The sequence below is a fragment of the Camellia sinensis genome, chromosome 13 (genome assembly GCF_055761805.1).
Source record: "Camellia sinensis isolate YWXY chromosome 13, ASM5576180v1, whole genome shotgun sequence".
Classification (NCBI taxonomy): Eukaryota; Viridiplantae; Streptophyta; class Magnoliopsida; order Ericales; family Theaceae; genus Camellia; species Camellia sinensis.
The window spans coordinates 150,435,152-150,572,247 of record NC_138973.1 but is presented as its reverse complement, the minus strand read 5'-3'; the positions used below and the strand labels follow the sequence as shown (position 1 = coordinate 150,572,247).

General features: G+C 37.7%; 1 protein-coding gene and 1 long non-coding RNA gene across 4 annotated transcripts; one reads left to right on the top strand and one right to left on the bottom strand.

The window, feature by feature from the left end:
- The first annotated feature begins 3,392 nt into the window (after positions 1-3,392).
- On the top strand, positions 3,393-4,214 carry LOC114266163 (uncharacterized). Its single transcript, XR_014348518.1, has 3 exons — positions 3,393-3,526; positions 3,680-3,763; positions 4,099-4,214. It is a non-coding gene; the product is annotated as an uncharacterized LOC114266163 (long non-coding RNA).
- A 12,279-nt stretch (positions 4,215-16,493) lies between these two features.
- Positions 16,494-76,751, bottom strand: LOC114274766 (Pseudouridine synthase family protein). Of its 3 annotated transcripts, none has more exons than XM_082903734.1 (11): positions 76,602-76,751; positions 67,017-67,114; positions 66,101-66,206; positions 65,068-65,270; positions 51,805-51,950; positions 50,748-50,839; positions 50,228-50,547; positions 49,736-49,805; positions 18,907-18,966; positions 17,006-17,192; positions 16,494-16,932 (listed from the first exon to the last, which is right to left on the bottom strand). In XM_082903734.1, exons 2-10 carry the CDS (start codon positions 67,097-67,099, stop codon positions 17,007-17,009), a joined length of 1,266 nt encoding a protein of 421 aa, XP_082759860.1. In that variant the 5' UTR covers positions 67,100-67,114; positions 76,602-76,751; the 3' UTR covers positions 16,494-16,932; position 17,006. The 3 variants fall into 3 exon arrangements, with proteins under 3 accessions (XP_082759860.1, XP_028072538.2, XP_028072539.2); XM_028216737.2 differs by having other exon boundaries at positions 67,017-67,218; positions 76,602-76,739; XM_028216738.2 differs by lacking the exon at positions 67,017-67,114 and having other exon boundaries at positions 76,602-76,739.
- Positions 76,752-137,096: the final 60,345 nt, after the last annotated feature.

Sequence of the window (137,096 nt, the reverse complement as noted above, 5' to 3'; positions counted from 1 at the left end):
AAATATTTTTCATTGACCACAAAAAATTAACTTTATTTTAATGGAAAATATTATCCCTACTTCTACCAAATAAAAAAATAATAATAATTTTTTATTCATTAAAATAAATATGAAACAAATAAATTTTTAACCTTACTAAATGAAAAAAAAAATTCATTAACTATAAAAAAAAATTCATTAACTATAAAAATTATTTTAATAAAAAATTCATTAACTATAACATTTGTGGGTGTGTGTAGGGTTTTGTTTGAGAACACACACACAACACAAACACAACAGAGCCATCTCCTCTCCTCCTGCTCTCTCCATCTAGGGTTTCGCCTTCCTCTCTCTCTCTTTCACACAACGACGGCGCCGATCATCCGTCACCGCCGATCCTCCCTCATCGTCGCTCGTACCTCACTGTCAATCCTCCTCCCTTACCGCCGCTGCTGCCTCCCTCTCTCTCTCTCTCTCTCTCACAAACGATATTGACGGTTGCTCGCCCCTCACCGCCACTCCTCCCTCGCCGGCTATCTTCCCTCACCGCCAATTTCAAAGGGTATCTCTGTGTGTGTGTGTGTGTGTGTGTGTGTGTGTGTGTGTGTGTGTCGAGATTTCGGATATAGGGGGGTTTTCATACACACACACACACACATATATATATATATATATATATCTGTGAGTGTATATAGGGGGTTTTTTGATCTGTTACATATATATATATGATCTGGTTTTTTTCTTGATCTGTTTTTCCCATGCAGATCTGCCTAGTACTACTACTCATAACAGCCTCTCTGCTGTGGACGAACACGACAGCCTTCTTTTAGAAGCAATTGGAGAGTAATTCAATTTCTATCCTTTAAACTTTACATTATACATTAGCTTAGCATACATATCCTTTCTATTTATTTATTTTAAATATATACATATATATATATATATATGATCTAGTTTTTTTCTTGATCTGTTATATAAATATATATATATATGTAACAGATCAAAAACTCAATAAAAGATCAACTCATATATATATATATATATATATTTATTTATTTAACAAATCAAGAAAAAAACTAGATCATATATATATATATATATATATATATATATATCTGTTAAATATATCATTCCCTTTTGATTTATGGGGATGCAATGTCATCTTGGTTAAGCTATCTTGGGAAATAAATTGCAGCGGAGAATATGATTTGTTTTCAAGTATCTTTAAACTAGGAAGTGTTGTTTCTCAGCACTAAACATGTCTCCATTTTGCCAATGGGAGTTTGTTTTTGGTATCTAATTGATCTCCATGTATTTAGACATTTTGCCATTTTGATCTCCATTTTGCCGTTTTGATCTCCATTATGCCATTTTGATCTCCATGTAATTGATCTCCATTTTGCCATTTTGGGAGTTTGTTTTTGGTATCTAAACATGTCTCCAACTTGTCTAGCATTTATATACGCCTCCTTTTGTTTTAGTAGTTTTCCTCAGTTATGGGAATTTTTATGCTTTTAGTCAACTTTTTATCTTGATCTGTGAATCATTAATTCAAGGCATGTACTAATTCATTTATGCTATTTTGCTGGGTTCCCATTTGTACTTAACTGGGATTGGAATACAATGGATTTGATTTTTTATCTTGTAATGGATATTTTTTTTTAAGTTTTAATTTCAATTTTTGGGTAACCTATCCCTTGTGCTTGGGATTAATTATTTTCTTTGCTACTTGTTGAATTTTCTTGTGTGTGGGTTGTGTATGGGCTGCTGAATTTTCTTGGAGAAACAGGATGCTATTTTATGAGTTTTGTATGGCACTATCTCAATGATGACAGTCTCAATGTTTTGTATGCTACATGATGTTTTGTGTATGGGTTTTGTATAGCAGTCTCAATGTTACAGGATGTATGGCACTGTGTGGGTTTTGTGTATGGCACTGTGTGGATTTTGTGTGCAGGATGTAATGTGTGTGGCAGTGTCTCAATTCTCAATGTTTTGTATAGCACTGTGTGGGTTTTGTATGCTACAGGATGTAATATGCAGGATGTAATATGCAATTTCACATGCTACAGGTTGTGTATTGCAGCATGTAATATGCATTTTTTTTTTTTAATTGGCAAATATGTTGGCAAATATTTTTGGTTGGTTAACTTGATGACCAACCACTGCCCCAGCTAAGTCCATCCTATGAGACCAAGAGTGGGGGGGGGGCATTGGGGTTTGTTACTTGGTAGCTGGTGCAGGAATTTGCCCTTTTGCTATCTCTAGTGGGTACGTGTTTTGCACCCTTTTTCAGCACATCAACTATTTTTTATTTTTATTTCTATTTCTATTTTGTTTTTTATTTTTAGTTTTTGAGAATTTCCACTGAAGTTTTATAAATAGAGAGGTTCCAAGTATTATTAGTAACTTATATAAAAAAATAAAAAAGTTTCATGTTTTCCTGCTGAATACTTTAGCAGTTGTACATATATCATTTGACCTTTTCTCATTGGTGTCTTCATTTTCTAGTTTCTAAGACATTAAAACCATATGTTTGACATAGGTGATTCTTTTTCTTGTTAAAATTGTTTTTGCATTTTGTTAATTTATTAAGAAAGTTACTTTAATCAGCTACCAGATGGAAGGGTCATCAAAGTTGGCACAGAACGGTTCCAAGCTCCAGAGGCTCTTTTTACTCCTGTAAGTCTGTTTTTCTTGTTAGTTACTTATCTTCAAGAAAATGGGAATTGATCTCTTCTACTATTTGGTACATATACACAGCTATGAGGGCTGGTTGATGGATCTTTGTGCCTTAATTAAAATATGGGCACACTTCATCTGCATATGTACTTTAACAAGATGATTGTGAATAGGTTAAAATTGTTGGTTTGTACAACTTTCTAAGACACTTTGTAAATTGATGGGTATATTTGATCAAATGAAGAATCCAAATTGATGGGTATATGCACTACAGCTATAGAGGCAGGTCCTTTTGCCATGGACCACTCCCTACCTCGTGCCATATACACTTTGTAATGCATTTGGGTTTATTTCATTTATTTTGTTTTATTTAACTTTTAATTTGTTTTATTTTTCACAGCTCTACCAACACATAGTTTTAAGTGGGGGGGAGTACTATGTATCCTGGATTGCCTAGTCAGTAAGAAATTTAAATCCCCTTTTGCATTATATAAAATCATTGCACTGCTTTCTTCTTGGTGATTAATTTGTCTCTCCCAAGTTATATTTGCTGTGATTTTTCACATTATTGGACTTTTTGAAAACTTGGTCTTAATTGCTCTATGTTCTTCTCTTGGAAAACATTTGTCCGCATGTTTTACAGTCTTGCAACTAAAGTAGTCATCTGCCTTTGTGATTTTAATAGTGAATCGCTAATCTAGTTTTGTAAGAACCCAAGGAGATGCCCTCTTTAGTTCTGATACTTCGATATAGCTTTAAATTTAGCTTTTGAAGTTTTTCATTTTTATTTTCCTACAGCCTGGAGAAAGAAATTTTAGACCGTTATCTTGAAGCTGTTTTGAAGGGAAACAAGGATGGGTTGAAGGTAAGACCCAAGTTACATGTGTTATGGTATGGAAGGAGAAGAAAAAAGGAAAAAATATCATGTTTTTTTTTTAGTTTGTTCATCCAATTTAACAATGAGGCTCTCACTTCATGTTAGCTAACAATTCTTCTGATCTTCCTCTACTTCTAACAGAAACTACGGTTGCGGATAGAGGATCCACCGCGAAGAAAGCATATGGTATACCTTGGAGGAGCAGTCCTTGCAGGAATTATGAAGGTACAGTGTTGCCTCTCTCTCTCTCTCTCTCTCTCTCTCATACAAACCAGGACACAGTGGTTTCAATGATGTGTTTTGTCAACTTGCATTTTTCACCCCCATGTTAAGTATGTCTTGTGCTTCTAAAAGTAGACCACAATATTTGGACAGTGCATTTGTTGCTTTCAGATTTGTGAAAAGCAAACTGAAATGAAGAGCAAAAAAGGAAAGCAAGAAAAGAAAAAATAAATAAAGGGAAAATAATTTTCTTAACAAAAAGCAATTTTTTAGATACAGGGAACAAAAACATGAATTGATATGAAGTTGGACATTGAGAAATTTGATTACTCGTGCAGGATGCACCGGAGTTTTGGATTAGCAGAGAAGATTACCTGAAAGAGGGAATTGCATGTCTAAGCAAGTGTGGCCAAGCATGAATTTTTGGCTAGGAGAGTGTTAGCATTTAAGTCTTCCAAGAGTTGGGTGGCTAATGCAGTGATCTATTTTTGTGATAATTCTAGCAAAAGTTTCGTTATGCCATACGTATCGCCCAAAAAAAAAATCTCACCATGCCATACCCCTATTGCTAGGTATAGGGAAAAAATTATGTGTTTTAATGCTTCCTGCATATCTTTATATTGGTGGAGCAGATGTCTATCATGTATATCAGTGTAACAATTTTTGTACTTGAATTTTCCCTTTTATCGTAGGATTTTTTTTCTTTTTTGCGACGGCATTACACCGTCGCAAAAAATAGAAAATTTTAATATTTTTATTAATTTTGTTATAGGTTTTATTTTTTGCGACGGTATTATACTGTCGCAAAAAATATAAATTTTATTATTTAAAATAGTAATTTTATTATTTTTTAATACTTTTTGCGACGGCATTACACTGTCGCAAAAAATAGAAATTTTCATATTTTTAATACTTTTTGCGATGGCACCACACCGTTGCAAAACAGTGTTTTTGCCGTTGCAAAAAAAGACTACTAGCGACGGTATTTTTTGCCGTCTCAAATAACATTTTTAGCGACGGTAAAATAGTTCCGTCGCAAAAAAGTCAAGAAATTTCAAACGTTATTAGCGACTGCACAGTGCCATCGCAAAAAGGCGAAAATGTTGTCGCAAAACATTAGCGACGGCATTGTGCCTTCCAAAAACTCTTTTGCAACCCCTGCAGTTGCGACCCCTCTTGCCGTCGCAAAAAGTATTAGCGATGGCAATAGGAGTATTAGCGACGGTATTTTACCGTCGCAAAAAGTCAATTTTTTTGTAGTGTATAAAACAATAAAATAATACAAATATTTTGTTCATGTCATTTTAAGAGATATAACAATCATCTTCTTTGGTTTAACTCACACAAAAAATTAAGTTTTTATTTTAATTTTGTGTGTTTTATTTTTATTGATTTTTTTTTAATATTTTAAGTAATTTTTTATTTTTTAGATACACCTAATCTAGATATACTTAAGAAGTATAACATTTTGTGATTTTTTTTTTTAAATTCATCAAATACAAAAAAAAATATAAAAACATAAAAATTCAATACATTATCTTATTTTGCTGTATTCAATGGTTTTTTTTAAAAAAAAATTATACAAATTTCATACTTTTTAAATATAGCTAGATTAAATTGATCTAATCTAGATATGACGGTGGAAATAAAAATAAAAAATTATATTCATATATAAAAATTTATACAAAAAATATCATAAAAATTTTGTGATAGAAATATTATTGTAAATATATATATAATTACTCCATAAGAATATGTTCAGGTACAATTTAATGATGAAAAATTATAGAATTTAATCATGATGATAAGAAGAAGAAATGGTAGAAAAAAGGACGAGATGGTCGTTTAAAAAATTTTAGGGTATAATATCAACAATCCATGTGGCAATTTATAATGAGATTACAAACCTAAGGGAGAAAAATATAATTTTTTAAATGTGAGAAGAGATTTATATTAAAGAGAAATATCAAGAGATGTCAGTGTAATTTACCTATTAATTTTTTATCAAGAAAAAAGGACTTAATTCATAAATAAAGAAATAGAGACCACCAATCAGAAGCTTTAGTTAAAATATCAAAAGTAACCCCTTTTACAAAGAAAACCCGACATAAAAATCTTTTTAACGAACACCTTGCCTATATCATTTTATCTAACCACATCCTATGTCCACAGCCATCTAAATTTCATAACACAAACAACAACCACCAAAAAGAAGATAGAAACATCATAAAGCATTAAAAATGTGGGTGTTGATTTTCGACCTCATAACTAAACAGGAAATTCAGCTAGAGAGCAGGTGGCATAATAGATTAAACCAAGCACCTGCTAACAAAAAGATAAGAAAACCACGGTGGCTCGTCCACCCGAAGGCACTCCGACGATCAAGTCAGTCAACAATCTCATGAGATCTCAACTCAATAAATCAATGCACAAGTAAAACATATCTTAGACCTACGAGGGTGCCTTACTTTTATAGCTAGCAGTGCCCTCATCCACTAAAAGTCTCACTTCACAGTACTCAAACACAATGCTTCCCTCGGACTTTCAGTTAGATATGAATGAACTCCTCAAAAGTCTCATCCTTATCCGAACTAAACACATCACTTATCTAGAACTCTTGTCCTTTATCCAAATATCACGGGATTCCGATATTATATTACTGCACCATATCTCAGCAATACTGTAATCTCCTCGACAATTTGGCTCGCCCACGTGGCATCTCAACCACATCCCGGCCACATGGCATGACCCTAAAAATACATCCCCACAGTTGTCCCGTAGGTTCTATTACCTCGGCAACCTATAGTGATAGAACCTATATCGTTTGAACTTCCAATATGTCGACGAAGCAATATGCTAGAGATGCTCCTCCATCCGAGATCATGACTCATCGGCGTCAAGAAACAAGGACTCAAATATCCACTAATGAAGAATCAAGAACCAACATGTTCTTTTATCCAAGATCAATATCTTAACCGAGATCATAATACTAGCCGAGGTCATCACCTGCTAGTTCAAGAATATCAAGAACCCCAATTGCTCATGAGCTTTCATGTCATAATTACCCCAACTATTTCATCCATGCGTCATCACCGACTAGTTCGTACCGGTCATGTGTCTGGCGTGTTGCATCAATTCTGCCCCACGCCACCTAACGTCAGCACTGGCACGTCTCCCTAGGCAATTAAATCAGTGCTTTTGCCGCCCTTTTGAATTTATTCAAAACTGTTACCCCTCTCTTTGTCTCTTCACTTTTGCATCCACCATTCTCTCTCTCTTCTCAGACTTTCTCTAGACCTTCGTTACCAAGATTTGAAGCTCTCTACAACCGATCTGCTCCACCGTCTCTGGTGCCTGTTCAACCATTCTGTTCCGATCAAACGCACCATCTGACTCCGGCGAGCACGGTTTCGATGTCTGTTTCTCCAATTTCACTCTATAAGTCTTCCATTCTTCTCCATGTTAGTTCCATTACATTTTTGAATTTCTTCACGTTTTTGAACTTGCCTCCATGTTTTTTATGTTTGTATAATGCCTTTTACACATCATGTTTCTAGTTTTTGCACACTGGCATTAGATTATCCTGAATCCCCCTCTTCTAGTTCTTGTACCTAAATCTATTAATGTCTTGAATATGCCTTTGCTTTCTCTATGTTCTTGTATCTCAATCTCTATTTCAGATTTTGAGTCCATTTTCCTTGTTTCTTTTTCTGTTTCTAGATTCCTTCATCCGATTCATGCTCATTTATGTTGTTCTTGCATAAACATAGACTTAGGATTGGGTTCTGTTAGAACAATATATACTAGGGAAATTGAAATGAATTGTGCCAAAAAAATCCCCCCTAGATTTCCAAAATCTTCACCCCAGTACTCATTGGGGTTTCGTCGAGGTCGATAGAACATTCCTCAATATAAATCAATACCAAACCCATTAATCCGAGGTCATGGGTATGCATAGGCAAAGAGTAGACAGCCACACTAAGATTGAGAATTTCCGCCTAGAATACAACATCCTAGCCGATGTCCATATCAGACTAGCTGATGAAAATGACTCCATTATGCCCGAAGGCAATTGCATGTCATTCCCAGTAGTGTCAATCCTGAGGGTGGAATTAGATTCCCTCTTAATATTATGTTTAGGGAAATGCTCCCCTTTTACAAACTAAACCCCATGCAACTAGTCATCAACACATTTCCTGTAATCAACGATATAGCCGAACTCAATCGCTGACGTAGAGCCCAACTAAACCTTCAGCATTTCCAGTATTGCTACACCATGTGCACCCTTCAATCCAAAAATGGCATAACCTACTACCTGAAACCAAGATCCACAGCCTACAAGATGATCGTCGACCTCCTTGATTCCAACAAAGGTGCGGAAGATTATTATCTTATTGTCTCGGGCAACTAGGAGTTTGCTCCAAATAACGACCTCCACCTCTTTTCATTCCCCAAAAGCATCCTAGGAGACCACAAAAGTAAGTCACCCTTAGAGCACACACTCGTCGTCCATTATCTGCTTAAGAACCTTACTTCAGCATGTTACTGACCACTTAAATTATTTTCTGTTTAGATCTCCCTCAGCCTAACAAGAACTTCAGAAAGTACTATATTCCCAGAGCCGACTTGTAGAGGCTTTTGTACTTGCACATCAGCATACGCAAAGCCCTCTTTCTCTTAGATTATACTGCCGCATATAAGTTCCCACTTCTCGACGTCCCATCCAAGAGCAGGACTCCACCTTCTACATCAACACTTGCTGCCTCCTCAAGTGCAGATCAAGGATCTTCCTCATACCCAGCCGACCAACTATCAACGTCGGCTCCTTCATAGCACGTTCCGCCTTTTGAACACTGTCGTCGTTGGCGTCCCTCAAACATTGTGACACCCGAATTTTCTTTTAAAATTACAATAAATAGAAATAAAAAATAAATAAATCAATCAATAAATAATAATAATAATAATAATAATAATAATAATAATAATAATAATAATAATAATAATAATAATAATAATAATAATAATAATAATAATAGGAAATTGGGAATTTATCAATTAAATTGATTGTGAGACAATAGAAATTGGGAATTTATCAATTAAATTGATTGTGAGACACCACACATTAAATATTTTAGTAAGTGGTAAGCGATGTTTTATAGTTTGGTAGTGGGGTTTTTAGACGTGAACCTAACTTATAATTATACGTAATTTTAGGGATCATTATGAATCACCAAAGGAGTGATAACCCTTAAGAATTTTATAAAGCCAACCTAATTTTGATGACTCATGATATAGGACAGGTGGCTTCACCCCTCAAATGCCAACAAACTAATAACATGGCAGGAAGTAGAAACAACATGGCTGCCAACAAACTAATAACATGGCAGGAAGTAGAAACAACATGGCTGCCATTAGCCCTTGGTGAATGCATGAGACAAAAGCAAAGCCAAACAAATGGCCTAAATAGAAGCCTCTATGTACAGGTGGCATTGAGAGAACGTACCTACGTGTTGCTTGGGCCTCACTCTTGGTCCCTTATAAATAGGAAAGGTGGTGTAGGAGAAGGCATCAAAACACAGTGACACAGTGCTATAATCAACATAGAGCTTTCGAGCTAGGAACACAAGAATCGGAGTAGGCTCAAAATGATTTAGGAGTAATTTTTAGGTGAGTTTTATTATACCTTGAGTTATTATAATATGTTTTCTACATGTCTTAAGTTACCATAATATATATTTTACGAATGTTTTGAGTTACCACAATTTATTTGATATAAACTATGTTTTATGGTTAGTTTAATGTTTTAATTACGTGGATTATTTTCTGAACTTTATTTGTTAAAAATGAAACCTATGGATTGTCTAAATTTTAAAGAATATTTGACCATGATCTTGTAAACAATTATCTTGTGTAAGTACCACCACGGGAGTCCCATGCCTTGGGGGATTTAAATAACCATTGGCCCCCGTTTGACCACTTTGTGGTCCCCTGTTTGTCATGGATCCATCGACCCCTGTAGTGATTGTCACTTAGTGACCCTTGTTCTGTTCTGTTATGTACCGTGGTTATAGTTAATTATTTCAGTTTCTGGCACTTAATTAATTTGTGTATTCAACTCAAATTATGTTAATATTTTAGCTTAAATAATTATCCATGGCTATTTTGTGCCCCTATACTCACAGTATAATATTTCTCACTCTGCTATGTGCTTATAGCTGTTACCCCTTTCAGGTGACGAGGTTTAGCGGGATCAAGATGGAAAATGAATCGCTGGGTTGTTTTTTTAAAATCTTTTTTTTATTTCTAACTATTTTGTTTTGAACTCTTGTAATATAATAAAGTTCAAATGACTATGTTTTGTTCCCTTTTAAATAAGCATTTGGTACCCAATTATTTTATTTAATTTATCCGCTTGCGCTGCGACTATAAAATTATTTGAATTATTTTATTTTTATCTTGTTACGACGCCGAGCCTTTGGGTACCGGGTTTGGGTCATGACAAACATTCCTGCAAGTAGGACTACAAATAGGAAACTTCGAGGAAACGACATACCAATATACGATCCTGCTAACCCGCCTCTTGCTCTTTCGACATGTAGCCTTGGTGCCGGAGTAATCATCGCCGCTACCTTCGAAGCGATGGGTCGCAAACTAGCTGTCTTTGACGACTTTCTTGTCGGCCTGCCAAATGTCATCACCATCTAGTCTTCTCTCTCTCCATAAATAGTGGAGAAGACAAAAAGGATATAACAAAAAAAAAAAAGAAAAGGCCAAGGTAAAGGCTAGGGTCACCATCACGCCCTCCTCAGAGGAGAAAGATCCTAAGGACGCAGTTCTCATCTCCAAGTTGGCAGAAGCCAAGAAGAGGCAAGCCACCGTTGACTCCGTCGACGCCCCATCACCAAAACAATCGAGGTCCTCTTCTCCTGCTTCACTGTACTCGTCTTCTTTGCTTTCCTGTCTTCCTCTACCCTTGCATACTTCTCAATCCTTGCCATGAGGTCCTCCATGTTCTTTGGGAGGGACTCTGCAAGGGATTGCTAAAGCGGGCAATCATCTTACAAGCTGTTCTTGAAAGACACGACTGCTAGTTCCTGATTACAAGCTGGGATTCGATTGTAAACCTCGTATTACCTCTTGGTGTAAGCCCTAAGTTTTTTTCCATTGTTAATCTTCAAAGCCAATAGAGAATCTACCCTCAATAGTTGCAATCTGTTTGTAACAAATCTGGCCACAAACATTTCGGTCAGGCCGTCCCAATTCCTGATATATCTCTTCAGAAATTTGAGGAACCAGTCTGATGCTATCTCTCTAAATGTTGAAAGGAACACCTTGCATAGCAACTACTCATTCCTACTCCACAAAGACATCGCATTCAAATACAAACCAACATGGAAGTTTGGGTCTAACTTATCATCTTAGTATGCTGAATCTCTTTGGTGCCTCGAACGCATCCAACTCCACCGAGAATGGTATCCTCAGCTGGGCGATAGATGTGACCTTGAAGCCTTGCCTTTTCCTCTGGAGGTAGTCTCTCAAATCTTCCTTCGTCCGTCCAGGAGCTTAACTATCGGTCAATTTCAGCTGCTTTAGCGCACTACTACCTATGTTGGGATGTGTCCTTTTGGATTTCTCCACATCTATTACATCATCAAAGTAAAGGCCTTGCCCGTTGACTTGCCGAGATCCCCTTATCTGGATTCCCTTGGTCCTCAAGGTTCTCTGGGACCCTTACCGCCATGATTCTGTTCGCCAGACATTCTGTTGTAGGATGGTTGGCATTGCAGCCAGTCCTTCCTTCTGGGCGTAGGCGTTTCCTGCTAGAGTCAGCATTTCCGGTAAAGGCAACGCTGGTTGCATCACCATGCTCTGTATCATGAAGTTCACCATGGTCTACAGGTCTGTCAACTGGTTCGCCAAGTCCTTTAGCTCATCGTCTCTTCTGACGCTCCTTTTTTTCCATACCTGGAAGTTCCTCTCGTTGTAATATTCTTCTCAGTTGCCTTTTCGCGAGCCATTACGGCCCCTTGTAGTATTGTTTGTCTCAAGATTTATTTCTTGCATTTCTTCGTCATTGTTTCTTCCTTCAGCATTTGGATCCACGTACTCACCTTCCTTACTGTGTATGTCATCCCCGACTCTCACCTCTTGTCCAGCGTTGGCCATCTATTCTATACTAAGTTTCCACAAGCGGCGCCAATTGTGTATGTTAATTTTCGATCTCACAACCAAACAAGGAACTTAGCTATAGTGCACGCAGCAAAATAGATTAAATCAAACATCTGCTAACAAGAAGATAAGAATACCACGGTGGCTCGTCCACCCGGGGACACTCCGACGATCAAGCCAGTCAACAATCTCATGAGATCTCAACTCAAAAAATCAGTGCACAAGTAAAAGCATACCTTAGACCTACAATAAATCAGTGCACAAGTAAAAGCATACCTTAGACCTATAGGAGTGTCTTACTTTTATAGCTAGCAGTGCCCTCGTCGTCTAAATGTCTCACTTCACAAGATTCAAACACAATGCTTATCTTGGACTCTTAGTTAGATATGAATGAACTCGTCAAAAGCCTTATTCTTATCCGAATAAAGCGCATCACTTATCTAGGACTCTTGTCCCTTATCCAAATATCTCGAGATTCCTGTATTACCGCACCATATCTTGACAACACCGTAACTACCTCAACAATCTAGCTCACCCACGTGACACCTCAGCCGCATCCCGACCACGTGACACAACCCTAAAAATACATCCCCATAAAAAGGATTAACATTGATAAGAGCTCACCCTTGGTTTTGATAGGCTCAACCATTTGGTCTGCTCAAAAAAATTAAACAAAGAAAAACAAGAAAAAGAGAAGAGAGGACCTTTACAATGTCGTGGCCATCGGTGGGATTACATGACTCCTTCCATTTGACCCAAATTGGGAATTTCTCCACTATAGCCTCTTACTCTATTTCTTTCTTGCCCTCATAGAAACTCTCTTTAAATTGTTGTCTCTATTTCATAAAAAAATTTGTGATATTGAAGAATCCTGAGAAAAGGTGATACAGAAAGGCATGTACAGGTCTACTATTTATATGCAGAGGCAACAACCAAAAACAAAGAAATACAACAATAACAAAAATAGAAGAAAAAAATCCTGGGTTTAACATACAAGAGATATTTGTACGAATAGAAACTTCAGGACAGAAAGACAACAACCATAAAAGAAGCAAAATAAAATAACACAAAATCACAACCAACATTTTGACCGGCATGCAAGAAGAATAAAAGAATTTTTTTAAAAAAATGAAAACCATAGAAATTAAGATATGACGATAAAAACAAAAAATATATCTACTACTATTATAAAAGTATAAGGAGTCTGTCATATTTTTTACTTTTTTTTTTTTAAATCCCAATTTCACCCTCTTAAATTTATTCTATTTTTTAAAAGTCATGAAAAGTCTTATATAAGTCAACTATCTTTTTATTTTTGGAGTTGAACACTCAAATTGATATATCTGCTTCCAAGAGTCCTATATAAATATAAACAAACTGTCTCTCTATTTTTTTATATTGATGATGATTGAAGAACAAAAAACAATTACAATTACAATTACTCTTTCTTATTTCCTATGTCTACTTCTATACTGATATACATAATATTTACAATTTTCATCATGGATCAAATCACTGTGAATTATTTTGGTTGAATCTTAAAGTTGCATGCATTCGTTTGAATCTAGACAGAAGAAACGTTATGCGTTTTAAAAAAAAAAATTTGTGCTGCATTTCAAAAATTCGCAGGTTATCTTCATACAATTTCTTTTGTTTAAATTATATTTTATAAACTGTAATATTTTACATGATACTTTAATAACCAAGGTATGAAGTTAAAATTTTAAACAAGAACCACTTTCGTTGATTTTATTTTTTAAATATGTTCTTCAGTTTTTTATTTTTCATATTTTCTCAATTTTGGTGATTAAAGATACTGAAATTTTTTCATATTTTATATTTTAATTATATTTTTACATGAAATCTAATATCTAATATCTAATAATCTAAATAGAATTAAAAAGTAAAATATTGGTAAAAACAATTATAAATTCAAACATGTATTATTATTATTATTATTATTATTATTAAAATTCAAAAAGAATACAAAACAAATTATTTTCTAAGTGTATTTAGATTAAGTGAATCAAAATTTAAAAGTAAAATAAAAAAATAAGAAAGTATTAAATTAAGTGAATCTAAAAGAAAATAAAAAGGTTATTAAAAAAAGTGTCAAAGACAGAAAACATGAAAATCAAAAAATTCAAAACAAAAATTTGAAAAAACAAACTAAACCAAGCACTATGAACTCCTCTTTTTTAAAAATCTTTCTTCACTAATTTCTAATTTTACACAAATTATTTACAAATTCCTTTTAATTTTTATGTGAATTTAATAATCTAATTAAAAAATGATGCATGCACACAAAAATATAACACTAAAAATTTACATTATGACTAACTACTTAATTATGAATAATTAATTTCTCATTATTGCCTGCATTATATTGTTGCAAAAAATTTCACATATTACTTTTGTGATATCTTATATATGTCAATGTCTACATATATAAATATATATAAATAAATAAATGTAAATTTATATATGTAACTATATTCATACATTATCAACTGTAATGCTATATTATCATCAGATACTTTAATTTTCTAACATGTATCGCTTTAGCAATATAATTATACTTGCTAGGAAAAAACTGCAGAATTGTATATTATTCTCCTATCAACTTATGTTCAATACATATATACATACATGCGATACAAATAAGTATTCACAACAAATGCTTTCAATAACAAACGACGACTTTGCAAAACACTTTCATCACGACAATAACTGTACTTTATATATATATATATATATATTTTCATGGCAATTGTATACTAATGACTAATGCTATATTTTTCATTATGCAAAATATTTCTAGTATAGGAAACAAGACTCAACAACTCTTAATATATAAAAATATATTACATATTGATATTAATATATTCTTACACCAATAGTATCAAATAATATGCAATAATGGGTTCAATAAATTTGTATTATGAGATGAACTATTAAACAAAATTATACAATTAATTGCATACCTTCAATTACATTACTGTGTGAATTATGAAAAATTGAAGTAAGAAGTTGATAGATAATTTTTTAAGTAATACTATATATTTAAAAGATCTGTTTATTGTTTATTATTTAAGATAAGATTGTGATCTCAACAATCTAACTACAAATTAATGTTTATAATTTTAACATTTTTCATTTATCATTTAAATTCTTCAGCCGAATATGTATTCATTTCTTACTTAGTTATATTTTTTCATACAGATCAATTTACTCATACAAGTCTCCATACTTTGTATACATATCATATACCAATTTAAGAGATGCATAATTACAATACTAACAGTAGATAAAAAAAATCACGTGCCCCATGTACCGCATGTGTCCAACCACTAGTTTTTTAAAAAAATAACAACAAAAATGGAAAACACAAGATACCATAACAAAAGCCAAAACAAACAACAACATAGAAATATAAAAAATACAAAAAATACAAAATTAAAACGAAATGAAAACAAAAACAGATCAGGAAAACCCTCCACTTAAAAGCCCCAAAAGAGAGATTCATCCATAGTACATAAATACAAATGCATCTGCAAAATAGCTTCGAGATAACACCAACAAATAGGAAAAAAGGGCACAAACGAGACACACACACACACACACACACACACACACACAAAACGAGTAAAGAATCAAAGAAGAAAATCGTTCTTCTCTGAAGAAACTGAAAAACACTATGAAGCTGTTACAATCAACTTCGAAAAACAACAACACTTCAATAAAGCTTTAACAAACAGGGGAAGAAATAAAATAAAAGTACAAACCCTTTTTCTATCTTCTTAACGCTTAAACAACCAGTTCTAGACAAAAGCAAAGTATACGGGTAGTCGACGGTCCAAGAGAGCCTAAGGAGCATGTGAACTCAACCACCATAATCATGGATGAGATGAGAGAACAACAAGAGAAAAATATGCGTAGAAAAACGAAAACGACAAAAAATGACAGAAATATGGGAAGGGAGACACCTGGCTGAAATCAGAAATATGTGTGAATTTACGAGCTAATTCAAAAGTCTAACTGAAACAAAGTTTCATCTGAATATAAAAACGGGGCAAAAATGGTAAGTAAAATGAGGGCCACAATCACTGTAGCTTATACGAACTCTGTTTTATAGTATAGGAGAATAGAGGTATCACTTGTCATTGCTAAAATTTCATAGGAACTCAAACAAAAAAAGAAACACTCCAAATGGTCTACATATCACCTTATAAATTATAACAAAACTCATCTCCCTATCTTTCTTATGATGTAACCAACAAATAATATTTTCATTAGGCACTGTATCTGGAAAAAATAAAATAATAACATACATTTGCACCATTAGAACACAATCACTAAATTATAATTTTTTTGGTATTGTAACATGCCAAAATACAGGTTTGACTGACATTATCAAAATGGCAAAACCATTAAAGATGCTCTAAATAGTATACAACAAGAATTGATTCACCCCAGACACAAGAAAAAGTTGGTGAATGTATAGGAACGTTCCTAATAGTGTAAAGAATATAACGGCTGCCTTAAATATGTCACAAGATTCACATTTGAGATAAATTCAGATTTGGTATAAAAGGTTGTCGGTTCAAATTCAAAAGAATTTAGTTTATAGTACAAACACACAAAGATGATGCAGTTTAACCAAATAAGCCCAAGCAAATCCAAATTTCTAAGTAGTCTCTTTTTAGACAAAACAACAGCGATGTGTTAGCTTTTGCTGGTAAAACTTGCATTGACTACCTCTGTTTGGTGAAGCTTCTCAAATGATTCTTCTAATACACTACTGGACAATGCTGAATTCATATGAAAATGCTTTGGCTAATGGGAAACAATGAATGAAAATAAAATGACTATTGTAATTAACTTATATAGTACAAAAATTAAATATACTACATGTGATATTTATTGCCAACAGATTAGGAACATCTTCTACTCAACATATCTGATGGGATAGATTGAAGCATGCTGGTTACGAACTTCTCTCCCTGCATCATGCATACAGTTAATCAATGCTAAAATAGCCAATAAGTTTTATTATGGTAGTGATGATATGTTTACCTCAAGATATTTGGCAAATTTTGGGGTCAAATTCTGTATACCCAACGTCAACAAGGCAAAGGCCATCAGGTGGCGCTGGTGGAGCAGTTGCACGTCTACATGTTGCCCCCGTTAACTTCAGCAATGCATCTTCTTCCGCACCAGCAGCTGCTTCCCTTACTGCCGTTGCCACAATAACTCGAACCATCTACCAATCACAGTCATCGAGGATTATATTTATTCTATGACCAGCCCTTCAGACTAATCAATCTAGTAAACTTCTTTTCTTTTTTATTTTCAAGTTCAATCTTCAAACATTTATATTCATAAGGACCTCCACTAATTCAATGAAGAATAGGAAAGGTCCATCTTGGCAGATGCCTGGAAACAACATGAGTCAAGATCTCCAAGGTCATTAGGCCAGCTGTGGCCCATTTCATTAGTTCTTCTGGTATATTTGAATCATGGATTTCGGTACAAATTTGAAAAGGGAAAGAAAGAGAGGAGACAAATGGAAAAAAAAAAAAATTAACTCATATTTCATTCACATTTTTCTCACAGTTTTCTTTTATATTTCAAATTTCTATCCAAATCCATGATCCAAACACAGCTTCTATATAACACAATTCTAACATGTAACAGCAAAAGAGGCAAAATTATCTACTTAGTTTAATTTTAGAATCATGATTTGAGTATGGAGTTGTGATTTAAGTGTGAAATTGTGAGTTGAGTTTTGAAAAGAGAAAATTATTTGGTTATGAATTTTAAAAAGAGTTTTGAATTTTGAAAAAAGTTTTGAGTTGTATTTTGAGTTATGAGTTGTATTCTAAAATTTTTTGGATTTATTGTTTTTAAATATTTAAAAATGTTTAAGAAAATTTTATTTTATTATTTTAAATAATTTTAAATTTTTTTATTTTAAATATTTTATTGGTTTACTATTTTAAACTAAAAACACAACTTCACACTCAAATCATAACCAAACACATACCTCAAAACTCAATTCAAAAACTCTTTTCAAGATTCTACCAAAAAAAATTAAAAAAAATATTTTTTATTTTGTTCTTTAAAATTATTTTTTATTTTATATTTTTTTTCAAAATATTTTTTTATTTTTTCGAAAAATAAATTTTCTTATTTTTTTAAGTATTGGCCAAATAATTTATTATGATTTAGATATATATAGCAATCTAAAATTTTTTTAAAATTTAAAACAATAAACAAATATTTTTAAAAAAATGTAAGAAAAAAAAATTAAATTTTTTTAAAGATATTTATAAAATAAAGTAAAATATTTAAAATAAAAAAAATAAAATATTTTAAATATTTTAAAAAAATACATCACACAATTGTATGAAATATAGTACACATTAAAAAAATACAACTCAAAACTCTTTTCAAAACTCATAATCAAACAAATTTTATTTTTTCAAAACTCAACTCCAAACTCATAACTCAAAACACAATTCCACACTCAAATCATGATTTTAAAAATAATTTTAAAAACAAAATAAAAAAAATATTTTTTTGAATTTTATTTTTTTAAAATAGTGTTTTAAAAAGAGTTTGGTTATGAGTTTTGAAAAAAGTTTTGAAATGAGTTTTGAATTGTGTGTTTAGTCATGAATTTTGAAAATAATTTTTAAATTGAGTTTTAAATTGTGTATTTGGTTATAAGTTTTAAAAAGAGTTTCGAAATTTTTTTATTAGAATCACAATTCTAAAACTAAACCAAACACTACCCTAGAGTTTTCTATGGGGTTTTATAGATGGTATGGTCAAATGGGAATAAAAGATTTACCTTGCAGACCCAATTAGTTAGAACTGTAAGTCTTCTATTTTGAATTGGGAAGGGTCTTGGGGAGTTATTCGAGAAGATATTAACAATATGTTTACAAAATGATTAGTGGAAAAGTAATTACCTTGCGTAGGAAGCGATTAGCAACCAACTCAACACACATTGCCTTTGTACCTTCAGCATCCTTCCATTGGAATAGATAAGACAAACAATGTTATTAGTAAATACATTAATTAATTAAGTAGGCCATGGAAATTTGAAGAGGCTCAAAGAGCATGAACAAAGGAAAATCTTGAATCCAAATCTAGTATGCAGAGTTACCAAACCTGAACTCATTCAAGCCCTGCAAAGTTCAGCTTCTTAAGATAATCATACCACATAATTGTCACTAGCATTATGTATTTTATGGTGCATTTTTGCACCTTGTATGAGTTCAAAATGCCTACCGAACCACAAATGCTCAAGACTAAATACATAAAGAACACACCTACACAAAGTCATATGAAATATAACCATGGTTACATACTAAACAAGAAAGGAAAAAAGATCGTGGATCCAGCCCAATAGTTGAGTTAGGCCTGAAGTACCTACGTCATCCAACATAAGACTAAGGGAAAAATTCTTACATTACTCCCATGACTCCCCGGAAAGATTCTAGCTTTTCTCATTGAGCAAAATGAAGACAACTGTCTAATATAATTTAATAATTTCTTGCACTGCTAACTAATATTTTGAACATTCTACAAAAAAATAATAATTATAATAATATTTGCAAAGATGTTACTAGCAATATTCCATTCGAAGATGTTGCTAGATCCCATAATATCAAACAAAGCCACTTAATCATCACCGTATTTCATTCAAAAAGATGTTGCTCACAATATTCCATTCAAAGATGCATATATTACTCGCCAAAAGCTATGTGATGGCGGAGGTCAAGGGAGAGGTGGGGCATGCAATAGATGATGGCAGGGAAGATGATTGGGGTTAGCAGTATAGTTGCTAAAACAGGAATCCTGTGTAGGATTGATGAGACGGTCTAGTGGATCAGATCGTAGGATTGGATCGAGGGTAGTAAGATTTTACTTTCCGGAAAAAATACCAATAATGATTATGCATATTAAAAATTTTGTGAAAAATAACCATCCCAACAATTCTACTTGGGATTATATACGACACTACATGATCCTACATGCAATTCTGCTATAATATTGATGCAATTTAGGACCATGGGGAAGAAGTGACGTAGGTGGTGGATGGAGTGTCAAGGGAGGTGGGCAGCCAAGTGGCTATGGATAAGAATCTCAACGCAGATCTTCCGATCTGTTTGAAAAAAGAAATTTAATCTGGATAGTGTAGAAAATCCCCTACAAGTAGGATCATTCAATCTTGAGAGTTGGATGGATCTTATAGGATCATGGAATCCTAATCTGGATCCAATCATACCCAATCCAATTTTTAAGCATTATTTTGTATGATATGAGTTATTTTATTGTAGATTTAATATTTGTTGCCTGACTACCAATTGTACATGGTCCAAATGAATAAAAATAAGTCCTGCTAAATTAAAATAGACTAAAAAAAACAAATAGGAAAACAGGCATTCAAATATTGCAGTAATTTAGAAAGAAAAACTAGCTAGTCAAAGCAACAAACAAAAACCATCTCCAACTATGATTTATTATATATATATATATATTGTAGATTGTGTTTTTCTTCTTTTTTCCATTTCTCTATTTAATTAAATATATGAAGCATGGATACCGGCATGATACGATTCGGATACATCAATATGGAAAAACCTTTAAAAAGAAAGAGACAAGTATGGTAGGGTGTCAAGGTGCGCCCGTCCAAGGGTCAAACACCTTGATGTCACACATATTTGTGCCCTTTTGAGAACCCAAGATATGCCTAAGTTATTTGTGCAAGTACAAGCAAAGGCCCAAGGCATGCTCCAAGACAGCCCAAAGCATGCCATGCGACAGCCCAAGTCAGGCCGCAGCCCCAGCCGCAAACCAGGCCGCACAATCCGCATCCCAGGCCGGCGCTTCGGCCACAGCCCCAGCCACAACAGGCCACAGCCTTGCCCGTGGAGCAGCAGCTTCAGGCCAACTTTCGAGGGACCAAATGAAGTCCTTTAGCCTTGTAAATTTTTATGTAAATACCTTAGTTTTTCTCTTTTTGTAGAATTTTTAGAAATTCATTAGGACTCCTCAAACATAGAAAATGTTTCCTCTTGTAAGCTTGAAAAAGGTTTTCAAAGTTATATTAAGGAGGGGTTACCCAAGTGTTGAACCAGATCACTTGTGCCTTTAATGTACCCCAACTTGGCAATTGGTAAGAATCTTTTGTAGCGCTTTTGTGCATTGTTCAACATATGTAACGCCTACTTTTGCATAATGAAAGAGTTCATTTCACCTTTATATTGTGCAAAGCTTATCTATTGTTGTTTGCTTTAATTTTAGCATATTGCTCGCTATATTGTGACTTGTCTCCAACTTTGTGGCTCATCAACTAATTGATGTTGTGTTTGCTTGTCTTGGCAAACCACTCGGGCTATATTGGCGGGCTGGTAAGGAGAGCAAACTTGTAACGATCCAGAATTTTCCCCTCCGCTTGAACGGAGGAGTTGACGCTCGAGCGGACTTGTGAGGCTCCTAGTATTTTTGCAGTCTGTCCGAGATTCTGAGAGTTGTGAATTTCCGCTCGAGCGTAGAAGTGGTCGCTCGAGCGAACGGCTTTGTTGGTCTGCGCGCTCGAGCGCAAGATTGGGCGCTCAAGCGGTCTTCCTAGTTGAGTTTGAATTTCTGAGACTAGTGGGATTGTTTTTGACCTTTTATTATTATCTTTGGAGCCTCTTAGTTTTATTTTGGAACATTGATCGAAGTGGTAACATGATGGTAAAGTATGATTGGATCAAAAACTTTAATTCGGATAATTTTCCTACAAGAAGCCATCACTCTTTTGTCCTTTTCTTTTTCTACACTTTGAATTTGGGTGTGAGGCTAGAACCATTGGAAAGCTTGTTTTCGGGGCTTCAATTTGGACACAAGAACGACCTAAAACGGAGTCCGGATGAGAGAGTCATGCCCGTTTGAAGTTTTAGTATTTGTGCTGGAAGTAGGTACGCTCGAGCGGGAAAAGCGACGCTAGAGCAGACTGCACGAATTCAGCGACTTAAAAAGCGAATTTCTAAATCATTCTTTGCATATTTCTTTTCCTTCTTCCTTCCTCTCACCCTAGGTCCGAAAACCCTCGATCTTGACCCAAATACCTTCCATTCCCTAAAGATTTGGCCAAGATTTCTTACCAAAAAATGAAGAATACATGAAGCTCAACATTTTCAACCGATTGGATTTTGGATTTGCGAAGGATTCTTCTTGGAGCCTTGATTTCTTGCTTGATCCTTGAGGTAGGGGTCCTAGTTCTTCTTCAATACTTGCATTAATAGATAGATTTGTGGTATTTTGATTATATAAATACAAAATCTATATTTTTGAGCATATAGTGTTATATCATGGAATTTGGAGGTTTAGGGTTTGAAGTGTTGGGGTTCAATTGTTGGGTTAAGGTTATGGATTATGAATCTTAGGTGTATAATCAATAGGAAATTTGGAATAAAAAGTAATGGTGTGAGAAGTTTTAATTTTTCTTCAAAGTCCTGATTTTTCTTGAAAACCCTAAGTTGATTCATGATAATAATTGATGATTGTGCCTAAATTGAAAGTAGAATCATGAAATTGAGAGGTTGAATTATTGTTAGAATTTACCATCACCTACCACCAATTTACCATCACCTACCACCACCTACTCCTCACCTACTCCTCACCTACTACACTCACCCTCTCCTATATAATGAGCCACTCACCATTTGTAATATATATCAATAAACATATCAATCAATAACTCACCATTTGTAATATATATCAATAAACATATCAATCAATAATACATATATTTTTGCATGGTATCAGAGCAGGTTTAGAACCTAGTATTTTCGCTTCCCCGGCGGGCAGCAACCTCACCTTAGCCGCCCGCCGGACCTCAGCCTAGTCCGCTAGAATTTTCTACACATACCTTGAAATTTCTTCGAGTCCACCACCTTCACACCCAACTCCTTCTGAAACTGCATAGCAGACGAATTGGGCTCTGCCGAAGCACCCATTGGGAAGAAAGACTTGATGGTGTCGACAATGGCATCGAAGTCCATCGATGGCGGCAAGAAGCTCGAGTTGTTTTCGTTTTCATCGTTACCCATCTACTGATCCTGAATCTCACATCTCGCAACGACAGTGTCTTCAGTACCCATCAAAGCATTTATCTCTCTCCTAGAAGAAGAAGAAGAAGACCGACCAAGTTGTTGTTGTTGTTGCTGCCCCTGTGGCTCTTGATTTTGCCCAAAACTTGCATTTGTTGAAACCACAGATCCACATGCCTACATAGGTACTCATTCACCTCACACCATTATAATATATTATAATATATTATACAACGCAATACCACCTCAAACAAATCACCGTGGGAACACCATAGTTTGCTCTCACGTGGGAACTTTTCAAAAACAAAACCAGCACACAAGTTTTCATATACCACCAAGGATGTTTGCATTAAAAAAAAAAAAAAAAAAAAAAAGCTGGCTCTGATTTGCACCTCAATACTCTTACTTTTCCTCATGGGCTTGTTCCCACCACACTATTATACTATATTCTATTATTATTATTATTATTATTATTTAAAAAAAAAAAAAAAAACCATTGCAGGTTTTCACAAAACCGTGGGTCACGAAACCTTGTTTTCATTATCTTTTCTTTGCACACACACAAAAAAAAAAAAAAAAAAAAAAAAAAAAAACAGAAGAAGAAGACGAACTGCACACCAAACCATATTTTATTCATCTCAGGGATCCACCCCGATCACCATTTTACACCACACACACAAAAAAAAAAAAAAAAAAAAAAAAACAACAACAACAACAACACAAATCGAAACAGTGGGATTTTCTTCTCTACTCTGCCGCCAGTCTCTTCTTCTTGCCTCCGTCCTGGGTGGCCCTTGACGGTGTTGCCTCCGTGTTTCCCACTCCACTGGGCATCATCACTACTCCCTGCTCCTCCACTGCAGCATATGGCGGCCCTCCAAATCGGAACATAACGGTGGCCTTCCGCTTCAGCTCCTTGTTTTCCGCCTTTAGCACACTTATCTCTGCTCGCGCATCCTTATACATGCGTTGGAGCAGAGCCAGTTGGGCGTTTAACTGCTGCACCTCATTTGTCCTACTCTGCAGCCGGTTCGACAAATTTGTAACCGCAGTCATGGTTTCCACACATGACTTCAATGTATACTGATTGGCCTCCACATCCGACTGCACTGCCATTCTTTGCTCCACAGACCGCATAGGAAAGTTCAACGGAGCAAACTCCGGGGCGCTTGGTTGAGTTTCCAGTGCCACCGCACCAGTTATTTCTCTTGTGGACTCGTTCAGTTCTGGAAAGAGCGTAAGCAGACCATGGGAAGAGGAGGCCATGTTCTGGGTAGCTGGACGGGAAGAAGAGGCCATGTTATGGTTGCTGAGTGTTTCAGAGATGGGTTGGTTACAGAGTGTTTACAGAGTGTTACCAGTGTATCTCTCTCAGCCCACGAAGAGTTTTTCAGAGGTTTCAGACTGGTTTGATTTCCACATGTTCTCTCAGCCTCCGCCTTCATTTATATAGCACATGACGAAGAGGCCGACACGCGCACTGTCGATCACGTGCATCGCCGCGTGTCTGGCACGCCTTTTGATGGCACGTCTTTTTATGGATTGGGCACGCCTTTTGATGGCACGCCTTTTTATGGATTGGGCACGCCTTTTGATGGCACGCCTTTTGAAAGATTGGGCACACCTTTTGAGGGTGCGACTTTTTAAGGGTTCGACAAGACTCTGTAAACTGTCCCGACATTGATTCCGGTTAGCTCCTTTATGGGTCCGACAAGACTCTATAAACTGTCCCGACATTGATTCCGGTTAGCTCCTTTATGGGTCCGACAAGACTCTGTAAACTGTCCCGACATTGATTCCGGTTAGTTTCTACAAGGGTCCAGCAAGACTCTGTAAACTGTCACAACATTGTCTGCTACAACGGTCTGACATGACCCCATAAACTGTCTTCTACATCGGTCTGACACCGCCATCTAGTGTCCTCTACACCGTTATGACACCACCATACAGTGTCCTCTACAACGTTATGACACGCCCATACAGTGTCCTCTACAATGTTATGACACCCCCATACAGTGTCCTCTACAACGTTATGACACCACCATTCCGTGTCTTCACCAATGGTCTGACACGACCATACAGTGTCTCCTATCCTTTTTTATTTTTATGTATTTTCTTGTTTTGTTCCTCTCTTCAAACTCAAGTTGGTTAGTTTCTATCCTCCTTGAGTTTGCGGGGGGCTGTTAGAATTTACCATCACCTACCACCAATTTACCATCACCTACCACCACCTACTCCTCACCTACTACACTCACCCTCTCCTATATAATGAGCCACTCACCATTTGTAATATATATCAATAAACATATCAATCAATAACTCACCATTTGTAATATATATCAATAAACATATCAATCAATAATACATATATTTTTGCAATTATACATACACAAGTTTAATTGAATTTTGGAAGTGTTTGAAAATTATGTTAAAAATTAGCGAATGAACCTTTATTATGGATATTGTAAATCATACTATAATATGAAATGAAATTTGGGAAAAAGATTTGTTAACAATATGGATGACATGAGCCTTGGGATGAAATGATGAAATGGAGATTTAAGAGTTCATCTTGAATTATGTTGAATTACATTTAATGATGTTGAATTGAATCATGTTGAATTGTGTTGATTATGTTAAATTGTGTTGAATAATGTTGAATTATATTGAATTGAGTTGAACTTTGTTAAATTGTGTTGAACTATGTTGAGTTGTGTTGAATCATGTTGAGTTGTGTTGAGTTGAGTTGTGTTGGGTAGTGTTGAGTTTGAGTTGAGTTGTGTTGGGTAGTGTTGAGTTTGAGTTGAGTTGTGTTGAGTTTGAGTTGAGTTGTGTTGGATGGTGGTGTTGGTACCCGCGCGGGGAGTTGAAAAAGGTTTTTGGGGGCCCACGTCCCGCCGTATAGTAGCCGGCAAATGTGGGGGTGGTTGTGAATTCAAGGTGCCCAATTGCCCTATCTAGGCTTATCGCTGGATGAATGTGAGAAAAGTGTTTTTGGGTGTCCACACAGTCCTGCCGTATTGTAACCGGCAAAAGTGAAAAAATGATTTTTGGGTGTCCACACAGTCCTGCCGTATAATAGCCAGCAAAAGTGGAAAAAAGGATGGTTTTCAAAAATGTTTTCGGTGCCCACATCCCGTTGTATAGTAGCCAGCAAATGTGGGGGGATGGTTTTAAAAAGTTGAATAATGATTTATGGAGAAATATGGTTTCTGGAAGAAAATGGCTTTTGAGAAAATGGTTTTTGGGAGTTCACTTTCCGCCGTATAGTAGCCGGCGAAAGGTAGAAAGTGTTATGGATTCGGTGCCCACTATCCCGCCGTAGTAAGTCGACAAAAGGTGAATTGTGTTGAAATGTGTGTTGACAAGTGCGTTGAGTTGGTGATGTTATTTGTGACTTGTGATGAATATGTGAAATTGCAAATTGATGTGTAATTTGGTTTAAAGAGGAAATGTACATAGGCATTATTTGTAAAGAATGGAACCCAAAAATGGGTAAGGGATTATGGAATGGTGATAGTGAACTTAATAAATTAGTTGTGGCAATAAAGGTAAATTATGAGTGTTGTTCTGTAAATAAATTAAGGAACTTGAACTTGAAGTTATGGAGTTCTAAATAAATATAATGAGTAGAAAGGAAGAATGAAAGAAATAGAGGAATATTAAAAATGGAAATTAAATGAAAAACATTTTGGGAATTGGTTAATAATTTTTAAATGATGTTTCTCAAATATGTTTGTTTTACAAGGATCTATGGTTTTCTAAGGTTAAGGGATAAATTTTAATGGCTGAAGGTTTTTTTTTCTTAAAAGCGTTTAAAAAGTTTTCGAGAAAAATGCACTTTACTTATGATATTTTGAAATTACAAAATGTCACCCTACTATATGGTATCACCCTGCATGCATGATCATTTCTATCTATGGGTTAGTTATTGATTGAGAACTATGACATTCCTATTGGGCATTAGTGCTCACCCCTTGTTTTATTTTTTTACAGGAAGAAAATTTGGATTCATGGTTGAAGAGTTACGAAGTCCATAAGTCTGTTTGTGTAATTACGTTGTGGATGTGAAGGAAGTAATTGTTGTATATTGATATTTGTATTTATTTATTTGTAGCTTCTCAGTAGGAGATTGACATATATTGTTGTCATTATAATGTTCATTGAGAGAAAGAGAGAGAGAATATGTATTATTGTATTTCTATTACTCAAGGGTAATAGATATTTGTAAAAAATAAAAATAAAAATAAAAAAAAGGACCTAAATTACAGGCTTTGGTAATGTTTTCGTGTAATTAAAACTTGGGGCGTGACAAAACTAGTGCCACACACTTGCATCCTCTTGGCAAGGCTTCCGCATAGTCAAAGTGTGACAGTCTCCCCCACTTGAATGGTCGACATCCTCGGCAACTTTGCCCAATAATCATCAATCTCATCTTGAAAAGTTGTCAAATCTACCTTCATTGATCAACTAAGCAAGGCGAAATACTTCACCAAGCTAGATCTCCAGCCGGGGTAATATCAAGTGAGGATTGCTGAGGGAGATGAGCCAAAAACCACTTGTGTTACTTGGTATGGCTCCTATGAGTTTCTTGTCATGCCTTTTGGCCTGACTAATGTACCAACAACTTTTTGCACTACGATGAATGAAGTCTTTCAAGAATACTTGGACTAATTTGTGGTGGGATACCAGTATAATATTGTGATCTATAGCTCTACTTTAGAGGAGCATGTGGAGCATCTCAAGAAGGCATTTACCAAGCTAAGGAAACACAATGTCACAAACTAGGCGCTTGTCATCCTCCTGATAAACCGGCTTCACGAGTGGTACTACATACCCCTGTGATGTATGTGCAAACACCAACACAGGTGATGCGATAGGAATCTACCTTGCTTGCCTTGCCGCTCACAAACTGATGTGCTTGCAAGGTGCTTGATATAGAACTCGCATTACCAATGAATCGGTACATGTCATGCTACCACCGCCAATCCCTAAAGCTCTCATCAGGGGACATTACCCTACTTGCCTTCATGCTTGTCCGTTCCCTTACCCATGAGAACCCAGCCCCGCGCAAACATCACTTTTAGTTTTTCCAAGCCAACCGTGCGGCCTTAAATGCTTGACACCCGCCTGGTTTGCACCTAAGCCTTCTTGGAAGAGTGCTAGAAGAGATTCACACACATGAAGATTTCTAGAGAGAGAAACAATTCTAGAGAGAGAAGCTTTTGGATAATGCTTGCTTTGTATTCACTTGGATGGTTTGGGCAAATGAGGCCCTCCCCTTTATATAGGCTATAAGGAACATTCTAGAGATACAAGGATGGAGAGAATTCTAGATTCTTTCCTCATCTTCTCAAATATCCTATTCTAAAATATACAAAAATAATATATAAGCTTCTAGAATTATATACAAGGTTCTACCAATCTCTGGAGTATTCTAGAGAATTCTAGTTTATTCTATTTAGCCTCAAAATTATAGCCATTCTCTGGGACTTTTGGCAGGATGTGACATTCTACCCCACCTAGGCCGGCGACATCCTCGTCGCGCCTTCCTCGCGAAATCTTTGTATTTGTTCTTGGAACTGCCACAAAGCATCCACCGGTTCCCAACTAGCCTCGCTTTCTGGTGATCCTTTCCACTTGACCATGTACTCCGTGCAAGGAGGAACTTCTCGTGGCCGAATGACTCGATCAGCCACCATGTATTTTGCCTCCTTGTCATAGGAGGTTACTAGTGCTATCGGTGCTCACGATTATTCTCCTCGGCTTGGGTCTTCCAGGTTGGCATGATAAGGTTTCAAGTTGCTCACGTGGAAGACTGGATGAATTTTAAGCCTTAAAGGTAGATGCACTTGGTAGGAAACCTCTCCCACCTTCTTTGCGATCGGGAATGGTATTTCATATTTCCTCACCAACCCCTTATGCACCTTCCGTAGAGACTTGAACTGTTGAGGCAATAGCTTGACTAGCACCAAGTCCCCAACTTGAAATTCCACCTTTCGTCTCTTCTTGTCAGTCCACTTCTTCGTTTTCTTGGAGGCCTTGTCCAAGTATGTCCATGTCACATCAGCCTATTCATGCCAACCTTTAGCCATCTTGAATGCAGTAGGACTTTTTCCTATATAGCCCGTCATCACCGTGTGAGGTGTCAATGGTTGTTAACCAGTGGCTAACCCGAAGGGACAGTGGTTTATAGACTCGCTCCGCTGCAAGTTGTAGGAGAATTGGACCACATCCAATAACTTTACCCAATCTTGTTCGTTGGCACTTACAAAGTGCCTCATGTAGAGTTCCAACAAGGCACTCACCCTCTCTGTGATGACCCCATTCTATGTTATCCCGTTAATCTTTAATTACACTTGTGATTATGTGCTTAATATAATTTTGGATGCTAAGCATGTGATTATATTCACTTTTGAATTCATATTTGTTCATCGTAGGAAAATATTTTCGGTATTCTATAATAAACTGAAATAGAGGGCCATAGAGGCGACAGAAACCGAAATTGACTGTATCATTGTGATTAGCATAATTTTTAGAGCATACGGTGAAATTTAATTAAAAATTGATTCGGATTAAAATAATTAGATTAAAGTGATTAAAATGAGTGTAATTGCTTAACCTTAATCAAGATTGATTAGTCTAAGCTAACCACCCACTATATATAGGACTAATTAATGTTTGAGTTCATATATTTGAGCTCATCTTCAAGTCTTGGCTGAGATTATACACTATAGAGAGAGAGAGAGAGAGAGAGAGAGAGAGAGAGAGAGAAATCAAGGGAGAGAAGGGGAAAGCTTGAGAGATTGAACTCAAAGCTTGGAGATTAGGAAGATTCACTCAAGTTTTAGCTAATTTGGAAGAGTTAAAGGCTCTAGGTGAGTAATTGAACCTCAAATTGTAAATTGAAATCATATATTGTGAGAATTCAAGATATGAACTTAACATGAAGAATTTCGTATTGAACCACACATGCATGCATAATTTTGGTGAGTCTCATGCATATGAGTATCATTTATACCATTTGAGATAAAATTAGAGACTACATTGCACATGCATGCATAATTCATGAAGTTATGGAACTTGATTGCATGAGTTTTGAAGTTATGAAAAAGAATTTGAAATGATTTGGGACATGCATGGTGAATTCCCCAAGTTTGGGCTTTGATTTTGTAAACTAAGCTAATAATTGTATTGTGACCCGATTTCCGTATGTGCTATGAATTGTGTAGGGTCAATCGCGAGGACGAATCAACCATCTAAACACAATGAGTAATATCTTAGTAAATATATTTTCATGTATGTTATTTTCTAACTACTACCTATGTGGTAAGTTTTCCGAATTCATGAATTTGCATTATGAATGAGTATTCTACCTGTCTGATTCGTAAAAGACTTGAAACGTGATTGATAAGCACGAAATTATAAGATTGGACCAAAGGTCATTTTGTACAAATATGAAATGGGCCTAAGGCCGTTTAGTATATTTGATAAGGACACTGGATGGGCCTAAGACCGTTTGGAATGTTTAACAAGATAGACCTAAGGTCATCTTATATATGAATTGGACCGAAGAGCGTTTTGTATGTGAATACGAATGTGAACATGATTATAAACATTAATGCGCGTATGCATATGTTGGACCAAAGGTCGTTTCGATTATAAATGAATGCTTTGAATCAGAGGTCATTTCGATTATGAATGTATTGAACCGAAGGCCGTTTTGAATATGAATGTATTTGACCAAATGTCGTTTTGTATATTGGACTCAAAGTCGTTTTGTCCTTTCAATACATTCTGAGTGTAATGGATTGGACCCGAGGTCATTCCGCTATGATTTGGTTAAGTCCGTCTACGTTACACGGACTCGGGTGCGGGTATCGGGTACAGGTATCGGGTACGGGTGTGTATCTAAGGGTCGGACACTTTAAAATTAAAAATTAAGAATACGTGGATATGGATCCAAATTAGGATACGGGTACGGGGATACGTTAAATAGTTATTTTTAAATATATTTATTATATGAAGATGAGTTTAAAAAGTTTAAGGAATAACAAATTTTATTAAAAAAATAATAAATAAATAATAAATAAAAATTATAAACATTATTTTAGACATAAAATAAATTATATTATATATGACAAAATAAATTATTTTAATTTTAGACATAAAATTATGTTATTTATGATATATTATATTATATAACATTTTTTTGAATAAATAATATTATATAATATGAATAATATTATATTAATATGGTTTATATTATATATAATTCAAATTATATTAAAAAGAAGAGTCAGAGAGAGACTGATCAAAAAAGAAAAGAGAGAGAGAGAGAGTGACGAAGAGACGATTGAGATCGAGATCAAAGGGGAAGACGAAGGAGCACAGTAGATCGACTTCGCAGATCGATCAACTTCACAGATCGATCGATGCTCTGCAACCAAGTCAAATTGAAGTCGAAGGCCAGGTTCTCTCCTTGCTCTCTCCTCTTTCGATTCTTCTACCGTATCCGTTTCTAAGGAGCCGTATCTCGGCCGTATCCCGCACCCGTACCCATGTCATGTCGTGTCGACACGGGTACCTTCGAAATTCCAAAGAGTCCGTGTAACATAGAAGTCCATTATGAATGAATATTATGCTTCACATGTATTAAGTACAAGTATGATTTGTGTATATGCGAATCTCATTCATTAACCTCTTTACTCCGATATTATTCATTGGGTGTTAGCTCACTCTTTATTTATATGTAGGTGAGCAGCAGGATGCCCAGCCTCAACCCTAGTGAACCCATTAAGGATACCAGATACCGTGAAGTCTATTATGGGCGCCTCATGTGCAAGGCATTGCTTATAAATTTTCTTTTGTTTACTTTTGAAGTCCTGTAGGACCAAGTCTGTATATGACTCTTTTTGAATGATCTTGGATATATGTATGTCTTTAATGCCTGAATGGTGTGAGTTATTAATATAATGTGTAAAGTTTTTGTAGTATCATATATGCACAACTCATTGGACAAAATTTTTAATTATGCTTCCGCTTCTGGCCCCCTATTATTGTTAAATATGACTGATTTCTGTCTAAGGCCGTGGGTAATCTCATGATTACTGGCCGGTTATGATCCTAACCTCTAGGGGCGGGTTCGGGTCATGACACTCTCAGTTTGCCCATCCGTTTAAGGGTGAAAGCTTGTGGAAAAGTGTAAATCAACCCCAATACTTTGAATAGCTCGGTCCAAAACCGTCCAGTGAAGCAAGGGTCGCAGTCACTCACGATAGTTTTAGGCATTCCCCAATACTTCACCACATTCTTCATGAACAACCGAGCCGCTTCCTCCGTTGTGCAATTTGTTGGGGCCGCTATAAATGTGGCATACTCAGAAAATCTGTCGACCACCACCATGATAGAGCCACACCCATCCGACTTAGACAACGCTGAGATGAAGTCCATGGTGACGCTTTCCCACAACTTCTCCGAACAAGCAATGGGTCCAACAACCCTCCCGGCACTTGTTGCTCTATCTTGTCTTGCTAGCACACTAGACAGGTCTTCATATATGCCTCCACTTCATTCCTCATCCTTGGCCAATAGTAGGTTGTCTCTAGCAAAGCTCGCGTACGTTTTTGTCTAGGACCGCCCACTTTGTGTCATGGCATTCCTTAATTAGGTTCCTTCGCAAGTTACTCCACTTTGGAACATAGATCCGCTTCCGCTTTGTGTAGGGAATGCCATCTTCCTCCCAAACCGCTTTGTCTTTCCTTCTTTGGCCATGCCTTCTTTGATTTGCCCCAGCAACTTCCCTTGAAGCTTCACAATAGCAGCCAATTCAGCCTTTCGACTTATTGAATCCGCCACAAGGTTTGCTTTGCCAGGCTTGTACTCCATGATGTAGTCAAGGTTGGCCAATAAGTCTTGCCACCGTGCCTGCTTTGGACTCGGCTTCTTTTGAGTTTGGAAATAGCTTGTGGCTACATTGTCAGTCTTTACCACAAACCTAGAACCAAGTAGGTAGTGCCACCAAGTCCTTAGACAATGTATAATGGCTATCATCTCCTTTTCTTGGACCGTAAAACGCCACTCCGTATTGTTGAGCTTTCGACTTTCGTAGGCAATACGATGTCCATCCTGCATCAAGACACCTCCAATGGCAAAATCTGATGCGTCAATGTGTACCTCGTATAGCTTGGCACAATCTAGTAGAGCCAAGACCGGTTCCTCCGTTATTGCCTCCTATAGCTTGTCAAAAGCATCTTGGCATTTCTCTGTCCATTCCCATGGTTTGCTTTTCTTAAGCATGTCAATAAGAGAGGCTGCTTTCGCCGAATAGCCCTTGATAAACAACCAATAGTAGTTGACTAGCCCAAGAAACGACCGTAGCTCCGTCTTATTGGGTGGTCCCCACTCATTGATTGCCTTCACTTTGCCTTCCTCCATGCTAAGCTTGCCTCCCTTGATTATGTGACCAAGGAAGGAAACTTCATCCCTCGCAAATGAGCATTTTTCCCTCTTAACATAGAGTTCATTTTCCTTTAGGGTCGTGAATATGGTCCGCAAGTGTTCAACATCCTCCTCCAGAGTGGTGCTATAAACCACAATGTCATCCAACCACCATGAACCGAACCAAGTAGGGGTGGAATATCTTGTTCATCAAAGTACAGAAAGTGGCGGGTGCGTTGGTTAGACCGAAGGGCATCACTAAAAGAACTCATAAGAGCCATAGCGTGTCACACAAGTGGTTTTTGCAAGAAGGGAGACTGCTGCTCATTTGGGGTAAGAAGGCCAAAGATAAGTGACCGCGACCCTCGCTTCACTGGACAGTTTTGGACTGAGCTATTCAAAGTATTGGGGTCGGATCTACACTTTTCCCAAGCTTTCACCCCCAAACAAATGGGCAAACTGAGAGGGTGAGTGCCTTGTTGGAACTCTACTTGAGGCACTTTGTAAGTGCCAACCAGTAAGATTGGGTAAAGTTATTGGATGTGATCCAATTCTCCTACAACTTGCAGCAGAGCAAGTCTATAAACCACAGTCCCTTCAGAGTTAGCCACTGATCAACAACCATTGACACCTCACACGGTGATGACGGGCTATACAAGAAAAAGTCCTGTTGCATCAAGATGGCTAAAGGATGGCATAAATAGGCTAATGTGGCACGGACATACTTGGACAAGGCCTCCAAGAAAATGAAAAAGTGGGCTAACAAGAAGAGACGAAAGGTGGAATTTCAAGTTGGAGACTTGGTGCTAGTCAAGCTATTACCTCAACAGTTCAAGTCTCTACAAAAGGTGCATAAGGAGTTGGTGTGGAAATATGAAGGATCATTCCCGGTCGTAAAGAAGGTGGGAAAGGTTTCCTACTAAGTGCAACTACTCCAAGGCTTAAAATTCATCCAGTATTCCACGTAAGCAACTTGAAACCCTATCATGCCGACCTGGAAGACCCAAGCCGAGGAGAATCATCGCGAGCACTGAAAGCACTAGTAACCTCCTACGACAAGGAAGCATAATACATGGTGGCTGATCGAGTCATTCGGCGACGAGAAGTTCCTCCTTGCATGGAGTACTTGGTCAAGTGGAAAGGACTACCAAAAAGCGAGGCTAGTTGGGCACCGATGGATGCTTTGTGGCAGTTCCAAGAACAAATACAAAGATTTCGCGAGGAAAGCGCGACGAGGACATCGCCGGCCTAGGTGGGAGAGAATGTCACATCCTGCCAAAAGTACTAGAGAATGGCTATAAAATTTAAAGCTAAATAGAATAATCTAGAATTCTCTAGATCACTCCAGAGATTAGTAGAACCTTGTACATAATTCTAGAAGCTTGTACATTATTCTTATATATTCTAGAATAGGATATTTGAGAAGATGAGGGAAGAATCTAGAATCCTCTACATTCTTGTATCTCTAGAATGTTCCTTATAGCCTATATAAAGGGGAGGGCCTCATTTGCCCAAACCATCCAAGTGAATACAAAGCAAGCATTCTCCAAGAGCTTCGCTCTCTAGAATTATTTCTCTCACTAGAAATCTTCAAGTTGTGAATCTCTCCTAGCTCTTTTCCAAGAAGGCTAAGGTGCAAACCAAGCAGGAGTCAAGCATCTAAGGCCGCAGGGTTGGCTTGGAAAAACCAAGACTATGACAGTTGGTATCAAACTATGATGGGGACGGTACGTGGGACTCACACCAAGCATCTTCATTGTGGAGTCTGCACCAAGGTTGGTGTCCGCATGGGGCGGGTTCCCATGGGTAAGGGAACGGACAAGCATGAAGGCAAGCAGGGTAATACCCCCCTATCAAGGGCGTCAGGGATTGGCAGTGGTAACATGTTACGTACCGACTCATTAGTAATGCAAGTTCTACACCAAGCACCTTGCAAGTGCATTAGTTTGTGAGCGGCAAGGCAAGCAGGGTAGATCCCTATCGCATCACCTAGGTTGGTCCTTGCACATACATCACGGGGGTACACAGTACCACTCATGAAACCGGCTTCTTGGGGAGGATGACAAGCGCTCAGTCTATTACATTGTGCTCCCTTAGCTTGGTAAATGCCTTCTTGGGATGCTCTACATGCTCCTCTAAAGTAAAGCTATAGATCACAATATCATCCAAGTATACCACTACAAATTGGTCCAAGTACTCTTGGAAGACTTCATTCATCATAGTGCAAAAAGTTGCTGGAGCATTAGTAAGGCCAAAAGGCATGACAAGAAACTCATAGGAGCCATACCCATGTAACACAAGTGGTTTTTGGCTCATTTCCCTCGGCAATCCTCACTTGATATTATCCAGGCCGGAGATCTAGCTTGGTGAAGTATTTTGCCTTGCTTAGTTAATCAAATGAAGGTAGACTTGACAGCTTTTCAAGATAAGATTGATGATTATTAGGCAAAGTTGCCCAGGACGTCGACCATTCAGTGGGGGAGACTGTCACACTAACTATGCGGAAACCTTGCCAAGAGGATACAGGTGTGTGTGGCACTAGTTTGCTCTCCTTACTAACCCGCCAATATAGCCCAAGTGGTTTGCCAATACAAGCAAACACAACATCAATTAGTTAATGAGCCACAAAGTTAGACAAGTCACAATATAGCAAGCAATATGCTAAAATTAAAGCAAACAACAATAGACGAGCTTTGCACAATATAAAGGTGAAATGAACTCTTTCATTAAGCAAAAGTAGGCATTACATATGTTGAACAATGCACAAAAGTGCTACAAAGATGCCTTACCAATGGCTAAGTTGGGGTACATTAAAGGCCCAAGTGGTGGTTCAACACTTGGGTACCCCTCCTTAATATAGCTTTGAAAACCTTTTTCAAGCTTACAAGAGGAAACATTCTCTATGTTTAAGGAGTAATAATGAATTTCTAAAAATTCTACAAAAGGAGAAAAATTACAAGACTTGTCTCAAAACACCTCTAATACTAAGTGTGGTGGGTAAAAATTGAACCACCTTAACTACGGCTACACTCCAGCGTGAATGCGGTTGAATCTCACCTAAAACACTCAAGAAAATATGAAGAACCCAGCTGGTGGGCAGCTAGGGACTCTCCGATACATAAGTTAGTGTAGTGTGTAAAAATTGAACCACTTAGGTTGCAACGGCGACGCAGCGGATATAGCTTAATTCCTGACCTGAAAAACACTTAGATAAAGGTAAAGGGGGGTGGCTAGAGCAGCATAGGGACCCTCCGATGCTTAAGTCAGTGACAATGTAAACAAAGGTCCAAGATTCTAAGAATAGGGTTCAGGTTGTAGTCCCTATGTACCTTAATGGTGCTGATTGCTTCCCCTTTTATAGCTGGCTCCTACTAGTCATCATGGGCTGTTAGGTCTCTCTCCACTCCTCACGTCAACCCCATTTCTTTAGGGATTATGTTCCACCAGCTGCTAATTTCTAGGAGTTGGTTGAGCCTAAGGAGGAGATACGTGGGTTGACTGGGTCTGCGCCCTTCCTAGGCGTGCTTTCTGCCGCCTTTCTTCTGTCCTAAAACTCCTCTGACCTAGTCTGGACCCGGGCCTTAATTATCTTGGGCCGACCTTTTGCTGGTGTTGTGACCTTCCTATCGCTAGTCCAGGACATTCAGTCCTCCCTCAGCCTGATTTGTTTTAGCCTCCCACAATTGCCCCCAAATCTGGCTTCTTTTCTCTTTCTGGGCTGAAAAAGGAGTCGGAGTTTTGATTACAATTGCAGGGGGGTTTTGCCTGTAATCCTAGGGCTTCGTGCCTATTGTTTCAATTTTCGAATGGCGGGATGTCTTTTCGCCTGTCTCACCGCCTCTGCTTTAGGACACGTGGCCTCAAACCATTAGCCCTAACCCGATGCGTCTGCCATACGAAGCGACTAGCATGTCCGTTCAAAATTATTTTTGGCACTATAAATTTCCCACCAAAGTCCTTCCCTCAATACTCACTAGTTCCTTCGGGAAAAAAGTAAGAGAGAAGATTCCAGCTATAGCGCTTTCGATCTGACGATTTTCCGTTCCAATCTTCTTTCTATTAACTATAAATCTCCTTCTCTCTCCCATTTCTTGATGTTGTTCCTTTTCTGGTCTTATGGGCAAGTATTGCATCCTTCTAGAATCCCCTTCCTCCTTGGCCACCTCCCACGAACAATTTGGCATCCCAGATGATGTCCGTATACATCCGCGGAAGGATGCTGACAACCTTGAAGGTGGCCCAGATTACACTTGCATGCCCCTTGTCGTTATTATTGAGAGAGGGGTAAGGTTTCCCCTAAGCCCATTTTTGAAAGAGTGCATGTGTTCTTGGTCCCTTGGCCCCATTCAACTCTCTACTAACATCTACAAAGTTGTAAATGGGGTTTCTGAGTTAAACCAAGCCCAGGGCACCCACCTTGGACAGATGGAGCTATTGTCCATCTATGTTCTTACAGCGTGCCAAGGCCCCAACTGAGGACCTTAAGTATTAATTGAGGCCAAAAAGTGCCTCAAAGAAACTCATCACCGTCCTTCCCGAAACCAACAAGGACCTAAAGGAGGATATTGTGACGAATTCTAGGAATTGGGAATTTGAGAGCTCTCTCCATACTTGGTCTGTACCCAAAGCCTTCAGAAGAGCAGGTCCTTTTCGTTCTTTATTCTCTCTTTATTGTTCCTTTGAATTTGTATGGCTAACTTGTTCTTAACTATTCCTTCTCTTTCTGCCAGATCCCAACATCAACATGGTGAAGCACCTTCGTAAATACGTCATTCGTCAGGCAAAATTGGAGAAGGTCTGGAACATCCCTGTGGATGAGAAGTCTGCTCTTAAACTTCTGGATTTTGAATCCTCTGCATCCCATTTGAAAGACGAAAAGCGATCATCCCAAGCTTCTTTCGAACAACAAGAAAGCTCCACTGGTGGTCCTACCGAAAGAATTTCTGATCCTATCATCAACCTTACTGACCCACCCATCCATAGACGAAGAAGTTGAGGATTTGGTTGCTGCCCTTGCACGCCGTTCTTCGAGAACTGCGAAAACCACTACCCCTCATTCCATCAAGAAGAGGAAATTGCAAAAAGGTGCAGAACTTCTGGCGGTGAAGCAGGAAGGAGCTGCGCTTTCTGCTGTCGCCGCCACTACCACCGGTGCTAGTGGGTCCATTACCCCTGAATCTGTAAAATCGAAACAATTTACCCCTTCTACAATTACAACTGTTGCTGTTGACCCTGAGGATCCCACTACAAAACACCCCAAGACACAAGAGGGTAGCAAAACTGTGTCCTACGAGGTCTCTGATGATTAGTTCAGGCCTCAAATGCTGCTTCCTAACCGCTGCTATGTGTCCAAGAATGACAGCCTAATGGAAGTTCCTGAACTGCGCTTCCAACTCAGCAAAGGTATTACCCTGCACAAGGACGATGGCCTCCGTCCAACTTTTAGATGATGCTTCTCTGGTCCGCACTGGTGTGGTCAGCGCCTTGAGGGTAAGTCTTTTTGTACTTAGGCATTCTCTATTCCTTGCATTTTGATTGAGTTTAATCACTTTTTTCTTCTGTAGGCCATCCAGGTCTGTCACGAAAGTCTGACCAAAATGGACTCCTACAAGGCTGAAGCCTACATCCAATCTGTCAAGGCCTCTGGTGCTCTGAAAGCTTCTACTGATATGGAGAAGAGACTCAAGTTGAAGTCCGACTAGGTTCTGAAGCTTACAACTGAAAAAGAAGTTGCTGAGAGTGCAGCCCAACTAGCCAAGACCCAACTAAAAGAGTCCCAAGAGAACCTGGCCTCTGTTCTTGCTGCAAATGAGATGCTAAAGACGGAAGAGAAGGGGAAGCTAGATAAATGCCGCAAGGATATTAACGAGAAATATTTGCAACAGATCTATAAGCTTCAGGACGATCTGTTCATTGATAGCTGGAAGGCTGCCTTGGCTAAGGCTGGGATTACTCCTGGTTCCTCCCAGTATTCTGACCCAATTTTGCCCTGGAAGAAAGATTCACCACCAGCGGAAGAAGCTGAAGGGGAGGACTCTGAGAAGACTTTGAGGAGGAGGTGGAGACTGCTCTAGATGGGAGTGCCCAAAATGCTGCTGCTCCTACTAATGAGGTTAAGCTTCCTGTCCCTGAGCCTCAAGAGAAAACTTCTTCTAATGCTCCATCTATTCTTCCTACCCCTGTTTCTTCTAGAGCTGCTGAAGCTGGTGTTACCTAGATCCCTGCTGTGATAAAAGATTAAGAAACTTGCCTTTTGTTTTTTTTTTTTTTTTTATTATTTTTTTTTATCTTTTATATTTTATTTATTTATTTATTTATTTTTATTTTTTTTGACTGTGGCCTAGAAACTTTTGTATGGTTCAGTCCTTTTGATGTAATTGTAACTTTTTGCAAATAGAAGTTTTTTGTGTTTGTTTTTATCCAAATATTAGGTATTTTCTAAATGTTTTTCTAGACTGAAATAAGTGTGTAAGGCGCCCTGTTTACCCCCCTAGCTTGGATGGCATTGAAAACAAAGGCAACCAAGCTACAAAAAATTGGCAAAATGCTAAATTTGGAGAAATTTGACTAAGGCAAAGTCTGAGGAAATTTCAACGACGCAGAAATTTAGAAGAAAATTGACAAAGTAAAATTCGAGAAATTTTGACTCAGTAAGAAATTCAACTACCCCTGTATCTAAGGGAGTCTGCTTTCTTGGACGTAAAAAAGCCTTTACAAGATCCGTTCAAGTCCAAGAATCCCAATCCAGAACAGGATTTGCTTGCTACATTCCTAAGTAGGAAAGTCATGTTTCTTGGACTAAGAAATTCTAAAAACCTAAATCTAGAAAGGGATTGTTCTACTTTTCTGATTCACAATCCGTCTTACACTCTTGAATAAGCATGTTCCTGTAAGGACTTACTTGAAAAATAACCATCCAAGAGAGTCTTGAACAATTTGTTTGAATACAAGAACAAAGCTGTGATCCAGAACAAGATTACATCATGTGCTGGATTGTCATCTGTTCTTGTACTCAAGCAGTTGCTAGAAATTTTACTTAAGCAGAGAACCATTGGGGATAGAATTTTGCTAATCAAGAATTCCAGAAAAATTGCGTATTTACAAACTGTTTCTGAAACAAATACTTACTGAAAATAAATCTTAAGGTTTGCAGTGTTCGAAGGACGAGGTACAGCCTTACAATCCATATCTTCCAAATGATAAGCCCCATTTCTGCCTATTGAAATGACTTTATATGGGCCCACCCAATGGGGGCCTAACTTTCCATCAGTTGGATTCTTCTGACTACCCAAAACTCTTCGCAAGATTAGATTTCTTGGCTGGAATTCTCTGAGGTGGACTTTCTTGTTGCACCCTTTTGAGAGCTGCTTTTGATAATTTGCCAGTCTGACCAGAGCTGTTGCTCTCCTTTCTTCGATTAAATCCAGGCTGCGAGCCAAGGCTTGTTCATTCTGTAGCTCTCTGTAAATTTTTGATCGCATTGTGGGCAATCCGACTTCCAATGGGATAACGGCTTCAGTTCCAAAGGCCAAAGCGTAGGGTGTCTCACCTGTTGCCCTTCTAGGCGTTGCACGATAGGCCTAGAGAACATTGGGCAATTCATCAACCCGCCTTCCTTTCAACCTTTCCAAGCGCTTCTTCATCCCCTCCAGCACAGTCTTGTTGAAGGCTTCCGCCTGACCATTACTTTTGAGGATAGCAAGGGGTTGAAAAGAAGTTTTTTTATTCCCAATCCTGAGCAGCAATTTTTGAACAAGGTGCAGTCGAATTGTGTACCATTGTCGGAAATGAATGCATGTGGGATGCCAAACCTAATTACGATGCTACGCCAAGCGAAGTTCTTGATATTCGGGTCCTTGATTGTAATCAGTGGCTCAGCTTTCACCCACTTAGTGAAATTATCCGTTGCCACCAGCAGAAATTTCTTGGCTCCCCTGCTTTTTGGGAGTGGACCAATCAAGTCTATGTCCCACTGGGCAAAGGGCCAACGGCTGGTTAGTGGGTGTAGATCTACTGTTGGCTGGTGAATCAAAGGAGAGAAGCGATGGCACTTATCACATTTCTTGATATATGCCTGTCCATCTTTGTGCATGAACAGCCACCAATAGCACTGAGTTATTGCGCATTTTGCTAAGGACCGCCCTCCAATATACATTCCACAAATTCCTTCATGTAGCTTATATAGGATGTTTTCAACAACGGCTGGGTGGACGCAAAATAAGTACGGGCCTACAAGACTCCTTTTTTTGAGATCCAAAATCTGGTCGCTCTTCTTTGACTTTATTCGCTTCCTTCCTATCTTCTAGGAGCACTTCCTCTCTGATGTACTTGATGATTGGGTCCATCCAACTTGGGCCATAACTAGTGCACAGGATTAGCTGTATGTCCTGTTCTGCTTCTGACAAAATACTGGATTGAGGTAAAAACTCAACCACGATGGTTTTGGCCTCTATTTTTTCCACCGCTAAAGCAAGGGTGGCCAGGGCATCTGCATGGGTGTTCTGCCCTCTGCCTATATGGATAATCCTAAAGTTTTGAAAAGATTTGACCATGTCCTTGACTTTGTTTAGATAGGCTTGCATCCTTTTGTCCCTAGCAATATACTCACTAGTGAGTTAGTTAACCACTAACTAGGAGCCACAGTGTACTATGAGATCTTGAATGTTGAGAATTTTAGCAATCCTTAGTCCTACGAGGAAAGCCTCATATTTTGCTTCGTTATTCGAAGCCTTGAATCCAAGACGGATTGCTTGCTCGTGGAGAAAGACCTCAAGGGAAAGTAAGGATACGCCAGCTCCTACCCCTTTCAGGTTTGATGCACCATCCACTACGAGTTTCCAGTTGTCCAAGTCACCTACATACAACTTCCATGTTCAGTTATTGCCTTGTCCAGACTGACCTTGCTGCCCAGCTTTTGTAACACTGGACTGCTAAGGTAATGCCAATTCCAGATCTTGTCCTTCCTCTTGGGGTTGCTCTTCCTGGGTTATTCCCTGTGGCCCCTCGAGTTCTGCAGTTGGCAATTTGTCAGTTGTAGAACTTGTGTGAGATCGTTCAGTTGAGAATTCCGGGACGAAATCGGCCAGAACTTGGGCTTTGATGGCGATGCTAGGCTGAAAGGTGACATCGAATTCTCCTGACTCCACAGCCCATTTAGCAATTCACCCAAAGAAGTCAGCTTTTTGAAGAAGGAAAGATGCTAGGTTAGCACCGTGATGGGGTGACCTTGGAAGTAGTGTACAAGTTTTTTGGCAACAATCATTAAGGCTAGGGTTTCTGCACTGTTTAGAGTTTTGCTAATGTAGTAGACCAGCAACTGGGTGCTTTCCACATTTCTAACCAAGACTGAGCTCACCGCATGACACTGCTAAGTATAGGTACAACCTTTCACCCCATTGAGGAGTTGATAGCAGAGGAGGTGAAAGGAGACACTGTTTTAATTCCTCCAGCGCTTGATCACACTATTTATTCTAGTCCACCCCTCCCTCCTTGAGGAACTAAAAGAAGGGTTTACATTTATCTAAGGAGCGGCTTATGAAGTAGTTAAGTGCTGCCACCATCCTCTTAGTTTTTGCACTTCTTTGAGTTTGCGAGGTGGCTGTAAGTTGAGGACGGCCTTCACTTGCTGGGGATCCGCTTCGACCCCCCTTCTTGTCACCAAATAGCCTAGAAATGTTCCTGACTCAACAGCAAAAGCACATTTAGCGGCATTCAACTTCAATTTATAGGTCTTGAGGATATTAAAGGTGGTTTCTAGATCTTTTAAGTGCTCTGTTTCTAGCCTACTTTTGACAACCATGTCATCAATATAAATTTCCATGATTTTTCCTATCTAGTCAGAAAACATAGACTGGGGTTGGTAAGTGGCTTCAGCATTTTTGAGCCCAAAAGGCATCACCCTATAACAATATAGCCCTCGTAGAGTTATAAAAGCAGTTTTTTCCTGATCTGGCTCATTCATTGCTATTTGGTGATAGCCTCTATAGGTGTCTAAAAAACTCATTCTAGCATACCCAGAGGTTGCATCCACCAATTGGTCAATCCTTGGTAAGGGAAAGCAATCTTTAGGGCAGGCTTTATTAAGGCTTGTGAAGTCTACACATACCCTCCATTTTCCATTCTTTTTCTTAACAACGACAGTGTTGGGCAGCCAAGTGAAGTAGTGTGCTTCTTTTATGGCCTTTGCAGCCAGAGTCTTTCGAACTTCCTCAACTACTGCCTCAACGTGATCTACATGAGACCTTTTACTTTTTTGAATTACTAGTTTATATGCAGGATCAACAATGAGACAGTGACTGATAATATTGGGGTCTACCCCTGGCATTTCATAAGGCATCCAAGCAAAGACCTCAACATTATCCATTATAAACTTAAAAAGGAGTTCTTTATCCTGCTCAAACAGGAAGGATCCGAGCAAGTACCTTTCCAAATTGTTGGGGGAGATCTGAATTTGTGGAGCACTTCTACCATGCATTTCTCTAGGCCTTTATTGATGCCCCCCCAGAACTTTTGAATTTGGAACTTCAACTGAGCACACTCATTTCTGGGCTAGCTTGACTTCCTTCTATCCCAAGGCCAACATTAGGCAACATCATGCGGATACTTGGTCTCCTCGAATGGTTTCAATACCCCCTTCCTTATTGGGAAATTTTAGGACTTGGTGAAGCGTGGAGGAAACTGCTCTAAGCTGGTGCAACCATGGTCTGCCCATAATAGCGTTGTACGGTGAGGGTACATCCACAACCAAGAAGCATACTTCGAGGAGCACGGACCCTGCTCTGACTGGTAGCGTTACCTCTCCGACTGGCCAAACCGGGTTTGAGTTGAAGCCTAGAAGTGGCAAATCAACCTTCTTGAGGTCCTGATCTTTGAGGCCTAAGCTCTGGTAAAGTTTATAGTAAATAATTTCAGTCGCGCTGCCTTCATCCACCAATATTCTCTCCACCCCAAATCCGTCCATGTCTAGTTTAATAATCAAAGCATTTGAGTGAGATTGGACTAGTCCTTGCATGTCTTCCTCAGAAAAAGAAATGACTGGGCCTTTGGGGCTGGCCTTAATCCTTAGTCTCTTACTTCCCAAGGAATACTCTGCTTTGTAAACCTCCCTGAGGTGTGCTGTTTTCTGCATCTCTTCCCTAGCCTGTGCTATTCTGTCTGGATGTGCAACTCCATGGATGACATGGATCATCCCTCTTGGGTGCTTTGTTGTTGCATCATTACCCTCTTGCTGATTGTTCTGCCCATTCCGTTGTTCTCCTAAGAATTCATTCAGGTGCCCAACGGCCGCTATCTCATTGAGGTATCATTTAAATGAAAAACAGTCTCCCACCCTGTGTCCCACATCATTATGGTAAGCGCATTTTGCCCTTTGGTTTTGCATCTTCGGATCTCCCTTTATTTTGGTTGGCCATTTGACTAGAGTTTATTCTTGATTTCTGGAAGTATCTGCCAAATCGGAAGTTTGAACACAGTTTGAATAACATAATTCGTGTCTTCCTTTTTGGCTGACTGGCCCTTAACCTCTTTTGCCTCATTGCGCGGGTATTGGTCTTCTGTGCGCTGGACTACGTGCTACCCTATCTTGCAGACTTCGCATCTTCCTCAAGCTTGCTATACCGGTCGGTCCTGAACTACAGATCCGCAACTATCTTGGGCGGGATTTTAGTTAACAACTGCCACGGCTTGTCCTCTGGTTGAAGCCCTTGCCTGAAAGTTGAAATTGCTACTTTATCCGAAAAATCCTCCTCTATCTCGTGGAAGGTTTCCCAATAGAGCTGAGCATATTGCTTAACAGTCTGGTTCTTTGTCTTCTTTAACACAGTGAGGGTATCCAGCCCCTTCGCTCTTTTGCTATTTGCTATAAACAACTCAATGAACTTATTTGCCAGCTACTTCCAACTGTCGATTGATCCCACATGGAGCTTGTCATACCAAGCACAAGCTGTTCTTCCCAGACTTGGAAGCAAAGATTCTGCACATGAGTGCCTAGTTTTCGTTCCAGAGGGCCATGGCATCGCAATAATGGCGCAAATGGTCCAAGGGATCTGATCTTCTGTTGTAAAGCTCAAACTTTGGGATACTGAACTTTTTCAATGGTTCTGCCACGGAAATTTATTTCACGAATGGTGATACTGACAGGACTGGCCTCCTATCGGTTATTCTAAAAGCAATCCCCTCTGTCTGCTTCTGAACAGGGTTTCGAACTTTTGGATCTGGTTGGGTGACTTCTTCAGTTTGTCGTGTAGTTGTCTTCCGCGGAGCCCTGCGGCTAGTGGTCTTACAGCTTGCAGCCCCGTGGCCTAGCCTGCTACATGGGTTAGTCTGTCCTAAAATTCCTACAACTAATCTAAAGTGCAGCCTGGTTTGGTCTTGGGCTCCTACCTCCGGGTGTTAATAAATGCCCTCATGTCCTCTATGGGGAAGTCGGAGCTCTAGGCTGGATCCGATCTCATTGATCACTTTCCTCGTGCAACTTCCCTTCTGCATAAGAAAGACCTTACATCGTCTGAACAGGCGTAATCCTCTGTTTGTTGCTCTTTTTGTTTGGAAGAGGACTGGCAGTGCCCTTCAGAGCCAGGAAGACTACTTGCCAGGTGGCTGGTTTCGCCTGCTCTATGAGTTGATATAGGCCTTGGATTTGCCTTAGTACGCGTCCTCCCCTTCGACCGTTCTATGTAGCGCTTTCATTCAGTCCTTGGGGCTCCAGCAGTTGGTTATGGACCTGCATCAAGGTTTTGACTTGGTCGATGAGTTCCTTGAGCTGTTGGTTCATAACGTATATGGTTTAGTCGCAACTGGCCGACTCTTGCACCCAGTTGTTGTTTCCGAAATTTTTGATGGCAAGTAAGCTCTTCTCTTCTTGCTCACGTCGTTCCTGCGACGTTCCGGCATTCAAAGGACACCTCCGTTGGCTTGGGGAGAGGTTTCCATCGTGTTCGTCTTCGGTGAATTGGTTGGTGTCTTCCGCCACCATAGATAGACTAGAATCCTAGCAAATGAAGCAGGGCTTTTAGCTGCAAGATTCCCACAAATGGCGCCAAATTGTAATGGGTAAAAATCGAACCACTTAGGCTGCAGTAGCGACGGCGACAGCGACGCGGCAGATATAGCTTGATTCCTGACCTGAAAAACACTTAGATCAAGGTAAAAAGAGGTAGCTGGAGCAGGCTAGGGACCCTCCGATGCTTAAGTCAATGACAATGTAAACAAAGGTCCAAGATTCTAATAATAGGGTTCAAGTTGTAGTCCCTGTGTACCTTAATGGTGCTGATTGCTTCCTTTTTATAGTTGGCTCCTACTAACCGTTGTCGGCTGTTAGGCCTCTCCCCACTCCTCACATCAACCCCATTTCTTTAGGGATTATGTTCTACCAATTGCGGATTTCTAAGAGTTGGTTTGAGCCTAAGATGGAGGGACGTGGGTGGACTGGGTTTGCGCCCTTCCTGGGCGTGCTTTCTACTGCTTTTCGTCCTAAAACTCCCCTGACCTAGTCTAGACCTGGGCCTTAATTATCTTGGGCTGACCTTCCATTTTGCTAGTGTTGTGACCTTCCTGTCACTAGTCCAAGACTTTCAATCCTGCCTCAACCTGATTTGTTTTAGCCTCCCACAGTTAGTAAACTTGAAAGCTACGGAGCAAGAAAATATAAGAATAGGAGCAGCCCTAAGTGGTGTTAATTAATTGTCTATCTTTTTCCTCACTTGGTGTGGCTTTATATAACCTTTAAAGTGACTGTCGGAGTTCGTTCCACTTCCCCTACCATTCTTTACGTGCAGCCCACTTTTTGTGCGATCATGTTCCACTATCGCGGATTTCTAGGAGTGGTTGGCCCTTAAAGTAAGTACCAAGCTTTGACCAAGTCTGCTTCCAAAGGCCACCCCTTCTGGACTTGGCCTTCTGGCCTGGACCCTTGGACCTGGACCCGCACCTCAGGTTCTGGACCTGCATGTGTAAACCTGGACCTCTGGCCCTAGTCCCCTAGTCTCCTCTGGTCCTCTGATCCTGGACCTTCATGTCTAGACTTGGACCTCTGGTCCTGATCCCTTAGACTCTTCTAGTCCTGGTCCTCTAGTCCTATACCTCTAGTTCTGGACCCACACGTCTGGATTTGGTCCCCTGGTCCTAGTCCCCTGGTCTCCTCTAGTCCTCTGATCCTGGACCTGCATGTCTAAACTTGGACCTCTGGTCCTGGTACCTTGGACTCTTCTAGTCCTCTGATTTTGTACCTGCATGTCTAGACCTCGACCTCGACCTCTAGTCCTGGTCCCTTGGACTCTTCTAGTCCTAGACCTTTGGTCCTCCACGTCTGGACCTAGACCTCTAGTCCTAGTCCCCTGGTCCTATAGACCTACCATTCTGCTCATCAGAGTGTATCTTACTCGGATTCTGCACATTTTTTGCTCAGAATGAAACTCTTTATTTTTGCCTCCCACACAAAAGTATTTACATAAAAATTAACAAGGCAAAAGGACTTCATTTGGACCCTCAAACGTTGGCCTAAAACTGTTGTTGCATAGGCAAGGTTGCGGCCTACTGCAGCTGGGACCATAGCCTGGGACTCAACCTATGCGGCCTGGGTTGTGGCTAGGGCTGCGGCCTGGATTGCGGCTGTCTCATGCTATGAAGCATGGACACGCCAAAATGGAAGCCATGGGGGTGTCGGACACGGGGACACGCCGGAGACACGTACGGGACACGGCATCTAGCGTGTCCCCTTAATTTAATTTATTTTTTTGTAGGGGATACGGCAGAGACATAGGGGGGACACGCGTGTCCAAATCTGGACACGCCATGGACACAGCGAGAAGAGTAAATGAAAGGGAAAACAAGTACAGACCTGGTCAGAGACGATCTAGAGCCCTTCAACTTCGACGATCCAGAGCCCCATTCGACTTCGACGAGCTCTCTCTCTCTCGCCTTTGCCTTCTCAGAGCTCTCTCTCTCTCTCTCTCCTTTGCCTTCTCAGAGCTCTCTCTCTCTCTCACGATCCTCTCTCTCCCTCGCAATCTCGATCGTCTCCTTCTGTCTTGCTTCTGTCTCCCTCTCTCTCGGTTCTCTCCCATCTTTATCTTCTTGTCTTGATTCATCATATATGATATATATAACTATTATTATTATATATTCATATATATATATATATATATATTATTATATATTCATATATAATATATATAACTATTATATAATAAAACTATTATATAATAACTATTATTATTATATATTATATAATAGTTATTATATAACATAAATATACTAATAAGATAATGTATAATACATATTATAAGATAATATATACTTATACATATTAATAAATAAATAAAAAATAAACACATGTATGTAAAATAAAATAAAAAAATTAATTGGAACACATTATTTAAAAAATATAATAAATAAATAAAATAATTAATATGTATTAAAATAAAAATATTTATAAAAAAATTAAAAAAATTGCCTTGTCCCCTGCCGTGTCCGTGTCCCCGTTTTTTAGAAATTACCGTGTCCTGTGTCCGTGTCTGTGTCCGTGTCCATGCCTGTATGCATGACCGTGTTCGTGTCTGTGCTTCATAGGTCTCATGGCATGCCTTGGGCTGTCTTGGACCATACCTTGGGCCATTGCTTGCACTTGCCCAAACAACTTATTAGGCATATCTTGGGCCCTCCAGAGGGCACAAATGCGAGTAGCATCAAGGTGTTGACCCTTGGACGAGCACACCTTGACACCGGGCCAGGCCAATATACATTCAAAAAAAAATTTTGTTTTTTTATAATTTAATATTGCATTATATATAAGCTCAACGAATTGTGAGAAATCATTTTTTTAGGAATTATGTATTAATTTAAGAGCTAATGGCCAACCACTTTACTTTTTGTTATTTCATTTCAATATCAAGTGCAGATTGTGTTATTGCCCTTGTACTTTTCTCTTTCATACATAAATGTGTTATATGCAGAAGTGTTAGACACAAGTTTACTTATTTAACTATTGAAATCCAATTTTAGTATCATCATATTTTCTTATTTATCGTTACTACCTAAAACATATGGATATAGGAAACATATATGACACTTATATAAAAATACATTAATTTGATAAATTCTGAAAAAGGATACTACTTCAATATCACTATTTTTTCTTCTCTAAGAAGTAAGCAAAGTATTGAAAAGCTATTATTGTATCACAGGTGACTTGAACACAAGACAATGCAAGTTAAATACAATTAGATAAATTTTGCAACATGAGTTATTAGTATGAAACCTTAGCAGAAGGTGGTAATCTGGCTTCAGCAGCTCGAGCATGGTAGACAAAACACTCAGTTGGTGGACCTCTGCATTGTGAAGGAAAATGCAATTAGAAAATACTTCGTTTCCACCAGAAAAATCAAATTTACGTAAAGACAAATTTCATTCAATTGATTGTTAACTTCTCCCTTGGATAGCTACCAGATCCAGACAAAATTATATCCAGAGGGACAATCTTAAATCAGCACATTCTGGTCATTCCCAACTGTTGTCCAACACAAACCCCGGGTTCAAAAAAAATGGATAAGGCTAGGCTTAAGACATTGTCCAATATTTCAGTGGATTAAACGAATTAAGTAAATATGAAGACAACTATTGAGAACCCAATGTTAGTTTTTAAGAAGCCATAACAGAGCACCAAAAGATTTAGGGAACATCCATTTATGGGCCTATGCACATGGCTCAGGCTTAGCTAGCTACATATACAAGGATAGGGTTAAATTCTTACATGTTTCTTGAAGCTTTAGTATCTCGCGCAAACATTTTGTATGATAACAATTTTCCTTCCAGTTGATACAAAAGTTGGTTAACCTTGCTTATTTTAAACCTCATTGGTTTCGTCGGGCTTTCAAGCCTAACCTCGTCATTGTCAAGAAGGTCGTCAATGGTTTCTTCACCAATGTGTTCAGCAAATTTATATCTTTGACTGCCATAATTTTCTCTAGAATTTATATTCTCAACATCCCCCTCCTCTCCATCATTTAAAGGGAAAATATACAAATACCGCCTCCATTTGGCACAGAAATTAGGATGAAATACCCGTGACACCTACAATAATTTAGACCCTCAATCAGAATAATTTGAAAAAGGTTGTGTTTGAGCAAAGCATGGCAACAGGTAAATGTTTCCACCAACTAATACGAACACAGCAGAAGTCATGTGTTCAGAAATTTGGAGTAACCAACAAATGCAATGTGCACAAAGATTGAGTTGTATGCATGTCTTAGAGGGATGAAAGATAACATTACCTCAGTAACAGATATGACCCTGAACTTTACTGATGCTGCTTCATTGATGGCATCCATGATATCTTCAGGTTTAACATCCTTTCTCCAAGTATCTAGAGATATAAACAGTTGAAGGCCCATATGAATGATATTCAAACCCGTAAAAGTAATTTTAGAAGGCTACATAATTTTAAGAAATGATGAAAGTGACAAATCAGTATGAACTATTTCTTCAAGCTTGCAATAAAAAGATTTTACGTAGTGACTGGCATGATTGACCCAAAAAAAAAGATACTGCTCTATTGTAAAATGAAAGACCATTCATTTGTTCCAACGCACAGACAAAATCCAATATCCGAAAACAAGAGAGGAAAAATAACCTTTGATACACTGATGGGGAGAAGGGAAACATTAAAACATGAGATGAGACAACATAGAAATGCAGAAACAAGCCCTTATTCTGTTAGCATGCACATAATTTAAACTGATGAAAAAAAAAATAGACCATTTTAATGACACAAACTTTTCCATGAGCTCTTTAAGGACAAAGAATCAATAAAATAACATGACTATAGCTGGGAATGATTTTGCAAATTGATATTGACTTGAAGTTCGCAGGCTGTACAGCTGTGTTCTATGGAGTTGGCAGCTGGTATTTAATATGATACAAACAATCACATGGCAAATGCTTCAAAAGGAAAAGTCATACATACACTGAGGAGTGAGGACTAATTACATGAAACTAGTTGCGTAGATAAATGATCTGTACAAATGGAGTATTAGGAGGATAGAATCAAACAAAATTGGACTACAAACTGAACCACACCAAACTAAGCTAAGAACCAATCTGGTGAGATCGGCAACATGATATTTTTCACCATATTGTATCAAATGCTATATGCTCAGTTAAATTAAATAAATTATCTTTTTCTTTTACTACCACATCCCATGTCAGTTTAGATCCTTCCTAACATTTTTGTTTATGGTAAGTATATCACTCTTCCTTACCATTGTATGTACATGTTTTTGGTATAAATGACACAAAATTGGACTATTACATAATTACATTACTACATACAGAAAGAACAAACTTGTTGAAGAGCTGTCACTCCTTTGTCAGTGCGCCCAGCAACAACAACAGCGCCTTCTATAGGTGAACCCTTGTCTTTCAACTGGTTAGCTTTCTTTTCATCAACAAATCTTCCAAGAGATCCTTCAACTAAACTGCAAATAGTAATATTTAGATACAGGAGGATCAAGAATGGAAGAGAAACTTATATTGGAACTTTAAAAAAAAAAAAAAAAAAAAAAAAAAACTGGCAAAGACAGAAAAAAGGAAATGCAAGGGAGATAGAGAAATAGATAGATAGATAGACAGAGAGAGAAAGAAAGAGAAGCAAGTTTTTAGAGAGAGAAAAAGTTATGGCAATACTCATTGGCAATGGCAATGAGCATCTCCCACCCTAGTGTTACTGGAAAACGCTAATACCTAACCATTTACGGGTTTTTTTTTTTTTTTTTTTTTGATCGGCAACAAAAGGAATTTTGTAAAATAAAAGACAAATAAAACAAGAGAGGACAAGGAGTCCTAGCATATGAAAATACAAATCATGAACATCTCAAAAACACAACTAAAACAAAGATCTATGATTCGCAAACAGCCTTCCAGTCAAGAGATCAAGGAAAGCAGGACCCCTTTAAATGGAGGGCAAACTGACGCCCAGAAAGATGCCAAACTATGTATTCTATCCCACATAGATATAATCCATGTTCCCCACCTTATCGTGAAAAATCCTTGCATTCCTTTCCATCCAAATAACCAAAAAAATTGCCCCTGCACAAAGCCACAAAGTTTTGCCTCTTTTTCTAGCATCACAACCCCAAAAATTGATTAAAGCATATGACTACATGATCTTGGAGCCACCCACATAAGATCTCCGAACCGAAAGAGGCAGCGCCATAAGCCCAACACCACAGGACAATGTAAGAATAAATGTGATGTAGGACAACTGGCTGGATTTTCAAAACAGTGGGTATTTAACAACCTAAGTAGTGAGTAATTTAGGGATTAAACGGTTAAATTGAAAGCTAATAGGTAGGGGAAGGGATTAGGGTTGATTTGGGGGTAAGAGGATAAGGTCTTGGGGCTGAAAAATGCACTTTTAGTGGGCTGTGAATAGTAACCAGCGAATAATAACTTGGGTATGTGCGCAAAGAATAAGAAAGAGAAGTAGAAGAAGATAGAGAAGAGGTGCCTCACCCTCACAAGGGTTAGGCCAACCACACAAACACAATATCAAATTCTCATAAAATAAACTATTCTATCCAATTATTGAGATTACACATTAATAGGCAAAAACTTTCCTATTTCTATAAAGACTATTCTAGACCAACTGTGACTTCCAATCCTACTTCAATCATAATAAGAAACTTTGATGACTTATAATCTAAGTACGGGCACGGACACATGACACGACACAAACACACGGACATCCAAATTTTCAAAAAATAAGAGACACAACAAGCGAGGGAAAAGTTTAAAATATATAATTTTATTTATTTATTATGTCATAAAAAAATTTATAAAAAAAAACATTGAAAGGTATTAAAAAATGCAAAATAACATTAACAAATATTTAAATATATATATATACTAATCAACCATCATCTATTCATCAATTTTATCACTTCACCCAATAAAATAAATTCAACAATTTCAACAAATTTATTTTTTCTTCAAATAAAATTAATTTGTTCTATGCATGTTCAGGAAAAGAGGGCCAAAAATGAATATTGAAAAATAGAGAGGTATCAAATTTTCGTTCACTTCTCCAAAAAAAAAAAAAAAACAAAAAAAAAACTAAATTAAATTAAATTAAATTCAGCAAATATATAATTAAACAAAAATGAGAGAAAAAACAAAGAAACGGAGGGGAGAGAGAGAGAGAGAGAGAGAAGGGAAAAAAAAGAAAAGAGAAATCAAGAAAAGAAGAAGAAAGCAAAGCAGAGAAGAACGAGAAAGCAACTAAGAGGATGAGAACAAGAGAAATAGAACTTCAATAGGGGCCTTAGATAGAGTGTCTGACACATGTCCAACACGTGTCGGACAACCATATACTACCTCCAGAGAGGTGTCCGTATTCATTGCTTCTAATTATACTCCAACATCAAAATAAGAAACTTATCTTTTTTTACCACTAAGAATGGCCCATTTAATAACTTGACTCAAAATAAAACCCATGGGCGACTCTACAACCCATGTCCAACAACTATTGAAATTACCATAATACCCTTAACTACTAAAACCTACCAACCTTACACGGACGCTTTGGATTTTCGGAGGTACCTATGTCGACATGACGCGACACAGGTGCGGGATACGGCCGAGATACGGCTCTTCACAAACGGATAAGGCAAAAGAAACGAAAGGGGAGAGAGCAAGAGAGAACCTAGTTGTCATTCGCTGTTCGATCTGGTCGCCGACTTTGACTCCTCTGGTCGTTGGCTTCGATGGCTTCAACTTCGACATCAATCTTCTTCGCTCGATGCTCGATCTCCTTCTCTATCTTCTCTCTCTCGATTTGTCTTCTCTCTCGTCTCTCGATCTCCCTCTTCACTCCTTTCCTCTCAATCTCCCTCTCCTTCTACTCACTCTCTCTCTCTCTCTCCCTTCCTCCTTCTATCGACTGTCTTCTTTTCTCTTTGTTCTCTTTCTCTTCTCTGTTCTCTTTTTGTTCTCTGTCCTCTTTCTCTTCTTATATATTATAAAATATAAATTACATTAATATAATATTATAAAATATTATTGTATAATATTATTCATATTATATAATATTATTGTATAATATAATATATCATAAATAATATAATTTTTATGCTTAAAATATTTTTTATATAAATTTTATTTGTTATTTATATTTTATTTGTTTTTTTTTTATAACAAAATCTATTATTCCTTAACTTTTTTTAACTCATCTTCATATAATAAATATATTTAAAAATAATTATTTAACGTATCCCCGTACCCGTATCCAAATTTGGATCCATATCCATGTATCCTCAATTTTTAATCTTGAAGTGTCCAACCCTTAGATACGCACCCGCGCTCGAGTCCGTGTTACATAGAAACGTACTATAATGACATAAAGGCCTCGTTTGGGAAGTTGGCTATTTTAGTTTTTTGCTATTTTAGTATGCTAAAATATTTGTGCTTGGGAAGAAGGTTGGAATTTTTTGTAGTTAGATGTGATATTTGTGAGAGAAAAAATAAAATGAATATGGGCTTAATGTGACATTGTTTTATTGGCTATTTTAGCCTATTTTGTCTTTTTGTGAATTTTAGCCTCAAAAAAGCCAATTTTTGGCTTCCCAAACACCCCCAAAGACTCAAAATTAAAACAAATACAAATAAAAACTCAAAAAGTATTCAAAAATTTCAATTATTGATGCCCTAAACATGCTTCATATGAAATTCCAGATTTGCCCTTTTTCTTCTTTACATGATCTTCATCAAAATGATTCAAAGTAGGGTTGTGCACGAGACCCACTGGCCCAATTAAACCGTCCAACCCGGACCGACCCAAAAGGAAATGGGTGATTTCGAAAGAAAAAATGGTCGGTTGCCCTTGTATAATTTCTAACCTCACGGGTTTACGATCAGAAACAATTTTCTAAGTTCTGCACCCGCCAAACTCAACCCGTCTGAATTAATATCATATAACTTTTTTTATTTATTTTCCAGGTGTCATCCATTAGTCTTATCTCTTTATGACCTTGATAGATGTATCTCATTTTCTGACTCTTGACAGCCTATGTTTCCCACTATTCCATAGCCCACTTTCCCATAACCTCTCAACGTCTCTCTCTCTCTCTCTCTCTCTCTCTCTCTCTCTCTCTCTCTCTCTCTCTCTCACATGATCTTTAATATTTTTATTTCAAAAATTAAAAATCCGAATTAATATTATATAACTTTTTTTTTTTTAATTCTCAGGTGTCATCCATTAGTCTTATCTCTTTATGACCTTGATAGATGTATCTCATTTTCTGACTCTTGACAGCCTATGTTCCCACTTTTCCATAATCTTTGATATTCTTATTTCAAATCCTAAAATCAACAAAGATAAGTGACTATCCATTTCCCTTGCTTTGATGATGTTCAAAGACATGCTCCCTATTTCAATCTCTCTCATTTATTCGTCTTTTTCTTCTCTCATATTTTGTCTTCGTTCTTCCCTTTTTCGGTGGTAACAGACAAGCAACAATCGCAATGGCGAAAGCGGCAGCGATGAGCGGTGGCCGTGGCAGTTGCATGGTGAATCTTCCATGTTTCTCCATTTTTCACTATGTTCTTTCTTGCGCTTTCAGATCTGTAATATTTTTATTTACTTCTACATTCGATTTGTATGGTTCTAGTTTTTTCAATTTTTTTCTTTAACTTATCTAATAAATATTCGAAATCGACCGATTCAACCGAAAAACCGACTATTTTCATTCAATCGATCTTGAACAACAGAGTGATCGATAATGGTTGAGGAATTTGATAACCCCATAGTGTCGGTTCAGCTGCCGGATTAATGATAAACCTAGGCCGAACCAACTCGTGCACACCCCTAACTCAAAGAATCCTCATGGCACATCATTGAGGAGAAAGATAACAACCACTGTTTTTTGTGAAGTATTGTAATAACCCACATTCATGTCTTAGTCATGTTCATGTACATTTGCATGATTTTGTCTTGTTAAGCTTGCATTTGTAGACTTGGACTTGTTTTGCCTAGGTAAAGGTTCTTGTCTTGTCTTGATGCTATCATGTTTTCCCTAAGTGTTGTATGCATGCTTTGTTCCTTCCTTGCTATGTTAAGCCTAGGTCATGTCAAGCCTAGGTCATGCCAAGCCTAGGTCATGCCAAGCCTAGGTCATGTTAAGCCTAGGTCATGTTAAGCCTAGGTCATGCCAAGCCTAGGTCATGTTAAGCCTAGGTCATGTTAAGCCTAGGTCATGTCAAGCCTAGGTCATGCCAAGCCTAGGTCATGTTAAGCCTAGGTCATGCCAAGCCTAGGTCATGTCAAGCCTAGGTCATGTTAAGCTTAGGTCATGCCAAGCCTAGGTCATGTTAAGCCTAGGTCATGTTAAGCCTAGGTCATGTCAAGCCTAGGTCATGCTAAGCCGAGGTCATGTTAAGCCTAGGTCACACCTTTGAACCTCTTACACCTTGGACCACCTTGAAACCCCTTTGGTTGACCTCCACCGTCACCTAGGCATATTGGCCGAGATGTTATCACCTAGGCGTCCGAGATCCTTAATCCTTGCACCTAGTGATCTTGTTCTGGGACTGGAATGACCTAGACCGAGGTGTGGCACATCTAGGCCGAGGTGTGGCACAGCTTAGTCAAGTGTTGTCCTTCCTAGCCGAGGTCATTGTCACCCTAGTTGCCGAAGTCTTGTGGTTAGCCGATGTCACCCCTTGCCGGAGTGCCATTCCGAGTAGCTTGCTAGATACGCCTTGTCAGGGCCTTGTCTCACCTTGGCCTACCTTGCATGATCACTTGCACGTTAGTTTATCTTGCATGCACACCTAGGCTAACCACTGCACACCTAGGCCGACCATGGTACACCCATGCCGGCACCTTGTAACACCTCGGCAGGCAGCTGCATACTGAAGCCTAGGTAACCACACCTCGGCCAAGAGGTGTGGGACCTCGGCCAAGACCTCCTGAGTTCACCCAGCTAGGTCGTTTTAGCCTAGATCATCTCTGTGCATCCATTCCAGGACCTGGTTGGTACCCAGCATGTTTTCCCTAGGTATTTTCAGCATGTTTTCCCTAGATGTTTTCAGCATGTTTTCCCTAGGTGTTTTCAGCATGTTTTCCCTAGATGATTCCAGCATGTTTCCCCTAGATCATTTGCATTCATGTGAAGCTTGTTTTTAAGAGTGCATTCAATAGACTTTGACATGTGTTTGTAGGACTTGGACCTTTGCCTTGATCCCGACGTCCCAAGAACTAGGTGAATGGTATTTTTAATAAAGTTATGTTATAAAGTTTTGACAAAGCCTTGCTTCGTTTTAGAAAAGTATTTGATCAAGCATGAATGATTATCTCTATTTTGTGTATCAAGTATAAGCTTTGTTTTGATGACATTCTTGGAAAGTCCTCCCATGCTAGGGGACTCTAAGCCCATGTAGCACCATGTTTGAGAGATCTCTGTCATCGACGGTCTATGAACGGATGGCCCCACCGACGGTCTATGAACGGGTGGATTTGTCTAATCGATTCCGGGTCGATTATTCCCTTGTCTTGTCCGAAATGTCATCACCCCATGTATTATGTAGATGTTATTAACATCCCAAGCAAGATTTGAAAGACCAAGATTTGATTGATGAACTTGATTCATCCCATGTTTTGAACAAGCTATGATATATGTATTGTTTTGACAAGGACCTTGGAAATCATTCATTTACCCCTTTATTACTTATATCATTCACTGAGTATCCAAGCTCACCCTCCCTATGTATATATGTAGGTAACAAGTTAGAAGTCGGCTACGCCGAGATGTGTGTTTTGTATGCATGTTATGTCGGCAGTGAGGACGTCGGCAATCTTGAAGCTTTTGTATTTGAACATGTCGGCTGAGAAGCCCTTTCGTTAAGATGTGATATGTATTTTGTACTTCATTTCCTTATGTATTCAAGTTGTAAAGCTATGTAAAGATGTATGCCATTTCATTTGACTTATGCACTGCTCTTATGGACCACTTGTATCTTGAATTATTGCTTCCGCATTTGTGAGCCCCCTATATAAATACTCTGATTGTGTGTGAATTTTGTAAGTTGACCTTCGGTAATTACGGATTACTGGCCATCACGGCTCCAAACTACTAGGGGCGGTTTGGGGTCGTGACAAGTATAATTGGTTAAAATGAATCCATGAGCCATCAACCACCAAAAAGAAAGCAAATCTTCACTTGAAGTAGCACAAACGATTTCGATTTTTTTTTTTTTTAATCTTCTTTTGTAAAAGAAGAAAGAAGGCACTCTCAAATTGTCAATGATTTGGTCAAAGAATGATTTACATGTAAACTCCCCTAAAAAATGAATGGACCAAACTCGTTTATCACTCCTATTTGGAATTAGAAAAAGATGATCCACCCGAGATGACAAAGAAATCAACTCGCAAGTTTTCCGACCATTATGAGACCGAGCCACTCCATATAAATGTGGAAAAGCCACCTCGAAAGAGGAATTCCCCACCCAAACATTCTTCCAAACGTAACATTATCCCCATTCCCCACCCTCAAGAGCAAAACCCTAGACCAAAGTGGAAGTAACTGAGAAATAGATTTCCAAGGGGATCGACCATTGCCCCTAATAACCATTTGAGAATCTCTACCATTAATATGAACCCTGTATCTACTCTTCACAATAGAATGCCATACTGAATCATTTTCCAAGGGAAATCTCCATAAGCACTTATCGAGTATGGCAATGTTCCTAGACGTGATGTTGCAAATGGCTAAAACCCCTTTTCTTTTTAGGCCTTGAAACAATTTCCCAGCTAACCAAATGATCTTTTTTGCCCTAATCCTTCCCTACCCACAAAAAATCCCTCATCAATTTTTCAATTTTCTTTGCAATCCTACCCAGAATCTTGAAAAGCGACAAAAAGTAAACTAATATGCCACCCATAACTACTAGGCCAAAGTATATTCCCCCGTTTCGACAACAAGGCTCTCCTCTAACTATTTACATTTTGGAACACACTTTCCAAAACACGGTACATTTTTGTTTTGAAACGATGAATTTAATGATCCAAATGGATCCCAAAAATTTTCTCTTTATTTTCTTTAAGTTTCCCTTAGGATGAAACAGTGTTGTGAAAGGCACGCCTAGGCACCAGGCGAGGCGAGGCGCAATATAACAGTCACGCGCCTTAGATGCGACTGGGAGAGGTGCAAAGAGGCACAAGGCGCGCGCCTAGTCAGGCTTCTCTGTTTATTTGTAATTCAGATCTAACGGCTCAAAATTGTGTTCCAACAGCCTCCAATACATACGATTACAACTCATATACAATACAATACAACACAACCAAAATCAGAAGACGACTCAAATCAAATCCCTAATCTGTGTTGTCTCCTTCGACTGGGCTCCTTCTACTCCTTCACTCCTTTGGCTGGGCTCTTCTCTCTCTCGAACCAGGTACTCTTCTTCTTCTTCTTCGAACCTCTGTGTAACCTCTGTCGGCAAATTATATTTTTTTTTCTTCGCTGTTCGAATTCGAAGCTTTATCAATTTTTTTTTTTTCTTTTCTTCACTCGTTGGTTGCTAGGTTGGGTTGGGTGAATTTCTTCTTCTTCTTCTTCTTCTCTATTGCTTCGCTGGTCTTCTTTTTTTTTTTTTTTTTTTTTCCTTCTTCGTTGGTTGTGCTTGTTGCTAGGTTGGGTGAATTTTTTTCCTCTTCTTCTTCTTCTCCTCCTCCTCCTCCTCCTCCTCCTTTCCCTTCTTCGTTGCTGGTCGCTGGGTGAAATTTGTCTCTGTTTTTCTTTTTTCTTTTTTTTTTCCTTCTTATTCTGCTTCTTTTCTTTTTCTCATTCTGCTAGTTAGCTCTCTTTTCTTCTTTTTCGTTTTTCTTTTTTCCCTTTGTTTTGAGTCTGTCTCTATTTAAAAAAAAAAATAGAAAATGACATACATTACATACATAATACTGAAATTGATTCATCCATTACATTACATTACATACATTAATTAATTCATCACATACATTACATTCATTATACTAAAATTGTTTTTCTATTATTTATTTTTTGTGTTGTGTAGTAAGTACTAAGTAGAAAATGACATCTGAAAGTAATAGAAAAGATCCGACGTAACAATATGCCCATTTGGTAGAGGAGAATAATTTAAATAAGTCTGAGTGTAATTTTTGTAGTAAAGTATCAAATGGAGGTGTTTATCAGGTGAAACAACACCTCGCGGAAGGTTATAGGAATGTCATTGCTTGCCCGAAGTGTCCAGCTCATGTAAGAGAAGAGATTAGAGAGTTCATGTCAAAAAAGAAGACACAAAAAGAAGAAATGAACATGTTGTCTAATTTCGATGACATGGACATGGAAGATGAAGATGAAGATGAAGATGAAGATGATGTTGAGATCAATGTCAATCAATGCCGTAAGTTGACAGGTAGCAACCAAGGTTCATCCAAATCCAAATCCAAATCAAAAATGCCAAAGAGAAAAGGGCCTATGGATGTTTACTTCACACCCAATCCTGAATCAGTGGTGAAAAATCGAAGAGATCAAGCAAAAGGGAAGCAAACCAAAATTGATGCAAATGACCCTTACAAAAAAGAAATGAGAGCTCGGGCAGTGCAAAGATTTGCAAGATGGATGTATAATGCTGATATCCCTTTTAATGCAGTAAATTATGAGAGTTTTGGACCAATGATTGAAGCCATTGGACAATATGGTCCTGGTATAAAGTCACCAACTTACCATGAAGAACGGGTTACCCAACTCAAAAAAGAAGTGAAACATACTGAAGATTTGATGAAGAATCATAAAGAGGATTGTGCAAAATACGGGTGCTCCATAATGGCTGATGGCTGGACTAATAAGAGAGGAAGGGCATTGATTAACTTTTTAGTTAATTGTCCAAGAGGAACCATGTTTGTTGAGTCGGTTGATGCTTCTAACTATTCAAAGGATGGGCAAAAGCTATTTGAATTACTAGACAAGTTTGTGGAGAAAGTTGGAAAAGAGAATGTGGCGCAAGTTATCACTGATAGTGTGCTGCAGCTAATGTGTTGGCCGGTAAGAATATTTCTTCGTTCCTTGCATCAAAACTGTTTACTCATAGTTTGTTTTGTATTTAAAAACTTGAAAATAATAATTCTTCGTTATTGTTACATTATAGGGAGGTTTTTGGAAGCCAAGTATGAACACTTGTATTGGACATCATGTGCTGCTCATTGCTTGGACTTGATGTTAGAAGACATTTTCAAGATACTGAGACTGAAAAAGACATTTGAAAGAGGTATTGTAGTACATGGCTACATTTACAACCGGCCTATGTTGCTAAACATGATGAGGCGCTATACAAATCTAAAGAATTTGATCAAGCCTGCAAAAACTAAATTTGCAACCGCCTTTCTGACTTTGTCTAAGATGCATCAACAAAAAAACAATTTGAGAAAGATGGTCACCTCCGAAGACTGGACCTCAAGCAAATGGGCAAAGGAGCCACAAGATAAAAGAATGGCACAAACTTTGTTGATGCCTTCATTTTGGAATACTGTTGTGTTTGCCCTTAAGGTCTCAGGTCCTCTCGTCAAAGTGCTTAGATTGGTTGATACCGAGAAGAAACCTCCCATGGGATACATTTATGAGGCAATGGATAGGGCAAAAGAATGCATTGCAAGTTCATTTGATCATAAAGAAGAGAAGTATAATGAAATCTTCGAAATCATCGACAAAAGATGGGATGTCCAATTACATTGGCCTTTACATGCAGCTGCGCACTTTCTTAACCTAGAATTCTTTTACCCAAAAGCGTTAGAGGTGCAAAAAGATCATGAAGTGATGAATGGGTTTTATGAATACATTCAAAGGCTGGTCCCGAATGTCACTGTTCAAGATTTGATCACTAATGAGATGAGTATTTATATGAAAGCTGAGAGTCTTTTTGGTAAGTCTGTTGCGATTAGGCAAAGAAATACAAGGGCACCAGGTAATAAATTATAGACTCATAGAGTTTTTTTTTAGTAATACTTTAGTAAAACTCAATACTTTGTAACAATTATTTCTAACTAATGATTATCGCAGCTGATTGGTGGGCATATGGTTCTAAAACTCCAAACTTGCAAACTTTTGCCATAAAAGTCCTTAGCTTAACATCTAGTTCATTAGGTTGTGAACAAAATTGGAGTGTATTTGAACATGTGAGTATTTAACATCCTAACTAATTTTTTGTTCAATTCAAATATTTTTTATTCTCATTATATAAAATTTAATATCTTTTTAATACTTATAGCTTCATAGCAAGAAAAGAAATAGATTGAAACAACAACGTCTCAATGATTTAGTATTTGTCAAATATAATAGAACATTGAGATTTAGGTATGACATGCACAACACTCTCGATCCCATATCTTTGCAAAATATTGATGAAAGCAATGAGTGGTTGCTTGGGAGGATGGATGGAGAATCAGACGAAGATAATAAGCCTGTGTTTGATGATGATGATGGCTTGACGTGGGCCATTGTTGCTAGAGCTTCTGGAGTAGAAGAAAGTAGCCATGCAAGTAGAGCAACAAGTTCACGCTCAAAGGCACAACCGAGGATATCTAAATCATCAAGATTAACTCCACGTCAATTAATAGATGAAGAGGAAGCGGGCTCAGATGACACTGAGGAGGAAGATGTTAAGAGATATAAATCAACTGATGGAGAAGAAGATGATAGTTTGCTTGCCATTGATGTTCAGGATGATGATTGACTAACCGACATAACCTACCCTTTCTTTGATATTGATTTGTTAGATATTTATGTTTTGGATGTTTAGTGTTTATGTTTTTATTTTTATTTTATTGAATGTGGATTATTTTATCTTTGAAAATTGGAATGTTATGTAATATGCACTTTCATGGCTTTGAGAATTATTCTATATTTTGTCTTGAATCTTGATTACTTTTTATTTTTAAAAAAATTGTCTTAGTACTATGAATGATTAATCTATGTAAGTTTTTCTATTTTTTACTAAGACTGCGCCTTACTTCAATAAAGTCCGCGCCTCGCCTTGCACCTAGGCCCGAAGAGACCTTCAGCGCCTTAGTGCGTCTTGAGCCTTTAAAAACACTGGGATGAAAATATATATATATATATATGACCTAAAATGTAAGGAGAATGTTGTATTGGTGGAACATAATACAAAAAATGGATCATAACACTCCTTGAAATATGTTTAAGGAAAATTGCTCTACCAATTAGAGGCACCTTTCTAATAGTGTTATTTATACAAGCCTAACTCTATCGTACCACATTTTAGAGTGTGTGTCATACCATGTTCTAGTTCCCGTTCTTCGTACCAAACGATCTATGCTCCAGGTAACATAGCCCCACCCCCACCTCAACCGCTCACCTCTACCCCCCTCCCCACCTCAGCCACCACTATTGAATCAACCATAAACCACTATGAACTCAAAAATCAGCCACCATAGACACCAAATTGAATCAACCACCATTCACTATGATGAAATTAAACATTACAACAACTAGGTGAAGTGTTTGACTCTCACATCAACGGGGTACCATTCCACAGCGAGAGAGAGAGAGAGAGAGAGAGAGAGAGAGTGTGGCGAGGAAGGGGGGAGTGGTGGCTGAGGGAGGTAATGGGGAAGGGCAAGGGAAATGTGGTCCAGGGAGGGAAGTGAAGGATGATGAAGCATTAGTGATGGTGAAGGTGAAGAGGAGAGAAATGGACGAGTGGGATTCAGGATGATGTTGGTGCATTCATGTGCGTAACAATGGTGCACGGTGGGAAGCTTGACACCATATTCTCCATCCTATTTAGGCATTTTGGCCAACTAAGAAGAAAAGGAGGAGGAAGAAGATGGGGAGGCGATGACAAGAAGAGAAGAAAATAAGGCAAAGAAAGAGAGCAGAAAAAGGACACAAAGAGAGGGAGAGAGGAGGAACTGTTCTTGGCTCATTAATAGCTTATGGAACTCTGTAGCGGCAAGAGTGCAGAGACCAGTTAAGGGGTCGGGAGGTTTAATTTTGGTATTCTAGAAAATTTTCTAACATCATCAAATTTCGTTAGTTGACCTAATGGTAGATTGACGTAAGGGATAAGTACGATTTAGAATCGTAAGGGGGAATTTGATTTCCATAATGTGAAGAAGTCAATTGTATTTTAGGAAAACTGCAAAGAGGGTATTTGTAATTTACTATTAATTTAACTAAGTGTACTTGTTGAATGGAAAAAAAAAATGATTCATGAAGCTGAACCCACCTAATTAGAACACGACTTTATTAATTTGGTTTGATGTAAGTAATAAAGTGCAAAATATTATGCACCATAGAAAACAAAATTGGATTTTATTTTAGCAAAATCATTTAAGGTGAAGAATTTCATTTGCCACTGGGAACAAATGCACAAAGGAATCCCCATGCAAATGATAATCACTTGCTGAACAAGAATGAAGGATGAAACATCAAGATTTATCTCATAATATGTAAATCAACTACTATGCAAAAATATACTATGTATAAGCAATTCTTCAATTGATGGGTAAAAGTAAGCAGTTTGGAAGGAGCGAGCAAGAAGAAACAAAGTGGGCGAAGAACTTACCCTTGGACAGTGTTCAAGCCAGGCTGCTTCTGCCACCCTTCAAAGGATCCCCCGAGATAAGAAAGGACTATCTTAAATGTTAGTCTTGCCCACCTTCCACTCCTATCTTTAGTTGAAACACTAGCAGATTCAGATTTTTCAGAAGCCTCTATGATTTCACCATCCTTACAAACAGAATGCATCTGTGGAGAAAGTTCTCTATGCTAAAACAACAAATAACAAATCTTATAAGACCCTCACGGCTCATACTATATAATCATGCAAAATGCATACAACCAGAATTTTTACAACATCAAACACAAAACTTTTGAAATTTTGAAATTGGATACAGAGCTTAATAGCCTTTTTTACTTATTGGAAAAGGAAACTGATTACCTCAATTGATAACGTATGTACTCACAATAATACTTAAAAGTTTTCATGACTTTGTGAAGAAAAAAAAGAAAAAAAGAAAAAGAAAATCAATTTATAAACTACAACAATCCTTGAAATGCACTTAACTACAAGATTTATAGTCTATGAGAGAAATGAAATAAGGTGAGACACTATGCTATACATTTCATCCTGCACTAATTGAAATCAAAAGGAAAGTGGAAGAGTTAAGTGTAAAAATAGTGATTATTTACATGAATCTTGTCAAACAGGTCTATTTCCATTTTTTGGTAATCTGAATTTTAGTTACCTTTACCATTGAAAGGGTAAAACAAAAAAATATAAATTAATGCAAAACATAAACATCTCAAAACATATGAGAAAAGGAAAGAGTAAGATAGTGCACCACTACTAGCAGGGGAGTTGAGGTTTCTGCCGGAGCAGAGTGCAGGACTATTCAATTCAAACCATTGCTTGTTGCTTTGGAAAACCAAAATTCAATTTTCAATTCGGATAAACAACAACCAATACCAATTTGAGACATAAACAAATTGCAGCAAAAGATGCAATATTTTTAAGAAGAGAAATTTGAAGAAGGATATCAAGGAAACCACATTCTATAAATGAAAAAGGAGAAGTTGTAAACGAGCCAGCCACCCACCTCAGTCGGAAACAATGCTGACAATGACATGCGACCGTTAACGACATCGGAATAGTAATCAAGGACTTGTTGCCATGGCCTGCTGTACATGAACTCGTAACATTCCCTGCACCAAACCAAACCACCAAGATTTACATCACTTACACACTTTAAGGTTCCATTTGGATACATATGTATTCAATTTATAAAATTGTAAGAAGATTGATTCATGTAAAATTGTAAGAAGATTGATTAATGGATATAGATTGATAATTCTAAGGTAAATAAGAAATATGCATTTTTGTTTTAATACTTTTATACAAATTGAACTGAACCGTTCATGGAAGGATTTCAAGTGACCGTGTTCACTTACGCTGTGTTTGGTTGAGGGATTTAGAGAGGAATTTGGAAAAGAAAAGGGAAAAGGTATGTGAAATCCGGTGAAAAATAGGTATGTTTTATTCACATTCCACCTATATTTTCCATTTCTCTTTCCAAACCACTCCTCAAATCTCCCCACCAAACACAGCATTAGTAATTATCTCAAATCCATTAATCTAAAACTGTCAAATTCATTGTTAAAATCCTATCAATAGGATATTACAATAAATTAACGTTCTGTTCTGTTCTATTCTGTTTGGATCACGATTTGGACAATGAGAAGGGAAATAAATTAATTAATCAAGCTCATATTTCATTCACAAACACAGCATAAATGATATAGTTGGTTGGAATAAGTGATACCAAATCTATTCATTTCAAATCCAGGTATCCAAGTGGAGCCTAACAAAAAAAAATTTCTTTTTCTTTTTCGTTTTCTTTTTCTTTTTCTTTATAAAGACACAATAGTTGAGAAACTTGCACACACACGGAGCCAAACAAACAGGTGCTATTACCACCAACAAAATCGAGAGAGTGAGTGAGATTGGTAGAATACCTAGCAGTCCACCTGCAGTTCTTGCAAGCATCAGTGTGGTCATAATGGTGATAGACCTTCTTGCTTTGTAAGTGGTTTTCCATTGGATATCTCAGAATCTGTGAGGAGTATGAGTGTGAGGATGAGTAGTAGTAGCACCAGCAGCAGTACCTTATCATACCCTCCTTGCTTTGGGGAGAATTAATCATTCAGTTTTCCCCCACTACAATGTGTTTGGTTTCGCGGAAACCAGATTAGGGCGAAATATAAAAAAAATCAAAAATCAAATTGAGAAAGAGAGAGGCTGTTCTGTTTGGTAATTTTCTTTTTGTTTTTTTTTATATTTAAAATTAATTTGATGAAAATAAAATTATAAAGATATTTTTAAAAAAAAATTATTTATTTATTCATTAAGAAAAAGATGTAAAGACGAATTTTTTATTTTTTTATTTTTCACTAATTTAATTTTGGGTTAATTACAAACACACATTAGAGGCACTCCATCTTGACTGATCATAAAATTCTGGATCCATAAAAGTTTCCGATGATGAATTTGTGATTACTTCATCCCTATAGATGTTTAATGTTGTTATGAGCTGCTGTTACTCTATTTTAAGCTAAAATCATCTTTTGTAAAAGTGATCATTTTACTCGAAACTCATTTTTGGTTAAAACCTAACTTTTTTGTCTGGCTTAGGAGAAATGTTTGGTTGAGTCTGAATCAATGAATATTTTAAAAATCATCGACCAATTTTACGTAAAAATGTTGTTTGAGAGTCAATCGGACCTACTTGGGTAATAAGAAGATCCAAATGCTTAAAACCGCGTATTTGTGAGTGCATGCATGCATGCCACACAAAGCCAAGAGGCATATGTAGCCACACATAAGTTGTGCGCTCGCACATGGCTTGTGCAATCGTACAACCTCGGACATCCAAAATTGATTTTGAACTTTAACTGCTGGTGCATTTTGTTAGAGAGGTGCTAAGAGGAAGCAATGGGGCAACCCTAACACGACCTATAGTGATCCTTAAGGCTCCTTTTTGCCTATAAATAACTCTTATCATCCCTCTTTGAAGGACCAAACATTTTAGCAATTTTTGAAGTGTTTTAAGTAAGTTATAGTTGTAAACTTGACCGCCTTACCTCAAATTCAAAAATATAAACCCTAGCCAGGGTTGGAAAATGAACATCTATACCCTAGCCAAAGCTTGAGGGATGCTTTCAAGAAAGCAAAGCTCGCCATTTTCTTTCATGCTCTTCGGTTTGTTTCAAACCAGCAAGTAAGTCTTTTTTTTATTTGATTTCAATAGCTTTTAATCATGTTTTACAACTTTGATCGTGATTAGGGTGTTAGTTTAGCATAAGTCATCATGTAGGTTAGATTATTTGCATGTTTTTTTTTTCTTTGTTTTGCATGGTTTAGTTGAATGTATGTTAGGATTATGTTTAGGTTAGGTTTCATGTAATCATGCATCAAACCCAGTTTATGTAACACTTCGTATTCCTTGGACTAGCGGGATTGCTTTTGACACTCTTATTATTGTATTTGGAGCCTCTTTGATTCATTTTAGAATCTTGATTGAGTTGGTATCATAATGGTAAAGTAGGATTGAACCAAAAATATTTATTCCAATAATTGTCCTATGAGCAGTTTTCACTTTTTTACTTTTTTCTCTTTCCACATTTTGAATTCGGATGTGAGGCTAGAACCATTGGAAAACTTGTTTTCAGGGTTTCGATTTAGACAGAAGAACGATCCAAAACGGAATCTGAACGAGGGAGTTATACCCGTTTGAAATTTGAGTACCTGTGTTGAAAGCAAGTCCGCTCAAGCGAACTTTTGACCGCTTGAGCGGTCTGCACAAATTACAGAGATTCTAGGAGCTTTCTTTCACCGCTTGAGCTAAGTTTTGATCACTCGAGTGGTCTGTTCGAAATTCGGCACTTTAAAGTCATTTTTTTACCCAAACTTTTCATTCTTTCTTCCTCTTTTCTCTCCATCTCCTCCATGCCCGAAACCCTAGACCTCCAAACCTTGATTTCGTTTATTTTTCACCAAGAATCCACCATAAATCTTGCAGTGAAGAATAAGAGAATATCAACATTTTGACCGATTGGATTGCGATTTCTTCAAGATTTCCCTTTGGGTTTGCATTTTCTTGCCTTCATTCTTGAGGTAGGAATACTTTTAACTTGATATATTTATGATTTGATATATATATATATGTGTGTGTGTGGTATTTTCTTAGCTATAGTAATGTATGAGATGATTTTGTGATAGAGTAATGCTAGAGACCCCAAATATTCTACCAAAAGTTTTACCAAATGTCTCACATGGGTGTGAGACCCACACAATGTGGGTCCCATGTGGGTCCCACACCCATATGAGACATTTGGTAAAACTTTTGGTAGAATTTTTGGGGCCTCTAGCATTTTTGTTTGTGATATAAAGTGGGTTTGGTGAATATAAAGGGGTTTTACTCTACATTTTGGAAAAGTTTATGCATATCCTTCTTGATTATTGTTAGAAATGGTAAATGTTGACTTTTTTTATGTGTAAAGGAGGGGAGAGCCCCAATTTTTCCAAAAAACCCTAGGTAGCGTTTGGTTTGCCTTTGGAATTATGATTTGAGTGTGGAGTTATAATTTGAGTTTGTGAGGTTTTGAATTATGATTTAAAAAGAGAAAATTTATTTGGATATGAGTTTTGAATTTTTGAAATGAGTTTTAAAATGAAAAAGTTGTTTGGTTATGAGTTTTGAAAAGAGTTCTCAAAACTTAATTAAAAAACCTAGCACTCATAACTAAACACAGAACTCAACACTCTATTGTAAAATTCTATTCAAAACTAATGACCAAACTCTTTTTAAAATTCAATTCAAAAAAATAATTATTATAAAAAATAACATAAAAATTTATTTGATTGAAAATATTACAAATTTTTTTTTTTCCAAAATAAATATTCACTTAGTGCTTTAAAATTGCTTTTGATTGTATATGTAGTTGAAATTATTTTTGTTAAATATTTTTATTTTAAAATGTTTGTAATTTTTTTAATAATTACTGTCACAATCAGTTGCTATTTATTGTATTGTTATTTTCAAAAAAATGGCCAAATAATTTGTCATTTGCATATATATGGACAACCCAAAAATATTTACAATGTACACAAAATATACAATGAAATAGAAACGATGACGAACTAGGCAGAAATATTTTTTTCTTTTTTTTTTTGGGAAAAAAAATGCTGGGAAGAAATTCAACAGCCGGTCGTCCCTCAGACGTCCGACCCTCTTTGAATCTACGTCGACTACTGTTTTCTATTCTGTTTTTCTATTCTTGTTTGAAGCTGCAATTTTACTACAAAGAATCTCAACATATGCATTTGCTGATTAGTGTGAATTTTATGAGTTTTGAATTAATTATCAACTCACAAAATAACATCAAAAAATATTTCTAACAATCTCCCCACCATGCTGTTTTTTATATGTTTTGGAGCAAAGAAACTCCCCTCAATTTTTTATCCCCTAAATGTTTGCTTAACAATTGTGATAGCATAGATGCACTTTTACCACACTCAATTAAACCATGATATTGACAACAAAAATACTGATGCTCAGGAGTAAAACAACTACTATCACATCTCATGGACTTCATGTTGAGGTATGTGAGGAAAAAAAACCAAACAGGAGCAAAATAAAACAACATATTAGAGAAAAAACAAGGCTAAAAGAAACTACAAGAAAAAATTACAATCAGTAGTGTCACTGTGAGATTATCAACATGGAGAGGATCACTGCTCAGGATTAGGCGGTGGCGGAGGAAAGTGGTACTGATGTATGGCATCCACGCGTGTCTCAATGTGGTCAACACGGGTATTAAGCGCATCAAATTGTTAAGAGATGACATTCATTTTAGTGGCCATTTGTTGTTCCCATTGAATGTGTTGATTATAGCGTTTTCCTCCATTGCCATAAAGTCTGTCCAATAGGCAGGAGGCTACTGCTGTGGTTGTGGCATTGCAACTTCAGGATGATGTCGAGGATCATCCATGAGAACATAAGCAGCAGCCATGCTCGCAAGCAAAACATCACCTCCTCCAACTCAGTTTATTGTGTACTCACTAATGTCGGAGTCAATATGAGATGGGGGCTCATTGGCAAAGCTAACTTTGAAGTGTTTGAGGATTTTGGTCAACAAGGCTCCAAATGCTAAAACTTTGTCTCGCGTGGATGAAACTAGTCATTTCTCACATAATAATATAGCGCAAATCAATGGGTTGACCAACCTCAAAACAATACAGTAGGTAAGCATTAAAAGTGAGAACAACATCATAGTGGCCTACTTTCAGAGTTACATTCTCTAATAAAAAATGGTAGAGAATGCGAAGATGTGGTTTTAGGTGTTTGGCAAGTAAATTTGAGCTCATAGATTTACTAATGCAGATAGTAGAATAAGCTTCAGTGACATTGCCCACAATATCAACCATTTGCTGCTCATTTTGAAAATATATTTGGTTATTTCTTTGTTCAACATGAAGAATAGAAGCCAATTTTGGAAAAGTAAACAAAATGAAATTGCCTTTCACATAAGACTCAATAGTGTAGTCATCTTCTTCGACATTTGAATATTTGAGATGGAAATAAAAGAGGGCAAGAAGACGGGGATATACGTTTTTAGGCAAATTTATCAAGTTTTGCCATTCCATGGCTTCAAGTTTGTTCATCAATAGGGCATCATATTTTAGGGCAAGGTTGACTCTTCAGCCACTAATGATTAAATGGGAAGAAATAGTGGCAAATTCAAATTCCTGGTGTTAGAACAATCTTCTGTGTAAATAAAATAAATTGAAACTAATACAAACAAAATAAATAAATAACGTACCGAATTTATTTATTGAACCGAATTAAAAATAAAAGACCAAGTCGAGTGTGTGACACTCTGTCCTTAAGACAGATTAGCCCCGCTACGGTGCTTACGGTTATGTGGCATCTATCTCCCAGGATACAATGATCTTCATAAATTTGTAGTAGCACTTCAAACAAATTTGTCCGGCGAACTACAACCTTGTGTTCTATAACTCTCTGAAATTTTTCCTAAAATAATATGAAGAATAAAGGACGCAAGAGAGCAAAATGATGGCAAGGAAAATGAATTTTCAGAAATCAATCAAAATTGGAATGGGGCAGCCTTTATATAGGTTTTGTTGGCACCTATTCAATTTGAATAGAAAAGGTATGAAGAAGGGACATAACCCTTCCTTTAAAATAAAGAGACACCATGAAAGGTTTGCACCCTTTCATTCAAATGGAGGTTTGACCCTTCCTTTAAAACAAAAAGACACCATGAAAGGTTACACCCTTTCATTCAAAATGGAGTCTATTTCAATTTACAACTACCTCTTTATAAATTTTCCAACAATCCTCCACATGAATGAAATTGACAGAGAGAAAATGCAGCAACGTGATGTAAATACAGAGAGTACAGAAATTAGAAATATTCTGCAAAGGATAGGTAGCTTTTGGCTTTGAACCTTCCCTTGTGAGACACTATCGAATTTACTAGCTAACCAGTGAACATGATGTCTTGAACTATTCAGCCATTTGTGTAAACCAAGACAATAGAACTCACACAGTATATCCTCAGACATAGTTTAGTTCTCACTATTGTGTTCATTTTGGCCCTGAACAACCTGGTCTTTCACGAGTGCTTTAGAGAATTGTAGCCCTACACAAATCTCATAAAACCGGCCTAGTTCACACTCACATAGGTGATTCTTATGAAGAGTATCCTGTCATACTCCACTAGGTTTACCTAGATATAAGAATCATTAAAATTTTACTTAACCTAAAACGCTGCAGACATCACTATTTCATCAAAGAAATGGGTAGGAGTTAGACTTCCCAGTGATCCTTCTGAGTCATTCACAACTCGGTTATCCCTTTGAACCTAAATCTTGGGATCTCCAGTCAACTAGGTTGGGTTGCCGTTGTGGTAACTCTTATTTAATAGGCTTAAGTCCCATTCCCCTCAATGAATTCTCAACTAACTCTCTTGCTAACCCTTTGGTTAGTGGATCTACTATGTTGTCTTTAAACTTAACATATTCTATGGAAATAATTCCATTAGAGAGTAATTGTCTCACGGTATTATGTCGACGACGAATGTGTCGAGACTTACCGTTATACATATGACTCTGTGCTCTACCAATTGCTGATTGACTATCACAATGTATGCATATAGCAGGCACCAGTTTTGGCCATATTGGAATATCTTTAAGGAAGTGGCGAAGCCATTCTGCTTCTTCCCCAACTTTGTCTAAAGTTATGAATTCTGATTCCGGACCTAGCAATGCAAGTCTGTTTGGAAGATTTCCAAGATACAGCTGCCCCATCAAGAGTAAAGACATATCCACTGGTGGACTTTGAGTCTCTTGTATCTGATATCCAATTTGCATCACAGTATCCTTCAAGTGCTGCTGGATATCTAGTATAATTCAGCCCAATATTACGAGTAAATCAGAGATATCTTAGAACTCTTATAATTGCTTTCCAGTGTTCTACTCCCGGATTACTCATATATCTACTTAATTTACTTACTGCATAAGCTATATCTGGGCGAGTGCAGTTCATCAAGTACATTAAGCTTCCAATAATTTGAGCATACTATAATTGAGAAATACTTTTCTGTACATTCTTAAAAAGATACAAATTAACATCTATAGGTGTTCTAGCAAGATGATCATCATCTTTGCTGAATTTGTCAAGTATTTTCTCAATGTAATGAGATTGTGACAGAGCATATCCTTCTGATGTTTTGGTAAGTTTCATACCAAGAATTATATCGGCAATACCCATGTCCTTCATGTCAAAATGTTTATTTAACATTTTCTTGGTAGTTTTAATCATATCATTATTACTACCTATGATGAGCATATCATCTACATAAAGACATACAATGACATAACATTTGTCTATATTTTTAATATAAACACATTTGTCACACTCATTAATTTTAAATCCATTTGACATCATTGCCTTGTCAAATTTCTCATGCCATTGCTTTGGCGCTTGTTTTAAACCATATAATGATTTAACCAATTTACACACTTTCTTTCCTTTTCCTGGAATAGAAAAACCTTCTGGTTGTTCCATGTAAATTTCTTCATTTAACTCACCATTTAAGAAAGCGGTTTTAACATCCATTTGATGAATTTCTAGATTGTATAGAGATGCAATGGCAATTAGCATTCTAATAGATGTTATTCTAGTAACCGGTGAGTATGTGTCAAAGTAATCAAGACCTTCTTTTTGTCTAAATCCTTTGACCACAAATCTTGCCTTGTACTTGTCAATTGATCCATCCGCTTTTAATTTTCTTTTGAAAATCCACTTGTACCCAAGAGGTTTACAACCTGGTGGCAAATCCACCAATTTCCAAGTGTGATTTTGCAAGATGGATTCAATTTCACTATTGACAGCTTCTTTCCATAAAGGAGCTTCAGGACTGGACGTAGCCTGTTTAAAAGTTAAAGGCTCATTTTCTAACAAAAATGTTAGGAAATCTGGACCAAAAGATTATGAGGTTATCACTAGGGAAGGTTCAAGGCCGAAAACTACCTATCCTGATGCAAGATATTTTCGACTTATACTTTTTCGATAAATCTGCATATTGTTTTATTTCTGTTGTCATCAAATTCCATTCATGTGGGGGATTGTTGGAAATGGTTATACATTCTGGATAAAACTAGAATTTTATCCTAAGTTCGGTCTAGTTTTTAGGTGGGCCCCGTGCGTCGATTTTCACGGGTCAAAGTGGTAACGCGTTCTATGCCGCGTTATGATTCACGTGGTATATTTGGTTGCTCAAAACCATTACCGAGTGAATGGGAAATTGAAGCCAGAGTGTGCTCCATAGAAATAGAGTTTTGGTGGAAATTCCTTAAGGATGTAAAATGGCTTGTCCCACATTGATTTGGTGTGAAGTTTTGAATGGGTTATAAGGCTTGGGTTTGGTACTTGGGGTGTGCCCCAAGGGGTACCCAAGTGTTTTAGAGGGAGAGGTTATGGGCAAAATGGGCTAGACCCATTGGACCTAAAAACCACACACACGTGCACGCCGCCGCCGTCCGTCCGGTCGGGCGGGCTAGGCTGGACCTGGGCTTAGGTGCGTGGTGTGCGGTTGGGTTGGGCTTGTTCGGCCCAATATTAATCTTTTTGGGCCAAAAACATTTGAATTTAATTTTATTTTTGGTAAAATAAAATTCAAAATTCAAAATTAAACTGGTTTGGTTTTACTGTACATCCAAACAGGGCCCTTCCTGGTTTTAAACCGGAATTAAACTGGTTCGGATTTACTGTACACCCAAACAGGGCCCTTCCCATTTTTGTTATCTGTTTGAATTGTAATCCAACAGATTCAAATCTATTTGAATTCAAAACCAACAGGTTTCATACCTATTCAATTCAAAACCTACAGCCACCATTACATTTATAAATAGGACAACCCTCATTTGGATTTTGTAACTCTAATTTTCGTCCTTCATAATTCTGCAAACATCCTCTTCATTTTGCTGCATTATTTTCTTGTCAGAGAGAGTATAAACACTTAGTGTGTTCGTTAGGTAAACAATTTGTAGTGCTGCTATTGTTTGTAGTAGATCATTTTATCCTGAGAGATAGACGTCCAAATTCTGAAAGCACCGTGGAGAGGACGAATTTGTCTTAAGATTGTTGGAACAATCTTCTGTGTAAATAAAATAAATTGAAACTAATACAAACAAAATAAATAAATAACGTACCGAATTTATTTATTGAACCGAATTAAAAATAAAAGACCAGTCGAGTGTGTGACACTCTGTCCTTAAGACAGATTAGCCCCTCTACGGTGCTTACGGTTATGTGGCGTCTATCTCCCAGGATACAATGATCTTCACAAATTTGTAGTAGCACTTCAAACAAATTTGTCCGGCGAACTAGAACCTTGTGTTCTATAACTCTCTGAAATTTTCCTTAAAATAATATGAAGAATAAAGGACGCAAGAGAGCAAAATGATGGCAAGGAAAATGAATTTTCAAAAATCAATCAAAATTGGAATGGGGCAGCCTTTATATAGGTTTTGTTGGCACCTATTCAATTTGAGTAGAAAAGGTATGAAGAAGGGACATAACCCTTCCTTTAAAATAAAGAGACACCATGAAAGGTTTGCACCCTTTCATTCAAATGGAGGTTTGACCCTTCCTTTAAAACAAAAAGACACCATGAAAGGTTACACCCTTTCATTCAAAATGGAGTCTATTTCAATTCACAACTACCTCTTTATAAATTTTCCAACACCTGGTTCTATGAGAGGAAGTCAATTAACGGATACTGTCATTCTTAATTTGATGACTCTCCAGCCTCTCAGGCTCTAGGCTTCTTAGTGCGAGGAGCCATCACTTTTTGATGCTAAGAAAAAAAAATAGACCAACAGAATTTTAACAATAACATGGAAATGTTGCATGTATTGAAAAAAAATCAGGGGTAAAACAAATAAATTTACAAATGATATATTTAGAGCAACATCATGAAATGTACAGCAAGACGCTGAGTATAGAAATTTACCTGTGTTTGCACTTGAATTTTAATATTTATTTAGTGTGATTGTTGTTTGGGACATGGATTCAAAGAATCAATGGAGAGACTGCTTTGCTTGTTTAGATATATTGTAGGTTCAGAGTGCTTCGCTTTGTCAACAAAATAAAGAGCTTCTGTGGGATGCATGCAAGTAGCCATGTGCCTTTTAAAGATAATTTTGGAGAGAGTTTGGTGACCTCATTAATGATACAATCAGTAGTGGTTGGTCAATCTATCAGAATTGTGTAAATGGTGGTATAAATGATGTAGGTGGGTGTTATTGATCCGCCATAACATATTTATGTATTTGGCCAATGTAGGTTGGTCAGTGTAAAAATGTTTGTTCAGTGTAAATGGTGTAGGTCAGTCAATGTATTTGTTTAGTGTAAAAATGTTACTAACATATTTATGTATTTATTTTAATATACAATACAGTTCCACAATTTTTGTGCTGTATTTTTTCTTACATATTTTAAATGTCCAGTGTTACCCAAAACTCAATTCACAACTCTTTTGCAAAACTATACTTACAAAAATGAATGCAAAAATATTCTAAGAAAATTTTGAATGTGTAAAAAACAAATTTCAAAAAAGTATTCTTCAATTTTGTTTTGGAAAACTATTTTGAGATTTATGATTCATGATTTCAGATTTATGATTCATGTTTTCAAAACTGTCATTACATGCATTCTTCTATCTTGTCACCTCATTATGGGAATTGTGGAAAAGAAATTGTGTGTACGTAACACGGTTGCTTAAAAAATATATTTACATATTAATGATGAACTTTAATATGTTAAAAAGATTTTTGTACATTTTTTTCATGTACTTAAAATTATTTTTAAAAATTGTAACTAAACTGTTATTTTTTATTTATTTATTTACTTTTACACAATTTACATTGCACCACTGTACCCATCAACCAAAAAAAAAAAAAATGCTAACATTTGTTTCAATGTTAAGCCTGGGTGCAGTGAAAAATGGGCAAAGATTCCCGCATTTTTCTGGACAAGCGCGGGTAAAGAAGCTAGTCCAAGACTACAGGTTTAGGGTAGCCACTTGGAATATAGGAGCCTTAACTAGTAAGACGATAAAATTGGTAGATGTTATGATTAGGAGGAGAGTTGGTATAGCTTGCATACAAGAAACTAACAGGATGAGTGAGAAAGCTAGGGAAATTGAAGATACCGGTTTTAAACTGTATTATAATGGTAAGGATAAACGCAAGAATGGGATAGGAATCATAATTGTCAAGGGTCTTGTGGAGAATGTAGTGGCAGTCACTAGAAAGGGGATAGGATTATGTTAGTTAAACTAGTTATTGGAAGGAATATAGTGAACGTTATTAGTGTATACACTCCTCAAGTAGGATTAGGTGGCCAAACTAAGAGGGATTTTTGGGACCAAATGGATGAGATCTTACAGGAGATACCTGTAGGAGAGAACCTGGTTATAGGTGGAGATTTTAATGGCCATGTAGGCATAGATAAACTAGGCTATGAAAGGGTACATGGTGGATACGATTTTCGTGACAGAAATGAGGCTAGAGAGAGTATCTTGGATTTTGCGTTGGCTTCTGACTCGGTGGTGGCCAATACTATGCATAAGAAGAGGGAGGAGCATTTGATAACCTTTAAGAGTATGTCAGTTAAGAGCTAAATAGATTACTTCTTAGTGAGAAAAGTGGACCGCCTAAAATGCAATGATTGTAAGGTGATTCCTGGAGAGAGCTTAGCCTCTGAACATAGAATTTTGGTACTAGATTTATATTTTAGAGGGCAATACCAAGCTATGAAGGATGTTGGGCGTTGTAGGACGAGATGGTGGGACCTACAAGGGGATAAACTAGAAATATTTAAGAATAGAATGGATAAGGAAGGTACTTGAGACTTGAAGATGATGTTAACACTATGTAGAACTCGATGGCCAATTGTATGAGGAGAATCTCAAGGGAAGTGGTTGAAGAGTCGAAAGGGATGGGACCCAGCTCTAGAGAAACTTGGTGGTGGAGGGAAGAGGTTCAAGCAGTAGTTAAAGCAAAAAAAGAGTGCTTTAAAAAGTGACAGAATGATAGAACTGAGAAAAACCTTAAGAGCTATATATTGGCTAATAAGGAGGTCAAAAAAGTGGTGAGAGAGGCTAAGTTGAAAGCTTATAATGACCTATACACTAGACTAGATAGTGAGAAGAGAGAAAAGAGGGTATACAAACTTGCTAAGATACGAGAGAGGAAAACAAGAGATTTTAATCAAGTTACGTGCATCAAGAGTGAGGATTCTAAGGTATTGGTGAAGGATGAAAAGATTAAAGAAAGATGGAAGAACTATTTTGAGAAACTATTAAATGAGGAACATGGATGTACGGCAATAGGGAAAGAAATAACCAGTAATACGATAAACCAATACTATAGGTTCTATCGCAGGATTAGGAACTTTGAAGTGGAGATTGCACTTAAGAAGATGAAATCAAATAAGGCTTTAAGACCTGATGATATCCTTATTAAAGCTTGGAAGTGTTTGGATAAAAAAGGGATTGCTTGGTTGACTTGGTTATTTAGCAAATTTTTTTTGACTAGGAACATGCCAGATGAGTAGAGGAAGAGTATTTTAGTGCCAATCTATAAGAATAAAGATGTCTAGAATTGCAACAACTATAGAGGAATCAAGCTAATGTGTCATATAATGAAAGTGAGGGACAGGGTGTTAGAACGCTGATTGCGAGATATAACAGAGGTGTCAAAGAATTAATTTGGGTTTATGCTTGGCAAGTCAACAATGGAAGCGATTTATCTTTTGAGGAGAGTAATAGAAAAGTATAGAGAAAAGAAAAGAGATATTCATATGATGTTTATCGACCTTGAGAAAGCATATGATAGAGTGCCCCAGGATATAATATGGTGGGTGTTAGACAAGAAAGGGGTGACAAAGGTTACATTGATGTGGTTAGGGACATGTATGAAAGGATGGTGACCACTATTAGATCGCCTGCTGAAGAGACAAATGAATTTCCTATCACTGTAGGGTTACACCAAGGATCTACCTTAAGTCTTTATCTTTTTGCTTTAGTTATGGATGAGTTGACGAGAAATATTCAGGATGACATGCCATTGTATATGCTTTTTGCAGACGATATTGTGCTAGTGGATAAGACTAGAGAAGGAGTTAACACAAAGTTGGAGATTTGGAGAAAAGCTCTTGAATCTAAAGGATTCCGGATAAACAAAACTAAGACAGAGTACATGGAGTGTACATTTAGTAACAGTAACAATGAAAGCAGAGGAGAAGTAAAGATTAAGAACTAAGAACTGCCTAAGAGTGAACATTTTCGTTATTTATGGTCGATTATCACAACAACAGGGGAGAGTGATGAGGATGTAGCCTATAGGATTAAGGCGGGATGTAAGTGGAGAAGTGCGTCTGGGGTACTGTGCGATAAACGAATACCCACTAGACTAAAAGGTAAGTTCTATAGAACGGCTATTAGACCAGCGATGTTGTATGAGACGGAGTGTTGGGCAACTAAGAAACAACATCTAGTTAAGATCAGTATGATTAAGAAGAGGATGCTCAGGTAGATGTGTAGCAAGACTAGACAAGATAGAATTATGAATGAGTGTATTTGGAAATGGGTAAGAGTAGCACCGATAGAAGATAAGTTGAGAAAGAATCGATTGAGATGGTTTGGTCACATTCAACGTAGACTAATAGAGGCAGTAGTGAAGAGATGCGATGTTGTAACGGTAGATGGGAGTGTTAGAGGACGGGTAGGCCTAGATTAATGTTGGCTAACATTGTAAATAAAGATATGGATCTACTTAATTTGACTAATGAAATGGTCTTTGATAGGGCCGCGTGGAGAAGAAGAATTCATGTAGCCTACCCTATTTGATAGGACTTAAGGTTTGGTTTGGTTTGTTTCAATGTTAAACTTTTAGTAATATTATGTTGTGAAAAATAATGGAAAAATAACATGAGACAATTTTATGATAAAAATTTTTATTGAAAAATTAAAGTTTAAATACATAATATTTGTCTCTTTGGTCCTGCGAGCAATATGCATATCTATGTTTTCTCTTATATTTCTTTATAGGAGATAAAAATATGTGTACATTTTTTTTACATATGTGTAAATAAATGTGTATTCTAGTCATAAAATTGACATGTGTAGCTTATATGTTGCATAGTAGAATATTAACAAAAAAGTTTAAATTGAAACAGATCGAAAAAATATAATACAAAATAATTTTAAGTTACGAATAATGTGATAATAGGCCGTAATTAAATATTTTTAAAAATAAATTATACTAATTACCATTCTCTCTGAGAAGGTAAAGGGCTTGATGCTCTCTGTTCAATAAGTGACTTTGTTCAATTCTTTTTCCATGAACACTTAAAAAATGGAAAATTATATTTAAAAAAAAAACTATTTACGCCACAAAGTACAATTGCATTTCACACATTATAAATAAGAGAAATTAAAATTAACATACAATACCAACAAAAAAAAAAGAAAGACATACATATCATTTCATAATGTCACAAATCTACCCATGACCAACATGATTTTCCCACATAGCGTTAGCAATTGTGTCCCTCAAGTTTGATTGGTACGTCAACCCATATTATGACATATCCACATACTCAGCTTGGCCTCCAGCAAACCCCTCTGCTGCCGCTTCAACCGCCATTTCATTATCAGCTTATATGAAGAATGGGTCCATAACTGCATAGAAATGGATCCAATTGTGCACTACACAATATGCAATCACAAGGGATCCTTGTCGTGCTGACTTGTAATTAGGCATGGACTACAACATTGGAAAGCGTTTCTTGAGTACCCCAAATGTTCTTTCTATGACACTTCATAATGACGAATGTCGGCGGTTAAATGATTCCTTTGGTCCAGAATAATGACGGCCATGGAACTCTTGCAAGTGATAGCATTGTGAACGAAATGGGGCAAGCAATCTTGGCATGTTCGTGAACTCAACATCCACTAAATAATAATTGCCTACATGTAAATAATGTTTGTAACGCTCCATCAGAAACAAGTACACAAATATCATTTTTTGAAGACTACAGTATGTTATTTTATAACACTAACCATGGAGTGGGTGTGGGAAATGTACATCATCTCTTATAATTGAGTCAACTAAAATTGCGTTGTCGTGGGCACTTTCTTCCCATCTAGAATTGATAAATGTGAACAACATGTCGAAGTCTCGTGACTTTGCGACCACGGAATGTATTTTGCCTTGAGGCAGGGACCCATGCGTCTACTAATGTGCCATCGATAACATCGACACAATCCTACATCATATTATTAATTTTACGTTAAATGTGACACAAACGTAGATATTACTTTGAAAACATTACAAAAAAATTGTTTCGTTTCCATTAATCCAAATTTGCATGTCGAAGACATAGTCATACCTTGAACCATGTTTAAGACCTCTTATCATGTAAAATTTTCCCCCGGTATTTCCATTTGGTTCCATGGTTTGATAACCGTTGCTGTAATAACCTCAACTTGTGATTAGCCCATGATCATTGATTCAGACTGCTTAACAAGCACTTAAGATGAAATTCTACATTAATTGCATGAGATATATGTTATTTGCATTTTTATTTGTCTGTCGTAGAAATATCTATTTGAATTTCCGTTTCGATAAGTAAATTGAAGGCCTTATCTACATCTGATCACGGAATTGACTCCGTTTATTTGTTATTTAGAATTTTATGGTAGGTTTAATAAGATTTTGATTTGGAACCAAATAATTAGATTAATTAATTACAATTTGATTAGACTAAGCTAGATTAATTAGTGAAGCCTATATAAGGCTAATCATAAGCCTTAGATCATGTTACACACTTCCATTTCATGCTTTTTGAGCTCAAAACGTGAGAGAGAGTGGAAAACAAAGAAGAGGGTTGAGATCAAAGAAGGCATAGGAGAATTGGAGATAATTTGAGGGAATTGAAGAAGACTCAAGAGAATTAAGCTTCCACACTTGTGAACTTAAGCTTAAGGTAAGAATTCACCCTTATACTGAGAGTTTGAATCAATAAGAGAATGATTCAAGAGAATTAAGTAGAATAGTATGAGAATTGAATTTAGATAGATAATTTTGAGAGGAATCATGCATGCATGTGTATTCTATAGCATTTTGAAGTTGATTTCAAGTAATTCTCCCACGTATGTCATTATTTCACCTTGGTTTTGGAAATTCATCATGTTTCATGCCATTTTATATCATTTGATCGTCTTTTGGAAGGTTGGAGTTCATAACAATACATGCAAGTTATGTTTCCTAAATTCCAAGTTTGATTTTGGACAATTCACTTACTTTTGGGCCTTGATTTTGCGAAATGATCCTTAATTCTTGGTGTTTTACAAGTTTAGACATGTTTTCTCAAGTTTTGGGGCCCAAAAGATGTGTTTTTAAGCTTTACACTTGAGTTTTGCATCTTGAACATCAATCTGGAAATTCTAGAATTCTGCATCATTACTCGAGTGGTAGAACCTGTGCTCGAGCGACTAAAAGTTGGCTCGAGCATAAAATTCAAGCTCCCAATACTTTTGTAGACATGGGTCGTGGCTTGAGCAACAGAACTTGCGCTCGAACAACCACCCTTATTTTTAATCCTCCGCTTGAGCATAGGAAACTGTGCTCGAGCGTAAAATGAGAGCCCCCAGAAGTTTTATAGAATTTTGATGTCCGCTCGAGCGACTAAAATTGTGCTCGAGCAAAGATCCTGTTTTTAGAAATTTGACCAAGTGTTACAACTCATATTTTTGCATCCTCATTACATCTTAGGCAGTCTTAAGCCTTAATTAAGACATAATAAAGAGGATAAAGATTAGAAACACACCAAGATAGAAAAGAAACAAGTTAAGTGTTTTCCAAATGTGTGTTTCAATGTGTATCCGTTGTGTGTTGTGTAGGTCACGCGTCATAGACTATTTGATCTGTCTGCTTTATCTGTTCTGTTATTGGAGCTATCTGTGAGTAATAACTCTGTAAAGCTATGTTCAATGTTACGTATTTTCTGAACATTATGATATGGAAATGATTAGTTTTTTGAAATGCTCTGTTTTGTATGAATGAATGATTGTCCAAGTTTTTGAAATGTATTCGTCGCATCCTTAGCATTATATAATATGTGTCCGTTTATAGGTCATCGGAATGCCTTTATGGTCGTCCCTTTATGGGTCATTAGAAACATCTCTGTGCACATGAGTCATTGGAATGCCTTTATGGCTATCGCTTTATGGGTCATCGAAATGCCTTTATGGCCGTCCCTTTATGGATCATCGGATTTGTTATTGTTAATAAATGTATCATGTATGATCATATGGAATATTCAAACTCTGAACACGAATATGAGTATGAGTAAGAATATGAATTTGTTTCTGATCTGAATTCTGAATTTGTTGTGGACATCATTCATTAAAACCTTTTGTCTATTATTATTCACTAGGCTCCAGCTCATCGTATTATTTATGTATGTAGGTGATCAGGCGCGTGATTAGGCCTAAGCTACTGCCTGGATTCTTTTGTGTCGGCCAGCCACTATGCCTCCTAAGGAGGTTTCCATTTTGAAGTGGTCATGTTCTGTTAACAAGTTTTAAGTTTTTATTTTCTTCTGTTTGACTGAACAAGTTTTTGTACATTGTGTTTATGTGGGTTTTGGGGACGTAAGACTAATGTAAAAATGATGTCACTGATATGTATATAAAGTTTTAAATGTTTTGTCCTATGTATGTCTACACAGCTCGATGGACGTTATATGTTTGTATTTGCTTTCGCTAGCCCCTGTATTTTGTTAAATTTGTTCAGAGGCCTTTGGTAATCCTAGGATTACTGGCCGATTACGACACTAAACCTATTGGGGCGGGTTTGGGTCATGACAGAGTGGTATCAGAGCATGTGTTCTACTGCACACACGAGTCCCTGTGAGCTATAGGACATCCTATTAAGAGTTAGGGACATTACATTTGCATGTGTGAGTGTGTGATATCATGTGGACATATCTGAACCAATATACATTGACACTGGAATGAAATGAACTGAAATTGAATACTGTAAAGAATTATTTGCATGCGTTTATTAGTACTCTGTTTACCTATAGCAAATAGAAAATCCAAGAAGTGATGGCACCGCTGAATCTTCCGAGGCCTGAATGAACCGAATGGAATGAATGCTTGAAGCTTTAATGAAAGCAATGATGCAACAACAAAGACAACAACCTTTGCCTCATCCGCCCCCTCCGGTCCAAGCAGAACTAGTAAATAATGACATCATCAACTTAACTCAAAACTTCAATAAGATGAAGCCACCGACTTTCGTAGCTGGAATTAAGCCTTTAAACGCTGAAATGTGGATGCTAGAAACTGAAAAGTTATTTGAAGTCTTTCCATATACCAAGACTTAGAAAGTTTGGTTGGCCACCTACACTTTAAAGGACGAAGCCCAATGTTAGTGGATGTTTATCCGTGATAGCAGAGGGACCTTGACTTTGGATCAATTCAGAGAGATCATTTAAGAGAAATACTTCCCTTAATGTTTCCGAGATAGAAAAATGTCTGAATTCCAAGAACTCAAGCAAGGCAATATGTCAATAGTAGAGTATGAAGCCAAGTTTACCGAATTGGCCCGTATAGACACCCCATTTTGATCAGCCCTCAGACTTGGGCGCTTTCTTCTGAACACCCAATGATGAAAATTATAATGTGCTATTTTATGAATTTCTCAGCAAAAAAAATTAGATTTAAGCTTTAGTCCCAACTTTACACCCGTTTTGGCCAAATTAGTTTAGACCTATTCAAAAATCTTTTTCTGCATTTTTTTTTTCTCTTGTCCAGAAAATTTAGCAGTTTGAAACAATAAGCCTTTCAAAAAAATAAATGGGTTTTGACTATTCACAATTGGCCTTTTAAACAAATGAATGGGTTTTGACTATTCACAATTGGCCTTTCAAACAAGTGAATGGATTTTGACTATTCACAATTGGCCTTTCAAACAAATGAATGGGTTTTGACTATTCATAATTGGTCTTTCAAACAAATGGATGGATTTTAACTATTCACAATTGGTCTTTCAAAACATAAATAGGTTTTGGCTCTCCAAATTTGCCTTTCAAAATTAGCCCTTCAAAACATGAAAGGGTCTTGGTTTTTGGCTTATATATAAAAGACCATTTGAGCTATAAGAGGTGGTGAAAATATTTTTACAGAGAGGTCTAAACTTTGATCAAAGAAAGAGTTTATTTTTTTATCACCCAAAACTTCGCCAAAGCTAAAACTTGAAGTTTCTTGCTGAGATTTCAACAACATACTCCACAACTTGAGGGTGATCAAAAGAAAGTTTGTAAATCAAAAAATTCATCATTTTCTTGAAAGGTGAAACTTCGCAAACTAATACTTCCTTTGTATCTTTTTTATAACTGTTTTATTGCTTTAACGAGAAAACTGCACCACCCACATATCTGTTTTAATTTATTATTATTTTTATATAATTGTTTTATTGTTTTAATGGGAAGGCTGCACCATCCATATATCTGTTGTAATTTATTATTGTATATAAACTGTTGTAAGTTATTGCTTTAAATAAAATGTTGTAATTTATTATTTATATATAAATTGTTGTAATTTTACCGCTTTAAATGGTTGGTCGAACCACCTAATTTGTTAAAGATGTAACCCCACCGGATGAATAGTGATCGGCGGTGAATAGTAACCTCTAGCGGTGTATAGTAACCCTGACGATAAATAGTGCATTCGGCGATGAATAAGAACTACGGATGAAAAATGCTTGGTAAGATGAATAATGACCAAGAAGGATGAATAGTAATTGTCATGGTGAATAGTATCCCGGGATGAATAGTGCTCCACAAAATAAGTTTCCCCAGACAGAACAGAGCAATCCTGCTGCGTCAAGCAGAATATTTTCTGATGATGCCCGAAGCACATGAAGTTTCTTTATTTTATTTTTATTTTGAGAGTTTGTGAGGATTTTTATATTTTGCTGTAATATTTGTTTTCTTCCTCCTCCTTTATTTGGATATGCAATAATTCAAGTGTTGTAATAATTCCCATCTCCACTTCTTATATATCCCACTCTTTAATTGCTTTCCCTAACTGTACATATGTATATATCTTACATGCCATGCATATCCATGCTTTTATATACATGATTCATGCCTAGATCTAGCTAAATTTCCATCTTTGTGCTTTAATTGATTATTACATGATTTTGTGCGCTATAGCATGTTTTGCAACGTTTCACATGTCATGTTTTGGAAGCCAGATCTTTAGAAGCATTTTTGTGTATGTATTGCATTAGGATTTTGTATATAGAATCATGCATATTTTACTAACTTTGTTTTGTAGTTGTTCGCAGGACGTTAAAAGTGTAAGTTGTTATGCTTTAGCATCCCGCTTGTACATAATTTTCTTATTATATTTAGCATTCTACCATGTGGCTATTTGCTTACTTGATACAACTGTATGAATGCCAGTGGATGAAGGTTGTGTCGCTTAAATTGGAATGATGTTAATTTTTTATGTTTGTAAACTCAATTTATTTGGGTTGTACATCTTCAAAACTCTTTCAAAATACATGAAATCAAATTGTTCCGAAATGAATGGCATAGTCTATGCTTGTACGCTTCACATAGTAAATTTTAGGATTTATTAAATAATCAGAACATGAACGTATAAAGAAAATAAAATTCATATCATGGTTTAGTAAAGGCCGATCTTTTGATCGGGTGAGCGGGGGTGCTCAACTAATGACCTTCCCCCTTCATACCTAAGGTTCCGAGTCAAGCACCCTTGGTTATGACGAACAGTGCCTTGGCACGAGTCACGGGTTTCCTAATTTTTCTAAAACAAATATTAGGTGGCAACTCTGATATCTGATGACACAATCCATTTTTGACAAAATTGCAATAAAATGGATTTTCAATAAAAGTTGGCAAATCTTGACTCTCATCTATGTTTCACATTGCACTTGTGAGACTAAATCAAAGAAATCGAGGTCCGAACTATTTAACACGCACGGATACCCCTCGGGCATGTTACAGTTTCTAGCGACTCTGCTAGGGATTTTATGAAACCTTGACTCGAACTCCATGATATGACTTTTACTTTTAATTATATGTTTATTGCATTGCATGCATTGGTGCACTTAAAGTCCCTGTGTTGCCCAGATACTGGTTGGAGCACAGGCACACATTTTGTGACATTGCACCTATCTCTAGGTTATGTTAGAGGCCTTGTGTTATAATCTTTTGAGATCTGAAGGTTCTCAAACTTTGAAGAGACGCTGTATTGACTCTTCTGATTTCCTAAGATCTTCATTGGTTATGACCCAAAGGACTCTTTGGTAATGTCACCTTGACTTTAACCCCTAGAGTAGAGCCAACCTTGTGCCTATAATGAGCTATAGTACCTTTCCAAATTAGGATAGGATGCTCTCCCATTTCTAGGATGTGTGATACTGCTTGTTTGAATAATGAAACCCTAGATCATTTCAAAAGCTAGGACAGAGTAACCCTCCCCCCCCAATAATAGTGTTTGTTCTCTTTCTTGCTATGTGCAATGTATGGAATCTATACAGAAAATCTCAAATTCTGAATAGTGGTTCAAGCATGTCAGTTTGTGGGGTTCAATTTTAAGTGGGGGCATACAACAATCAATTGTGCGAATTGGGCCAAAGTGCAGCCATAGTTTTGATTGGAAGTTCCATTTTGTTTTTGCTAAGTTGTTGTAGCACCATTGCTTCAGAAAAGTCCGATATCCCACAAAGTTTACCAGTGTAAATAAATAGAACTTGTGGGATATCTGACCATTTCTGTGATTGGGGAGTGACCACCTGTTGATTACACGATCTTTATTTTGAATGTTGTGGATGGCCCACACTTTGACTAGCAATTTGAGAATGGTTTTATTTTGAGTTTTGAATTGAGTATTGAGTCTAAGTTTGATTCTTCCAAGTTTGTAAAGTTGGGATCAAGCTCGAGTCATTCTAGTGATTCAGAGTCTGTTGATTTCGGGAGTGTTAATCTAGACATTTCTCTTCTGTCTAGGTCTTCTTTGTCATGTTTTTTTGAGTCTGTTGTCATCGTTGAGTCGTAGTTTCTTTTCAATAAAAAGTGCCATAGATTTTGCCTATTTCTCTATGCCTTCAATTCATTGCATTGACTAAAAATTACAAAACTTTTTTCCAAAACTTTAACAAAAATGAAGAGGAAGAATTTCCTCGGGATTTGTAAATTTTGATCGACTGAGAGAGAGAGAGAGAAGTGTGCTAAGCCCTTGATGAATAAGATCATTTCTATTAATGTGGGTATTGAGAAGGATCCTGACTTGGTCCAAATTGGTTCTATATTGTCTTCGTAAGAGCACGAGCGATTAGTCACTTTGTTAAAAGATTTTAAAAAATATTTTTGTGTGGTCCTATGAAGACATGCCTGGAATTGATTGAGATTGTATAGCATAGGATCCCTCTTGACGTGAGGTCCGACCTCCTTAGCTTTCAAACCGTGATTCAAAATATTCAATGATCAACCAAAGTGTGAGGCTAGCATAGCCGAAATGGAGGCAGCCCTTGAACTAGGAGCAATAAGGTCGGATGTGATTCAGATTGGAAATGGCCCTTGAACTAGGGGCAATAAGGTTATATGTGATTCAGATTGGAAGCAGCCTTTGAATTAGGGGCAATAAGGTCGAATGTGATAAAGATTCAAACTGGTTCGTTTCTCAAGCTAATGAAAGAGAGTCCACTTTCCAAGAACTAAAGATTAGAATGGTGATTGCACCAATTTTGACTCTACCTAATGGTACAGATGGGTTTTAGATTTACAGTGATGCTTTATACAAAGGCTTGTGATGTGTGTTAATGCAGAATGGAAAGGTAATTGCATAAGCTTCAACCACATGAGTAGAATTATCTGACTCATGACCTTGAACTCGCAGCTATGGTTTTTGCTTTGAAAATCTGGCGTCATTATTTATATGGAGTAACTTGTGAGGTGTATACAGACCACAAAAGTCTAAAATATTTTTTCACCCAAAAAGAACTGAACATGAGACTGAGAAGATGGCTTGAGTTGATAAAAGACTACGATTTGAAGATTTTGTACGATCCTGGAAAGGCAAATATAGTTGCAGATGCTTTGAGCCGAAAGTCTATTAAAAAATTGTCATGTTTGCTCACTGGCCATAAAGAAATATTGTGTGATCTGGAATGAAATGAAATTGAAATTGTGTTGTGTGAACAAGGTGGAGTCCTAGCTGTCATTTATGCACAACCAACTATCATAGAGAAAGTTAAAGAAAAGCAATTAGAAGATGAATTCTTGAAGAAAATTGTGGAAGAAAGTGGTTCAAAACCAAGGCTCAGATTTGTGTTTGAAGACAATGTCCTGAAATTTCAAGGAAGACTTTGTGTACCGAATTGTTTTGAATTGAGAAAACTTATTATGAAGAAAGCTCATAATTTCAAATTTGCTATGCATCCATGGAGCATGAAAATGTACAAAGATTTAAAACAGAATTTCTGGTGGCCTAACATGAAAAAGCGTATTGCCGACTTCGTAGCCAGATGTTTGCATTGCCACCAAGTAAAAACCAAACATCAATGACCTTGTCACGGCCCAAACCCGCCCCTATGGGTTTAGCACCGTAACCGGCCAGTAATCCGAGATTACCAAAGGCCGGCTTAATAGTCAGAAAATAATACAGAGTACAGGGGCATGGTGGAAGCCAAAATAGTAAATAAATAGTGTCCAATGAGCTGTGACAGTCTGTATGCAAAAAAAATTTCATGCGTATATACATGAAAAATACAGAACAGTATGTACAACATTTACAGTCGATCAGAACAGGGACCTAATCCTTGTTAAACAGTACAGTACAGTGCTATCAGTCTATACAACATTACAAAACAGATACAGAGACAGACAGGAAAATTAAAACACCCCGAAGGCATAGCTTGGCAGGCTCGGAACCTCGCAGTGAGGCACAGTGGTTGGCTTGACAAAAAGGGAGTCTAACCCACGCTCCTAGCTCCGGTCTGGCGCCTGTACACCTACATATATATATATAAACAGTGAGCTAAAGCCCAGTGAATAACATAATGAGTAAAGAGGTTAAGAATGAATGTCCTTACAGTATTGAAAACAATCATTTCAATCAGTATATCAGTTATTCAGTCATTACAGTCATATGTGGTACATCCATTAGCATAGCAGTACAGTAAACAGTAGGTCTTAAGAGACCGAACAGTCAATAATGGCCATCATAACAGTAAACAGAAGTTCCAAGATAGGAACTGACAGAGATCTTTGTAACAATAGCAGTAATAGTAAACAGTAGTTGCTATGGATGCCACAATACAGTTCAGAATAGAGGACATACATTCGTTCAGTTAACAGTAACAGTTCAGAAAGCAGTTCAGTTAATAGTCAGAAAATATTCATCTTTGAACATATCTTTACACAGTTGTTACTCACAGAGTTCTGGGCTACAGTTAAGCTAGAGCGCGTCTCCAGTCACCAACCCTACACAGTTTACAGGACGAACACACACTAAGCTACACAGTTGGGAAAGATAATAACTTAATCCCTAATTTGCCTCGGTGTGTTCTACATCTATATCCTCATTAAGATGCCTTAAACTAGGCCTAAGAATGCCTAGGATGAAATGAGGATGCAAAGATGCACTTTAAAACATTTTTCAGAAAACAGAGGTCTCGCTCGAGCGTAGGTTTCCCTACTCGAGCGTACATGCAGACAAAGGTATCCGCTCGAGTGTATACTTTCCTGCTCGAGCGTTCTGCAAAATAGGGCAAAAGTACTGGATAGGTGAAAATCACGCTCGATGGGCGCTCGATAGCCGCTCGAGCGTAATACACAAGGTCCCGCTCGAGCGTCAATTATTCTGCTCGAGCGCACGTCAAAACAGTGCAAAGTACTGGGAGCACGAATTTCCCGCTCGAGCGCCACTTTTCCCGCTCGAGCGGGAGTTCAAAATTTGGAATTTCCAGATTTGAACTTCCAAGCTCAAAACCAAGTTCAAATGCACAAATTCCGATCCTCTTGGGCCAATTTTCCAGAAAACATTCCAAAACTCATAATTTAACATGATTCCAAAACTCAATTGTAAAATCAAAGCCCAAGGGTGTTTCAAACACTCAATTTCAAACCAATTTTCATGAACATGATGAACATGCAAACATGCATGAGTTTAAATCAATTCAAAACTTCAATACATGCTCTAATGACCCGATTCTTTTCAAAACAAGATGAAATCATGGACTTAAACATAATTATGAGCATGCATGTAACATTTTTCCATGAAAACAACTAAAAACTCAACAATACAAACATGCATGCAAGATTAGAGCTACAACTCAGCATGCTAGAACTAATTCATGACTTAGCTCTTCAATTTGGCAAGAACCATGCAAGAATTAATTTAAAGACACAATTAAGAGGGTAAATTCCCTACCTAGGTCCTCAAATACAAGGTGAGGAAGCTTAATTTGCAACCTATATTCCAATTCTTCAAGCCAATGCACAAAGTCAAGTTGAATTCACTCCAAACCTCTCACTCTCCTCTCTTGATCGGTTATGAACATCAAAAGGGCTGAACAAATGTTTTGTAATGCCTAAGAATGAGCCTCTAAAGTGTCAAATAAGTGGCCCACTAGATGGCACTAAGGTAATTAAGTCAAATTATGTAATTAGCTTATTTTAATCTATTTTAATTATACTAAATCAATTTCAGATAAATATACCATAAAATCACATTAATTCTACTGATCTTAAGACACTAATCGATTTCAGATTCGGCCGCCGATAAGGCCTTCAATTAGTAGTTTAAAACATAGAATGTGAACAGACAATCAAACAGGCAACAGATACATAATGCATTTAAACAGATACAGTCAATCAATCAGTTTCAGATTTCAGTCTGGCTGTTCAGTATTTCAGTTGATTCAATTACTTATCGTAATCAGTTTCGGTTTAGCGGTAATCAGTAGTTTATCGGTAAACAGGGGTGAGGGTTATTACACGCAGATATAACTGATTCTCAAAACACTGATACCCACAGGCTTGATACACAGACTTGTAGACTGATATGTGCATTCCTGTAGAGGTCAACTCAAAAAGCACATAACAAGCAAGTGAGAGCCAAAACACCCCTATGTTGGGGTAGGGTTTCCCTATCCTATTGTCAGGAGCTAGGGTTTTCACTACGCATACAGCGGTTTCAAACAACCTACAATCGGGTAAGCAACCTGTCTTAGTTTGGAATGGTCACTATGGATTCCGAATATGCACTAGGTCGAATGGTCAAAAGGGGTGCCCCGATAAAAATCGGGGTTTGTGTTCCCATTGTGGCAGAGCCTATAACCGGTTAGCCTTATGGCACGCTTCTCAAAGCGAGCCTCCAGCAAACTGTTCAGGAATAGCAGATGGCAAACACGGTGTCCTAGGCGTACCAATGCAAATGCAATGCAAAGAAACACATAAGTGTAATCAAAACAAGATATCATGAGTTCGAGTCAAGTTCTCTAACTCCCCAGCAGAGTCGCCAGAAACTGTAGACGTCCCCGAACGTCCCGGGAGAAATCTCATTTTGTTCATTGGGCTCACTACGGTTCGGACTCGATGTTACGGTTCTGAATCTAATCTTGCAAAGTGCAATGCGAGATTGATAAATCACCAAAGAGTCCAAATCCGGCAAATCGTTTTGAAAAACTGATTTTTAGAAAGAAGTGCCAAACATGGACTGCTTTGCCAGATACAGAGTCGCCACCTAAATATTTTATTTTGGGGGAATTTAGGAAACCTTGACTCGTGCCTAAGGCCACGTGTCCGTCATCACCAAAGTTGCCTCGGCTCGGGAACTTGGGTACGATTGGGGAAGGTCACTTCGTGAGCACCCCCGCTCGCCCGATCAAAGATCGGCCTCTACTAACCATGATAACTAGTTTTGAAAACATTATGCGTTCTTATTCTGGTTGTTAGCCTAGCATTACTATGTGATGCGCACAACATACAAGTATAGACTGGATTGCCTAAGTTGGAACAAAGTATCGCATATCCGTTTGTTTTGAAAATGGATTGAAGTTTGCTACTCGCAAGTAGGCTAAAACACGGGTTTCGACGAATTATTCCAATTCAAGCAACCCAACCTTCACCCACAGGCATTCAGGCAGTTATATCACATAAGCACATAGTCTCATGGTAAGCATGCTATCATGGCAACACTCACACTCATGTAAGATGCTAAAGCATAAAAACTTACCTAGTACTCCGAGCCAAAACAAGAAACTAGTTAGGAATCATGCATGATCCTAGTTCATGTTAGGATGACTAATGCAACACATGCAAAATGCAACTAAAATAGGCTCGGCTATTCTAAGAATGGTATGTGAAATGCGGCAACTCGATACACGTATTCAAGTTGGAATTGAAATACAATGCAGTTAGCATGATGCGCCGAGCCTGGTGCATGCAAAACAGATGAATGATGCAAACATGCGAGCACAAGTATGCTAATTGAAACATGTCCTAAACTAACCATCAAAAGCTAGTAAATAAAAGGGAGAAAGACGCGGGGTTAGAAGACATTCACACACGCACGCACACTTATTACACAATTGCGCCCTCTCAACGGAGGGTCCGAAAGAATAATACAAACCAAATAAATAATTAACTATTCTAACTAATTAATTATTACAAAGCCACTTAACTAATTAAACAAATTAACTAAGGTAGTAAAGCGGTAAAGCAGCCTCGGGAAGAGGGATGAATGCGTGCATGCTCGGCTCTGCTCAGAAATCCATCGCCATACTCATGCTGCCTCTGTTTACACTGATCTGTACTTCTGAAAACTTCACAGGTCCCAAGGAAGCTTCAAAATCATTACCCGAGCACAGTGGGATGTCACCGACCAAGATAAAACAACACCGGCCATGGAGTTATGGTCATCGACCAAAAATGGGATCACCGGCACTATTTTGGTAGTCGGCCAGCACTGAAAGTTGCCGACCGGCCATTTCTTCCTACATAACACTGGTTTGCTGCAACAGAGGACAGACAGAACATGGCGATGCATTTTCAAAGCAATTTATGCACCACCACCCTCCTCAGCATGTTTGAGACTTAGAGGAGCATGGTTCTCGACCCTCGGGCCATCAATCACGCATTTCAATGCATGATGGCCCAAAAGAGTCAAGCGTGCAATTCAATATCAAATAAAATACACAAAACACATAAGGGACCTTAACCTCTATCATGTGTGATCAAGAGGCAAGGCAATGCACAAACAATGCTATGCAACCTAAGCATGCAAACATGTAAGCATGTAATCAACATATCAAATACATGACAAGATGCAAGCTAACAAGGATGCAAAATGCAACTTAAGCATGCAACGACATGCGATGAGCAAAGTATGCAACAACATACAAAGCGAGCATGCAACAACATGCAAAGGATGGACTTACACCAAGAAGGACAGCTCTCTAATAGGTCCAAAACAGTGGCCAAAATGGTGAAACAAAAGCAGGAAGTACATATACAAACATGCACATTTTGATGGCCTAACACCTAGGCATAAAAGAGCAACTTTCAAGAGCACTTAAAAGGGGACAAAAATGGACAAATGACATACATTGTGAGCTCTGAAATCATGTTAGAAAAGGTGTCAAACCAACTAAACGAAGCACGCAAAGCATGCAAGGAGGCCTAAAACTTGAAATCAGCCACGAGACTCAAACCAAGGCTACATGAAGCAAACCCCAAAGGGCCAAGGAGACCTAAAATAGTCCCAATGCAGGTCTAAGCAAGACCAAAAACACACTTAGATGGCGTCTAAATGGCCTAAGCATGGAAGCATACTCAACGATCCATTCAAGGAGCATAAAGCACAAACTCTTTAAGACATTAAAGGAGTAATAAATGTAAGTTCATAAGCATGAAATATGGACTGAAATAACATTCTAAGTGATACCAAACCACTGAAATGATCTACATAGAGCATGCTAGCAACTTGGATACTCAAAGCTAACAAACTAGATTACATGGTAGCTATGCAAAACAATGCAAGCATGGCCAAATCAATGAAAAACAGAGCTTAAGCATGCTACAACAAGCCTAAAAGCTTCACGGAGTTGGGCCAAAATATGTAAGCATAGTAGTCTAAATGCTAGGTACACATTAAGGCAAATCATGGGTTTACAAGACAAGTATACAAAGCAAGCATGGCATGTCTAAACCAAGGAAAAATAGTGCTATATCATGGCAAAACAAAGCCTAATATATACTGAAATGAAGCTAAAACAAGCTAGGCAAACATGTGTAGACACCCCATTTTTGACCGACCTTAAGACTCAGACGTCGCCAGTTGAGCACTTGGTGATATTGCATAATGTGCTCGTTCAGAAGTTTCAGAGTCTTGGCCGTGAGCCCGGCCTCCGGGCTTCCGAACCCTCTTTTGTGCTTTGCCTCGGCTTGCGAACCAGGCTCGGTTTTCGAACCAGGCTCGGTTTTCACTGTTTCTTTTCCTGAGGGGAGGGAGAGGTCCCGTAGACCATCTCTCAGTGGCCGTGGGCTACATTTTGTGGCTATAGGCCATTTTGCCCATTTCGGGACCCGGTTCCCGGTTTTCGGGACCGTTGGCCGTGTGCCCCGGTTCGGGACCGCTTAACCATCTCCATTTGCTCTGATTTTTGGCATACATCTTATTTTCTCCCTTTTGAGGGACACTGGGGTCTGAGAAACCCACTTCGTGGCCGAATGCCACTTTCGGTGCTTAACAGCCTATTTTCGGGACCCCGAACTGCGCGTTTTGGCCCCCGAACATTCGTTTTGCAACAGTTTTCGTTCATTTTTGGCAGGTACCTCTGTTTTATCACTGGGAAGGCCATAGAAGGGTGGGAGGCCAGCAATTGTTTCAGCAACCAGTTATATATCCTCCGACGCCCTCCGATGCCCGTTTTTCACACTTCCGGACTAATGTTGAACACCTTGGGGCCACTTTCTTGAACTTGGAACCACATACTTGTTATCTACACACATGGGAGGACCCTAAAAGTTGGTGGCCGGCCACTAATGTTGCTTGACCCTTTTGAACCCCTCCTTCCGGGCTAATGTTGAACACCTTGGGGCCACTTTCTTGAACTTTGAACCACATACTTGTAATGTACACATATGGGAGGACCCTAAAAGTTGGTGGCCGGCCACTAATGTTGCTTGATCCTTTTGAACCCCTCCTTCCGGGCTAATGTTGAACACCCTTGAGCCACTTTCTTGGACTTTTAACCACAGGGTTGTGATGTACACACATGGGAGGACACCATTATGTGGTGGTCGGCCACTAAACCAACTTGACCCTTTTGACCCCTAGCCGGCCGGCTAGGGGATGTGGCCGGCCGGCCACCTGAAACAAAAATACCTGGCCGGCCATGATCCTCACACTGTTTACTTTACAGCTGCATAGCTTTATCCCCCAGAAAATATCTCAATCCGGGGGATATTTTGTGGGGGAAAGCTTGTCTCCTTTTCCCCCACCTTTACTCCCTCTTTTTGCTCCATATAACCAGCCTCCAACACTTGAAGAAGGGGTTAGAAAAATTGTCTTCAAGCCTTGATACACTAATCTCCCTCTATCTCTCTCATTTTCTCAAAAACACCCAAGTTTCACCTCATTTTCTTCATCACCACCAAGCTCTACCACCACCACTCCATTCCAGAAGCAAGGGGAGGAATTCCAGGAGCTAAGAGGCAACAAATTTGGTCCAAGAAGCAACAAAAGTATTGATCTTCAAGGGTAAGTCCATTTTCCCTCTTTTCTAGTTCATTTTTGCACCATTCCTCTAGCCATCTTGCTTACTGTTTTGAGCTCCGACCAAAACTGAAAAGGTCATTTTTTTGAGCTCATTTTCATGTCTCATTAAGGGCTCAACCCTGTTTGAGCCCTCTATCTTGCACTTGCTTCAATACCCTCTTTGTATGTCAATATTTTGCATGCTTTTTCTAACCAACGTGTGATCTATTTTGGAGTTTATCATGAACTGTAAGTAGGCTTATTTTGAGCCTCTCTTCAACATTGAATAAGGGCTCATCTTTGTTTGGGACCTTCATGTACCACTTATCTTTATATCCATCTTTGGTCCCCCATTTTTGCATGTTTTGGTAGCCTATCATGCTTCGGTTTTTGGCCTTTTTACAGTACTAAAAATAGTCTTATTTTATCCCATTCTTCATGTTTCATTAAGGGCCTTTCATGGTTTGAGGCATATTTTATACACTTCATGTCATATCTCTCTTTTAATCCCCATTTTTGCATGTTTTGGTAGCCTATCATGCTTCGGTTTTTGGCCTTTTTACAGTACTAAAAATAGTCTTATTTTGTCCCATTCTTCATACTTCATTAAGGGTCTTTGGCCGTTTGTGGAATATTTTGTATACTTTGTGTTATAGCCTCTTTTGAGCCTCATTTTGCATTGCATTTCTAGCATGTTTGTATACTGTTTTGGGGTTTTTACAGTTCTATAAATAGTCATATTTTTGGTCCCTCTTCAATGTTGTAGAAGGGAATTTTTCAGTTTGGCCTTTGCATATACCACTTGCCTCTTTGGCCACCTTTTGGCCCTTTTTCTTGCATGGGAGTGCAGCCATACCTGTGTTTGTTTTTGGGGTTTTTATAGTTCTGTAAAACATCATATTTTGGGCCTCTCTTTAACTTTGTTGAAGGGCCCTAACCTATTTGGAGTTAGCAGCTATGAGTTGCTTCATAATCTCATGTTTAGGGCCATTTTTGCATGCCATTGTTGCCCCATCTTTGCTTGCTGTTTGGCCATGATTTGTACTGTAAAAATGCTTATTTTGAGGCTGCCTTGCTTCTGTCTTTTCATCTCATGTACCAATTATGCATGCTTTGTATAGCTATAGTTCATTCTATGCGCCTAATTTGCATTTCGGGAGAGATTCCATGCATCGGGTGTGTTTTCGCCTCATTTCAGGGCTGTTTTCCCCCACATTTCATTGCTGAAAATCCATTAACATATTTGCATGTCATTCCCATGCCATTGCATTGCACATGCCATTGCCTCGGTTTGCGTGCCCGCGTGCACGCATTTCGAGGCACTTCATTTTCATCCATCGGCCTCTTATGTGAGTGTGGCTGAGGCTCTCTCATGTTAGTATAAGTCTATGTTGCATTCTCTATGCCATTTTAGCCATATTGCATTGCATATGCCATTGCCTCGATTTGCGTGCCCGTGTGCACGCGTTTCGAGGCACTTCATTTTTATCCATCGGCCTCTTATGTGAGTGTGGCTGAGGCTCTCTCATGTTAGTATAAGTCCATGTTGCATTCTCTATGACATTTTAGCCATATTGCATTGCGTATGCCATTGCCTCGATTTGCGTGCCCGTGTGCACGCGTTTCGAGGCACTTCATTTTCATCCATCGGCCTCTTATGTGAGCGTGGCTGAGGCTCTCTCATGTTAGTGTAAGCCCCTATCATATTTCCATGTCATTTGCATTGCGTATGTCATTTTCTCGGTTTGCGTGCCCGTGTGCACGCATTTCGAGGCATCTCTTTTTTATAGCATAGTGCATACTAGGTTGTATCTTAGATCGTATTCTGTTATTTTCTCGGTTTGTGTGCCCGTGTGCACGCATTTCGAGGCATCTCTTTTTTACAGCATAGTGCATACTAGGTTGTATCTTAGATCGTATTCTGTCATTTTCTCGGTTTGCGTGCCTGTGTACACGCATTTCGAGACATCTCATTTTCATAGCATTGTGTAGGTTAGGATTGTATCTTAGTTACATTTCATGCATGTCATGCATATTGCATCGTGTTCGGAATAGGAGTTAGCCCGGGCACGGGAAACGAGGTACATTTCGTACTCCGAGTGACGGAATGTGTCTCAATTCCAAGTCACCAACACTCCGGATCATCCATGATGGAGTTAGGTTCTTGTTGTGTTTACACGTGCATTCATTCTATATTAAATTGTGCAATTCGACTCCTCGGCCATCATGCATCGATATGCGTGGTTGGTGGCACGAGGATCGAGGCATGCATATATTTGTGAAAATACATTGCTATGCCCCTTTCCTGCTCTCTGTTGCAGCAAAATGAAGAATCAGCAAACTTCCGGAGCTCGGCACGTTTTCCAAGAATAACTGCTAAACAAAGGTTAATTGGGGCATCCCAGTGGATTTCCGCGCAAGGCAACCCAGACATGCATCATCCATCAGAAGCAAGGCAGTCCCTGGCTTGCATGCCAGTTTTATTTATTTTCTTAGTTAATTTGTTAATTAATTAGGAATTTGTATATTATTTGGACTATAATATTCTTTTATTTGGGATTGTATATTTTTTCGGACCCTCTGCGCGAGGGCACAACTGTAATAAGTGTGCCTGTGTGTGTTGTATGTCTTCCAACCCCACGTCTTTCTCCCTTTTATTTATCCGCTTATGATGGTTAGATTAGGGCATATTTCAATTAGCATACAGTATGATAGCATGTTTGCATCCATTCATCTGTTTCGCATGCACCGGGCTCGGCGCATCATACTAACTGCATTGTACTTTCAATTCCAAATTGAATACATGTTAGCTGTAGCATTTCATATGTCATGTTTAGAATAGCCGAGCCTGCTATAGTTTGCATTTTTGCATGTGTTGCATTAGGCATTTCTGTATACTTAGGGTCATGTATGATTTCTAATACAGTTTTTGTTTTGGCCCGGAGTACTCGGTAAGCTTTATGCTTTAGCATCCTTGCATGCGTGTGAGTGACTGCCATGAATAGCATGCTTACCATGAGGCTATATGCTTACGTGATATAACTGCCTGAATGCCTGTGGGTGAAGGTTGGGTTACTTAAATTGGAATAAATCTTCAAATGTTTTAAACCTACCTGCAGGTAGCAAACCATTTTCAAAAAAGCGAACATGAAATGTTTTGTTCCAATTCAGGCAATCCAGTCTATACTTGTATGCTGTGCGCATCACATAGTAACCTAGGCTAATAACCGGAATAAGAACTCACAATGTTTTCAAAAATAGATATCATGGTTAGTAGAGGCCGATCTTTGATCGGGCGAGCGGGGGTGCTCATGAAGTGACCTTCCCTAATCGTACCCAAGTTCCCGAGCCGAGGCAACTTTGGTGATGACGGACACGTGGCCTTTTGGCACCGAGTCAGGGTTTCCTAAATTTCCCAAAATAAAATATTTAGGTGGTGACTCTGTATCTGGCAAAGCAGTCCATGTTTGGCACTTCTTTCAAAAATCTGTTTTCTCAAAACGATTTGCCGGATTTGGACTCTTTGGTTCAGACTTAGAACCGTGACTACAAATCGAGTCCGAGCTGTAGCGAGGTCCCCCGCGGGCTTGTTACAACATGCTACAACATAAGCCATTTATACAAGCATTAAAGACAACAAGGAGAGGGGATGACCCTCTCCTTTTTAGGACCTCAAAACCATCTCTCCACCATTGAAAATCCTCTGGATTTTAGTGGTAGAGAGGCCATGCAAAGACCAAAACAATGGCCAAAAGGTATGGCCTAAAACAAGGCCTAACAAGGCCTTGGAGGGGGGGAGACAACCCCAAACCTCAAAGTGACCTTAAACAAAGTTCTAAAACACACAAAATTAGAACTTTTATCAGTTATAGTCGAAGCCTAAAACAATAAGCAAGATATGCTAAAATCTTGTGTAAAAATGGGGAATAAAAATGTATGTTCTCACATTTGAAGAACCTCTTCAAGAACACCACCCCAACACCTTCTTTTTGATCAAAAACCAACTCAAAACTCTAAAATCAACCCCTAAAACCTTAGCAATCAAGTTATAGTGTAACACTAGGTGTCTTAGTGCAAAACTAAGAACAAAAACCCCTTTAGAACACTAATACACACACAACTATATAGGGAGAGAGAGATAGAGAGATATAGATATATAAGCTATATATCAGAGTTGTTCAACCTCTGGAAAGGGAGGAGAGGGCTTTCTCTTATAGGAATCCAATTCCTAAGCTTCTTGGAGAAGCTAACATAAGGGAGCAAATCCCTCCATACGTGTATGGAGGGGGTGTATTGTGGATGCCAGCTGTGACAGCTGGCATAAAATATCTACCAAAAGTAGATGGAAAGGGGTCGGCTGAAAAATATGGCCAATTGACTAACAAAAATGGCCGGCCGACCAAAAACATTGCCGATCGACCAAAATATTTGGCCGGTAGTAAGAAAACATGGCCGGTGGCCTCAAGCCAAGGCCGGTGAGGTGTGAGGATGGCCAACAAGCCATTCCCTGCCCTCAGAAGCAAAAACACAAGTGTTTGGTGTACAACCAAGCACAAAACAAACAAGTCGAGAGGTCTTGAGGCAAGGCGCACGACCGAAACTTCCGAGAACTCAAGACGAACACGAACATGGATGATCACCTAGTGTTCAAACAGTGACGTCCAAGTCTTGAGGACGGTAAAAAATGGGGTGTCTACACTATCATTCAAGTATTGGAACGGGCCCTTATGAAGCATGGTATGGTAGAAAATGCCAATCTCCGATTTGTTAGGTCGAAATAAGCGATAGACCATTATTGGGAACAGAACTTGTGCAGGATACAATTGAGAAAGTGAAATTGATTCAACAACGTTTGAAAACTGCCCAAAGTCACCGAAAGAGTTATGCGGATGTTCAGAGGAGAGAGACGGAATATGAAGTCGGTGACCATATGTTTATCAAAGTGACTTCAATGAAAGGGAAAACTCGATTTGGGTTAAAGGAAAGTTGGCACCACGATACATTGGGCCATTTGAAATTATTGAGAAAATCAATTCTGTGACGTACCGAGTGGCTTTACATCCGGTTATGGAGAACATGCATAATGTTTTTCATGTTTCGATGCTTCGAGAATATCTACGAGATCCATTCCATGTGATTGAACAGACACATGTACTTCTAAAAGATGATTACACGTATGATGAATGGCCAATCTAAATTATCAACCAAAGAATCAAAAGGCAGAGAAACAAAAAAATTCCATTGGTGAAGGTTAATTGGAAAAATCATGGAGGGACATTTGCAACTTGGGAGACCAAAGAGGATATGATGAAGAGATACTCTAAATTGTTCCCTCTGGATTCGACATTCATTCAAAATGAAGGTAATTCGAGTTTGAAGGACCAAACTCTTTAAGGGGGGAAGATTGTAACAGCCCCGACCTGTGATTAGCCTATGATACTTGATTAAGACTACTTAACAAGTACTTAAGATGAAATTCTATGTTAATTACATGAGATATATGTTATTTGCATTTATATCTGTCTGTCGTAGAAATATCTATTTGAATTTCCATTTCGATAAGTAAATTGAAGGCCTTATCTACATCTGATCACGGAATTGACTCCGTTTATTTGTTATTTAGAATTTTTAGAATTTTATGTTAGGTTTAATTGGATTTTGATTCGGAACCAAGTAATTAGATTAATTAATTACAATTTGATTAGGCTAAGCTAGATTAATTAGTAAAGCCTATATAAGGCTAATGATAAGCCTTAGATCATGTTACACACTTCCATTTCAAGCCTTTTGAGCTCAAAACGTGAGAGAGAGGGGAAAACATCGAAGAGGGTTGAGATCAAAAAAAGCATAAGAGAATTAGAGAGAATTTGAAGAAATTGAAGAAGACTCAAGAGAATTAAGCTTCCATACTTGTGAACTCAAGCTTAAGGTAAGAATTCACCCTTATACTAAGACTTTGAATCAATAAGAGAATAATTCATGAGAACTAAGTAGAATAGTATGAGAATTGAATTTAGATAGATAATTTTGAGAGGAATCATGCATGCATGTGCAGTCTATAGCATTTTGAAGTTGATTTCAAGTAATTCGCCCATGCATGTCATTATTTCACCTTGGTTTTGGAAATTCATCATGTTTCATGCCATTTTATATCATTTGATCATGTTTAGAAGGTTGGAGTTCATAACAATACATGCAAGTTATGTTTTCTAAATTCCAAGTTTGATTTTGGACAATTCACTTACCTTTGAGGTTTGATTTTGCGAAATGATCCTTAATTCTTGGTGTTTTACAAGTTTAGACATGTTTTTCTCAAGTTTTGGGGCCCAAAGGATGTGTTTTGAAGCTTTACACTTGAGTTTTGCATGTTAAACATTAATCTAGAAATTCCAGAATTCTAAATCATCGCTCAAGCGATAGAACCTGCGCTCGAGCGACCACTCTTTGTTTTGCACTTTCGCTCGAGCAACTAAAAGTTGGCTCAAGCGTAAAATTTGAGCTCCCAGTACTTTTGTAGACATAGGTCGTGGCTCGAGCGACAGAACTTGTGCTCCAGCGACCACCCTTATTTTTAATCCTCCGCTCGAGCGTAGAAAATTGTGCTCGAGCGTAAAATAAGAGCTCGCAAAAGTTTGACAGAATTTTGTAGTCCGCTCAAGCGACCCAAGTTGCGCTCGAGTGAAGACCCTATTTTTAGAAATTTGACTAAGTGTTACAACTCATATTTTGGTATCCTCATTGCATCTTAGGCATTCCTAAGCCTTAATTAAGACATAATAAAGAGGATAAATGTTAGAAACACACTAAGATAGAAAAGAAACAAGTTAAGTGCTTTCCAAATGTGTGTTTCAATGTGTATCCGTTGTGTGTTGTGTAGGTCACGCGTCGTAGACTATCTGATCCGACTGCTTTATCTGTTCTGTTATTGGAGCCATCTGTGAGTAATAACTCTGTAAAGCAATGTTCAATGTTACGTATTTTCTAAACATTATAATATGGAAATGATTAGTTTTCTGAAATGCCATGTCTTGTATGAATGAATGATTGTCCAAGTTTCTGAAATGTATTCATGGCATCCTTAGCATCATATGATATGCGTCCCTTTATGGGTCATCGAAATGCCTTTATTGCTGTCCCTTTATGGGTTATCGGAATGCCTTTATGCCCGTCCCTTTATGGGTCATCGGAATGCCTTTATGGCCGTCTCTTTATGGGTCATCAGATTTGTTAGCGCTAATGGATGTACCATGTATGATCATATGGAATATGTGAAGTCTAAACGTGAATATGAGTATGAGTAAGAATATGAATTTGTTTATAATCTGAATTCTGAATTATGAATTTGTTGTTGACATCATTCATTAAAACTTTTACTCTGTTATTATTCACTAGGCTCCAGCTTATCATATTATTTATGTATGTAGGTGATCAGGCGCGTGATTAAACCTAAGCTACTGCCTGGATTCTTTTGTGTCGGCCAGCCACTATGCCTCCTGAGGAGGTTACCATTTTGAAGTGGTCATGTTCTGTTAACAAATTTTAAGTTTTTGTTTTCTTCTGTTTGACTGAACAAGTTTTTGTACGTTGTGTTTATGTGGGTTTTGGTGATGTAAGACTAATGTAAAAATGACGTCATTAATATGTATATAAAGTTTTTAATTTTCTGTCCCATGTATGTCTACACAGCTCTATGGACGTTATATGTTTGTATTTGCTTCCGCTAGTCCCTGTATTTTGTTAAATTTGTTTAGAGGCCTTTGGAAATTCCAGGATTGCTGGCTGGTTACGACATTAAACCTATAGGAACGGGTTTAGGTCGTGACAGTTGTTGCAATCTTGCATAGTGCACACATTATGATTTTGACGTGCCAACAAATAGTTTCAGTGGAGTGCTGAAATCTGTCAATCAGTAGCCTGTGCCGATCATTTTGTGCGCATGTATATAAAAAAAGTGCCAAGGGATTCCTTGACACTGATACACATCTTTTCAATATTCACAAATCCATTTTGAAGTAAGGCATCCTTCAATAAAATGAAGGTTGGGTCATCCATTTGCATAATGTCCATCATTATTTCTAGATGGCCATTTAATAAACCGAAGATATAGTCATTACCTTTGAATGGACAAGTTTGCTGTGGTCGTCTTGTGGTTGAATCATTCATATGTTCATTCATAAAAGCAACCAGCAAGAAGTTCATAAAATCTTCCATAAACTCATCATCTTCTGATGAGCTGAGCATTGCATTGTTTTTCGTATCAGATGCCATATTGTCTTGCCTACATAACAATAAAAGCACAATTATTCTGACTAATTAAAAAGCAGATAACTATTATCATAATTACTGAACATGAAATTAGCCTCTCTAATTAATTGGATGACTTTCGTCATTTGTTGAAGTAAAAACAATGGCAAATTACACTAACGGTCCCTATAGTTTGGGACTTTTGTCACTTTGGTCCCTAACTTTTCAATTTTAACAAATTTGGCTTTGAATTTTGAATCTTGTTCCAAATAATGACACTTGAAGATATTATTACTCAATTTTAAGGACGAAGTCGTCAATTTTGATAAAATATAAATTAATTTGATAAAATTAAATGTCAAAAAAATATTTTTGAATTTTAAAATTATTTCTACCCACCAAAGATAAAATTATGTAAAATTGATAAATCTTTTACACATTTATTTATTTATTTATTTTACCAAATTAATTTTTATCATGTGTTTAGATGATGATCATATAATGGATGGTTGTTTTTATTTTCATTAAATTAGTTTCTATTTTTTTCAAAATTCAAATATGGCAACAACTTTAATATCATTTTTAAACCAATGCATTAAATTAAAAAAATCCAAAATTAAAAACATTTCATATATTAAATATATTGATTACACATTAAAAGCATAACAACCACACATTACATGATCATCATCTAAATACATGGTTAAAATTAATTTGGTAAAATAAATAAATAAATGCGTAAAAGATTTATCAATTTTACATAATTTTATCTTTGATGGGTAGATATAATTTTTAAAAAATCAAAAATATTTTTTTGACATTTGTTTTTGTCAAATTAGTTTATATTTTTTCAAATTGATGCCTTTGCCCTTGAAATTGAACAATGGTGTCTTCAATTGTCCTTATTTGGAACAAGATTCAAAATTCAAAGTCAAATATGTCACAATTGAAAAGTCAAAGACCAAAGTGACACGAGTCCCAAGTTATAAGGAGTGTTAGTGTTATTCGCCCTAAAAACAAATATGCGGACAATGTGAACAGGGCCTCATATTAGCAACATCTCATTTGACATAATGAGCCCGAAAAAAATAAGCTTCATAGTGTATCAAATAGAAAATTGAATCAGAAATAGAAAAAGGGACATGAATCAAAGAAGAAAAAGAAGATCACAGAAATAGAAAATTGAAACTGGGCAGAAAGAAATGGGACATGAATCATTATATGCAGTGTATTTCTGTCACAAGAGGATCACAGAAATTGAAAACATAAACATACAAACAAGGGAAAAAACACAAGACATGAATCAAAGAAAAAAAAAATTAACTAGAAAAAACATGTTTCACAACCACTAAAATGACCGCAAACTCCACCAAAGACACAGCTGATTATAAAGCTAGGATCATTGATAGACGCATATGAGCAGGAGTGCGCATAAAAAACCTCCGCTAGTCCTTATCTTTGAATAGTGCCAATGCCTTAACATACTGTGCCAGTGTTATATCCCCCAGCTGAAGCATGGCATCTTGACATGCATCAAGGGAATAGTGATCACCACCTGCGCTTACAGCCTCCGTATCTAATGATAGTGTATGGACTATTCCATCTTTGCCTATGCATAGGCAGTGAAAGCTGCACAAACATCATCAAAGCCACTTGATCGTGACTTTTTGGAGCGACCACTATCACTCTGGCTATGGCCCCCTCTTGTGACTTTTGCCCTTGCATGTTTTCTTATATTCATCTCCAAATGAGTCAATAGGAATGGCATCCACCGCATTACTATCTCTAGCTCCAGGAAACTAAAATTTGTTAAGCATATTGTCCTCTTCGTCAGAGTCAGCGGCCCCTTGTGTGGATGCACGGGCCAAGGCTCCTGTGGCACAACATCGATCTACAATTTCGTTCATTTCGTCAAAATAAATCCTTTAGTCCTGAACTTCTTTACATTTTTTGATATCTACCTCCAACTGCAAAATATTAACATAAACGTTTGGTACGTGTCATAACATTTTCAAATAAATGTACAAAAAGCTATAGATTAGTGTAATACCTTATCCCAAAAGTCATCAGGTGCAATAACGGTTCCTATAATCGAATCTCATCCAAGACCAGTTTGTGCCTGAAGCCGCTTGAAAGTTAAATAATTAACTTTCAGTCGATGATATTTTTCTCTCACCTATTTTGGTGTGTATCTGTCACGACCCAAACCCGTCCCTATAGGTTTAGTATCGTAATCGGCCAGTAAGCTTGGGATTACTAAAGGCCTCTAAAAAAATTAACAAAATTAAAGGGCTAGCGGAAGCAGATATCATAATATAACGTCCATAGAGCTATGCAGACATATATGGAACAGAAAATTTAAAATTTTATATACATATAAGTGACATCATATTTACGTTAGTCTTACATCACCAAAACCCTCATATACAGACCATACAAAAACTTGTCAAGACAAAAACAAAAGAAATACAAAAATCTCAAATATTGATCACAAACACTTAACCACATCAAAACGGGAACCTTCTCAGAAGGCATAGTGGCTGGTTGATAGAATAGATCTCTAGCTAATCATCTTTGAGCCTGGTCACGCACCTGATCACCTACATGCATAATAATACAATGAGCTGGAGCCTAGTGAATAATAACAGAGTAAAGGGATTAATGAATGATGTCCATGACAGATTCAAAAGTCAGAAACAGATTTATATACATATTCAGATTCAGAGTTCACAGATAATCATACGTGGTACATCCATTAGCACTAACAAACAGATGGCTTATGATTACATGACACGGTCATAAGACCCATATACAGAGCAGATACAGACAGATAATGGTTACGCTTAACCAGTTCCATGATGGAACCTCTAGTAACAAGTAATAGATAGATATCACATGATGCTAAGGATGCCACGATACATTTCAGAAAACTGGACAATCATTCAACTATACAGAAAGTAACATTTCAAGAAACTGATCATATCATTTTAGTCAGAAAATACTTATAATCAAACATAACTTTACAGAGTAAAACTTATAGGAGCTCTCATTTTACACTCGAGAGCAACTTCATACGCTCGAGCGGAGGATCAAAAATAAGGGAGCTCGCTCGAGCGCAGGTTTTGTCGCTCGAGCCAAGACCCATGTCTGCAAAAGGATTGGGAGCTCGAATTTTACGCTCAAGCCAACTTTGAATTGCTCGAGCGAAAGTGCAAAACAAAGAGTGGTCTCTTGAGTGCAAGTTCTATTGCTCGAGCAATGATGCAGAATTTTGGAATTTCCATATTGTTGTTCAAGATGCAAAACTCAAGTGTAAAGCTAAAAAACACATCTTTTGGGCCCCAAAACTTGAGAAAACATGTCTAAACTTGAAAATCATTATGAATTGACTTGGCTTGCTAGTAAACCTGCTAAGAACTCCAATAGTATATACAATGTCAGGTCTAGTAGAATCAGTAGCATATCTCAAACACCAATCATGCTAGCTTATTTCTTTTGATTAATCACATCTTTTTCATTTGTTACAGCGGATAAATGTATACTTGCATCAAAAGGAGTAGCAACATGTTTACAGTCTAGAAAATTATATTTCTTTTAAAAAATTGAAACATAATGCGACTGATCAAGAAAAATGCCATCATTAGTCTTGGTTATTTTAATTCCCAAAATAAAATTGGCTTCACCAAGATCTTTCATATCAAAATGGCTATTAAGCTTATTTTTAGTCTCATTTATAATATGCAAATTAGAGCCAAAGATAAGTAGATCATCCACATATAGGCTAATAATCACATGTGCATTCTCACAAGTTTTATAATATATGCACTTATCACATTCATTAGTCTTATAGCCACTCTCAAGCATGCAGGAATCAAATTTCTCGTTTTAAACCATAAAGGAATTTAGTTAGCTTGCACACCTTACTTTCTTGGCCAGACTCCACAAAGCCCTTTGAGTTGGTCCATGTAAATCTCCTCATCTAGATCTCCATTTAAAAATGTTGCTTTCACATCCATTTGATGAATTTTCATATCATGAATTGTAGTCACTGCTATCAATAGTCTAATAGATGTAACTCTAGTAACCGGAGAAAAAATATCAAAGAAATCAAGATCAACTTGTTGCTTAAAACCTTTAGCAATAAGCCTCGATTTATATTTATCTATAGTTTCATCCGGTTTAAGTTTTTTACGGAGGACCCATTTACACCCAATAGTTTTACAACCTGGACATAAATCCACTAGCTTCCATGTCTTATTTGAAAGTAGTGAATCTATCTCATCATTTACAGCCTCTTTCCATAAAATAGCATCAGGTGAAGATAAACCTTCTAGCACCGAAAAAAGAATTTCTTCCACATTGTAAAGATAATACTCAAGGCCAAAATCTTTTCCAACTCTAGCTTATTTACTCCTTGGTTAGATTTGCGATTTTTCTTGTTCTTGAAAAACTTGAGATGGAGTAGGACAGCTAGGCATGGATAAAATATTTTCAGAAAATATTTTACCCCCACTATTTTTAGATTTGAAAGGAAATTTATTTTCATGAAAAATAGCATCACTTGATTCAAAAATAATATTATTTTTCATATCAAAAAATTTATAAGCTGTACTACGCAACGCATACCCAAGAAAAGCACAAGTGGTAGCTCGTTCACCTAATTTAGGTCGTTTAGGATCTGCAAGCCTCACAAAAGCTAAACACCCCAAACCCTCAAATAACCTAGATTAAATTTATACCCCCGCCACAATTGAAAATGTAAAATTTTAGTCTTTTTGTGTGGCATTCTATTTATCACATGGCAAGCTGTCAAAATAACCTCGCCCAAAAAATATGAGGGAGCACCTGAATCAATAAGCATAGCATTCATCAAGCCAATTAACGTTCTACTTTTGCTTTTAGCTACACCATTAGATGAAGGTGAGTATGGTGGAGTAGTCTCATGAATAATTCCCAATGACTGAACAAAAGAGTTGAATCCAAGAGATTCATACTCCCAGCCTCTATCACTTCTAATACTCTTAATCTTTTTACCAAATTGATTTTCCACTTCAAGAAGGAATTCTTTAAATTTCTTAAAAGCATCATTTTTATTTTTTAATAAATATACGTTTGTATATTTTGAAAAATCATCAATAAAAGTGATAAGATATCGATTACTTCCACGAGTTAAGATTCCTTCAAACTCACACAAATCAGTATGAAATAATTCTAGCAATTCTGTATTTTTCTCAACACTTTTATGAGGCCTTTTAGTAATTTTTGCTTTACTGCGAACTTCACATTTCTCAAATTTTTTTGTCAATTTAGGAATTAATCCTAAACTACTCATGATTCCCACATATTTACTGTTAATATGACACAAGCGAGCATGTCAAAAATTAATAGAAGACGACATATAAACCAAATTGGTAGATGATTTATTAATCTCAACATTCAGTTTGAATATCACATCACAAGCATAACCCTTACCCACAAAAACACCTTTATTGGTAATCACATATTGATTAGATTCCATAGTTTGCTTAAAGCCAGCCTTATTCAACAAATAACTTGACATCAAATTCTTCCTCATGGACGGTGTATAAAGCACATCTTTTAAAGTAAACACACGTCCAGAAGTAAATTTAAGGTCAACCTCACCACTCCCAAGTATCTTGGTTTGACTAGAGTCACCAGGCATAATAGTTTTCTCATCATCAAAGGGAGTATACACCTTGAACCAAGCTTTATCATAACAAACATGTCTATTAGCACCAGAATCTGCCCACCAACCTTCCACATAATTAACCATGCAAATGTCTACAATCATTGCCATAAATGGCTCCTCGATAACGTTAGCTTTTGGGGCAGGTGCACATTTTCGAAATTTGCAAGTTCGAGCAATATGCCCACTTTTGCCACAGACAAAGCTTGTAAAATTTTGTGGAGATGATGGACCTTGGTTCTTGTTTGGATTAATCAATTTATTATGAGATTTACCATAATTCTTCATATTCTTTTTATAAGGCTCCAAATAAGCATTCTTGGAATTTTGACCTTTGAGTAAGTTATTATTTGTAGAAACAAAATTTACCTTTGTGGTGGAATTGGCATTACCCTTTTGTGTTATCAATGCATCCTGGCCTCTAGCCTCTCCTTCGACTAAGATATGAGTGATCAATGCCTTTAAGGAAGTCTCTTTTTGTTTGTGGCGCACGTTCTTTTGGATTTCTCTCCAAGGTGGTGGTAACTTGTCAACAAGTCCTGCAACTATCAAGTTGTCACCAATCTTGATGCTTTAAGATATTACTTCTACAACTATCATTTGGAAATCTTGTACTTGCTCCATAACAAATTTTCCATCCACCATTTGAAGCGAAAAAATTGGCTAGCTGCATGCTTTTTTGCTCCTGCCTCTTCAGTATCATACTTAGTCTGTAATGCTTTCCAAATTTTCTTTGCGGAAGTGTAAATGGTGTCATAGTAATCATAAAATTGATCAGCAAGGCAATTTAAGAGATAAAAACGACATTTATACTCATCTGTATTGTATGATGTCACTTTTGCTTCACGTGCCTCGTAGTCTTTATCATTCATCTCCTTGGTTGGGATTTTGTTTGGTTCTTCTCGATAAGAACATAAGCAACTTTCAAAAGGTTGAGGTAAAAAAGAACTTTTCCTTTCCATCTTTTAAAATGAACTCCCTTGAACTTGAAAGGCTTGTTGAGATCTCCAATTCCGTCATTGGCTTTTTCTGGTACTTGTTCCATTTTGATCTCCTTAAAATTGTTGGTGAAAATACCAGAAGAATTATATTTTATTGATAAATAACGCAAAGAAAATGAGATACAACTAGATCAGGCTGAGGCATAGATATCTTATTTTCTTTAAGGAGATCAAGCCCACTGCGGTAGGAAGAACCCAAATACTGATACAACAGTCACTAAACTCTGACTTGTCCCCTCCAGGATACAACAACCTGGCCACTTGTCATATGGTTCAGACCAGCTCTACACAAGATGGTGAACCCAAAGCTCTACCAAGAAAAACACCCTTCTTTGGCTAGTAATCTCTCAAGTGTAAAAATAGTTGGTCTAGAAAAGAGAAGAAGAGAGGAACAATATATAGGCCACTAGGACCTTACAAATTACACAAAAAATAATGACTATTAAACTAGAGAAAATTGAGAGTTCCAAAACCTCCAAATATTAACTTACCACCAAGCCCATGACCTTTCAATTAACCTCCATTCATGGACAAGACAAACGGTCACCAAAATAAATAAATAAATAAAAAATATTAAAATAGTCCAACACATACAAATGCAACTTGCACATGGGATCAATTTTAGCTTGTGTATATGTCCATCTGAATAAATAACAATACGAAGAAGTTACCGGTGTATAGCTCATTAGTACGGCAATTCAGTGAATACCCATGGCAACAACGCTCCGAGTTATGTGGATTATGTATCATGTTCATAGCATGCACTTGCAGTCGTTATAGCAATGGACATCAAAATGAAGTCATGGCAACAATTGAGATGCTCTTAAGAATGATGAATTTTCATATTCAAATCTAAATGATTACATTAGCTGCCTTATTTGGGCCACCCATGCCGACCAATGAAAACATGGCCTCTTAGAACTAAAAACAACTGCTATACTGCTATGATTATAAAAATAATAAAAAAAAAATTAGGAAAATTGCAAATTAGTGGTAATTTCACAAAATATTTACAAATTCATGAAAAAAATTAATTATTAAAGCTGATAAAATTTACCACTAATTTGAAATTATTTTTGAAAACATACACTGATTTGTAATTTTCCCCCCAAAAAATTCAAATAAGTACATCGACATAAGAATGAGGGAATTAAATCACCAATTCTATGAGAACAATATATCCTTGAAATATTTGCTAATATACGCTAGGCAGGTTCTTGTTTAAGTTTTAGCACAGAACTTCAAATTTCTACCAGGACAATTCAATGTAGGTATCCAATGAGGCGTTAAAAGAAAAAAAAAAAAAAAAATGTACTAAAAAAAAGCTGTCTATTTCTATCGTCCCAAATGGCTCACCACAAGAATAGAGAATGAATGAATTAATTAAATTGTTTCCCAACACTTGTCAAATGAAGTAAACCAAAAGCTTAATAGGAAGGGAAGTTTGACTTAGGAATCTAACTAACTAATACAGTCCCTTCCAAGAAGCAAGCACCAATCTAGAGGACAAAAGGAAGTGAGAATAAAGTGCATCCACTTAGCCCCGCTAGGGAAGATAAGGACAGAAGAGACGGTGTTCATAATATGTCAATAGAATCTCGTTCCGATTATACTAGGCAGGGTTCATAATTCATTCTTTGGGGTCAAAGCGAAAGTCCTGTTGACCCATCAAGTGAGGAAAGAATGGAGTCGTGGAAGAAATAGATTTTTCGGTCAAAGGAGACAGATCATCAGATTTGGTTATAGAAAGACCTTTTTTTGGACTTCAAAGTATAAGTTCCACTAAGGTTATCAATAAAATGTCAATAGAATCTTACTACACAAGCAAAAATTGTAGACAAAAATTGTAATTTTTTTTTTAATGAGAATAATGGATATCTTCACATATCCTAGTTATTTAATCAAAGGGCCATGCGTAGCCATCAAAAACGAAGAAAGAAAGAAGAAGAAGAAGAAGAAAAAATGGCTTTCTAGGCTGAGTAAGGAATCCGTAAAATCTGTAATTCGATCCAATCCAGTCCAACCTGGTAGGTTTGGATTAGTTTTTTGAATCCGTGGTTCGGTTCGGGATTGAAAAATTAAAAATCCGTAGTCCATGGATTGGTTTCGGATTGAACCTCACGGTTCTGGATTGGAACCGATCCGGACTATATACAAATAGTCTATATTTTTATTATACACGCTCTTGCATAGTATCTTCTTTTATTCTATATAAAACCTAAACCCACATAGTATGTTCTTTTATTACTTTTATTTGTTAGTTTTTAGTTTTATTTTGTAATGGTCTAAATACTTATGGTGGAACCAATTTTCTTATCATTGTTTAAATTCTAGAACAGTATGTCGCTATTATGGAAAAACATGTTGCAATTGTGATACTAATATGGTGCTATGTTTTTGTTTTTATAAAATTAAAGTGTTATATATATTTTTTGTTATTTAATTATGTGAATCTGTAGTCCTAAATCGATCCAATCCGTGTTTAAATGGATTTGTTCGGATTGGTTCCACGATTTAAATGAATTGGATTGGTTCTAATTTTTCAGGAACTGTAGATAATGAATTGGTCCTGATTTTACCCTAATCCGATCCAATCTGGACCATGCACTACAAGAAAAGGGGTCAAACAACACGGAAGCCATAGCGATGGCGCGCCTCCCGTCGCAAAAAATGGTTTTTTGCGACGGCAACTTATACCGTCGCAAATAAAGGATTTAGCGACGGCGTTTGTCCTGTTGGTAATAAAACCACGAGGGTAGTTAGTAAATGCCGAATTATTAGCGATGGCGTTTTTTACCGTCACAAAAAAAAATTAGTTTTGAGACGGCATATTTTTGCTGTCGCAAACAGTGGCCATTTGCGACGGCAAACTTCTGTCGCAAAAAGGGGTTTATTAAAACGGCGCCGTTTTATGATGTAATTAGTAACCATTGGCGACGGTGTAAAACGAACCGTCGCAAAAAGTGAAAAAAAAAAATACCCCCCTTCCCTTTCATCTTCCCGCTCGATGATTTCAGCCAAATCCCTAATCTTCGAAACATTTTTTTCACCAAAATTCCTCAAACGAGCTACGAAGGTGAACGGATCTCTCTATCGGTGGTGCGGTGGTGCGGCGGTACGGCGGCGACGACAACGGCTCTGGTTGGTCCGGCGACGATGACAACGGCTCTCTCTGCGTATGCTCTCTCTCTCTCTCTGTATATATATATATATAGATGAATGTATATTCGACAACGGCTCTCTCTCTCTCTCTCTCATAATGTATGGATTTCTTCAGTTTACATGTTGCAGGCCTCATAAGAATTCATTACTCAGTGTTGTGTTAATTTCTTCTGGTATGAAAATTTGAAAAAGACTCGATACAGCTAACAATCATAGGTTGAGACCTAAATGAGGTTATACATTATTTTCTTTGGGCTAAGAGTAATGGTAACTTAAGTACTAATGAGATGAAGTTATGTATATTCGGCAATCTATACATTGTGTAAATCAGTAATATTGCAAAAAATTATAAATTAGTGATAAGAAGATTTTATTTATAAATCTTGTTGGTGATAAGTAGATTTTATAGTGATGTTTGTCTATTTATCTGGTTTAACTGAAAAATTATAATTTACTTTGCGCTAAAGTTATATAGACTGTTATGGAAAATTAGTGAGAAAATAAAAACAAAACATGAAAAATCTATTAACAGCTAATAAAGAATTCAAAGTCTTTCTCTTTAAATTTGAAGTTTTCAAATCTGGGGAAAGAATTTGAAGTTTTCAAATCTTATGACAGGTTGGGTGAGCCTCTGTTGGATTTAAATATTCTTCTTTTTCTCCCAACTTGTAATATGCCAGTTTCTATTCATATTATTTTGATTCATGCTAACAGAATATATATCTATATATTTTCAACTTTTTGTTGAAGATCAGTATTGGGTTTACTTGATTGTGGTCATTAGGTAAGGATCTAGTGTTTGATACTTGTCACGTGGAGTTGGATTTGTGATGTAGCTCCTGAACCTTGAAATACTTTGTTTAGTATATGGTTGTTCAAGTTCAAGTTCAAGTTCAACTTTTTGATTTTCTAGATAAAAAATAGCATCTTGATGAAATGGTTAGAAGCACAATCTTGTTCCTTGCAGTTCTGTGCTTGTATTTTAGGATTGAATAGAAGTGCATTAAAACTAATATTTGCATATAGTTTGTAAATTGTAGCTACTACATGGTATGCAGTTCTGCCCTACTGATGTTCTCCCATCAAATCGTTAAATAACTAACTGGGATAAGACCACCTACCTATTTGAGAGAAATTGGACGGATAGGTATCATGGTACATGAATACGTAGGTATTATATTTAGAGTTACTTTGATGAGATATTTTTGTGCATGCGTACAGATGATGGATAAGAGTTGGATTGATTTGCCAAATAGGATGTCGAGCGAATACATTAATGGGATTGATGAATTCCTTGTGTTTGCCTACACCAATAAGGTTGAAGGTTCGATGATCAGTTGTCCGTGTAGGAAGTGTGAGAATCGATACTATTTTGTACGAGAGGGTGTACGGGAGCATCTGATTTTGAATTTTTTTTTTAAAAAATACAAACATTGGATTAATCATGGGGAATCTTACGTATCTCTACATAGTAATCAAGAGAATAAAACATTAACTAATTTAGACATTGGGGATGATATGATTGGAATGATACAAGGGGCTATAGGAAATCCACATGCCGGTACAAGTGTTGAGGGTGATGAACCACAGGGGCCTGATCCCCATGCATCTGAACCCCAGCTCGGTCCAAATGCAGAGACTGCAAAGTATTTCAAACTTCTTCAAGATGCACAAAGTGAATTGTATCCGGGTTGTCAGAAGTTCACATCTTTGTCATTCATTGTTATGCATCGACTAACATAGGTTCCTGATGCATCGAGTGGCCACCGGGCATTTAGGGAATCTGCAGAAGACGAGAATCCATATACACCACAACCAGAAGATCAAGTATAAAATGTATCTTTGCATTCTAAGCTAAAATGTATCTTTGCATTCTTTACATTCTAAGTTAAGAGACTTGTGGGAGAAGACGGGACTAGTTAGAACCGAATTTAGTACGAAACTTGGCACACACGACCACCTACGCACGAGAGACTTATAGGAGAAGACAGGGCTCGAATCGGGTTCCCGGTTTGGGAGTTAGAGCCGGATTTCACTTTAGGCAAACTAGTTCCTTAAGAAACTTGAATTCGAGGTGTTAATGCTCCAAAATCACCAAACGACGTCGGTTTAGCACGAAACTTGGCACACGTGACCGCCTAGGCACGAGAGACTTATGGGAGAAGACGGGGCTCGAATCGGGTTCTCGGTTTGGGAGTTAGCGCCGGATTTCACTTTAGGTAAACTACTTCCTTAAAAAACTTGAATTCGAGGTGTTAACGCCCCAAAATCACCAAACAGCTTCGGTTTAGCACGAAACTTGGCACACACGACCTCCTAGGCACGAGAGACTTGTGGGAGAAGACGGGGCTCGAATCGGGTTCCCGGTTTGGGAGTTAGAACCGGATTTCACTTTAGGCAAACTAGTTCCTTAAGAAACTTGAATTCGAGGCGTTAATACTCCAAAATCACCAAACGACGTCGGTTTAGCACAAAACTTGGCACACGCGACCGCCTAGGCACGAGAGACTTGTGGGAGAAGACGGGGCTCGAATCGGGTTCCCGGTTTGGGAGTTAGAGCCGGATTTCACTTTAGGCAAACTAGTTCCTTAAGAAACTTGAATTCGAGGCGTTAATGCTCCAAAATCACCAAACGACGTCGGTTTAGAATGAAACTTGGTACACGCGACCGCCTAGGCATGAGAGACTTGTGGGAGAAGACAGGGCTCGAATCGGGTTCCTGGTTTGGGAGTTAGAGGCGGATTTTACTTTAGGCAAACTACTTCATTAAGAAACTTAAATTCGAGGTGTTAACGCCCCAAAATCACCAAACGGCGTCGGTTTAGCACGAAACTTGGCACACACGACATCCTAGGCACGAGAGACTTGTGGGAGAAGACGGGGCTCGAATCGGGTTCCCGGTTTGGGAGTTAGAGTCGGATTTCACTTTAGGCAAACTAGTTCCTTAAGAAACTTGAAATCGAGGTGTTAACGCCCCAAAATCACCAAACGGCGTCGGTTTAGCACGAAACTTAGCACACACGACCTGCTAGGCACGAGAGACTTGTGGGAGAAGACGGGGCTCGAATCGGGTTCCCGGTTTGGGAGTTAGAGCCGGATTTCACTTTAGGCAAACTAGTTCCTTAAGAAACTTGAATTCGAGGCGTTAATGCTCCAAAATCACCAAACGACATCGGTTTAGCACAAAACTTGGCACACGCGACCGCCTAGGCACGAGAGACTTGTGGGAGAAGAAGGGGCTCGAATCGGGTTCCCGGTTTAGGAGTTAGAGCCGGATTTCACTTTAGGCAAACTACTTCCTTAAGAAACTTGAATTCGAGGTTTTAACGCCCCAAAATCACCAAACGGCGTCGGTTTAGCACGAAACTTGGCACACACGACCTCCTAGGCACGAGAGACTTGTAGGAGAAGACGGGGCTTGAATCGGATTCCCGGTTTGGGAGGTAGAGCCAGATTTCACTTTAGGCAAACTAGTTCCTTAAGAAACTTGAATTCGAGGTGTTAACGCCCCAAAATCACCAAACGGCGTCGGTTTAGCACAAAACTTGGCACACACGACCTCCTAGGCACGAGAGACTTGTGGGAGAAGACGGGGCTCGAATCGGGTTCCCGGTTTGGGAGTTAGAACCGGATTTCACTTTAGGCAAACTAGTTCCTTAAGAAACTTGAATTCGAGGCGTTAATGCTCCAAAATCACCAAACGATGTCGGTTTAGCACGAAACTTGGCACACGCGACCGCCTAGGCACGAGAGACTTGTGGGAGAAGACGGGGCTCGAATCGGGTTCCCGGTTTGGGAGTTAGAGCCGGATTTCACTTTAGGCAAACTACTTCCTTAAGAAACTTGAATTCGAGGTGTTAACGCCCCAAAATCACCAAACGGCGTCGGTTTAGCACGAAACTTGGCACACACGACCTCCTAGGCACGAGAGACTTGTGGGAGAAGACGGGACTCGAATCGGGTTCCCGGTTTGGGAGTTAGAGCCGGATTTCACTTTAGGCAAACTAGTTCCTTAAGAAACTTGAATTCGAGGCGTTAATGCTCCAAAATCACCAAACGACATCGGTTTAGCAAGAAACTTGGCACACGCGACCGCCTAGGCACGAGAGACTTGTAGGAGAAGACGGGGCTCGAATCGGGTTCCCGGTTTGGGAGTTAGAGTCAGATTTCACTTTAGGTAAACTACTTCCTTAAGAAACTTGAATTCGAGGTGTTAACGCCCCAAAATCACCAAACGGCGTCGGTTTAGCACAAAACTTGGCACACACGACCTCCTAGGCACGAGAGACTTGTGGGAGAAGACGGGGCTTGAATCGGGTTCCCGGTTTGGGAGTTAGAGCCGGATTTCACTTTAGGTAAACTACTTCTTTAAGAAACTTGAATTCGAGGTGTTAACGCCCCAAAATCACCAAACGGCGTCGGTTTAGGACGAAACTTGGCACACACGACCGCCTAGGCACAAGAGGCTTGTGGGAGAAGACGGGGCTCGAATCGGGTTCCCGGTTTGGGAGTTAGAGTCGGATTTCACTTTAGGCAAACTAGTTCCTTAAAAAACTTGAATTCAAGGTGTTAATGCTCCAAAATCACCAAACAACGTCGGTTTAGCACGAAACTTGGCACACACGACGTCCTAGGCACGAGAGACTTGTGGGAGAAGACGGGGCTCGAATCGAGTTCCCGGTTTGGGAGTTAGAGTCGGATTTCGGTCTAGTCAAAATTATTTACTAAACTATCTTTCTAATTATATAGTAGTCAATTTTTTTTATATTTTTCTGTAATTAAAATATTAACACCATTATATGGTTATTAATTATTTTTATCTTGTTTTTTTTAGATATTTCCTGAGTAGCAGTTTGCTTCTTGTGGAATGCGGGCGTATAAAGATTATGACCAACTTTTGTTTTTGTAACCCACGAAAGAATCAAGACGAAAACTTTTGGTTTTGATTTTGATTTATGTTATTTAAATTTGTGAACAACATTATGTATGTAGTGGCATAATTTTTATTGTTATGAATGGAACAACATTATGAATTTTCATTATTTGTCAACTTTTGTTTATGTATGTATTTATATTATTATGTAATTTTTGGATTTTTTTATAGTTATTTTTCATTTAATACATGTTATTTTAATTTTTTTAATAATTTCCCAACAGGTTTTTTTTTTTATTTTTTGAGACGGCATAACAACCCGTCGCAAAAAAAAATTCTACGAGGCTTTTGCGACGGCAGCCATACTGTCGCAAAAGCCATGGAATGTAATTGAAAATAAAACCTTTAGCGACGGCTCAGGTTGCCGTCGGCAATAGTTATCAGCGACGATACTTTTAGCGACGGCATTATTGCCGTCTCAAAAAACCCATTTTAGCGACGGAAATACTGTACCGTCGCAAAAACTCATATTTTCTTCCATTATTGGCGACAGAACATTGCCGTCACAAAAAAGGCAGTCTCCCGTCGCAAGAAACAATGGTGACGACACTTACCGTCGCTAAAGCCCTTTTGCAACCCCCTTTGTCGCGACCCCCACGTGCCGTCGCAAAAAGCCAAATTACCATCGCAAAAAGTATTAGAGACGGCGTATGGACCATTTGCGACGGCGTTTTGCCGTCGCAAAAAACACTTTTTTTTTTGTAGTGATGCTCACCCTTATGGCTCTCACCATGGGCCTTCTTGTCACCAAGAAAGTACGTTTTGTTTTCTTTTAACTTGAATAATGGAGAAGAACTAATCTCAGAAATGTAGCTGCACAACTCACGTGTGCATTGAAGTACCCACCAAAAAGATATGCCTAAAAGGAAGATGGTATAACCCAAAAAGGAAATTACCTGAGCATAATCAATGTTTCCTTTTGTTGACTCTTATAACACATTTTCCTACCAAATGCAAAAAAACACAGGGCTTGGAAGAAAAAAAGTAAGTTTATGTGGAAATTTTTCCTGATAATTTATTTTATTGATTAAACAAGAAACAAAGAAATCATATCATTATCTCCAAACATGAACTCAACAATACATGAGAATTTGGGCAAGTTGGTTAATGAAAATTCAAGAAACATCTTCATACTGTAAGTAGGAACGTAACCAAAATGGGACAAAAAACTAATGAAGCACAAAATGACATATCTTTTCTTGACTGCATTGAGTTTAACTTAAACATGTTATGTTAAAAACAAATTTGAAATAGCCACATAAAAAGACATCATTAGAGACATTCAAGTACATGCATGTGTAATGCAAGCGAGACAAAGAGACTTCTAGGCTGAATTTCTCAAATTCCCCTGACTTACAGGTATCCCACAATATCTACAGATATAGAAAATAGTTAAATAACAAACACTGCATATCACATCTGGCCTCACTAATTTAGATTACCATCTCAACTTCTCTTTTCACTTGAATATTGAAATTCTCTTCCTTTTTTGAAAGTGATCATGTGTTGCCACTTATAAATTCTTGAAAATTACAAACGTACCGCTTGAATTAATTAGATGGGACCTGACAGATTAACACATCTCAGTTAATTATGGTGAGATTAAAGTCGATTGAATCCCAAAAGAATGTCCACAGAACCAACACACTAAATATGAAAAGCTTATATTTAAATGCATAACCAACATATATGTAAACAAAAACATCATTGGTCCCACCAAGAAAATAGGCTTTTCACCTGGAATGACCAGATGGTTGTTCTTAACAAAGTAATTTTAACACCTTAAAGCTGCTTTTAGATTGGTGAAATTCAAATGAATGAATTTGGGAAATTTAAGAGCTACCATGATAGATTATGACGAATTTGAAATACCAATGTAAATGCAGTTATGAAATCTTTTATAATAAAGATTATACTTGTGCGTAATAAATTACATCTCTTTTTTACTCTACTATATATTTTCCATTAGTTTCTTAATCAATATATAATAATCAAGGGGCGGCTGCCAACATAAGCTTTCACACCTCTTAGCTTTGTGTATAAATAGAGAGTAAGAGGGAACCTCATTTGTATCAGAAATTAGAGAGAGAGAGAGAGAGAGAGAGAGAGAGAGAGCGTTGTGAGTTGAGAGAGAATTTTTCTCCTCCTCCATTGTTTGTGAATTGCTATGTTTTAGTGAAAAACTTAATTTCTGCTCCGTAGACGTAGGCATTCTGCCAAACCACGTAAATTATGTGTTCTTTGTGAGTGTGTGATTGAGTTTTGGGTGTCCCTAATCCTAACATGGTAAGGGAAATCCATGCTACAAGATGGAAAATAAACATTACTTGGATTCTGTTTGGATGGATGGATTTTAAATAAATGGCTTTGAGGTTTATATATAAGAGAGTCACCTGGTTAGCCTCTAATCTTGACTTCCAGGAGCTTCCAGAATGGTGTGAATTGGTGTGGATTTACAACAATTCTCCCCCTCCACACCAATGTGCCCAACCGACTTCTCACTTGAAGTCTATCCTAGTCAGATTCTTACAAACCTCCAATTTGTCTCTGGTGAGAACCTTGGTTATCATGTCAAAAGGATTCTTTTCCGTGTAAATCTTCACCAGTTTCATTAGCTACTTCTCCATCACTTCTCATAGCCAATGATATGGGACATCAATGTGCTTTGTACGAGAATGGTACATTGAATTCTTGCTCAGATCAATTGGACTCTGACTATCACAATGTACCTTGTACTCTTTCTATTGTAAACCCAATTCTCAGAGAAATCGCTTCAACCACAACATTTCCTTTCCAGTATCTATGACAACAATGTACTATGTCTCAGTTGTAGATAAAGCAACACACTTTCGCAGTTTGGACTATCATGAAATAGCTCCCCCTGCAAAGGTGAACATAAATCCTGATGTAGACTTTCTACCATCAAGGTCACCTGCCATATCAACATCTGTAAAACCCTCCAAAATTGGTTCAACTCCCCCAAAACATAGACACATCTTCGAAGTTCCCTTCAAGTATCAAAGAATCCATTTGACTGCCTCTCAATGCTCCTTTCCTGGATTGGCAAGGAATTGACTCACAACGCTAGCTTCGTGAGCTATATATGGCCGAGTACACACCATTGCATACATTAAACTTCATACTGCGAAAGAATAAGGAATTGTCTCCATTTCTTTCATTTCAGAGCTGATTATGGGACACAAATGCTTTGTCACCTTAAAATGGTTGTCCAGTGGTGTGTTAACTGGCTTGGCATTCTTCATGTTAAACCTTTTAATCACTCGTTCAACGTATTTCTCCTGTGACAACCATATCTTCTTGGCTTTCTTGTCACAAACAATCTTTATGCCCAAAATCTGCTGTGCTAAGCCTAAATTCTTCATGTCAAAATACTGCGACAAGTCCTTTTTTAACTTGTTGATCATAACAATATCTTGTCTGATGATCAGCATATCATCGACATACAACAGTAGGATGATGAAGTTTCCATCTGAAAACCTTCGGAAGTATACACACTAATCTACTACCGTTCTCGTATACTTGTGAAATACCATGAATGAATCAAACTTTTTGTACCATTGTCTCGGCGCCTACTTCAGGACATAAAGATTCTTCTTTAGTTCACAGACTAGATTTTTTTTCCCTTTAACTTTAAATCCTTCTGGCTGCTCCATGTAGATTACTTCCTCCAAATCACTATGGAGAAAGACAGTCTTGACATCTCTCAGATCTACCTCCAGATTCAAACGAGCTACTAATCCCAAAGCTACTCAAATGGAAGTCATCTTCACAACTGGAGAGAAGATCTCATCAAAGTCAATTCCCTTCTTCTACCCAAAACCTTTGACTACCAAGCGAGCTTTATGCTAAAGCAATTTTCCATTGTCATGTTTCTTCAACTTATACACCCAATTGTTCTTCAAAGCTTTCCTGCCTCTTGGAAGTGGAACAAGCTCATAAGTGTGGTTCTTATGCAAAGAACTCATCTTCTCCTTCATGGCTTGTAACCAACAATCTTTCTCTGAATGACTCTTTGCTTCTAAAAAACTCTCGGGCTCTCCCTCATCAGTAATCAGAATATACTGAGAAGGGGAATATTTGGTTGATCGCACAACAGCTCTTCATGATCTCCGCAACTGAGGCCCAGTTGCCTCTGGTGGAGGGGTTGCTCCCCTTGCTCAACACCCTCTTCATCTCTCACCTCTTGATCCTCAATTTCTGGCATAAGATTGTGTAAATCTAGCACTTCTAGTTGCACTTCATCACATCTAGTATTTTGTGATGGTTTGGGAGATGGAAATAAGTCTGGAGTGATGACAACTCTAGACTTTGCAGACTTCTCAAAATCTGCTACTGTCTGATCTTCCTGGAACACAAGATCTTTGCTCCTGAACATCTTTTTATTCACTGTGTCCCACAACTTGTACCCAAATGTTGTATCTGAATAGCCCACAAATATGCATGGAGTGGACTTGTCATCAAGCTTCTGTATGTCTTCCTTGGTGTGTGCAAATGCCTTGCACCTGAAGACTCTCAAGTAAGAATATGATACCTTTATTCTAGACCAGATCTCCTCAGGTATCGCAAAATTCAACGAGACTTAAAGTGACCTATTGATGAGATAACAAGTTGTACGGGCGACTTCAGCCCAGAATAACTTTAGCAACTTTGCCATTCTGAGCATGCATCTGACTTTTTCCACAATAGTGCAGTTCATCCTTTCTGCCACACCATCGTGTTATAGGGTGTCAAGAACTATTGTCTCGTGGAGGATACCTCTGCTAGCACAATATGCTTCAAAAGCATTGGAAGTGTACTCGCCACCATTGTCTATGCGAAGACACTTCAACTTCTTTTCGGTCTCTCTTTCCACCATTACATAGAACTCCTAAAAGTATTGAAATACCTCATTCTTTGTTTTTAGGAAATACACCCACAACTTCCTTAATGCATCATCAATGAAAGTCAGAAAATACTTGCGGCCGCCAAGTGACTCCACTTCGATAGGGCCACATACATCTGAGTAAACCATACTGAGCACTTATGTTTTTCTCTTGCTCGTTGAACTAAATGATACTCGATGTTGCTTTCTATATAGGCAATGGTCATATGGCTTAAGAGCACTACTTTTGAACAAGGGTATCCTGGACTGCTTCGCCAACAGATGCAATCCTTTCTTACTCATGTGAGCCAGTCTTCTGTGCTATAAGTTTGGTGACTCCTTGTCTTCTACTGCATTGAGACTTCCTGAACAGATCTTCGTTTCAGTCTTGTACAGTGTGGAAGACATTTCTCGTCTAGCGATTGTCAAAGCTCCTGATGTTACCTTCTAACGGCCATTACCAAATGTACTTGTGTAGCCCTGTCAATCTAGGGCACTTCCAAAGATAAGATTGAAGCACAAATTTGGAATATCCCTCGCAACCTTGAGAACCAACTTGTATCCAACATTAGTCTAAATGTTAATGTCTCTAATACCCACGATCTTCGAATAACTAGAATTTTTCATTCAAACAGTGCCAAAATCTCTAGTGTTGTACGAGCTGAAGAGTTCTCTATGGGAAGTGGCATGATAGGATGCAGCTGTGTCTATCACCCACTCTGTGTAGTTGTGGTCAGCCACATGAAGGCCATCCTCCTCTTCACTAACTACAAGAAGTATTTCATCAATTGTTGTGACTATCGTGTTCTCATCTTCCTTTGATTTACTACTTTGGCCTTTATCTTTCCGGCTTGGGCAATTTCTCTTTATGTGACCCTCCTGGCTACAATGAAAGCAAGTGAAGCTAGAGTTTTCTTGACCTTTGTTGTCTCTGGATTTACTCCTATTGTTCCATCTGCCTTTGCTTTTGTTTATTCTTCTGCCACTTTCTCTACCTCTGTCTCTGCCTCTATCTTTTGTGACAAGAGCATGTGATTGATTACCCCCTATATCTTTCTGCCTTGCCTCTTCATTTAGTATGGCATCGGTAATCATGCTCATAGTCAGCTTCTTTTCTGGTGCAGAGTTGTTGAGTGAAACCACTAACATCTCCCAACTGTCCGGTAAGAAACTGAGCAGTAGTAAGGCTTGCATTTTGTCATCTAGGGGCATCTTGATGATTGCAAGTTGACTTACTAGATTCTGGAATTCACTGGTTTGTTCGATGATTGACACACCATTCTTCAACTTCATGTTAACTAGCCTTCTCATAACCAAGGCTTTATTCTGGGTGGTCTTTGACTGGTACATGTTTTATAACTTTATCCAGAGGGCATCGGCATCTGTCTCTTGGGCGACATGATCAAACACACTATGGTCTATCCATTGTCTGATATGACCAACAGTCTTCAGATTCTTCTTCTTCCAGTCAACCATGCTTCTCATCTGCTGGTTTGATTCTTCCAAGCTCAATAGGATAAAACAAATCTCGGCAATACAGGATATCTTCTATCCGGGGCTTACAGATTGTATAATTGGAAGCATTTAATTTTATCATCGAACTTGAAGTTGACGTTGATTCCGCTATCAACAATTATCACTACAAAAAATGATCTCCATCTGAAAAATCGGACATCACAGTTGAGTCCAAACTGGTCAAATTAGCCAAAAAACACTCTGAATCGCCAAATTAAAAATCTGAAATTTTTTGAAATTTAATTTGCAAAATCTGACCACACAGATGTATTCAGAATATTCCAAATAGTTAGAAAGCACTATTGGGTCGCCAAAATCGAACTCCAAATGGATCAGATTTAGCCGAAACAAGTTAAACGGTTTAGTTTAGCGGAATCTGGAGCACCTAAGAAGAACCAAATAATTCCACTGGATCGGCTGGTGTCAGGATGACATCAGCGGTGCGGTGGCACGATAGCAATGGCAGTGGTGTGACTTGGTTAGTAGCTTGATCAACAGCTTAACTCGATCGGCGGCTTGACTCCAATGCATCGGCGGCGTGACGTCAGCGACCAGCAGCAGCGTGACATCAGCACCTGGTTTTCCTAGGGACAATGTGTCATGACCCAAACTCGATACCAAAGGTTCGGCGTCGCAACTGACATTAACAGAGGTCATAAGAAAATAATAGTGCGGCGGAGTAAAATAAAAGGGTACCCAAAACATTATTTAATTAAGCATATATACATTGGAACTTCTATTCGTTTACATTGTGAGAGCTTGACTATCAAGTGCTTTGTGCCTACCCTATGCATTGGTTTTGACACGTCATCTGAAAGTAGTTAACAATTATAAGCACATGGTAGAGTGAGAAATATTATACTGAGAGCATAAAGGTATAAAAATTACAATGGATAAATATTTTTGGTAAATAGAGATTTATTTGGTAACAGAAATACATAAATCATTTTAAATAATAGACACAAAGTGCAGAAATCATATAATCAAAATAATCATAACCATGGTACAGAACAAAACAGAGGGTCAATGGATATTTAAGTCCCCCAGACATGGGACCTGCCAGATATTTAAGTCCCCAGACATGGGACCTTCAGAGGGCCAGATATTTGAGTCCCCAGACATGGGACCTTCAAAGGGTCACATAAGTGACAACAGAACAGAATAGAGGGTCAATGGATCCATGACAAACAAAGGGTCACTTAAAGTGACAATAGAACATAACAGAGGCTCACATAAAGTGACAAATCAAAGGGCCAACGGCTATTAAAGTCCCCCCAAGGCATGTGACCATCAGAGGGCCAATGGTTAATTAAGTCCCCTAAGGCATGAGACTTTCGTGGTGGTACTTACAAAATCATTAGTCAAAAACACATTTAATAAACAGTTTTATCCATGGGTTTCCCTTTTAAGCAAGTAGGATTCATTTAACAAAGAATATACTTTAAAAACTAATATCATTTGCAAAACATAATTTACATAAAACATTTTATGATAGCTAAAAATATAATAAAACTCACCTTAATATCTATTCCTAATTTCTTTCACCGTCCTCCAAAGCTCACTTCTCTGTCATTGTAGGTTTGTTTTGGATTTCTCTGTGCTCTCCTTCGGCATAAGCTCACCTATTTATAGGTGAGTTGGGTGAGTTGCCTTCTCATTGTTCTCATTTGACACCTCACATCCCAATCCACTAATCCACCCACTAAGCAAAGTTATCCAAAAGGCAAAGTCATTCAAAAAATGGTTGGAAAGGCCAATCCCACAAAGAAAAAGTTTATTCCTAATTATCCTATGGCCCAAATATTAAACTAATTGCATTACCATCTTTTAGTAAGACATAATGTTCCTTAATTAAATTACATTTTAGCACAAACAATTATAAAATTAAATATTTTTTTTCCAAATATCAATTTAACTATTTATATTATAAGGTAACTAATTTAACTTAAAATATTCAAAAATAAATTATCGTATAATTTTTGTAAAAGGTACTATTCGAGGTGTTACAATCTTCTCTCCTTTTAAAATTTAGTCCTCGAAATTGATTTATAGGACCGTCTTTTTGTTTCTATTGCACACTCTACTAGAATTATTTCATACTATTTTTTTTTGTATTTTTGTTTTTTGTTTTTGCTTTTGTTTTTGTGTCTTTTCTTCCTTGTTCCACTGCTAAGGCAGTAGGCGCCTCTCTTCATCTTCTTATTCTTCTCCTTTCTCTATTGAGCGTTGTGTCTGGCTCTCGTAATTTCAACAATTGTAGCGCCTGACAATGTTTTTACCCTCTATTTCCTTCCACCGCCTGTTTCTTTGTCTTATTTGTCCTCATCGTCCTCTTCATTCTCTTCTTAAAGAGAGCCTAAAAGGGAACTGACAGAGTGAAAATCTACCACAATCTGCCAAATTCTACCAAATTCAGTTCAGTTCGAATTTTCCTTTGATATGGCATCCTCTCGTCCTCTTATTCTTTTCCTTGACCTCAACCAAACTACGATAGAGATAACAGACTCTAGCTCTTCTGAGCCTCCTCGGGGTACTCTTGTCCCTGTTTTCTACTTTTTCGCAATGTTAGTCAAACAACTGATGGCAACACAGTTTGATATTGAAGCCAACTCCTACACACTAAAATCGTGTGTGGAGACTGTGACTGTTGTATCCAATTTGTCGCGTCGGTTGCAGAGCAAAACAAATGAGGTGCAACGACTATCTGCATAACTTTCCCTCTTCTAGCGTATGTATCAGGACGCTTGGCGAGAGATAAGCTAGCTGACGAGGCAAAATAAGGAGTTGAACTGCCAAGCAACAAACATGGAAAGATTTCTGGTGCCTAGCTGTTCCTCATTTGATGGCCAACAGGGGATGATTTCCTTCAGAAACCCTGTGAATGTTGAGGTATGGTCTTTAAGGCCTCTCTGGAATGAAACTTGAGATGAAGTAGTCTGCAGTAGAGTCGTGTGGCAAAGTTGTCTGCAAGTGAAATCGGTTTGTAATCTTTGTAGTCGGGCTGCCAATGGGGCATGAGAAAATTCCTCTATGTTTTGTTTTTGTATTTTTTAACTTTTTTTGGTATTTTATTCTTTCTTTTTCTGTATATATATATATATATATATTGTAAAATCTTGATCGGGGTTTAATCCCTAAGATTTAATATAAAAAAAAATTGTTTCACAAATCCGAATGGCATGAATGGCACAACACCCTAGCATGGAAAACATTTTGTTTGAATGAACGAGTTCTGAACTAGATGTTGAATCCATAACTGACCAAAACAAAAAATATAATTCAAAACAAAAAACAACCTAAAGGCAAGCCTTGATCCAAGTAATCATAACTGAGGGCCATGCCACAACAGTTAGAATCACAGACTTGACTAGCTCTAGACATGATCGCAGGCACTGTTAGATAGACCGTGAACGCTAACAACTAAGAAATGGAGTGATTTAGACTACTGCGGGCGCAAACAACTAAGAACTCGCAAGCGCGGTTTAGACTACCGTGGGCGCAAACAACTAAGAATTCGCAGTCATGATTCACCCTACCGCGAGAACAACACATGTGAGGCCCCTGACTTTTTGTAATTTCTTTCTAGACCCTTACTTTTGAATTATAAGACCCTTGATTTCAATTTTACCTCTAGCGTTGAAAAATGCACGCCAATAAAAAAATCACGAACCCTAATCAAACCTGGGAACTTATGGATTATTCTCAAAGACCCAAGAAGAATTAACTCTCTAATTATAGATTAATCATTCAAAACCTTAGGTTTTCGGTTCTCATTACAGTACGGCATTTAATTTGAAACGAATAAACTTTAACCAAATTGAATTTTCAAATTCTAATTCAATTAAACACTATACTTAAATAAATGTTTCAATTTATAAATTAAGGTTTTACCCCTCACATTTTACTTGAGTCACAAATTGACCCCCTAAAGATATACATATGCTTACACATATATTTTGTACACAAAACATCTACATACATGTATATATCAATTTATACACTAAAAGAGATTTTCTCAAATCACAAGCACGTGGCTAGCCAATTCTAGGATGCTATATTTGGTATGCATTTGCAAAATTTTTTGATTAACATAAAAGTGTTTTTTTTTTTTTTTTTTTTTTTGGGGGCAAACTTCACTTTACCCCCCCATGGTTTTGGCCATGTGCGGATTAACCCTCTAACGTTCGAATATCACCACATAACCCTCATGTGGTTAATGGAGTAATGTGCATAGTTAACACCGTTAATGAAAAATGCAAAAAGACCAATTTGCCCTTATATATATATATATATATAACCTTGCTTACCATTTTCACTTCCAACAATTGTACATCTAAGAAGAGGAAAGTGGAGAGAACTAGGTTGTACGATTCAACAAATTAGGGTTGTTTGATTGAACAAATTAGGGTTTCAATCGAACGAAATAGTGCTTAGATTTGAGAAAGTAGGGCTTCGATTGTTCGATTGTCACAAAAGTTCACGAAGAATAAGTTGTAAGGTATTTTTTCGATCATTGATTTTTATTTTATATTTGATTCGCTTCGATTTGCTGATATATATATATATATATATATATCTATATATAATGTTAGTTTATGTACTTTTTGTTGCTATATACTATGGTCCCGTATGTTTTGTATATTAGGGTTTGTGTGCCTCCCTTTTTCGTACCATTAATGGTTAACTTTTTGTCATGGACACTGTGTTTGATGTAGTTCTTCATATCCTAATGCTATGGTGGCTTTGTATATATGAAGTTGTTCATATATTGTGGTCCCCTATGGTTGTTTGTTTATTTGTAGTGGATCATGTCAGTGTATTACTTTGTTTGTTTGTTGTCATTGTGTTTTGTGTGGGGTATTGTATGCACTGAAAATGTGAAATTTATCCCTAATCCTCAATGTATTACTTTGTTTCCTTCTTTAATTAACTTTTAACTTTATGCTTGAAGAATAGTTTTTTAATTCTATTACTTTATGCTTGTCATATACTGTAGGCATTTGTATTGTGTTACTTTATGCTTTTATATTTTGTTTCTGTTTTGTGTGATCTGTTTGAGGATTAGGGATTATTTATTATTTTAGTTTATGTTGGTTGCATGCATGACTATTTCTTTGTTTAGGGTTTAGGGTTTAGGGTTATGGTCCCAAAATGTATTGATGAAAGTCTTTTCTACTTTAGAAATGAATGCTGAAAATGTCAGACAACTTCATAATTGTTGTAACAATCTCGACCTGTGATTAACTAATTAACCATGATTAATTATGTCTAATAAGTAATCAAGAAGAAATCCTTAGTAAATTGCATGTGTTATGTGCTATATGAGCTTCTATCTGTCAATCGCAAGAATATCTATTTCTGTTTCTGTTTTGTACTATGAATTGAAAGCTTTATCGGCATCTGATCACTAAACTGACTTGAATTACATGTTGGTTGGATTTTTTAGAATATTATGGTGAGTTTAATTGAAATTCGATTCGAAACGAAATGATTAGATTAATTAATGCTTATTTGTTTAGTCTAAGCCAAGATTAATTAAGTCGATGTAATGGACCTATTTAAGGCCACTCTCTACACCATTTATACACTTTGCATTCTCAATCCCTCATTTCAAAGACAAAAAATGTGTGAGAGTGAGAGAGGAGGAAACTTGAGCTCAATTGTAGATTAATTGCTAGAGACTTGGAGGATTGGAAGGAACTTCAAAGATTACACTTCTATACTTGAGAATTCAAGCTTGAGGTAGGAATTCAACCTTTGGACTGTATAATTTTGATGCTTAAACCATGGATTCAAGAGGATTGAGTGGATTACATGAGAATTGAACTAGAATGAAGAATACAGATCATATCATTGCATGCATGTGCATATCATGAAGTTTTGAAATTTTTTAAGCAAGAACCTTCGCATGCATGACCTTACCTTGGCTATGATTTCATCATTCAACTTGGTTTTGTACTAAACATTTCAATTGATCATGGTATGAATGGTTGAAGAGCATATCTTTGTATACATGTTATATTTTGGAAACTTTTAAATTGGTTTTGAGCAATTCACATGCTTTTGGGTCTTGGTTTCAAGGAATGATCTTTAATCCACCATGTTTTCCAAGTATATATAAGTTTCCTCATGTTTTTGGCCCAAAAGACCATGATTTGCAGCCTTGAAATTGAGTTTTGTACGGAACAGAGCAATCTGGAAATTCCAGATTTTGCTTCTCCGCTCAAGCGACGGATTCTCCGTTCGAGCGACAACTCTGTGATCTTACACTTTTGCTCGAGTGACCTGAAGTTCGCTAGAGCATGAAATGCAAGCTCCCAGAAGTTTCATATTTTTGCAGATCGCTCAAGTAACAAGAGTTACGCTCGAGCGAGGACTTGAGTTTCATGCTCGAGCGACCATCGAGCTGAAAAATCACACAACCAGTACTTTTGCAGAGTTTACAGATCGCTCAAGCGAAAGAAGTTGCGTTTGAGCGACCACTCACATTTTTCATGACTGCTCGAGCGAAGGAAATTACGCTCGAGCGGGACCCCTGTTTCCAACATTTTTGACCAAGTGTTTTCAAATGCATTTTGGCATCCACATTGCATCCTAGGCATTCCTAGGCCAAGATTAAGACATAATATGAAGGATAAGGACTAGAAACACACTAAGAATGTAATGAAATAAGTTAAGTACGACCCGAGTGTGTGTTTCAAATTGTGTATTTGTTACGTTTGTGTAGGTCACGTGCCGTGAACTGTTGACCCATTAGCTACTGTCCAAGTTATCTGTGCAATAATCTGTGAGTAATAATTCTATAAAGTTATGTTTGACTTTAATTATTTTCTGATGATATGAAATGATCATTTTTTTTGAAATGCTATGTTTTATATGAATAAATGATTATCCGAGTTTCTAAAATGTATTCGTGGCATCCTTAGCATCATATGATATGCGTCCCTTTTTGGGTCATCGGAATGCCTTTATGGTTGTCTCTTTATGGGTCATTAGAAACGTCTCTGTACACATGAGTCATCGGAATGCTTTATGGTCATCCCTTTATGGGTCATCAAAAAGATCTCCGTGTACATGAGTCATCGGAATGCCTTCACGGCTGTCCCATCATAGGTCATTGGATTTGTTAATGCTAATGGATGTGCCACGTACTATAATGTGAAATGTACAAACTTTGAATACAAATATGACTACGTCTATGAATCTATTTTTGCTTTGACATCAAATCATGTACACGACTCTGTTTCTGCATGGACATCATTCAGTAAAATCTTTACTCTATTATTATTCACTGGGCTCCTGCTCACTATTTATTTATTATATATGTAGGTGAGCAGGCGCATGACCAAGCTTAAGATGATGCATGAAGAATTTTGTGTTTGTCAGCCACCTTTTGTGCCTCCTAAGGAGGTTCCAAATTAAGTCAAGTCTTGTGGCCATGTGTTGTGAATGCTTAAGACTTTGTTTCTTTTGGTTTACGAACAACATTTCTGTTTATGTGTACATGGGTTGACGTGTAACTACTATACCTTTATGACGTCATATGTATGCTTATAAAATTAAGATTGTCTGTCCCATGTATGTCTGCACAACTCGATGGACTATGTATATATATATTTTTTATATATCTACTTCCGCAGCCCCTAATCATGTGTTAGTCTATTCAGAGGCCTTGGGTAATCCAGGGATTACTGGCCAATTATGACACTAAACCTACAGGGGCGGGTTTAGGTCGTGACAACTGTTCAAATGCACCATAGGGGCCATTTTGTCTTCTATCCACATGTTGTTTATGAGGGTGGTATGGTGAATGAAATAATTAACTGCGACCCTGACAAAATGTCCATGTTTGAGTTAAGAGGCCTTTATTACGACCTGGTTGGTAGAAAATGAGCAAACATAGCTATGTACTATACATGGCCTGGTTATAGTTTAAATGTTGGATTGAAAACAATTTACAGTGATGCTGATGTGATAAAAATACTTGAGGCTTATATGGGTTTGGATTATGTAGTAGTTTCTGTAGAGAAGGGTGTTGATCCTATTATGGTTTTGTCATTCAATGGTGAGTTATTGTCAGATCCCAATGGTGCAGAACAGGGTGGTAATTCCATAGGTGGTGGTGACACAAACATTATTGATATAAACTTGTTTGATATTGACATCATAGTTGATGACATTGGAAATGACTCAAAGGATAGTGCAGAGACAGTTGAGGGTGAGGATGTGGGTAAGGAATGTGAGGGTAGTGAGAAATCAAGTTAGAATCAAGCTTGGGAGAGTCAAATAGGAAGGGAGCATGAGGGTAACGATACATAACATGAGGAGGGGTTGCAGCATACTACTAACACTGAGTCTGTAGAAGGTAATGAGGCTAATAAGAGTGACAGTACACAGAGTAAGACAGAATTTTTGGCTGATGAAGAGAGAACTTATAGTGATGATTCTGAGGACTTGGACTATATAGTTAGTGAAGAATATAGTGATACTAAAACTTCTGAGGATAGTGTAGAGGAAAGTGATGACCAAAGTTGGTTGTATGAAGACCTAGAGGGTCCAAATGATGACATTTTTGATGAAACCTCACACGAAAGAATTGAAGGACCACCACCTAAAGTCAATCTACCAGATGATGTTGGTTAGTATTCAAATCTTGATGATGATGATGAATTGATTAGTCTGAAAAGGGTCATCAGATGAGGTAGATGATACTGGATACCCTGAATACAAAGAAGCGATGATGAAGGATCCCAAACTTGTAGTTGGAATGAAATTTCCCAATCCCGAAGTTTTTAGAGAGTATTTGAGGGAGTATAATGTAGTGAATGGTTATGATATAAGGTACATCAGAAATGAGAGTGCTAGGATTACTGTTGTTTGTAGGCATACTTGTACTTGAAGGATACATGCATCTCTATTAGGGGGAACCACAACCTTTTAGATCAAAACTCTATAGGGGAAACACACATATGGGAGACATTACAACAACAAACAAGCCAACTCTAAGTATTTGGGGAAGAAGTTTGTAGATGAGGTGAGAGATGACCCCTCCATTAACATAGCCTCTTTCAAGAAAAAAGTGAGAAGAGAGATAATGGTGGATGCAAGTAGGTTTCAAATATATAGGGCAAAGAGAAAGGCAAGGGAGATAATTGCAGGGGATTTGGCAGAGCAATATCACAGGATTAGGGATTATGGAACTACAGTTATTAGGAAAAACCCAACCTCACACATTTCAATAACAACTAATTTTGAAAAGACAGAGCCTACATTTCAAAGGATGTATTTCAGACTTGGTGCACAAAAAGATGGATTTCTAGCAGGGTGTAGACCAATAATAGGACTAGATGGTTGTCATTTAAAAGGGATTTTTGGAGGGCAGCTACTCAATTCTTTTGGGAGAGATGGAATGACAGCATGTATCCTATTGTAGTGGCTCTGGTTGAGATAGAATGTAAAGCCTCTTGGTCTTTGTTTCTTAAGGAATTGATGAGTGACATTGGGAGTGTTGAGGAGATGGGGAGGACATTTATATCAGATAGACAGAAGGGGTTGGTTGAAATATTTGTAGAGCTATACTCTACTGCAGATCACAGATACTGCCTAAGACATATGTATAGTAACTTCAAGACAAAATACAGTGGTTGTGTGTTGAAAGACCTATTCTAGAAAGCTACATCAACTGGAAACGTGCATGAATTCAATTATTGGATGAAGAAGATTAAAGAAGCTGATCCTAAGACAGGAAATAGGAAGACAACTGTGGAGTGGTTGAGGGAGACTAACCCTACTTTGTGGGCAAGGTCACATTTTTCTCCAAGGAGCAAGTGTGACATCCTTGTGAACAATTTGAGTGAGTCATTCAATTCTTACATTCTAGAAGCTAGAGAGCTACCAATAATCTCCATGTTTGATTGGATCAGAAGGAAATTGATGCAACGGATTCAAGTTAAAAAGGTTGGAATGGAAAAATATAGTGGTCAGATTTGTCCCGATATTCATGACGAACTTGAGAAGTTGAAGGTGGAATCAAGGAACTGCTTTGCAACCTAGTGTGGACAATTGGAATGTGAGGTTGATCATTTTCAGAGGAGGTACATAGTGGACCTAAGTACTAGGACATGCAGTTGCAAGAGATGGGATTTGTCTGGTTTGCCTTGTAGCCATGCCATCAGTGCCATTCAAATCAATC

Excerpts from the sequence above, each read along its gene's own strand:
- LOC114274766 (XM_028216737.2), bottom strand. The coding sequence starts at position 67,204 with ATGATTAATTCTCCCCAAAGCAAGGAGGGTATGATAAGGTACTGCTGC. Across the intron at positions 51,951-65,067 it reads GGCTTGAACACTGTCCAAGG|TTTAGTTGAAGGATCTCTTG; the intron begins GTAAGTTCTTCG and ends TACTATTTGCAG. Across the intron at positions 18,967-49,735 it reads GATTACCACCTTCTGCTAAG|GATGCTGAAGGTACAAAGGC; the intron begins GTTTCATACTAA and ends TTCCAATGGAAG.